At 44.2% G+C, this 144,179-nt stretch overlaps 1 long non-coding RNA gene across 1 annotated transcript; it reads right to left on the bottom strand.

Annotated features, from left to right (window-relative positions):
- Positions 1-38,195: 38,195 nt before the first annotated feature.
- On the bottom strand, positions 38,196-125,964 carry LOC143998297 (uncharacterized). The gene is made up of 3 exons (XR_013277832.1): positions 125,845-125,964; positions 38,961-39,083; positions 38,196-38,876 (listed from the first exon to the last, which is right to left on the bottom strand). It is a non-coding gene; the product is annotated as an uncharacterized LOC143998297 (long non-coding RNA).
- Positions 125,965-144,179: the final 18,215 nt, after the last annotated feature.

Genomic DNA, 144,179 nt, shown 5'->3' with positions numbered 1-144,179 from the left:
AACAGACCCCTTCCTGAGCTTCTATCGTGATTTATACACTACCAGGGCCCACTACTTTGATTACAATTCCTAACTGGATGACTAATTGACCAAGACGGTACTTCCCCGACTTTCTTACCAAGAACGGACTTAATTTGGATGAGCCTTTCTCTGTTGAGGAGCTCTACCTGGCAATTTTGCAGCTCCTGACTCATAAGACGCCGGACTTAGATGGCTGTCCAGCTGAATGCTATGCACAATTTCAACACCTTTTGAGTCTCATATTATGCAATACATATAATGAGGCCCTGAAAGATGGAGTACTCCCTCCTTCTATGAGAGAGGCTTTAATCGTTTTGATACGCAAACCATGGAAAGATCCGCTCAAATGTGACTCTTATAGACCTATATCTCTTATTATTGTGGATGCTAAAATTCTGGCCAAGATCCTGGCCAATTATCTGAATGGGGTTGTTGCAAAGTTGGTTGGGAGTGATCAAGGGGGATTTATACCAGGCTGTTCAACCAGAATGAATATTCATAGATTGTTCCACAATTTGACCTATCCCCCATGGCTGTACCTCTACCCTCGTTATTGTGTCACAAAACACTTGTAAAGCCTTGTAGAGTGGCCTTTTCTATTTTGTGTATTTCAACTGTATGGATTTGGCCCTCGACTCATAGCGTGAATACTGCTACTCTACACATCACCGCTTGCCTGACTGAGAATAACCTCTCAGGTCACTGGGCCCGTTCCGATTACTAGAGGCACCAGGCAGGGGTGTATTGCCCCTCCTGTTTGCTTTGGCTATGGAGCCCCTTGCTGTAAGGATCCGTAGGTCTCCAATTATTAAGGGCCTTCCCTTTAAATGACATTGAAGAGCATATATGTCTCTATGCTGATGATACTCTAGTCTATCTAGCTAGCTAATTCACCTTGCAAAGTTTCCAAATCCATTTTTAAACACGTTGACTCCATCTGCATTGCATTCCTTTGGAACAGGCAGTCCCCTAGAGTTGTGCTGGAAACTCTGCGCCTCCCCTGGCAGGTCTAGCATTCCCTAAATTCTACCTTTACTATGTAGGATCCCATGATTGGCTCTACCCTAACTCTGATAATGCCTGCACCACTACTGAAGGAGCAATTGTTTCCTCATTTGAGACACTCCACAACATTGTCCATAGGGGATGCACACCACCTGGACCGGTTGATAATCCAAACCTCCATCTCCCTATTCTGAACGATAGTTGCGAATATGTCCACTGATTCATGGCAGAACTCCCCCAACAGTTCCTTGTGGTTCAACCCTAACCCTAAGGAGTTATATTCTATACCTGATCCCATCAGATGGACATCAAAGGAGTGAAATGCATATGTCATCTATATACTCCCCATGGTTTTTAAATCCTTTTCTCATCTACAGACAGACTTTGACATTGACATACCTATTTTACTATTACCAACTCAGACATGCTATATGTACTCAGTCTGGTTCTCTGCTCAGTTCTCTTAAGACACCTGACCTGGGAAAACTTCTGAGAGACCTGGGCCAGACGAAACTTATATCCACATATTACTCCACTCTCATGACAGACACTAACCCTAGGTTTCGGAGGGCCAAAAGATTTGGGCCTCCTTTGATATCTCTATCACAGAAGAGGTTTGGTCTGAGTTCTGTGATACGCTCAAAATGTCTGTTATCTCCTCGAGGGGCAGGGTGATTCAACTAAATATTTTTCCTCATACACACATTACCCCGCTAGACTGTACTTAATCTGCCGACTGCTTCTGTGGTTGCTGACAAACTGCTGATTTTCTCCACTGCTTTTGGTCCACGACTTCTTGGTTGCCATAGGCACCTTTATATCTTCTGCACTGGGTTTGCCAAATATAATGCACCCTAAAAATTGTCTGCTGGGCATATTTGGTGACCTCGCTGTCCAGCCTTAGGCTAAGAGACTTCTTTGCATCCTTTATTTCTATGCAAGGAAGTCCCTCCTGCTGACGTGGAAAGGGTCAGATAACCCAATGCAGAGTATGTGGAGGAAAATTATCAATGATTCCCTGCCTCTGTATAAACTTACATTTGACATCCGTAGGAGGATTAAAGCATTCCACAACATATGGGGCAAGTGGCTGGCAGGGGTGTAACTAGAAATCACAGGGCCTCATAGCAAAATGTTGTATGGGCCCCCCATAGTCTCGGGAGGGGCACTGGTAGAAAATACTTTTTTGGGGGCAATTTATTGGGGCAATGGCTGATGTTGGCGCGTCAATTATCATGGTACCATTTGTGTTATGGTGTCAGGATGATTGAAACACATCATTTCTATTATTACATTGTTATATAAAATTAAATAGTTCAACTCACCATAATGCAGAATCAGTGGGAGCCCCGAGTGTGTCACCTGCCACCAGATGCAGATTGTCACTTGTCACAAGTTGCGGATTGTCCACCTGCCACACATTGCGGATTGTCCACTTGTCACGTCACCTGCCACCCATTGTGGATTGTCCACTTGTCACGTCACCTGCCACTCATTGCAGATTGGCCACTTGCCACACATTGCAAATTGTCCATTTTCCACGTCACCTGCCACCCATTGTGGATTGTCCACTTGCCGCATCACCTGCCGCTCATTGCAGATTGTCCACTTGCCACACGTTGCAAATTGTCCACTTTCCACGTCACCTGCCACCCATTGTGGATTGTCCACTTGCCATGTCACCTGCCACAAATTGCAGATTGTCCACTTGCCACGTGACCTGCCACACATTACGGATTGTCCACTTGCCACGTGACCTGCCACACATTACGGATGGTCCACTTGCCATGTCACCTGCCACCCATTGCGAATGATCTATTTGCCACGCCACCTGCCACCCATTGCGGATTGTCCATTTGCCACGTCACCTGCCACCCATTGCAGTTTGTCCACTTGCCACGTGACCTGCCACACATTGCAGATTGTCCACTTGCCACGTGACCTGTTACACATTGTGGATTGTCCACTTGCCACGTCACCTGCCACCCATTGCGGATTGTCCATTTGCCACATCACCTGCCACACATTGCGGATTGTCCACTTGCCACCTCACCTGCCACCCATTGCGGATTGTCCATTTGCCATGTTACCTGCCACCCATTGTGGTTCGTCCATTTGCCACATCACCTGCCACCTATTGTGGATTGTCCATTTGCCAGGTCACTTGCCACAAGTTGCGGATTGTCCACTTGCCACATCACCTGCCACAAGTTTCAGATTTTCCACTTGCCACGTCACCTGCTATACATTGCATATTGTCCACTTGCCACGTGACCTGCCACCCATTGCGGTTTGTCCACTTGCCACGTGACCTGCCACACATTGCAGATTGTCCACTTGCCACATCACCTGTCACACATTGCGGATTGTCCACTTGCCACGTCACTTGCCACAAGTTGCGGATTGTCACTTTCCTGCTAAGGTGGGGAATGGGATTGTCACATCTGTTTGCCAGTCTGAGTCAGGCAACAGAGAGATGATGTAATCGCTCTGCTGCCTGAACAGTGAGTGAGGGCGGAGCTGGCAGTTTGCAGGACGGGCGCCAGGCGATTAGCAATGATGTCATCTCTCTGCCTCGCCACCCGCTGATTGGCTACCCACTGAGCCTCCCCGCCCCCCTGCTGCTGCCAAGCCACCCGGCTGCGTCTGTTAGTACAGTCTGTGTGACTGTATGAGTGGCGAGCGGACAGGCAGCTCGGCGGCTCACCCGGCACCGGGCCCTCCTCAGCTGCGGGCCTCATAGCGACCGCACGGGTCACTATGGCAGTAGTTCCGCCACTGACAATAGACTGATATGTTGAGTCTCTTTTAGTCAATTACTTTTTACTATACACTATTTTGGATATTATCTGTCCCTACGTCTGTTCTTATATGCACCTTCATAGGGGGCTAGCTTTGAATCAGATGTCAAGAGATCCAGGGTTTACTTTTCCATTGTTTATCTTCCTTTCTAAAAAATACCTTAATTTTGAGATTATTTCTTTAATTTTTGGAGGCGGAATGGTAGGAAATGACTATATCTCTTATATGTGTTTAGTGCCACAAGCAGGAGCGTAACTAGAAATCACAGGGCCCCATAGCAAAATGTTGTATGGCCCCCCCCTGACCCAGGGGCAGATCCAGAGTCTCGGGAGGGGCACTGGCAGAAAATACTTTTTTTGGGGGCAATTTATTGGGGCAATGGCTGATGTTGGCGCTTCAATTATTACGGCACTATTTGTGTTATGGTGTCAGGATGATTGAAACACATTATTTATATTATTACATTGTTATAGAAAATTAAATAGTTCAACTCACCATAATGCAGAATCAGTGGGAGCCCAGAGTGTGTCACCTGCCACCAGATGCAGATTGTCACTTGTCACAAGTTGCGGATTGTCCACCTGCCACACATTGCGGATTGTCCACTTGTCACGTCACCTGCCACCCATTTTGGATTGTCCACTTTTCACGTCACTTGCCACTCATTGCAGATTGTTCACTTGCCACACGTTGCAAATTGTCCACTTTCCACCTCACCTGCCACCCATTGTGGATTGTCCAGTTGCCACATCACCTGCCACTCATTGTGGATTGTCCACTTGCCACACGTTGCAAATTGTCCACTTTCCACGTCACCTGCCACCCATTGTGGATTGTCCACTTGCCACACGTTGCAAATTGTCCACTTGCCATGTCACCTGCCACACATTGTGGATTGTCCACTTGCCACGTGACCTGCCACACATTGCGGATTTTTAACTTGCCACGTGACCTGCCACCCATTGTGGATTGTCCACTTGCCACATCACCTGACACTCATTGCAGATTGTCCACTTGCCACACATTGCAAATTGTCCACTTGCCATGTCATCTGCCACCCATTGTGGATTGTCCACTTGCCACCTCACCTGCCACACATTGTGGATTGTCCACTTGTCTTGTCACCTGCCACCCATTGCGGATTGTCCATTTGCCACGTCACCTGCCACACATTTCAAATTGTCCACTTTCCACGTCACCTGCCACCCATTGCGGATTATCCATTTGCCACATCACCTGCCACCCATTGCAGATTGTCCATTTGCCACGTGGCCTGCCACCCATTGCGGTTTGTCCACTTGCCACGTGACCTGCCACACATTGCAGATTGTCCACTTGATACGTGACCTGTCACACATTGCGGATTGTCCACTTGCCACCTCACCTGCCACCCATTGTGGATTGTCCATTTGCCACGTCACCTGCCACCCATTGCGGATTGTCCATTTGCCACGTCACCTGCTACAAGTTGTGGATTGTCCACTTGCCACATCACCTGCCACAAGTTTCAGGTTTTCCACTTGCCACGTCACCTGCTACACATTGCGGATTGTCCATTTGCCACTTCACCTGCCACCCATTGTGGTTTGTCCACTTGCCACATGACCTGCCACACATTGCAGATTGTCCACTTGATACGTGACCTGTCACACATTGCGGATTGTCCACTTGCCACCTCACCTGCCACCCATTGTGGATTGTCCATTTGTCACGTCACCTGCCACCCATTGCGGATTGTCCATTTGCCACGTCACCTGCTGCAAGTTGTGGATTGTCCACTTGCCACATCACCTGCCACAAGTTTCAGGTTTTCCACTTGCCACGTCACCTGCTACACATTGCGGATTGTCCATTTGCCACTTCACCTGCCACCCATTGTGGATTGTCCATTTGCCACATCACCTGCCACCCATTGCGGATTGTCCACTTGCCACATCACCTGCCACAAGTTTCAGATTTTCCACTTGCCACGTCACCTGCTACACATTACGGATTGTCCGCTTGTCACATCACCTGCCACACATTGCAGATTGTCCACTTGCCATGTCACCTGCCACACATTGCGGATTGTCCACTTGCCAAATCACCTGCCACGCATTGCGGATTGTCCACTTGCCACGTCACCTGCCACAAGTTGCGGATTGTCACTTTCCTGCTACGGTGGGAATGGGATTGTCACGTCTGTTTGCTAGTCTGAGTCAGGCAGCAGAGAGATGATGTAATCTCTCTGCTGCCTGCACAGTGAGTGAGAGCGGAGCTGGCAGTTTGCAGGGTGGGCCCCGGGCGGTGAGAGATGATGTCATCTCTCTGCCCCACCACCCGCTGATTGGCAACCCACCAAGCCTCCCCGCTGACCGCACGGGTCGCTATGCCGGTAGTTTCGCCTCTGGCTGGGTAGCCCACTGACCCTCTCCCTGTAGAACTATGGCAGAGGTTCACCCTGTGAGTGTTGTATTAAACAGGAACTTCTGTTATGCCCAGGATGTTTAAAAACTGTATCGCTTACTCCTCTGTTGATGGTTATATCCACTGGTAAATGTAATATCTAGTTTATTATTGCACATTGCCCAGGCTTTCATGGTATGCTGGATTAGGAGCATTCTGTATCAGTTTTGTAGTTTTTGTTTGTGTCTTTTGTTTTATGTCTGTATGTCGTAAAACTGCAATAAAATAAAAACTATTCCTTCAGTTCCTGATTTTGTTCCTTTCTGCCAGAATTGTTTCTGATCTGGCCTGCCTGACTACGCTTATGCCTCCACCATCAGCCTAAGCTCCACTTCAGATTCTAACTTACAACAAGTAATAGTTCACTTTAAAATCAAATGCATTGCTCCCCCTTAAAGAGGGATTCCACCTAAAAAAAAATATTAAAAGCCAGCAGCTATAAATACTACAGCTGCTGACTTTTAATAAATGGACACTCACCTGTCCCGGGTTCCCGCAATGCCGGCAGCCGAGGCCAATCGATCGCTCGGCTCTCGGCTGCTGCCGTCACCATTCTAGGTGAGGGAATCAGGAAGTGAAGCGAATCGGCTTCACTTCCCGGTTCCCTACTGCGCATGCGCGAGTCGTGCAGCGCAATAGGAATTGTCCGCGCTGTCACTGGGACCCGTATGTGTCCCAGCAGACAGCACGGCAGGACAGGAAATTACATAGACTCCCATGGGAGTCTATGCCCGGAAGTGGGTGTAAATACCTGTCTTTGACAGGTATCTCCACCCCCTCCCCCCTGTAAGGTGCCAATTGTGACACCGGAGGGGGGGAGGGTTCCAATCAGCGGAAGTTCCACTTTAGGGTGGAACTCCGCTTTAAGAATAGACTTTGGCATCACAACCATAGGAAAACCATGTTACTTCTTCTCTGAGTTTGTGTGATGATGTCACATAGATCCCCCCCCCCCCCCCCCACACACACTTTTATGTGAAGAACTGGTCAACTAGTTAATGAAAGAACTCCCTAAGAAATATGGCTTAAATCTTTGGAATCACATGCAGCAGTGTGTGCATGTGCAATGGAGGATGCCAGCAGCTAATTGTAAGGGCTTAAGAAAATGATGACAGAAGGGGGCTTAGTTCTGAATAATGATGCTGTCAATGATGCAGTTAGACCACAGTTCAGAGAAAAGGATTGAGGCCTCAGTTAAGGAAAGCAATAGAGACTGCCCAACCAGAGCATATGGGGATGGATGAGGCCCGACTTATGATTATGATTTGGTGGTGGATAGACATTTGCTGAAAGAAAAACAAAAGGTAATGTACATGGGGAAGCCCAGAAAGGAGAAAGATACTAAAAGGGGGGCTGAGCAGAGGACAGAAAAAAAATAAGTTTACTTGTTAAAACTGTGGAAAGCCTTTACATTTTGAAAGAGACTGTAAAACACTCCTTAGGCCAAAACACACAGCCCTTCTCAATGAAGGCCTAGACAGGCCTTGCCAACAGCACAAAAAAGGCATAAGCCTCACACCATATGAGGTACTTTTTGGGTATACTCCTAAAACAGGTCTAAACTTGCCACAGAAATTGAAGGTCTTGCATTCTATACTTGCCACAGCAATTGCAGGTCTTGCATTTGGATTTTACTGGATATGTTATTACACTTTAGAAATAGTTGACAAAAATACATAAAGGTGCATTCCCATCATTACCAGATCTAAACAAGGATACCAAAAGTCACCAAATAAGGCCTGGAAAATGGGTAGTGGTCAAGAGACACATCAGAAAAAGTCTTGATCCTCTGTCTGACTGATCACTAAGTATAAAACTGGTCATACCCACATCTCTCAAAGTAGAAAGAAGGGACGCATACATACACATCAGCCATTGCAAAAAGGTGGTACAATGATTATATTCAGATTTTTGATATGTACTGGATAACTGAGTGTGATGATGGGTCGAAAAAAGGGGTTGGGGACAAAGGGTCAGGAAGCAAGGAAGTTGCGGTATTCAGAGTCTTGGATATGATCAAAAATGTACCCTGAAACCCTGACTATACCTGTCCTTGTAAACCCACTCACATTGGAAGACCTAAACCAGACTAAGTTCCAGAGGTCTTACAGAAACATCACTAGTAAACGTGTGGTTAATTTAATTTAATTTCAATTAATATTTGGAAAAATGTTTGTTATTTAGAGATTTCGATATATCCGAATACCTGATTTACAATATCAACAATTTTTTACCGAATGCTCTGAATAATGAAACAAAATGTATCCAAATTTCGGAAATTGGGACTGAAATTCAAATCGAATTTTATATCAAACTCCAGTGGAAATGCTACTGTACACATGTTTCTGAAATCAAAGACTGTGTGTGTTAATAGAGTACCATTTCAAAATAATGCTGTTTTTGTTAAGCCAAATGTGATTTAAAGAGTCATTGGGGGTTATTTATTTAAAGAAAATCCACTTTGCAATGCAAGGGCACTTGAAAGTGCACTTGGAAGTAAAGTCACTCTAGATCCAAAGGGGACATGCAAGGAAAATAAAAAAACAGCATTTTAGCTTGCACATGATTGGATGATAAAATCAGCAGAGCTTCCACTAATTTAAGATCTACTCCTTAGATTTAGAGTGACTGAACTTTCAAGTGCACTTGCAGTGCAAAGTGGAATTGCCTTTTGTAAATATCCCCCATTGTAATCATTTGATGAAGATTTTTCTTTTGTTTGTTCACTTTGCCACATAAAAAAAAAAAAAACTAAAGTGTTTGATTCGACCGGTCTAAAATGTATTGATTCAAATGTTTCCAACCGAAAAAAAAGTATTAAAAATATTTCAAAAAAGATGTAAAACAAATTCTGGATATGAATTTTGAATATGAATCCAGAATGCGAATCCCAAATACATTTTCAATGAATCAACCGAAATTAACAAAACCAAATAACTAGATTAACAAATCGAAATTAAACAAAACTATTTTTTTTTCACCATACACATTTCAAATCACTAAGGCACTCAGGGACATGTCAGTTACTTTAAATTTTGCAGACATAAATAAGGATCCCTCAGTATGTATAGTAGTTAATGGGAATAGAGCATATGTGAAAAGTTGTGCTCACAATTTCTGATCAATATTTCATGTGAACAACTAGCTGTGGATAGCCTCCAGAATGAAACTTGCATGCATTATATAAATGAAATTGTTTGACAACATGGACACATCAAAGTTAAGTGAAGAGCTTAGATTCTTGATGATTAGAAAATGACTAGACTCACATCATAGTAAAATGGCTACAAGACTTATAGTTGGCTTCCTCGGCAAGCTTCAGGATTATGTACCATAGCTTTCCTGATTCTTATTGTGTCCACCCATCCTGATGAACACAACCACCTAGAAGTCCTGCCTACCCTAAGTACCCCCTAAAATACAGGGGTAGGGTGACAAGAGAACATTTCACTACTGCTAACAAAGCATGGTCTTGGTTTCCAACCTGGACAGGGTGGAGTATCAAATGTATGAGTAGGCTGAACAATTATTCAACTATCATTGAAATAAACCTCACTCAGACAGACATATGCCTGTTATCTGAACAGCATAGAAAAATTAGTCAAGGTAAACTTGAACAACAAAATGGCCATACACATATTTAAATGCTTCCCTAAATGGTCTCTGTGAGCAAACCCAAAATTATGAATGTTGTACTTGGATCTATAACACTTCTAAAGAAATCCTAGACTTTTCTGAGAATATTTGACAACATGGTTCCAAGGTGGAATAATTATAGGTCCAAGCCTGCTCCATTGTCAGGGATGATTAGAATCCCTCTAAAATGTTGGAAGAGGCTGGATATTGGTTTGGGCCTGTGGTTCAATGGTCACAAAAATTTCAGGGATTTATACTAATGTTATGGTGATTTTGCTTTTATGGATTCCTATTGATCATAATGGCCCTTTATCTTCACTTCCCTGATAAGACAAGAAATAGCTGATAACAATGAATATGGTGTAATGAGTCATTTGTCACCTCAACCCTCCAGTATGAAGATGCAATTTCTGCCTCAGATCCCAATGAGGGGGTCAACCTCTAAGCTAGTGTCCTAAACATAAGGGGTGTACCCTTGGGGCTGGCTGACATGAGGAATATTTAGTTAGGGTGATCAGTAAATTCTCAAGAGGGGGAAGATGAGGTGGCAAAACAAAATGGCTGTTTAGGGACACAATTACTTAATTATTAGAACTTTAATCCATACTTTTTTTTTCCCCTTTACATGTACACTATTACAAAAATAATTATGATGACTTATGAAAACTTATGTTTTATGTTTCGGGAATCAGTGGCAAAGAAGTTCCTGAAAATCGGCACAAGGATTATATTTTCAAAGGGCACATCAAGCCACAAGAATTAAATATCTTCTTATGATAACTTTTTGATGAAAAAGACAACTAGCTCAATGCTTGCCATAATCATATTATTTTTTGATTGGTCAAATCAATAGAATTTATGGCATATCACTCTTCTTTATTTGGTCATAGATCCTAAAGGCTAAAAAACAGTTAGAACACATTCAGATGATAAATGTATTCTCACATGTCTTGAGAAGATGTGCCCTTTGCACAGGAAATGTTCATTAGCTGCATGTGTTTTATTTGCGTGTAGCATTTGGAAGTCATGAATTACCGCATTTATCGGTGTATAACACGCACAGGCGTATAACACGCACCCCAATTTTAAGAGGGAAGTTTAAGGAATTTTTTTTTGCAGCCCCCTCCCCCAACACAGCCAACCATCTAGTAAACAGCCCCCTGTACTCCCAGGAGTCCCCCAGTATCCTGGGACAGCACTGCCAGCATACGCCGCAGTTAAGAAAAAATCACTGCCAGACCCTCTCACACTGCTCCACCTGTGTCACCCATATTGTAAAATGAAGCTTCGGGATACCTCAGTAGCTCATTTTATTCAACTGACCTGGTCACAGGACTGCTCTCCTCTGATGTTACATTGATGGCCATGTGACTGCTCTCCTCCTCCAATCTAAAGCTACAGGAAGAGGAGCGGGAGGAGGAAAGCAGCCAGGAAAAACTAAGCTATTGAGATATTTACAAGGTTTGTTTTTACAATGACGCTGACACAGAAGGAGCGGTGTAGGAGAAGGGGCTGACAAGTGATTTTTTTCTCAACTTTAGACTATGCAGGCATAGCTATCCCGGGGCTAGGAGGGGTGGGATGGCTGACCTCACACCCCCCCAATGGGTGGCTCCCATCCCGATCCCTGCCCCCTGTTGGTAAAACATATTATTGGCATATAACACGCAGGCATTCATGACCAATCATGAAATATATATATATATATATATATATATATATATATATTCTTTACTTTCTGCTATAAAACATATCTAAAAAAAAAAATTATAACTTCTTCATAAATATAGGCCAATATGTATTCTGCTACATGTGTTTGGTAAAAAAACAAAAAAAAATAAGTGTATGTAGCACTAACCCCCAAAGGAGCTACTGGTTTGATTGGGCTTCCCGTGGTAGATGGCCCAGAAACTTTAGAGACTGACAACAGATCCGCTTAAAGGGATATTTTATTTGCAAAAACGTAGTTAACGAACAGTCTCTTAGTATAGGATCAGAGAGTTAGGAAGAAAGTTCAGGTACTCTTAGTGTCAAAGTTAATAATAAAGAACTTGCTTACTTCGACTAAATCCAGAGAATAGCCATTCACAGCTGGATGTTCACTCAAGTTGGATAGTCCCTCTCTCACAAGGCCTAGCAAACAACAAGGTGCTTAAATCAGGAATAAGTCTCTGCCACAGACTTTGTTGTAGAACACGTAGGAAACTAGGACTTGTAGAACACTCGTGTGGTACCCGTATCTTTCAGCCAGTTTGGCGATATCCACGAAACTGGATTCACTTAGGTACTTCAGCCCTATTGGGCTCTTGCTAAGAAGCCAACCAGTGCGTGGCATTCTTCTGAAGAGTCCTCTCCTGGATAGCTATGAAGTTGCTGGGCCTCTCCACAACCGGAGACGGCACTGGACCACCTCCAAATCCTTTCCCTATCTTCCCTGCCTCGGGCCAGCCAGCCCCGAGACATTAAGTCAGGTGGATCCACACCCCAGGCCATAGCCTTCCTGGGGGCTGGTCAGGAGGACCAGGACCATGGAGTCAGAACATACTTCTGGACCAGAACCCTGAACCTCGTAACATCTGCATCTTAAGTAGCCTCTGCCAGAAATCACAGCAAGTGTGACCCTCCCACTGGGCTGGCTCAGAGAGAAAGTAAACTTAAAGCACCCAAACAGACTGTGGTTCCATGCCTGCCAGAAGAGACAGTGCCCCACATGGCCAGGCTGAACACCCTATAGTCCAGTCAGACTGATGCTGAAGTCAAAATTTGGAACAATTTTACCCAAACCAATCTGCAGTTTAGGTGTAACTTTAAATTTCAAAACATATAGCACATGCTCTTCAGGAGCCGGCGCTACATGTATATTGGTTGGTTTATGTAAATCTTTTAGCTTCTTCAACTATGGTATATATTTATGGAATTTTTATTTACTTATGTTTTCTATACTAGTAATGGCAGAAATCAGCTACTTATAGCACGGCTACAATATTGCGATGAACAATGGGACACTAACTGACACTTTTGACACTGGGAGGCAGTTTCACTAATACAGTGATCAGTGCTAAAAATATGCACTGTCACTGTACTAATGACACTGGCTAGGAAGGGGTTAAACATCTAGGATGATCAAAGAGTAAACTGTGTGACTAGCCTGTGTTTTTTATACTGTGTTAGGTGCTTTTACTAGGGGCGTGATGGATTTTATTCCCTACTTTACAGGAACACAAAAACCATCCCTTCCCTCTGTCAGATTGGTCCTAAAGCAGTTAATTAATGCTGTGGTTTCAAATAAAAAAAAACAATCTCCAAGGGCATTCTTTCAGTCTATACTAGTCTGAGCTCTCTTCAGTTACCAACAAAAGCATAGATTTTACTTGCACTGTTTACCAAAACTGTGCCCATTGGTATAGGTTATTACGAACCCAAATAAATATTTTTTTGCCATTTTCAGACTACATTGGCACCTGCAGGCTAAAAGCTATTTTTGGTGAATTCATTTTTAGTTTATAGCTGGTAGCTCATTATGTTTCATTTTATTGATGAGCTATACCTGCAAGATGTGTTTATAGATGTGACTTCATCCATTTTTGGGAAGTACATTTTATATCATAAAATGCTATACAAAGCAGCTCTTTTTCTATATTTCTTTTTTTGCATCAAACATTAACATTGCAATCTGCAAAATGAAACTTTCTTACAATTTATAATAAAATGTCATGTACTTTATTTCTGTTTAAATATTTGTGACATACATAAGAATTGGGCCTTTCTGTATGATTATTATTATTAGTAATACTATTATTATTATTATTATTATTATTATTATTATATATGATTCATATAGCACCAATAGTTTGGGTAGGGCTTTACAATATAAAGGGAGACAATACAGCAACAATACCATTTAATACAAGACGGTTAAGCAGACCCTGCTCCCGAGAGCTTACCATCAAATGAGGAGAGGCTGGTGGGACAAAAGGTAATAACTGTGAGGGATGAACTGATGGTAGAAATACAAGATTTTGTTATTAGCTGAAGGCTAAAGAAAAAGACCTTTACTCAGATTGTTATTTATCACATAGGGATTGTACATTTAGAGCTTTAACATACCGTATATACTCGAGTATAGGCCGACCCGAATATAAGCCGAGGCCCCCAATTTACCCCCAAAAAACTGGAAAACTTATTGACTCGTGTATAAGCCGAGGGTGAGACATGGCTGTCCATCCCTGTGTGTGTGTCCGTCCATCCCTGTGTGTCCATCCATCCCTGTGTGTGTATCCATCCATCCATCCATCCATCCCTGTGTGTGTGTGTGTGTGTGTGTGTATTCATCCATCCATCCATCCCTGTGTGTGTGTGTGTGTGTGTATTCATCCATCCATCCATCCCTGTGTGTGTGTGTGTGTGTGTGTGTATCCATCCATCCATCCATCCCTGTGTGTGTGTGTGTGTATCCATCCATCCATCCATCCCTGTGTGTGTGTGTGTGTGTGTGTGTGTGTGTGTGTGTGTGTGTGTGTCCGTGCAGCCTTGTGTGTGTGTGTGTGTGTGTGTGTGTGTGTGTGTGTGTGTGTGTGTGTGTCCGTGCAGCCTTGTGTGTGTGTCCAGCCTACCTGTGTCCCAAGCCTCCGTCCCGAGCCGCCGTCGTCCCGAGCCTCCTCCGACCCGTGCCGTGCCTCCTCCGTCCCGTGCCTCCTCCGTCCCGTGCCGTGCCTCCTCCTTCCCGTGCCTCCTCCGTCCCGTGCCGTGCCTCCTCCGTCCCGTGCCTCCTCCGTCCCGTGCCGTGCCGATGGATCGCCGCTCTTCTCGGCGGCCATTCTACAATTCAAAATTCCGCCTCCGCCTGTGATAGGCGGAACACTCAATTTCCCAGCAGCCTGTGTTCCGCCTATCACGGACATCCTCTCATACTCGTCCGTAGTATGAGAATGAGCGGATGTCCGTGATAGGTGGAACACTGACTGCTGGGAAATTCAGTGTTCCGCCTATCACAGGCGGAGGCGGAGAAGGAGGCGCGGCTTTTAAATTTTAATGTCCGCCGTCTGTCTGCTCGATACGCTGATCGAGCAGTCAGACAGCGGTGACTCGAGTATAAGCCGAGGGGGCACTTTCAGCCTCAAAAAAGAGGCTGAAAATCTCGGCTTATACTCGAGTATATACGGTAAGCTAAATAAACATCTATAATGAGGTGAGTCCCACATGTGAAGTCTTTTAGAACAAATTATTACCTCAAGAAAATAAACTTGTGTTTTAAAAAGAAGTTTGTCTAGTTAGGAAGGTATGGCACTTTATTGACTCTTGTAAGGTTAGCTTGAAAGCTGCTCTTTATAGTGGAAATAAGTTCCAATCTGCACTGTAAAGCTGGCCATACATGGATCTAAATGTAACCGGTTCAACAGAGACTGGCTACATTTTGATCCATGTATGGGCAGGGAGGTTGTACAGAAGTTGATCTACCAATTAACTTCTGTTCAACTGCCCTGTTAAATTTTCCTCGCTCATTCAGCTATAGCTGGCAGTGCTGATCAGTGTATTATGATGGTGGGGAGGTCTCCACACTGTCGGAATACAATAGCTCAGCAGGGAGGATTCCTCCATCCACATTTAGTGTTTGGATGGGGGAATCAAGTCTTTTTTTTTTTTTTTTTAACCGCTGATTGAACGAAAATAAATGATTTATCTATGTGGATCCTTAGTCTATTCTGTCAACACAAAAGAAACACATGAAAACATAATATTACTTCTGGAAAACATCCAGTATGAAAATATAAATGATGAAAACTGAAGGTTGTTTCACTTTTGGATATGTAAAACATAATTTTTTTTTGTATGGAAGCAATAGAACAACAAAAAAAACCTTAAAAGCAGATTGGTCAAAAAAAAAAAAAAAAAAATATATATATATATATATATATATATATATATATATATATATATATATATATATATATATATATATAGAAAAGCAATATGATAAACAGCCCACTTGTCCCCCTGAAAAAGTTTATGAAAATGCAGCAGTTACTTGGTAAGCAATGCTCATCTGCAGCTTCTCTGTGCCCATTTGCAGTCTAATTGTGACCATTTTCAGCTAAATTGTGCCCATCTGTAGTCTCACTGTGCCCATCTGCAGCCGTACCTTTCATCACTAAAACACTGGTTGTCTTCCGCTGTGTTATGCAGTCTGTTCGGTCGGTCATTGTAACAAAACCCTGCCTCCTCCTTGTCTGTGATAGACGGTACGCCAATTGTTTCCCAGCATTGTATTGGTGTTCCTCTATCCCGGACGAGGAGGAGACAGGGCTTTGTTACAATAGAAGGTTGAACAGACTGCATAACACAGCAGGAGACAACCGCTGTTTTAGTAGTAAAAGGTATGGCTCACTCAAGTATAAGCCGAGGAGGGATTTTTCAGACAAAAAAATGGGCTGAAAAACTCGGCTTATACTTAAGTACATAAGGTACTTGATGAATTAATTTCTCTGTATTGGGGAGAGTATGAGTAAGGAAAGTATTTTTGCAATTAAAATTGATAAATCATGACAAACATGATGAATTATTAGCAAAGATTGCATGACGCCTGTATACTAGAGATGAGCAAGTCTACCCACATTTGAGTCTTGGCTAGGTTTGTGAAATGTCCTAAAAATTTGAAAAATGCTAACTTTTTCCAAACCTCACTAAAGTCTGGGGGAAACAAATGTTGATATTTCATTAAGTTTTTCCACGGGACTAAAAACCGAACTATTGTCAAACAGAAGACATGAGAAGCCACACACCAGCATTGACCCCATGCCATTTTTTCAGTGTAGGGGGTTACCCTTAAAATCTATACCAAATGACGCATAGAACAGAAATAGTTTTTCATGCCTTGAGGCTTCAATGTTCTCCATGTTCCCAAGCAGTGACAAGGTCGGGTCCATACCAGGGGACCAATCACTAAAGGTGCCCAAGACTTCTAGTATGCTTTTCCAGTATGGATGCAGCACCGGGCACGACCATACCACATGGAAGAACGTACCAGGAGATGAACCACACCTGGAGCAGAGGGCATTCTTTCCAGGGTATATGTTAGCTATTCTTACAGGGGTGTAGTAAGCCCTGTGGAGGAACTTGATTTGGATGAAATGATCTTTTGCTGTAAATCATGTTTAAAGTGCTCTTGTGCAAAAATATTCATGCATTAACATGTCTAAAAAAGAATGCAACATAAAGGCCATTCCTAATTACTCCATTCTTCTGATTCTCATTACAGATGATATAACAGCAAATGCTCGTGTCCGCTCTTGTGCTCCCCTTTGGTTTATGTGCTCACCTTAGAGCATGTAACCTTGCATCTAAGCTCAGTCAAAACATGCTTTTAATCCACCTCTGGGTTTATTGTCAGCATCCAGATCCATGGATGGTTGCTTGCACACATATCTATATAGAAAACAGAGGATACTGGATAGTGTGATACCGTTTTATAAATGTATTAAAAATAACAATCTTCCCTATATTAGGGTACTCACATTTCATAGGTGCTCTATCCAAATGATTACATTTGGATAGCACAGCATTTTATTGGTTTATTTACTGGATTGGCACAAGCATATGAGACGTGATCAATGTTAGCAGCTGTCCTTTAATTCATTTTAATTATCATTTGGATCTCTACATGGTAGCTCTTTTGATGGAGACCTTTGATAATGTCACATATTTCGGGCATTGGACTGGTGTTCTGTCTATTAAATGCAGCGGGTACGAAGGCGGGACTGTGTGACGATGAGTGTCGGGAACACTCTGCAATTCAAAAAAAATCTGTTAGAGCGGGCAATCCTCGCTTTTTGATGATTCAGCTGGCTCAGCTCTTCCTCTACTCTCTCTTTCCCTGGCTGGGAGAACAGCTCCCATTCAACCCTGCCTTCCGGAGGTGCTCGCCGACTCCCCCCCTCCATTTGCCAGCATTCTTTTTCCATTCGCAGAATGCGAGTAGACAAGTGGAAAATGTGATGCATGCATGTTTTTAGCCCCCAAATGCCTAACATTACGCAGATCCGTATTAAACCTCATTTGTCACATTGTTGCCCAGTCAAATTGTGCATTAAAGTCTGTTTGTAAGTTGGAGACATCCAGTAAGGACATTATTTCACTACATAGCTTGGTGTTATCTGAAAATATAGAAACTATACTTTTAACCCTTTTAAGATGTTTATTTATAATAAATATATTACTGTTATACAGTATGCTAAAGTGTTTGTTACCCCAACACTTCATATTCCTGATATGATCCTGCTGTACCATGTACTTGTATGACAAAGTATCCTGTTCTCCTTGTATTGTTTCCTTTATTTGAAATTCCTGGTGTTCCTGCTAGTCCCCTTGCTTTCCTATTAAAAACCAACCACACTAAGCAGAAGATCACACCGTGACCAGCTATGCTGGGAACTCTGTGTACTCTGCACCAATGATCAGATTTGTTCTGAAACTCTCCCACTGCACAGTCATTCACTGGGAAGCTCAGTGTGCTGCTACTTCTCCTCCCTCCAGCTCTTACTTAGCAAAGAACAGAGGGAATGTGATCACTTATGAAAAAAAGGTATTTATAATGTTTTTCATTTAATATCTATACAAAATTGTTTTGCCATCATTTCTATAAACTGAATGGGTTGTTTTACAAGGTGACCATGGGCGTCCACAGACTTTTTTTCAGGGGGGCAAGGCATCATTTTAAGGTCACTCATGCTCTGCCCCTTTTTGACAATGTCAGGAAGGGGGGGGGGGCTTAGTCATTATCACATAAATCACAGGCATTTGTCCATCATATGCAGCCTCACTGTGCCCATCATATGTGGCCCGTACAGCATGGAGGGTGTATAGTATGTGTATATAGAGGGTGGATGGTATTTGTATATACAGGAAGGAAGTTGGGTGTATACAGCAGTATACAGGACAGATGATGTATATCCGCAGTTAGTGATGATGGAGGAGGGTCTCTATATACAGGAAGGAAGGTGGGTATATACATTTCTATATACACTGTAGCAGAGCGTTCCAGAGAGAGCCTGGGAAAGTCCTGTTCGGGGTTTATACTTCTTCCAGGCTCCTCTCATACACATTCAGGAATCTGTGATCCAGTTCAGGTCTTGGTCCTCTTCCCCAGGCTAATTTAGGCTCACCTGAGCAGACAGCCTTTGCTCTCTGCCTGGGACATTCACACACAGTTGGTCTGTGAAGAGAAGTAAGGTTGGTAAAACCTGTTAAGCAGTTCTTTGTAGAGACTGACAAGCAGTAGGCTTGTTAAGCCTGGTAGTGTGGGCCTGCAGACTGTATAGCTAGAGCAGTGACACGGCTAGCTTTTGTGTTTTTCTACTTTGCCCTTTATTTTGTTCTTTTGGAGCACTGTACAGCACCTGTATATGCACTTGTATATATCACAAATAAACACAGCACTGTTGGTCACTTTGTTTCTGGACTCGGTATCTGTGCCTGAGAAACTGCTCATCCCAGGGAGATTTATACCTGCTGCCTGTCCCCCAGGTTACATATGGTGGAGGCTGCGACCAGCTGTAGTAAGTTACTACTTAAAAGGCCGGTACCTAGAGTAACTAAAACATGGAGGAAATCCTAAAACAATTGATGATATCCAATGCTGCACAGCAGAAAACAAACGCTGTACTCAGCGCTGCACAACAGCAAGCAAACGCTGCACAGCAGGAAACAAATGCTGCACTACAGCAAGCTAATGCTGCACAACAGCAAGCTAATGCTATCGCACAGGAGCAAACCAAGGCGCTGTTCCAACAGATTAGTGCTGTACAGGAGCAAACAAATGCTGCAATTAATGCTGCACTACAGCAAGCTAATGCTATCGCAGAGGAGCAATCGCAGAGGCTGTTTGAACAGCTAGCCACTGATGCCAAAGCGGATAGGAAAACCTTGATGGAGGTTGTGGAGACGCTAGCACAGTGGTCACCTGCTAAAATTGATGTTGGAGACAAGCCCTCAGCCATCCATGTGGGTCGCTTTCTTTCTAAGATTACTACAGATGATGATCCAGAGACCTTTCTGCTAACGTTTGAACGGACGGCTGAGAGGGAAGGTTGGCCTAAAACCCAGTGGGCAGGACTGGTTGCTCCCCTGCTTTCTGAAGAATCGCAGAAGGCCTACTATGATTTGGAATCAGCAGAAGTGAGAGACTATGAAAAGGTCAAACGGGAAATCCAGGCACGACTTGGTGTCACCTTGGTAGTTCGAGCACAACGGGTCCACAGCTGGTTCTTTCAAGGGGAGAAGCCCCCAAGATTGCAGATGTTTGACCTAATTCACCTGGTGAGGAAATGGCTACAGCCGGAGTCACTGTCTGGGCCACAAATAGTGGAGCGTGTGGTCATGGGTGAGTCAAGGAGACCCCAAATCGGCGAACAACCTGGTGGAACTCGTTGAAAGGTACTTTGCTGCAGAAAACCTGGTCACCACCCCTACAACTGCATAGACTTTCCACCCAAAGCCACGGTCTCCCCAGACAACTGGTAAGACTGTTCCAGGGGAAGTGGGTGGTAAAAATGGCAAGGAAATAGGGGGGTGGAATTTTGTTGCCAGGACTGAAGTTTGGCTTCCCAAACAAGGGAAGCCATTGCCTGTCAGCAAACCAAACTGGGGAAACGTCAGGTGTTTTCCTTGCCAAGAACTGGGACATGTTGCAGCAAATTGTCCATTGACAGATGAACCGATGCAGTGCGATTTTTCCATTAGGAGACAGTCTATGTTTGCAGCTGTTTCATGCGCTGCAGCGCCAAATATGGGAAAACCAATGTGCCAAATGACTGTTAATGATAAGCCTATTACGGCCTAGCTGGACTCTGGAAGTAAGGTGACTTTGGTTACAGCTGCAATGATTGAACGTGTGAATTGTCATGCTAAAAAAAATAGCTTTGACCTGTATTCATGGGGATACCAGGGAGTACCCTATAACCACTGTTCGGTTTAAAACTGGCTTAGGTACGGTGACCCATCAGGTTGGACTTGTCCCCAACTTAGTGCACAAGGCCATCATTGGTAGTGACTTCCCTAAGTTTTGGGAACTGTGGGATCGTCTCGACCCCGTCGCAGTACCTGACTCAGTGGCAGAGCCAGAACTCCTGTCCACTACTGACAAGGTGGATACAGGGGATTCCTCTCAGGGCTCCCCGGATTTTCCTCTATCGGTTATGGCAGGAGAACTGGAGGAGTCTGAGGAAGTCCCCACCACCAGTAGAGCTGGACAGCCGTCTGCTGAATGCGAGCCTACGTTGGAGTTTGCTGACCTTAACCACTTTCAGACCGGACCATTTTGCTGGTAAATGACCAGAGGTCTTTTTACACTTTGGCACTGCGCTGCTTTAACTGGTAATTGCGCGGTCATGCAATGTTGTACCCAAACAAAATTTGCGTCCTTTTCTTCCCACAAATAGAGCTTTCTTTTGATGGTATTTGATTGCCTCTGCGATTTTTATTTTTTGCGATATAAACGTAAAAAGACCGCAAATTTTGAAAAAAAATGATATTTTCTACTTTTTGTTATTAGAAAAATCCAATAAACTCAATTTTAGTCATACATTTAGGCCAAAATGTATTCAGCCACATGTCTTTGGTAAAAAAAAAGTCAATAATTGTATATTTATTGGTTTGCGCAAAAGTTGTCACATCTACAAACTAAGGTACGTTTTCTGGAATTTACGCAGCTTTTAGTTTACGACTGTCTATCTCATTTCTTGAGGTGCTAAAATGACAGGGCAGTACAAAACCCCCCCAAATGACCCCATTTTGGAAAGTAGACCCCCTAAGGAAATTGATAAGAGGCATGTTGAGCCCATTGAATATTTTATTTTTTTGCCTCAAGCGATTGAATAATGACAAAAAAAAAATTTTTTTTTTTTTTTTACACAAAGTTGTCACTAAATGATATATTGCTCACACATGCTATGGGCGTATGTGAAATGACACCCCAAAATAAATTCTGCTGCTTCTCCTGAGTACGGGGATACCACATATGTGGGACTTTTTGGGAGCCTAGCCGCGTACGGGGCCCCGAAAACCAAGCACCGCCTTCAGGCTTTCTAAGGGCGTAATTTTTTGAGTTCACTTCTCACTACCTATTACAGTTTTGAAGGCCATAAAATGCCAAGATGGCACAAAACCCCCACAAATGACCCCATTTTAGAAAGTAGACACCCCAAGCTATTTGCTGAGAGGCATGTTGAGTCCATGGAATATTTTATATTTTGCCACAAGTTGCGGGAAAATTACAAACTTTTTTTTTTTTTCACAAAGTTGTCACTAAATGATATATTGCTCACGCATGCCATGGGCATATGTGAAATGACACCCCAAAATAAATTCTGCTGCTTCTCCTGAGTACGGGGATACCACATATGTGGGACTTTTTGGGAGCCTAGCCGCGTACGGGGCCCCAAAAACCAAGCACCGCCTTCAGGCTTTCTAAGGGCGTTACAGTTTTGAAGGCCATAAAATGCCAAGATGGCACAAACCCCCCCCCCCCAAATGACCCCATTTTAGAAAGTAGACACCCCTAAATTTAGGGGTACACTAGTGAGACTAGGTAATAAATGGCGGGTGCCCTGAAACTATAAAAAAATAACTAACCAACCAGCGTCACCTGTAACAGTTATATGGTGATCACTGGTGAAAGGGTTAACTAGGGGGCAATCAGGGGGCTTTATGCGGTAGTATATGGGGGTCCCTGGCGCTATAAAAAGCTGCGGCGAACCTAAATACCTACCTGCCTAACTAGCGTCACCTGTGACACTAATACAGCGATCAGAAAAACGATCGCTTATTAGGCTGGGTTCACACTGGAGCGATGCGGGAACGCCACGAATGCGCGGCGGGTTCCCGCATCGCATGCCTCCCGGCGGCAGTTCACACTGCCCTATGCGAACTGCTGGGAGTGTCAGTGAAATGTTAATGACACCCCCAGATCAGTTCGCATATCGCAGTGCGATCTGCAAACTTGGATCGCATGGTGTGAACACCCATGCGATCCGATTCTGCTGCGGACCAAAAAAAGGGTCCCGTGCGAGTTTGCGGCGGGTGCGGCGGGTGCGACACGAATTCAGCCATACTATCTGTATAGCTGAACTCGAATCGCACAGAGATCGGATGTGATTTGCACTGCAGTGCGGTGCGAATCACATCCGTTCTCATAAACCGCTGCAATGTGAACCCAGCCTTAGTGACACTGGCGACGGGGGGTGATCACGGGGTTAAACCTTTATTGGGGGGGTTAGGGGGGTACCTTAGAACTAAAGGGGGCTAACCCTAACTGCCCTAACAGTTATTAGTCACAAATGACACCTGCCGGGTGATCAGGGGGTTAAACCTTTATTAGGTAATAAATGGCGGGTGCCCTGAAACTATAAAAAAATAACTAACCAACCAGCGTCACCTGTAACAGTTATATGGTGATCACTGGTGAAAGGGTTAACTAGGGGGCAATCAGGGGGCTTTATGCGGTAGTATATGGGGGTCCCTAGCGCTATAAAAAGCTGCGGCGAACCTAAATACCTACCTGCCTAACTAGCGTCACCTGTGACACTAATACGGCGATCAGAAAAATGATCGCTTATTAGGCTGGGTTCACACTGGAGCGATGCGGAAACGCCGCGAATCCGCGGCGGGTTCCCGCATCGCATGCCTCCCGGCGGCAGTTCACACTGCCCTATGCGAACTGCTGGGAGTGTCAGTGAAATGTTACTGACACCCCCAGATCAGTTCGCATATCGCAGTGCGATCTGCAAACTCGGATCGCATGGTGTGAACACCCATGCGATCCGATTCTGCTGCGGGCCAAAAAAAGGGTCCCGTGCGAATTTGCGGCGGGTGCGGCGGGTGTGGCGGGTGCGGCGGGTGCGGCGAATGGCTGAACTCGAATCGCACAGAGATCGGATGTGATTTGCACTGCAGTGCGGTGCGAATCACATTCGTTCTCATAAACCGCTGCAATGTGAACCCAGCCTTAGTGACACTGGCGACGGGGGGTGATCACGGGGTTAAACCTTTATTGGGGGGGTTAGGGGGGTACATTAGAACTAAAGGGGGCTAACCCTAACTGCCCTAACAGTTATTACAGTCACAAATGACACCAATGCAAAAAAAAAAAAAAAAAAAAAAAAATGACATTGGTGTCACTGTGACTGGGGGGCAGGGGTAATTGGGGGGGTGATCGGGGGGTAAAGGGGGGGTGTGAGTGTGCCTGGCATGTTCTACTGTGTGTGGGATGTGTTGGTGCAACTCACTGATCCGCTCTCCTCCGTGTCGGAACGAAAAATACCGACACGGAGGAGAGAATACATCACTTCCTCTCCTGTGTTTACATTACAGGAGAGGAAGTGATGTCACCGGGGATTTCCATTCGTCGGGAGCGATCGCGAGGGGGTGGCCATGAATGAATGGCCGTCCCCTCGTCCGGGATCGCTCCCGAACGAAAACCGACCGCCGCAGGCACCGGGCGGGGGCCCGATCGGGCCCCCGACCCGCGGGAGGCAAAGCACGTACATGTACGTGCTTATGCCTGCCCGTGCCATTCTGCCGACGTACATCGGCGTGAGGCGGTCGGCAAGTGGTTAATGTGCACAAAGAAAATTTTGGTACTAAGCAAAGAAAAGACCAGACCCTTGCCAGGGCCTGGGAAAATGTAATAGTGATTAATGAGGTACCTGTCGAACCAGGGGACAGACCCTGTTTTCCTTATTTCAGCAGCAGTGAGGATTTACTGTATCGTGTATGTAAAATGAATGATGAAGTGGTTGAACAGTTGGTGGTCCCTAAGCCATACAGACGACTGGTGTTGGAACTTGCCCATGGGCACTTGCTAGGAGGTCATTTAGGGGTTTAAAAAAGACTGAAAGGGTGTTGCGTAGGTTTTACTGGCCCGGGATACAGAAAGATATTAAGAAGTATTGTCAATCCTGTCCTGTGTGTCAGATGTCAGCCCCACTAACCCACTTCTGAAGTCCTTTAGTGCCATTACCTATTATTGAAGTGCCCTTTGAGAGGATTGCCATGGACCTTGTGGGTCCACTCCCCAAGTCTGCCTGGGGTCATCAGCATATCCTAGTAATCATGGATTATGCTACCCATTACCCTGAAGCGGTTCTCTTACGCACCGTGTCTGCTAAAAACATTGCCAAAGAGCTGTTTATGGTGTTCAGTCAGGTGGGCATCCCTAAAGAAGTCCTTACAGACCAGGGCACCCCATTTATGTCACGAATAACTAGGGAGCTCTGCAAGTTGTTTAAGGTGACACAGTTGTGAACCTCAGTGTACCATCCTCAAACGGATGGCTTGGTGGAACGCTTCAATAAGACGTTAAAGAGCATGTTAAAAAAGGTTGTTGACAAGGATGGGAAAAACTGGGACTTCCTGATACCATACTTGATGTTTGCCATCAGGGAGGTTCCCCAGTCCTCTATGGGGTACTCTCCATTTGAGTTGCTTTATGGGAGACACCCTCAGGGACTTTTAGACATAGCCAAAGAAACTTGGGAGGAGGAGCAGACACCCCATAAAAGTGTCATTGAGCACTTCGCTCAAATGCAAGAGAGGATTGCAGCAATCATGCCGATGGTAAAAGAACACTTACTGCAGGCCCAGGCAGCCCAACAGAGAATATACAACAGGGGGGGCCCAACTCCGGGTTTTCTCACCTGGTGACAGGGTCCTGGTGTTGGTTCCTACTGTTGAGAGCAAGTTCCTGGCTAAGTGACAGGGTCCCTTTGAAGTAATTGAAAGAGTTGGGGAAGTCAACTACAAGGTGTATCAACCAGGAAAAAGGAAGCCCGAGCAGGTTTACCATGTAAACCTGTTAAAGCCCTGGAAGGATAGACTGGCATTAACTGCGAGATCCCTCCCGGTAACGCCTAAGGGCACTAAGTCCCCTCCGATCCCTGAGGTCACAATTCCTGATACCTTGTCATGTTCCCAAAAACAGGAAGCTAGAGAGTTCCTGATAAGGAATAAAGAGACATTTTCAGAGTTACCTGGTATGACTTCAGCAGTTCAGCATGATATTGTTACTCAACCTGGGGTACGTGTCAAGCTCAAACCGTACAGAATTCCTGAAGCGAGGAGAAAAGACATCAGCAATGAAGTTAAAAGAATGTTGGAACTGGATGTTATTGAGGAATCCAATAGTGATTGGTCTAGCCCCATCGTGTTAGTCCCAAAACCGGATGGCACTTGGAAGTTCTGTAATGACTTCAGGAAGCTTAATGCAGTGACAAAGTTTGACACATACCCAATGCCCAGAGTAAATGAACTTATAGACCAACTTGGCAAAGCTCGCTATATTACCACTTTGGACTTGACAAAAGGGTATTGGCAAATACCCCTGACTGATAGCGCCAAAGAGAAGACTGCATTTGTGACCCCAGAGGGTTCATTTCAATATAAAAAAATGCCTTTTGGGTTGCAAAATGCCCCCACGACATTTCAGAGGGCCATGGACAGGACCCTAGGACCCCACTGACGATATGCAGCAGCCTATTTAGATGACATAGTGGTAGCGCTGACTGGGAGTCTCACTTGCCTCGTGTCCAGGCTGTTCTTGATTCCCTCTTCAAAGATGGTTTTACGGCAAATCCAAAAAAATGTGCCATTGGTCTAGAGGAAGCCAAGTATTTGGGCTACACCATTGGCCGTGGTGTCATAAAACCTCAAGTGAGTAAAATAGAAGCCATCCAGGAATGGCCATGTCCTGCAAACAAGAAGCAGGCCAGGGCCTTTCTTGGCATTGCGGGATATTATAGAAGATTTATTCCAAATTTTGCAACTATAGCTGCCCCTCTGACAGACCTGATGAAAGTTAAAGACTCTGTAATGGTGAAGTGGTCCTCAATAGCAGAGGAGTCTTTCCAAGTCCTGAAGAAGGCTCTTTGTGCACAGCCAGTTCTGTACTCCCCCGATTTCTCTAAAGATTTTTTGGTTCAGACGGATGCGTCTGATGTTGGTATCGGGGCAGTACTATCGCAGGTACACAATGGGGAAGAACACCCTGTGATATACCTAAGCAGGAAGCTCAATGACCATGAGAAAAAGTATGCAGTCATTGAAAAGGAATGTTTAGCCATAAAGTGGGCCGTGGATGCTCTCAGATACTATTTGTTAGGCCGCCAGCTTGAATTAGTAACTGACCATGCTCCCCTGAAGTGGATGGCCCAAAAGAAGGAGACTAATAGACGGGTGAACCGGTGGTTTTTGGCTCTACAGGATTACTCCTTCACCGTAAAACACAGGCCAGGTGTTGAGATGGGGAATGTAGATGCCCTGTCCCATGTGCACTCCTGTTGGGCCACAGGTGTTCCAACCCTGGTGTGGAAACAAGGGGGGGGGGGGGGGATATGTAGCAGAGCGTCCCAGAGAGAGCCTGGGAAAGTCCTGTTCGGGGTTTATACTTCTCCCAGGCTCCTCTCATACACATTCAGGAATCTGTGATCCAGTTCGGGTCTTGGTCCTCTTCCCCAGGCTAATTTAGGCTCACCTGAGCAGACAGCCTTTGCTCTCTGCCTGGGACATTCACACACAGTTGGTCTGTGAAGAGAAGTAAGGTTGGTAAAACCTGTTAAGCAGTTCTTTGTAGAGACTGACAAGCAGTAGGCTTGTTAAGCCTGGTAGTGAGGGCCTGCAGACTGTATAGCTAGAGCCGTGACACGGCTAGGTTTTGTGTTTTTCTACTTTGCCCTTTATTTTGTTCTTTTGGAGCACTGTACAGCACCTGTATATGCACTTGTATATATCACAAATAAACACAGCACTGTTGGTCACTTCGTTTCTGGACTCGGTAACTGTGCCTGAGAAACTGCTCATCCCAGGGAGATTTATACCTGCTACCTGTCCCCCAGGTTACAACACCCACCTTCCTACCTATATATAGAGACCTTCCTCCATCATCACTGACTGCAGGTATATATCATCTGTCCTGTATACAGCTATATAAACAGGACAGATGATGCATATCTGCAGTCAGTGATGATGGAGGAGGTTATCTTTATACAGGAAGTAAGATGGGTATCTATAGCTATATATACACCCACCTTCCTGTATTCCTCCATCATCAATGATTGCAGATATACATAATCTGTCCTGTATAGGTGCCTGGAATCAGCACTGATCCGCCCCAGCCACCGCAGACTCTGGAGTGTCCGTCCCTCCCTCACTGGTGATTGTCCAATGCAATGGCTTGACTGCTCGGCTCCAGCCTCCAGTCCCTGTGCAGAGTGCAGACTGTCAGATATAGATCCGGCCAGCGACGCCCACTCAAGTGGACTGGAGTGGTGTAGAAACGCTGACGGTGGACTGGAGGAGGAGGAAGCAAGGAAGACTCGTTGCTGCCTAGGTCTCATAAGTCAAGTGGCATACCTTTCGGCAGTGAAGAACCACAGGTAACAGCAGTTACATTAGGAGGCACATAATATATATTGGAAAGTTGGAAGTGGAATAGCTATTGCTGGAAAGATCATATCATCTGTCCTGTCCTATATACACCCACCTTCCTTCCTGTATTCCTTCATCATCACTGACTGCAGACATACATCATCTGTCCTGTATACAGCTATATATACTGCTGAGGATGTGTTAGGATTTCCTGTGATGAGGCCTAGGCAGCGACCAGTCCTCCTTGCTTACTCCTCCTCCAGTCCTCCGTAGATGTTTCTACACCACTGCAGTCCACTTGAGTGGGTGGCGCTGGCCAGATCTATATCTGACAATCTGCTCTCTGCACAGGGACTGGAGGCTGGAGCCGAGAGGTTGAGCTATCGCATTGGACGATCGTCAGTGAGTGAGGGATGGACAATCAGAAAGTGTCAGTCACCAGTTACTCAGCAGAGTCTGCGGTGGCCGCGGTGGAACCGTGCCTATTCTAGGGAGGAGTACTGGCCCCTCTTGCCCCTACTTGCGGACGCCCATGAAGGTGATGATTTACAATCTCTTTAAAATGTAAGGTTCCCAACACTGAACCTTGAGATACACCATTAACAACCATAGACCATTCAAATTATGAATCATTAAACACTATAAATATAGTTTTCAAGACAGTTTTCTATCCATTTACAGATCATTGTTTCTAAGCTTATAGACCTCAGCTTAGCTATATCTTTCTGTGGGTAACTGTGTTAGATGTTTACTAGGGATGAGCCTGATGAGTTGAATGTAAGTTCGACTCGAACATCGGGTGTTCACCGAATGGCGAACAATTTGGGGTTTTCGCAGCAAATTCAAAAGCCGCGGAACATCCTTTAAAAGTCTATGGGAGAAATCAAAAGTGATCATTTTAAAGGCGTACACGCATGGTATTGTCATAAAAATTCAATGCAAAAATAATTTTAAAAACTGAAATTTTTTCAGGAGCAGTGACTTTAAGCACTAGCCACCCGCCCACTGTCATATGATGGCGGGACAAGGCAGTTCTCATTCTGGGCCGCCGTCATATGATGTGATCTCCTTCCCGGGCCACTAGGGGGCACGCGCAGCATCGCTGAGTACCCGATGTGCGTGTCCAGTGGCCGTGATGTCTGCCAGGCACCCGTGATTGCCCAATAACTGAGCAGGACTGTGGATCTATGTGTGTAAACACACAGCTCCACGTCCTGTCAGAGGAGAAGAGACCGATGGTGTGCTGCTTGTACATAGGGACACCAATGGGTCACCTCCCCCAGTCGGTACCCTCCCCCCACAGTTATAACCGCTCAGAGGACACACATGTAACCCCTCAATCACCCCCTAGTGTTAACCACTTCCCTGCCTGTCACATTTACACAGTAATCAATGCTTTTTCATAGCACGGATCGCTGTATATATGTGAATGGTCCCAAAAATGTGTCAAACGTGTTCGATGTGTCCGCCGTAATGTTATAGTCATGATACAAATCACAGATCACCACCATTACTAGTAAAACAAAAAAATAATAATAAAAATGCAATAAATCTATCCTCTATTTTGTAGATGCTATAACTTTTGTGCAAGCCAATCAATATACGCTTATTGCGATTTTTTTTTAACCAAAAATATGCAGAAGAATACATATCAGCCTAAACTGAGGAAAAAAAATAGTTTTTAACTACTTCCCACATTCTCTTAATCTGAATGGACGTTCAGGAAGTTCTTCTGAAGGAGAGGGATCGTGCACGCACGTTCCCGCGCAGCAGCGCAATCCTGATGCTCTCGTGTCACTCGGACAGGGCACATCTCTGATAGGCAGGAGGGCTCTGTGATTGGCCCTCCTGATCACATGATGTCCATGTCCAATCGCAGCCGTCATGTGATGTAAACACAGAGCCGGTTGCTAGGCAATCAGCTCTCCTCTCCTCACACAGAAGTTGTCGCTTAGGAGAGGAGAATTCATTTTTACATTTAAATTTATGACAAAATGGGATTTCTTTTAAAATAGAAAGAAGAAAATATAGTTTTTTTGACCAAATGTGCACACTTTTTTCGCTTATATCGCAAAAAAAATAAAATGGAGTCATGAATAAATACCACCAAAAGAAAGCGCTATTTGTGTGAACAAAATGATTAAAATTTAATTTGGGTACAGCGTAGCATGACTGTGCAATTTTTATTGAAAATGCAAGACCCCTGAAAGCTGAAAATTGGTCTGGGAAGGAAGGGGGCGAAAGTGGCCAGTATTGAAGTGGTTAAAAAAAAAATTATATTTATTATAGCTAAAAGTAAAGAATATTGTGTTTTTTCAAACTTGTCCCTCTTATTTTGTTTATAGTGCAAGAGATAAAAAATACAAAGGTAATCAAATACCACCAAAAGAAAGCTCTATTTGTGGGAAATTTTTTTTTTAAATTTTCATTTGGGTAAAGCGTTGCATAACCACGCAATTGTCATTCAAAATGCAACACTTTTATTGTTTCACATTAAGCATTATTAAAATCACTGCTTCTGAAAAAAAGGCAGTTTTTAAAACTTTTTTTGCATTGATACATGTCCCCTGGGGCAGGACCCAGGTCCCCAAACACTTTTTATGACAATAATTTGCATATGAGCCTTTAAAATTAGCACTTTTGATGTTTCATGTTCGTGTCTCATAGACTTTAACGTTGTTTTCGCGTTCAAACAATTTTTTTGCCTTTTCACATGTTCTGGTGCAAACCAAACCAGGGGATGTCATCCCTACTCACAACCACTCCTTTGTCTAGGTTTTTGCTTGCTTCTTCATAAAAATAAAGTAAATTTGTTTTACAATATTGGTTGTCTCTTTGAGGGCAAGTCGCTGTATGCCAAGTGATCTATGTGCTTTATTTACCTTTTTTTTGTTTACAAACTGTTTATTTGTAAGGGTAAATAACAATACAAAAGACTTATACAGTAAAAGCCAAAAGTATTCAAAAATAAGAGTAAAATATATATGAGACAAATAGAAACAAATTATAATAAAAACAAGTTGTTGAGCTGTGCATCCCATTTGACCATAAAAAGTGGCATGTTATCTGGAACTTTGGAAAAGGTGGCTTCCATCAGTATAATGATATATATTCTATCAATGATTTGTGAAAAAGGAAACACAGTTTTCCAATCCAAGGCTGTGGCCCTCTGTGTAGCTACACATATGCTACGGCTACGTTTTTCTTCATAGCAACCCCAAGTAACAGAAATCTTGGGAAAAATAGAAGTTTAACTGCAGTTTTCCCTGATTTAGTGCAATAAAACAATATTTCAAAGTGTGCTGTTCTTATACAAGTTAATTCATCTATGAGAATGTTTGACCATTCTTCCAGAAGTGCATTTGTGAGGTTAGGCACTGATGTGGATGAGAAGACCTGGCCTGCAATCTCCGAGCTAATTCATCCCAAAGGTGTTACATAGTTACATAGTTAGACAGGTTGAAAAAAGACACAAGCCCATCCAGTTCAACAACAAAAAAAAATAATAATATTATACAAACCCCTATAATCAATTCTATACCCACAGTTGATCCAGATGAAGGTGAAAAACCCCAGAAGAGCATGATCCAATTTGCTACAGCAGGGGAAAAAATTCCTTCCTGATCCCCCGATGTTCTATCAGGTTGAGGTACAGACCAGTTAAGTTCCTCCATGCCATACTTGCTCATCCAGGTCTTTACGAACCTTTCTTTGTGCACTAGTGCGCAGTCATGTTGGAACAGGAAGGGGCTGTCCCCAAACTGTTTCCAAAAATTTCCTAAAAAATGTCTAGGTATACTGATGTCTTAAGTGTTCCCTTCACTATATATATATATATATATATATATATATATATATATATATATATATATATCCCATTGTATAGACTGAAATTACATATGGTAAGGGGGGAAACACTTTTACACATTATACATGCAGGGTTTTAGTCTATCTTAGTCATGCTACACAATGAATATTGTTTTGGCTGACCCATTAATACATTTTTGACCCTGAAGTTAGGGTAGAATGATGTTTTCCCTGGTGTACCTAGAGAATGAATGTAAAATAATGTATTTAAACACAATAAGGGAAATGGGATACACGAAGTGTAAACAGATTTGCATGCATTCAAAATGTTATCCATATGATATACCGAAAAAACAATCAAGTATAAGCTGACTTTTTCAGCACTTTTTTTTGCTGAAAAAGCCCCCCTTGGCTTATACTCGCTGTGTCATGCAGTCTTAACTGTTTGGTGGGTGTCCACTGTAACAAAGCCCCATCTCCACCTCGTCTGTGATAGACGAACACTGAAAACTGATACAATCCTGGGAAACTGAATCAGTGTTCCATCTATCACAGACGAGGAGGAGGTGGGGCTTTGTTACAGTGGCCGAACAGTGAAGACTGCAGTTGCATGACACAGCAAGAGACACCGGCTGTTTGTAATCAAAGGTACAGGTGGGAACAGTGAGGCTGCAGATGGTCACAGTGAGGCTGCAGATGGGCACAGTGAGGCTGAAAATGGGCACAGTGAGGCTTCAGATGGGAAAAGTGAGACTGCAAATGGGCACAGTGAGGCTGCAGATGGGCACAGTGAGGCTGCAGATGGGCATTGTTTAGCAGTAGCTACTGCATTTACCAACCTAGGCTTATACTCGAGTCAATACGTTTCCCCAGTTTTTTGTGGTAAAATTAGGTGCCCCGGCTTATATTCGGGTCAGCTTATACTCGAGTATATACGGTAGTTATATACTGTAAAAAAATATAGTACACATTGTGACTTATTTACTAAAAGTTTAAGGGCTGTTCACTTTGCAAAGTAAATTTTCACTTTGAAAGTGATTTATTTCTATTTCTTTAGTGAATGTTATAATAATCCGCTTACTCAAAAATACCTAATCCTATGCAAATAAGAAAACAAAAAAATACTGTATGTTTATCTAATTTAGTAAGCTAAGTGAAATTTCCCTTGCAAAGTAAAAATTCACTTTGCAAAAAAAGTGAACAGGCTTTATTCCTTTGGTGCATTGAACATAATATACAGTATCTGTCACAAAAATATTTATATTTTCACTAGCATATTTAAATATTACTATATTCTAATTGCAAGCCTTATAGTGTATTTCTTGACTATTTTCATTTATAGTGAGAATGAACATCAAGTTATGACTCATCTTATCATTGAATGTTAAAGATTTTACAAAGCAAATAAAGGCAATGGTGGTATAATAAAAACTGGCACTACAAAGGAAATAAAAAAATTAGAAAAGCAATATTCCCCTGGGAGATTGCAAATAAAAGAGATACTGTCATTCTGCCAGCTACATGACCTTGTTCAGGTTTTTCTAAAATATTCTAAACAACTTGGAAGATAAAAAGGTAAACATAAAATTACCATGTCTTCAAAGAGAAATGACACTACTGTAATTACACTAACAGGTAGTTACTAAATGTAACATATTGCAGTGAAGAGAACATCCTTTCAGTTTACAAAACAGATTTGTTGCATATGTTAATAAACACAATCCTATACGTTTATGTATTATTCAGAAAATATATATTAAAAACTACAGACTGTCATGCCATTGTTGCTAAAAATATCTCTCTATCTATCTATCTATCTATCTATCTTTCTATCTATCTATCTATCTATCTGAGATGGACCACCTGGCACCCTACCTGGGTGCCTCTGCCAAACAGTGCCTCCTGTCTTCCAAACCCTTCCAGCAGACCGATAGCTAATACCAGGCCGTTACTCCAAGCACCATACACAGACAAGAAGTTGAGGTAACTTCAATAATAGGGGCAGTCACCACATGAACACTAAAAAAAAATATTAAACACTGGGGTAAACATCTCATAATGGTTAGGTAACAAAGTAAAGTTAGAAGGTATAGCGGGAAAAACATGGATTTTTTAGGCACCACAACACAAAGGATTTTTATAAAAATATATTTTATTTCATATACATATATATCACATAGAAAACTTAGTTAAAAAACAAACAAACCAAAAGATAAAATAGAATACTAAAGAAATAGGCTACTTTAATGTCAAACCCTAGACAAGGGATTTTCAATTAGCAGACCTCCAGTTATTGCAGAATTACAAGTCCCATGAGGCATAGCAAGACTCTGACAGCCACAAGCATGACACCCAGAGGCCAAAGCATGATGGGACTTGTAGTTTTACAACAACTGGAGGTCTGCTACTTGCATATTCCTGCCCTAGACCGTATAGCTGTATCAGCCAGAGGATATGAGGCTGCCAAAAATCCAGGGGGGATTGGCATGGCTTAATGTAGCTTGTTGAAGCCCAACATGTTTTACGGCATTGAGCTTCTTCAGGATATTGAGTATATATCCTAAGTAAACAAGAAATACACAATGAAAATCTTTAATAAAGCATTATTATATACATTTTACATATATAAACATCCTAACAATAGTTATCTAGGATAGATTATTAAAACCCCATTCTACAGCAATGCATAGAGGTTTGAGTAAAGACCACGTGCAGACAAGGGAGCCTAGTGGATGTGGTGACACAAACAGACAGAAACAATAGGTCGCCCAATTAACAATGGGGATTCACACCTATGAGGCACACAATAGGGAAATTACACAATGGGAGAAAGGCACTTAACAGTATAACATCTTAATAAACAGATTACACATAACAGATGGAGCCCCCAGCATCAGGTTATTTTTAGTCATTTTACATTTTTTTGCTTCGAGTCTCTGAGTCTAGGAGGGGGTTGAAGCAGTCAATGCTGGTATGGGCTGTTGATTCTATATATATATATATATATATATATAATGTTCGGCACGTTGATGTGTTTGATGAACACTCACATTTGCGGGGGGTGCTTGGTGGGCTGCACAGTGCATTCTAGGGTCCTATTTGGATGAAACAATGCACCTGACCACTGGTCAGGTGCAAGGCTTTGCCCAATCAGGGCAAAGAGCACTGTCAGATCAAAGTCATGATGGCTTTGCCCAATCATGGCTCAGTGCTCATAGTTCAACCGCACACACTATAAAAGGTTCTTTCCCACAGGAACCTATTGCAGTGTATTGTTGAAGAGGAACTAGATAGAGCAGGGCTCAGTTAACTACTAGCTAGTTAATGTGTTATTGTGACTTTGATTGTAGAGTGTCAGTGTAGCATTAGTGCAGTGTGAGTATAGTGTAGTATGAGTGCAGTGTGTCAATGTAGTGTGAGTACAGTGTAATGTCAGTGTAGTGTGAGTATAGTGTGAGTATAGTGTAGTGAGTGTAGTGTGTCAGTGTAGTATGAGTATAGTGTAGTTCAGTGTAGTGTGAGTATAATGTAGTGTTATGCCCCGTACACATGATCAGAAATTCGGCCAGCAAAAGACGAATGAGATCTTTTGGTCGGAAAATGCGATTGTGTGATTGTGTGAATGCTCCATTGGACTTTTTGCAGGCGGAATTTCAGCCAGCAAAAGATTGAGAGCATGTTCTCAATTTTTCGGTCAGAGAAAGTAGCTATGCGAAAATGCGTTTGTGTGTATGCAATTTTGATGCGCAAAAACTCAGGCGTGCTCAGATTCAACTACGAGATGGAAGCGATTGGTCTGGTAAAACTACTGTTTGTAACGGACATAGCACATTTGCCATGCTGAATTTGTTTTAATAGTTTAATACAGTGCATTATCTTCTTCTTTACAACACTAGAAGAATGAAGTTGTTTTGCTGCTCATATTCACACAAACGTATTTCTTCATTATTTCTCCTGATCTCATGAATAATCCTTTTTGTTTTCAAAACTAGATCTCCATAATAATATTTGGATTTTTTTTTTTGTGCGTTATTTTTTTTTATAATCAAGAACTCCTTTTTTTGTAATTTTTTTAAATTATTTTCTAGTCAGCTCCATCATTTTTTTTTTGTGTGTGTCAAGTTTGCACAACAACATTATTATCTTGTTGTTTTAAAGCTCAAGGAGGTTGGTTGGTGTCCCTTGTTAATTTGACATTGTAATTTTTTTAAATGTACCTGTCTACTCACAAACAAAACTTGAAGAAAAAAACATAAAAAAAAAATCTCCATTTATTCTGGCTGATAACAAAATAAAGAAGGCAACGCTGGAGAAACTGCTGGGATTGTAAAGCCTTTCTACCCCAGGGTACACATCAACTATTTTGAAAATAAAATTGGTAGCCTGAGAAGTCCATATAATGGGGAGCACAATCTGGTCTAGGACTCCCAGAGATCATGAACAGCAGCAGATGACATATATGTCTCCAGGCTGTGGTACTACAACAGCCTGCGTCTTCTGTCAGATCAGACTGAACCCAGGCCATCACTTTCTTGTCTTTCTTGCAGCCTTCCCTGCAGACTTCCTTGCAGCCTTCCTTGGAGGCTGTGGATCTGGAGGTGGACTTGTGGCAGGAGGAGGAGGAGGAGGAGGTTGGGCGAGCATACATAAGTGCATGTTATCACTTATTTGGCCATTCAACCCCTTCTGAATGGCCTCAAAAACACATTTCTCACACCTGAGGCGCTGGCACTCCTCCATTTTCTGTAATTTAGCAGGTACATACAAACCGCTTCAGCATCGGGGGGGGGGGGGATTTCAGGGCAACATTAGCTCTTCTTACTCACCTTGCCTTGCCCTTTTACCATTCCAGCAATAACTGTCAGCAAACGCTTAGGCCGGCGGAAAAAGACACTTACTCAGAGAGTAACGTGAACAAAAGTCCTTCAAAATGCACCGTTATGCAGCAAATTTTCGCCCACTTTTTCTTTTATACTTTTTCAACCTGAATGGAATAACAGGATCTAGCACCAAGTTGTACAGATTATACGTACATGACACTGTGCAAACTACCTTTATACTAGAATCGCACGTGCTAATAATGTTAACTCCTATCCTTTTTTTCACAGGTTGGACACTGTTCATGCCATGTTGGCAGTTAAGGGTACAGGCCCACACAAGTTTGGGTTCATGCAGGGCAGGGAGGGGGGATGTAAGCCTAATTATGTTTGAAGACGAGTGCAGATGTTGTGATGCGAGACTGCATGTGTATAGTAATGACTAGCTAGAATGTATGTACATGCTTTTAAAAGATATACACAATCTGTGGGGCTGCTGAGTCCTGGAGCTGTGCACTTTATTTACCACCAACCAATATGGCCTCCTTGAAATTTATAACATGGAACGTCCGAGGCATGAGGGATCCGCTTCAGCGGTCTGCTATTTTTTCGATGCTTAAAAAAGAGGGGGCAGACGTGACAATCTTGGTGGAGACTCATGCTGAAGGCTCAATGTTGAGGGAGTTTAAGCGTTCATGGGTAGGCTGGGCTTACCACTCAGTATATACTACTCAATCTAGGGATGTGTCAGTACTTATTTCAAAATACACGTATTTCAAGCTCCAGGACTCGGTGATCGACCCAGAGGGTAGATTAGTACTCTTGAAGGTAAACATATTTGGGGATGTGTTTCAGCTGTGTGGTGACAGTTGGGCCTGACACCAGACTTCCACAATTAATGACATCCCTGGAAGCGGCCCGTCTTGGCTTGCCCTCCCAAAGTGCCCGTAAAATGCGCCAAAATTATTTGGAATATTTTTCGGAGAGGGGGGCCATTGCTTTGCCAGCACATGTTTGAATACATTTTAATTTTAAAGCTGGAAAAATCTGGATTTTTGAATTCCTGCTTGTGTTTTTTTTTCCTAGTACACTTGCAGTACCAAGTGGTTTGTACATTATTATCTAAACCCTTTGACAGTGTAAACACCAATTTAAAAACACTTTTTTTATTGCTCATTGAAAGAAGAAGCCACACATTTTTGAGTAAAAATTATTTTACTCCGTACACATTCACATGTGTGTTGTAAAACATAAAAAAATATATATATATAACATTTTGAGTTAGCTACATATTTTTTGGGTTTAAGGTTACATAAACAGCCATGTTTCAAAACAGAACATACACGACTACACGAAGTTCAACATTGAAAAACTTAAAAGGCAAGATCACACATTATATTGTCCAAAATGTGTGGATCTTGCCTTCCACAGATGGGGTGAAGTCACCCCTGTAAAAGCCTAATTTTGAAGATGCACACAAATTGGGAGTCAAAGTGGGGATTTGCATTCTGATCCCATGCTTAATGTCAACATGTGCTATCTCCCATCATGAGGGACAAATAGACGTGTTTTGGGAGTGCAACCCCTTCTTCTCACCTACTTGAGTTTTGAGGAAGGGGTTGCAGGCCCAAAAATGCGTACATTGCTATCCCCTGATGGTAGATAGCACATGTTGACATACTGTGTGCATCTTCAAAATTAGGCTTTTTTAAAAATGTGAAAATTTTTTGACACAAAATAGTGCCAATTTTTGGTCAAATTAAATTCTTCCTAGGACATCAATCGTGTTGTTAAGTTTTACTTCAATATCCATAGTTTTCTGTTTTATAACGTGTAAATCCTGACTGCACCACATGATGTCCTGTATTAGCCTTTGGGCACTGTCACTGGTGAAATTAGCTGATGATTGTTCTTCCACAACCTGTACATCACCTAAATATAAAAAAACACACCATGTATTAGAAATATGCAAGCATACATCTCTTATTACCTGAAGCTGGGGTGTCAGACACTCACCTGTTGTGGTCTCAGTCTCGACCACCTCTCCTTCCTTCACATCCTCAGCTTGTGACCTCTGCTCCCCTTGTTCAGGAGGTGAGGGGTCCCTGGTGACCTCATATCTCCCGATTCTTTGCTCCCCTATGAGAATGAAACAAAAGGTATACTTAGCACACAGATATTTGAGGCAACAAATATGAATGATAAACATTGCTTGGAAGTGGGGTACAAATTGTCTGTTTGGTCAGAATTACAAGCTGAAGATATGATTTATGCCCTACTAAAGCTGGAATACTTACCTTTTTTGGGCCCCCAAGAATCCAATGGAGTATCTGTGTTTGAAACCCTAAAAAGTTTGTTCTGGTGTCCCACACTAGTGCACCTGAGTCCAGATATGTAGACAGGTGCTGACTGCCATCTCCATACATTACACTGAATCCAGTTTGCTGTTCCTTCTAGGTTCAAACACATCTAGACAACAATGTCCTAAACCTCTTTTATTAAATTCAAAAATAACATGAACAAATGTATTTAATCAGGTATTTTGGAAAACAGCGTATTTATTTAGGAAACGAACGATGTTTACTACGACCACTTACTGTGCATATGAACATGAAAGTAGCCATTTTTAAATGTACAACACCATAAAGAAAAACACATGGCGCAGCATGCAATATTAATAATAATAGGAACACACGACAAATACTTACGTGCTCCCTTAATTTGAGGTCCGACCAGCGTTTCCTCAATTGATCCTTGGATCGTCGTACCTCAAATTTCCTGTACAGACTCTTCACAACTTTAGTCATGATCTTGGCCTTTCTCAGATTTGGGTTTGGGTATGGACCATAATTCCCATCATAGTCGTTCCTCCTCAAGATGTTGACCATCTCGGCGACCGTGCTCTAAGATGGATGCCTGAGTCTGCAGCTCTGCTCGTCCGCCGGAGAGATCCTCATACATCCGAGCCCACCGGCAACATCCGACTGCACAAACACCACGATTGGATTGCCATACACTGCGGGGATGTCGCGGTGTAGGAAAAACACACCGCAACCGCAGAAATTACAAAATTTCTTCACAAAAAAGTCCCGTGGACACCCAAAAGATGGCGGCGGCGCGCATACACAGCGGCCAAATAACCAGGCCGCGAGGCGCAGTGACGACCACGAGGGACAGAGCGCGCCATCCACACCAAATGGTGGCCAGAGTGGATCATCCTCTGGAGCATCCAGTCCTTCCACACGGAGCCCGGCCAAAATCCAAACCGAGGATGAGCTCCCTGGACACCACGCAGGACTCCCAAGATATGGAGGTAAGCGGACAGCAGGGAAGTAATGCCGCACAGGCCTCTCACCTGCAGGACGCCATAGTGGACTTTCCTACCGCGGATAGGCCAGTGTCAGATACTATGTTGAAAGAGATGCTGATTTCACTTAGGTCAGCCTTACATACTGACATGGCGAAGGAGATCAACCAATGTCATACAGAAGTACAGGCTATGGGGACCAGGGTGGATAGAGTGGAGCGCCAGTTGGAGGAACATGCTGCCACATACAATATCATGGTGGACACAGACGAGGCCCAAGGGGAAGAAATGGCATGGCTGAGGGACAAGGTTGCAGACCTTGAAGACAGATCCAGGCGTAACAACATAAAGTTGAGGGGTATCCCAGAATCTGTTCCAGCCACACAACTCCTACAATATGCCCAAACACTGTTCTTCCCTCTGGTGCCGGCACCTGACTGCACAGGATCTAATAGTGGACAGAATCCACAGGATTCCTAAACCATCTTTCCTTCGAGAAGGGACTCCAAGAGACACATTATTAAGAATCCACTTCTTTCATGTAAAAGAACAAATCATTCAAGCAGCACGCAGAGCTGATACTGTGCCATCCGCTGACATACAATTGCTTCCAGACCTTTCTCGGCATACTTTGCAGAGGAGACGCAATTTGGTGACCATTACCAAAGCCTTAAGAAATCACAAAATTCCTCATAAATGGAAATACACTGCTACGCAGCTACGCTGGTCATGACACATAACATTACGAAAGTCATTACAAAACTAGAAGAGGGCATTGTAGTACTAAGAGACTGGGGAATCCTGCCTGACCAACAGATCCAACACCATCCTAAGCAAGACCCACAGCCACTACATGCAGAATGGCAGGTGGTGCCACATAAACGCACCAGCAGGAAACCAACCGGTGGCAGCTCATAATACTCCCACTAAGAATCTCACATATCTCGCTGGCGAATGGAGCCTATATTTAGTCTCCTATTACCCCCGTTACTAAGTTAGCAGCTATGCCTGAACGTGGATCAGTTATGAGATCCTTTTTTATGGATAAAAAGTTAACTCTTTTTGTTATGTTCTGTTTCCATTACCCGTTTGTTACACACAGTGCCTATCCTTTACATTGGCCGCCTAGCAACTATGAACTACCACCATGTTGCCACCCAGAGGACAACTCCAGAATGACCAAGCAAGGACGCAGTGAGTACCTCCACCACGTCACCATCACTCATACTACTAAACAACACGGATGACCATTAAATGCCTGTCACTGAACGCCAGGGATTTGAACCACCCTGCTAAGAGGTTCTCCGTATGGAAGGAGGCCCGCAAACATGAGGCAGACATACTTTGTATACAGGAGACACACTTCCAGAAACAAAAAGCCCTAAAATGCACAAATAGAGACTGTCCACATATTTTTTTGGCCTGTACTCCACACAGCAAAAAAGGGGGTGTGATGTTATCCCTAAGAAACACTCTCTCCTTTCAACTCAAAGATGACGGAGGGAGATACCTCATAATAACAGGAGACATCAACTCCAAACCTTATACCCTTGTCATGTTATATCCACCAAATACTCACCAGATACGCTTTATAAAGAAAGTACTTAAAAAATCTAACTCCATGTTGTACGGACATATCATTGTGGGAGGAGACTTCAACTTAATTGCGGATCCCAAACTGGATACAACAACTGCCATTTCTAAAAGAACGGCTCTCCTACAGGCTCTTTTACACACCCAAGACCTATTCGATACGTGGAGGTGTCTACATGCCAATAAGAGGAACTATACTTTCTTTTCCACGAGACACTGTTCTTATTCACGTATAGATATTAGACATGTGCAGAGTAAAATATTTCGTTTCGGAATTTCGTTTTCGTCCGAAAGCTTAATTTATTTAGTTACTCCCGAAATTTGTTTTTATTTATTTAGTTTTTCGTTCAAAAATTGCATTCGTCCGAAAATCCACATGAATTGCGGTCGAATCTGTCTTGGAAGGCTTATGGTGTCTGTCGAATGTATAAAGAAGATTCGACGGAGCTAGTATATAGCATACTTTAGAACCCTATTAAAGTCTATGGGACTCCAACGTTCAAAATCTAAAGTGCTAATTTTAAAGGCTAATTTGCAAGTTACTGTCCTAAAAAGTGTTTGGGGACCCGGGTCCTGCCCCAGGGGACATGTATCAATGCAAAAAAAAGTTTTAAAAACTGGCATTTTTTCGGGAGCAGTTATTTTAATAATGATTAAAGTGAAACAATAAAAGTGTAATATTCCTTTAAATTTCGTAGGGGGGGGGGGGGGGTTGTCTATAGTGTGCCTGTGAAGGGGCGCATGTTTCCCGTGCTTAGAACTGTCCCAGCACAAAGTGTCATTTATGCCGGAAAAAAAGTCCTTTAAAATCACTCGCAGCTATTATGAATTGTCGGCTCCGTAATACAGAGAACACTCATTGAAAGTCATTGATAAAAAAAAAAAAAAAATAAAAAAAAAAAAAGCGTGGGGGTCCCCCAAATTCAATTACCAGGCCCTTCAGGTCTGGTATGGGTATTAAGGGGAACCCTGCCTCAAATTTAAGAAAAAATTTGACGTGGGGTTCCCCCTAAATATCCATAACCAGACCCTTCAGGTCTGGTATGGATATTAAGGGGAACCCCACGTCAAATTAAAAAAAAAATTGACGTGGAGTTCCCCCTAAAAATCCATACCAGACCCTTTATCCGAGCACGCAACCTGGCAGGCCGCAGGAAAAGAGGGGGGGACGAGAGAGCGCCCCCCCCCTCCCTCCTGAACCGTACCAGGCCACATGCCCTCAACATTGGGAGGATGCTTTGGGGGTCCGTGACCCCTACGTCACAGGGAACTCCGGGTTTCCCCTTGCGTCAGAGGGGGGCGGGGTCAGGTGACGGGTGGCCCCGCCCTCCGTATATAAGAAACGTCAGCCGCCGGAATCCTTGCAGTGTCTCCTCCACGGAGACAGAAGAAGGACGGAGGATTCGCTGCGCTGGATGACATGAGACATCGCTGGAGAGATGACCGTCCGTCGCTGGATAGCAAGAGTGGATTACCGCTGCTGGAATCTTTTTTTTATTTTTTTATTTTTAATAAAGGAATTTTTCAAAAGTGTGTTTGTTTTATTTAACCATTTTTTACACTTTCTTTGTGAAATGGTAGGGGTACTTTTGTACCCCCTTACCATTTCAAACAGGGGGGGCGGGATCTGGGGGTCCCCTTGTTAAAGGGGGCTTCCAGATTCTGATAAGCCCCCCGCCCGCAGACCTCCACAACCACCGGCCAGGGTTGTGGGGATGAGGCCCTTGTCCTCATCAACATGGGGACAAGGTGCTTTGAGGGGTCACGGACCCCCAAAGCATCCTCCCAATGTTGAGGGCATGTGGCCTGGTACGGTTCAGGAGGGAGGGGGGGCGCTCTCTCGTCCCCCCCTCTTTTCCTGCGGCCTGCCAGGTTGCGTGCTCGGATAAAGGGTCTGGTATGGATTTTTAGGGGGAACCCCACGTCAATTTTTTTTTAAATTTGATGCGGGGCTCCCCTTAATATCCATACCAGACCTGAAGGGTCTGGTTATGGATATTTAGGGGGAACCCCACGTCAAATTTTTTCTTAAATTTGAGGCACGGTTCCCCTTAATATCCATACCAGACCTGAAGGGCCTGGTAATTGAATTTGGGGGACCCCCACGCTTTTTTTTAAATTTATTTATTTATTTTTTTATCAATGACTTTCAATGAGTGTTCTCTGTATTACGGAGCCGACAATTCATAATAGCTGCGAGTGATTTTAAAGGACTTTTTTTCCTGCATAAATGACACTTTGTGCAGGGACAGTTCTAAGCATGGGAAACATGCGCCCCTTCACAGGCATACTATAGACAACCCCCCCCCCTACGAAATTTAAAGGAATATTACACTTTTATTGTTTCACTTTAATCATTATTAAAATCACTGCTCCCGAAAAAACGGCCGTTTTTAAAACTTTTTTTTGCATTGATACATGTCCCCTGGGGCAGGACCCGGGTCCCCAAACACTTTTTAGGACAGTAACTTGCAGAATCTTTTCTCTCTGTCAAATCTTTTTTCTCTGTTGAATATTTTCTCTATATGGACTAACAGAGGTAAGGTTAGGCACATTCGACCACAGGTTCTATAAACAGATTGTTGTCAGAGTCATGTCAAATCTCCTATTCTATATCGAACTGTTGTAACAATGAAAACGAAAATAAAGCATTTATTTATGTCGGATCTTTCGTTTTTCAGATTTTGTGCTTTCGTTATCGTTTGTCAAAACGAAAACGAAAACGAAAATAGCTGAAATTCGGACGAAAATGCATTCGGACGAAAACAAATGCACATGTCTAATAGATATGTTCTTAACAGATACATGGCTTTTGCAGCGTGTTCATCCTGCCTAGATACACGACATTACCTGGTCTGACCACGCTGCGATAACAATGTCTGTCACTGAACAGGGGGCTCCCCCCTCCTCCCCCATCTGGCGCTGTAATGTAAGAATCCTACAAGAACCTAAACTTCTCCCTGTGGTCTCTCAGCATATTAAAGAATTCTTCCAAATTAACTGCACTCCCAATATAGACCCATTCAACCTCTGGAATGCTCATAAAGTGATATACTGATACAACTAGGAGCTATAGAGAAAAAAAAGACATACCATTAAATTACAAACCATATTAGACAAATTGCATACGTTAGAAACTCAAAACAAGACTTCCCCGACACCAGCCATCACCAATAAGATCTCCAAGATTAAAGAAACCCTAAGAGAACTTCTCACACAACAATACGACAAACACCTTAGGAGATTACAATTACACTCATACGCCAACGCCAACAGAGTAGGGAAATACCTGGCAAATAGAATCAAGACGGCCCATTTCAAAACCAAAATAGCGTATCTGTACATCACACCCAACACTACAAAATCACCAACCCCCAAGACATAGCAAACCAATTTGCTGACTATTATGGGGCCCTGTATAACCTGCACAAAGATGCATCAATTCCACAACCTTCCCCAGATAACATTAAAACATTTCTACAAATAATTGACAAACTGACATTGACATACAACCGTACTCGTCAAGCTGTCATCACCAAGGAGCTTATCGAAATTATCTCTGGAGCAGCCGCCCTGGGATGAAATGGTCGAAAATAAGAATCGTTGTCACCAGATAATGTAATTGGGCTTACCTGGATGTTTGTGGATCTTTACATCTGAGAAAGAGAGTTGGTTCATTTTATGAAGAAAACCAATATTTGTAAATTATATTACAATAAACACCTTACGTTTAAAAAAAAAAAAAAAAACATTTCTACAAGGTATAAAACTCCCTTCACTAACCGATGACCAACTCTCACTTTTAAACACACAACTCTCAAATCAAGAATTAGAACAAATTATAATGTCTACACCGAACGGTAAATCCCCGGGACCTGATGAATTCGGTAATGAATACTATAAGGTCTTCAAAGAGACACTCATCCCATATATGATAGAGGTCTTTCGAAAAGCTGAAGAGACATCCTTTCCCCCCTCCCGAAATGCTGAGAACCCACATAGTTACTCTACCTAAACCGGGGAAAGACTCCACCGCCCCAGCCAACTTCAGGCCCATATCCCTGCTAAATTCTGATATACAAATGTATGCTAAATTACTAGCCAAACGATTGATGCATATAATACCACATATCATACAGCGTGATCAGATTGGCTTTGTGAGGGGGCGGCAGACCTCTGATGCTACACGACGTATCATCAATATTATTCACCATGCTTCTAAATCTCGAACGCCTTCTCTGCTTCTCTCTATAGATGCAGAGAAGGCATTCGACAGGGTTCACTGGAAGTACATGGAACTGTTGTTGGCTAAATTTGGTCTCAGGGGACCAATACTGGCAGCTATAATGGCTCTTTACTCTTGCCCGTCAGTACAAGTCTACTCCTCGGTTCTATTGTCCAAATTCTTTAATATTTCTAACGGCACCCGCCAAGGTTGCCCTCTTTCTCCTACAATATTCAACCTAATGATGGAACCCCTTGCTGAAGCTATATGTACACACACTAATATCAAAGGCTTTACCCTCTAAACATGACAGCCTTTGGGAATATTTCTTACTATAAGGTCAACTTTAACAAGTCCCTGATACTAGACTTGGGTATCTCCCCTCACACGGAAGCTAATCTCCAAAAGACCCTGCCATACACATGGAGCAAAAAAAGCATTACGTATTTAGGTATAACCCTAACCAACAACACTACCTCCTTAGCAGCGGCCAATTTTGGACCATTTGTGACCAAAATGGTCCACCAACTCACAGACATTGCAAAAAAGGAACTATTTTGGCTAGGTCGGATAGCGGCTTTCAAAATGTCAATCCTACCACAAATCCTCTACCTTTTTCGCTCTCTACCTATCCCAATACCCGCACACTACATTCGCAACATGTCTAAAATCATTTGGAAATTTACTTGGGGGGGTAAAAAAGCTAGATGTTCACGCACCAGTCTCACCCCTCATAAAAAAGTAGGGGGAATAGGATTTACAGATCTAATGGACTATTTATAGGCAACTAGACTTGACCAACTCCGACACTGGTTCCTTCATGCAGACAACCCGATATGGGTGAATCTAGAAAAATTGTTACTACCAGTAGATGACCTCAGAACATTTCTCATGAGCGATCCCTGGGAAACGGGAGGTATGTCACCCCCCGCACAAGTGTCCTTGCAGGAATGGAGGTTCCTGCTCCAACAAAATTGCAGTAACCCACAAAGCATAGCATATGACTTCCCTATAGACATCTTAGAGGCAAAGCTTCCTCTACTCTTGACCACACAGTTCAAGGCAAAAGGGGCCTTACACATGCAGGATCTGTTCATAGACCAGAATCCAAAATCATCAGAGCAAATAATGTCTGACTTCCAGCTACCGAGTAATATGTGGTTCTCCTGCTTACACATCTCCCACTTCCTGAGGACACACCCAATCCCCAAATTAAAAATGCCCCTTAAGGCATGGTGTTTCTACTCTTCTACTCCACACCCAATTAAAGGCATATCACTATTCTACAATCTTCTCCACGAAAAACATACTTTCCATAAAACTTCAGCCCTCAGGAGGTGGGAGGCGGATCTGTCCACCACTTTCTCCAATGAACAATGGACTCAGGCTTTCAAATCTATCCACAATACATCCCATTGTGTGAACCACTGGGAAATGACACTTAAAATTATCAATCGATGGCACTGTACGCCATACAGGCTTGCCACCTTTTTCCCAACCACATCACTACTTTGTTGGAGAAGGTGCGGCCAGACGGGTAATTTACTACACATGTTGTGGGACTGCCCGAGCCTAACCAGTTTATGGAATAAAATTTTCTACCTCATCTCCTCTCTCACAGGAATACTAACGCCCCCAAATCCTGCATTAGCAATACTACATATAGGTATAGAGAAATTCCACCAGGAGACATACCAGTCGTTACCCACATATTATTAGCAACAAGAAATCTTATTCTCCGTAACTGGAAAGACACATCGGCCATTAACCTATCTGATGTAGTTATACTAGTTAATAGAAATCATACCTTTGAGCGTCTACTAGCAATCAACAACCTAAAATGCAAAAAATGTGATAACTGGAAAATATGGTGCGGCTATTACAAAGATTCTAACGTTATGCTTTAAGAATTGTCTCACTCCCACATTTTACCCTTTGTATTGACTCAGTATTACTGATAAGATTACAACTCACTAATACTCTGTTGTATTGTGTGTAACTTATACTTGATTTAACGTTTTCTTTTCTTCTGAATTTTTTTTCTCTGTACTTTGATCAAATGCTTGTTTGAACATGTGAAAGCCTAATAAAAATTATTGAAACAAAAAAAGATGTCGACCATCTCCAACATCTCAGCAAAGGACATAATTGTGGCCTTAAATCTCCTCCGGGATCGTGACGTTCCTGCTTCCGGGCTTTCCTCCTCCTCCTCGTTACTGCTATTATGCACCTGGTGTGTCTCCGCCATATTCCTCTCCCACTACGACGGAAGAGACGGGGGGGTATTCTAGAAAGAACGTCAGGAGCGGCCGGAGTTTCACGCATGCTCAGTGTATATCAAGCTTAAACACGTGTGTCGTAACTACGTTCTGTGTGCGGGGAATATTCTAGAAAGAACGTCAGGGGCAGGTGACGTGGGCGGAGTTTCACGCATGCGCAGTGTATATAAAGCTTAAACACGCGTGTGTCGTAACTACGTTCTGTGTGCAGAGGAAGGAGGAATGGAAGCGACGAACGTTAGACCGAAGGTAAGATTTTAACTTTGGTGACATGAGCGGACTATACTGAATCTAGATTGATGCCTGTATTGGCTTTTAAGATTATCCTGAGATTCGTTTTTTGGTCTTTTGTTTGGTCTTGTAGAGAATATGTATCCATTTAAAGATCAAGAATTAGTAGATTGAGAAGCACCTATAGGAAGGAGTATCAGAATGTACCTAGTCTGTGGTACTATAACAGGATGCACTTTCTTGGTGACCAGATTGAGGCAAGGGAATCGCTTTCGACTCTTCCAGCACCCCTTCCCTCCAGCCTTCCATCCAGCCTTCCCTCAACCCCAGCTGAGGCTTCTGTGGACCAACCTGAGCCTTCCATCCAGGAGGAGATTGAGAAGCCCAGTTGGAGCCAGGTATCGGATTTTTATACATATTTTTTATGTGAAAATGATGATTGTTAATTAGATGTTATTAACGATAAGAAATTAATGATTTAAGAAAAAGTGTTTCACATATCAATAGACAGTAGTGGCCAAAAATGATTGGGGTAAGAATGAAAAATGCTGGGCTCAGAATGATAGTCTTTTCTATTTAGTAACATTAAATTTGCAACAGTCATGAGCTGAAAATTGTGTGTGTTTGATGAACAAAAAAATAAAACTCTGTCCCTTTTTCATACACAGGAAGACCTCAGCCAGGACGAGGCTCTGGCAAGTGGCACACAGGAGGAGGCGGGGGAAGGTGACAGCCAGGAGGTGGCAGGGCCCAGTAACACCCAGTAACACCCAGTCTCAGGTGCCTCCACTCGTCCTTCCTTACAAAAGGCCCAGGAAGGGGACTAAAACAGAGGAGACAGCACTGGCCCTCATCAAGGAGGCTAATGACACTCTGAAATCCCCCCTCGATGCTGTAGAGGCCTATGGCATCTACATAGCCTCCAATTTACAGCAAATGGAGGAGGGCCAATGGCGCAAATGTGAAAAAATAATTTTTACAACCATCCACAAGGGGTTGAGTGGCAAAATAACTGATGACGACCACCTGTGTGCGCTCCCTCCTCCTCTTCCTCCTCCTCCTCCCTCTCCTGCCACAGGTCCACCTCCAGAGCCACAGCCTCCAGGGAAGGCTGCAGGGAAGGCTGTACGGAAGACAAGAAAGTGATTGCCTGCCTTCAGTCTGGTCTGAAGAACAAACAGCCTGTTGTAGTACCACAGTCTGGGTACATATGTCATCTGCTGCTGCTCCTGTTCTCTGGGATTCCTGGACCAGACTGACCTCTTTTCTATATGGACTTCTCAAGCTACCAAGTTTTTGAGCCACAAAGTCCATGTGTGCCTTGGGGGCCAAAGGCTTTGCAAATTCAAGCACTTTCTCCAGCGTTGCCTTCATCTTTATTTTGTTTTTATGATGTAAAATAAATAGTGATTTTGTTTTCAAGGAAATACTTACTGTGTTTCTCTTCAAATAGCAAATATAAAATTTTTGGGTGAGTAGCAGGTTTCAAAAATACAATGTCAAAATTAACAAGGGACACCAACAACAAACAGGTTTACAAATACAACATAATAATAGTGCTGTGGAAATGTGACATAAAAAAATTAAAAGGAGAGCACGAGAAAATAATACAATAATCCAAAAATGTATATTAATGAAAAAAAAGGACTTTACAAAAAAAAACATATATATTATGTATATCTGGCTTAAATTAAAATAAAGATTATTCAGGAGATACCTAGAAATAATAAAGAAATAAGTTTGTGATAACTCTGTGTGAATATGAGCAGCAAAATAACTTCATTCTTTCTAGCATTATATAAAGAAGAGAATGCGCGGCATTGAACACTTTAAAAATTTGCAGTGTGGGGCGTGGCCAGCGTGCAGCGGAATGGACGCTTAACCCGAGAGGACTAACTCCAGCGAAGGGATACAGCACACTCCGAGGCGGTGAATCTCAGCTTTGCCTACATCGACACGGAGCTAAACTATCACTCATCCTCCGAGGATGACCCGCAAATGGGCTAACAATACACAGCCGAAGAAACTCCGGGATTTCTTCACTACCAAATGGCGCCGGATCTCCGTCTCCTACAGGCGGGTCCCCATCTGTGACGCCAAGCCCGGGAATCGGACAGAGACTCTCCGCGGCACTCTCCTGCTGCCTCAACCCCTCTCTCATGCAGCCCAGTTAAATCGAGGCCCCGCTTGACGAATGATCCACAGGGAGATAAGGTCAGTGCACATCAGGGCTCTCTAGATGACACGAGAGATATAGCTGACACCATTAACTCCTTCCCTACCGCGAACCAGCCTATAGCTGATACTACTTTAAAAGATATGTTAATCTCCCTACGTGGCTCATTGCACTCAGATCTGATGGAATGCATGAGAAATTTCAAGTCTGAAGTAAATGAACTGGGGGGCAGAATTGACCATGTGGAGAAAAAGATGGGAGAATACGCGTCCTCTTACAATACTTTGGTAGACTCCCATAACGATCAGGCAGACGAAGTGGCCTGGCTCAAAGCTAAGCTCGCCGACCTCGAGGACAGGTCTCGCAGAAATAATGTTAAGCTGCGTGGCGTGCCTGAAACGGTTCTACCTGCCCATCTACATCAATATGCCAAGGACCTTATGCTGGCATTTCTACCCTCAGTACCAGCTACTGAACTGGTCATCGACCAGATCCACCGCCTGCCCAAACCATTCCACCTCCCAGACAACACCCCCAGAAATGTACTGATGAGGGTGCATTTCTACCACGTAAAAGAGCATATCATGGTGGCTTACCATAAGAATTCCAATCCCCTGGAGCAATACTCCACTATCCAACTGTTTGTGGATCTTTCGCAATATACTATGCAAAAACGTAAGTCCCTCTTGTCGGTTACTAAGGCACTTAGGAACCATAATATTTTGTACAGATGGGGGTACCCAACCAAACTTATTGTCACACGAGAGGGCAGGGTATCCGTAATCTCCAACTTAGCCGAAGGCTTAGATTTGCTTCGTACGTGGGATATCCTACCAGCCCAAATCTCTGACAATACCCCGGCTGCCTCAACGTTGAATACCAGCGATGATTGGCAAGTTGTATCTCGTAAAAGACATACCAAGAAAACTGACAACTAACTGCCTCGGTTAAACTAATCCAGCTAGTTGATCAACAAGATCCCTTTCGCCTTGGAGCTCTCAGCCCGTGAGTCTCCCCGTTCTCAACTATGTGCAGTCCACCTGCCACCATATTCTGGACGGAATCTACCTTTTTATCTCTTTACCAGTTGATTCTTTGTTCCTTTTTGACTTTTGCTTTTCTCTCACCTACCCCCTTTGCTTTCTATTACCACCCCTCGGAGATGGATAAGGATGGTTTACCCAAGGAGACGATCTATTCAATATCTACACCATCAACCTGCCGATCTTGGCTTTTATGGAGCAGCCCTGGATTCCCTGAGGTACTTTATATGGCCTTCCTCTCTACCTGAAATATGTCAATTACAGTAACTTCCTTTAATGTTCGTGGTCTGAACCACCCCACCAAACATGCCTCGCTATGGAGGGAGGCTCTCAAGCTAGGATCTGATGTCCTGTGTGTTCAGGAAACACACTGGTCATCCTCCAGTGAACCCACTTTTAAGCACAATAGATTCCCACATGTCTTCAGGGCCTCTGCCTCTACAAAAAAGAAAGGAGTACTAATCGCCATAAAAGACTCAGTTGCTTTCTCATTACAGGAGACTTATATTGATCCTGAAGGAAGATACCTGGCCCTAGTGGGCAGCTTCAATAACAAACCTTATACAATAGTCAACGCATACGCACCCAATACTCATCAACTATGTTTTTTGAAAAAACTTCTCCGCAAAGTAGATTTACTAAAACAAGGTGACTTGATAGTGTGCGGAGACTTCAATATCACACCCAACTACAAAATGGACACAACTTCTAAATCACAACGCTCCCTACCTACTCTGCAACCTCTGCTCCACGCTGAGGAACTGTACGATGTCTGGCGCTGCCAACACTCTAACGAACGAGATTACTCTTTTCACTCCTCCAGATACAACTCTTATTCCCGTATAGATTTAATCTTGACTAACAAACTACTACTGCAAAGAATCTCACCTTCGTCCATTCATGATATCACCTGGTTGGACCACGCTCCTGTGTCCATTACGGTAGATGGGGAGCGTCCTCTGACCCCCTGCAAGTGTCTGGCGTGCCAATTCCCGCCTTCTTCAACAGCCGCAGCAAGTTGCCTTCCTTACTAAACAACTGAAGGAATATTTTTCTCTTAATACCGCTTCTGTGTCTAGTCCATTTACTATGTGGTGTGCCCATAAGGCTTTTATAAGAGGCATTCTTATTCAAATGAGTTCACGGGCAAAAAGGGCAGAGGACACAAAAGTTAGATTCCCTTCTTTCTGATATTAGACAACTAGAGGCCCAAAATAAAACTGACACGGACTATACTGTGATGCATAAATTGAACAAATTGCGTTCGTATCTCAGGCTTGCTAGAGCAATACGACAAACATGTCCAATCCCTGAAATTGTCCCACTATTCATCCGGCAATCGAGCCGGTAAATTATTAGACCAGAGACTGAAAGATCGTAAAACTAAAACTAACATTCCTTTCTTAATTCGTAAATCAGATAATATAATATATAACCCCATGGATATTGGAAACTCCTTTGCAGATTACTACTCTTCTTTGTATAACTTAAAAAATGACCCATCTACCCCACAACCTACTGAGGATGACAATCAAAAATTCTTTGTTAATCTCACACTCCCCACCCTGACACAAGAACAACTGGAGACCCTCAACTCACCTATCACGGAACCTGAGATCCCACGGGTTACCAGGTCCTGATGGACTCCCGAATTGTTACTACAACACTTTCTCTCAGATCCTCTCCCCGGCTCTAAAAGCAGTCTACTCTGAAGCTGTGTCCTCTGCCTCGTTCCCCTCCGAAATGCTTAAGGCATTTATAGTTACCATCCCAAAACCTGGGAAAGACCCCACTACTCCAGCTAACTTCAGGCCTATTTCTCTATTAAATACTGATGTGAAATTATTTGCCAAAATCCTGTCCCATAGGCTCCTTCCTATCCTTCCAACTTTGATCAAACCGGAACAAACCGGTTTCACAAAAGGAAGACAGGCATCAGACGCCACAAGGAGGGTTGTTAATATTCTGCACTATGCTAGATCCTGTTGGATGCCTTCTCTGCTGCTGTCTTTGGACGCGGAGAAGGCAATCGACAGGATACACTGGGGATACATGTCCCAGACTCTTGGTAGATTTGGGTTCTCGGGTCCCATTCTGTCTGCGGTCTTGGCTCTATACTCCTCCCCCTGTGCCCAGGTTTACACCTCCAATATGCTTTCCTCCCTTTTCCCTATATCCAATGGGACTAGACAGGGCTGCCCCCTGTCCCCCTCCTATTTTCTTTCAAAAAGTTTTTATTATCAATACACAGACAGAATATACAGTACACTGTTAATGTAGTTTCGGTATAACAGAGTATATAAAACAATAAAACAGAGAACAAGCGACATCACACTTAATAATACGGTACAGACAAGCATATGCGTATGTCGCTTAGAGTTGTACAAAGAGTATCTACTGAAGCATATATCGAACAGAATTGAAACACTCCGATTGAGTCGGAGTCAGCTAGCTTAGATACACTCTTCCTCTAAATTGGTTGTAAATAGAGGAGTAATGGTACTGCATGTACAAAAAGATTTCCATGTAAAGAGAAGGGTGGAGAAGGAGAGAACAGCTAGAAGAAGACAGAAATACAAGTCGGAAGATAGAATGAAGGGAAAGGGGAGAGAGAGTAGGAGAAAAGAAAAGAAAAGAAGGAGAGTTGGTCAACCGGTCCGCACAGACCCAGGCTTTCATAAGTCTGAGGCCATCCCAATTCTGCAAATAACTTGGGGCTCAAATAGATAGGGGTCGAGATCTGGGGGTAGAAAGTGTTGTATCCAGGGCTGCCATATTTTATAGAATTGGGGCATACGATCGAGGAGTTTCGCCTCTGATTTAGAGTGAATCATGGCCTTTGTAACCCTATTCTTCATTTCCGCCACCGGGAGCGTGGGGGTTTTCCACGCCTTGGCAATAGTTTGTTTAGCTGCTGTGGTAAGTTGCAGAAATAAAGCCAATTGACTACGAGTGTAGTTATGGGGAGTAGAGTTGAGAAGGGCCAGCGAAGGGTCTGGTAAAATAGAGTGCCCCGTAAGGGTCGATGCTATCTGGAAGGAAGTTATCCAAAAACGCTGTGCTACTGGACAAGACCACCATATGTGGAAATGTGTGCCCGCTGTGTTACAGCCCCTGAAGCATGTGGCGGGATATCCCGAAACAAATTTGGCAATCCTGGCTGGGACCAAGTACCAGCGCATAAGGACTTTATAATTAGCCTCAGAGGCTATAACATTCTGCGTTGCTTTATTTGTGTTAGTCCAGATTGTGTTCCATGTGTCTTCTTCGAGGTCTAGTTCGAGGTCTGCGGACCAGCCCCTAGTATAAGATGGGAGAGTTGTAGGGGGGGGAGGAGAATTGAGTGTACAGTTGGGAGATAATGCCTGGTGTATGTGGGTCTGTTTCGCAGATTTGCTCATAAAAAGAGTTAGTATCATGGGGACTAATAGGTTTAGGGATTGAGTTGAGGAAATGGGCGATCTGTAGGTAACGAAAACATTCGCCATTAGGTAAGTGCGATTGGGCCTGGAGAGCAGGGAAGGACCTGACTTTGCCATTGTGCATAAGGGTGCCAACTCGGTCGAGCCCTGCCCCAGACCAAGCCGTAAATAGTCCAGGTTCAGAAAAGGCAGGGATAAATGATGGGTGGCCGATAATAGAGAGTAATGGTAGATGACGAGATTTAAGCCGGAAAGATTTGTGGGTTTCGTCCCAGACTCTGAGGGAGTGGGCTGTGATCGGATTACTAAGTCTGCTTCTCAGTGTAGGGGGGAGCCACAATAGATTAGATATATTTATCGGAGAGGCGTCTATAGCCTCGAGGCTGACCCATATCGGTATCTCCGTTTTAGCATGGTATAGGGTGAGTTGTGCAATTTGAGCTGCACAGTAATAGTGTCTAAAATTAGGTACTCCTAATCCACCTAATGATTTGTGGCGGTACATGGTGGCTTTAGTGACTCTAGGCCTAATTGTTCCCCAGATGTATTTGAAGACTTTACCTTGAACCAGTCGGTGAAAATATAGCGGGACACGAATCGGAAGGACTCGGTATAGATATAATAGTTTAGGCAGCAGTGTCATTTTGACTGCCACTATGCGACCTAACCACAATACGCACAGTGGCTGCCAGGATGATAGGAGACTAGTCAGCTTCCTAAGTAGCGGAAGATAGTTATAGTGGAACAAATGCAACGGATCTTTCGTGAGATTGACACCAAGATATGGGATAGAGGATGAGGACCATTGAAAAGGGAAATTGCTGCGAAGAAGATTAAGCTCATCACTCGGCAGAGATACGTCTAGAGCTCTAGATTTAGCCTGATTGACCTCTAAGCCGGAAATAGCAGCGAACTGCTCCAGCAATTTACATAAATTAGGCAAGGTCGTATGAGGAGTTGTAACGAACAGCAAAGCATCATCGGCAAACAGACACAATTTATGTGTCGTGTTTGCTATCTCCAATCCCCGGATGTTCGGGTCTGCCCTAATTAAAGCAGCCAAGGGTTCGATAGCTAAGGCGAACAACAAGGGGGAGAGGGGACAGCCTTGTCTCGTTCCTCTCTGTATAGGAAAGCATTCTGACTTAAAGCCAGCATAGCGTACATAAGCACAAGGCTGGGTGTATAGGGCACCTATCCACTTGAGGAAGTGAGGACCAAATCCCCAATATTGAAGTATATATTGCAGGTATGGCCAAGAGACCGTATCAAATGCCTTGCGTATATCCAGTGAGAGCAAATGCATGGGGATCTTACGAGCTTTAGCAATATGCTGCAGCAAGACGACCCTCCGGACATTATCACTGGCTTGTCTCTTGGGGATAAACCCAACCTGGTCCTTATGTATCAGCTTCCCAATTACTGGATTGAGTCGTAGCGCTAGGACCTTGGCCAGAATTTTGACGTCAACATTGAGTAATGATATCGGCCTAAAGTTGGACCATATTGTTGAGTCAGTGTTTGGTTTAGGAATCATTGAAATAATAGCTGTTAGCGCATCTCTGCCGAAGGAATGTTGCTGGAGGAGAGAATTAAAAGATTTAGTTAAGAGGGGGGAGAGGGTGTGGGCACATTTTTTGTAATATGATGCCGGTAAACCGTCGGGGCCGGGCCTTTTGTTAGGTTTAAGGGATTTGATAGCTGCAAGAATTTCTACGTTAGATATAGGTTCCTCTATTGCTGAACGGTCAGCGCTTGAAAGATTAGGGAGAGATAGCGGATGGAGGAGGGAATTCGCCTGGGTGCTAGAGAAAGGCGTACCTGGTTCATACAGTTTAGATAATCGAGTGCTAAATTCTGTTAAGATTTTCATAGGGTTATTGGTCATGCCACCTTGTGCCAGCCGAAGCTTAATAGGCTTAAAGGACCTATCAGGATGCCGTAGGCGCAGTGCTAAAAAGGTGCTAAGCTTATTCGCCTTTGTATAAAGTCTATGCGCCGATTGGTGGATAGACTTATCTGCCTCTTCAGCAAGCACAAGATCCAGGGCCAACTTGGCTTTATCTAGAGCAAGTCTGTTAGTCTCAGTGGGGTCAGACTGAAAGAGAAGAAAGGAACGCTGGTGGTCTTCCTCTAGCCGTTGTAATTGGGCCTGTCTGAATTTCTTAAGGTGAGAGGATACCGAAATAATTGTACCACGGATAACTGGTTTATGAGCTTCCCAGAGGAGGGTAGGAGATATTCCCGGGGTGTCATTAAAGGAAACATAGTCATTTAAGGCCGTCTGAATGTCTAGACAATATGATGGGTTAGAAAGCTGAATTTCATTTAAAGACCATGTCCTATCCGTGTTCTGTGGGATTATTGACGAAACTGTCGTGATCACCGCGCTATGGTCAGACCAGGATATCGGGTGTATGCGGGAGTGCAACAGAGTGGGCGCAGCAGCAAGTGGGATGAAGATGTGGTCAATCCTCGAGAAGGATTTATGTGGGTTTGAGTAAAAAGTATAGTTCTTTTTGAGGGGGTTGCATTCACGCCATGTATTGAGGAGCGTCGCGTGAGCAAGCTGCTTGCTTAGTCTTTTAGAGAGAGAAAAATTTTCTGACGAGTATGGGGACTTATCCAGGTGTGGATGTAGGACTAAGTTGGAGTCGCCGCATACGTACAGCGCTCCTCTAGCATGCGTCTGAATTATCTGTAGTAAATGTGAGAAAAAAGGGTTAGGGTTAGTATTGGGGGCGTAGTATGACACAAAGGTAACTTCCGTGTCCTGTATATGTCCCGAAACTAATAGGTAGCGAACTTCTGGATCTCTTACTTCCAACAAGATAGAGAATAGAAGTGAATGATGGAATGCTAAGAGAACTCCTCTGTGCTTCGTGGAGGAGGAGGCTGTGTAGACTTGGGGGAATTTGGCGTTGAAAAATGTAGGTGTGGTACGGGCTGCAAAGTGTGTTTCTTGTAGTGCGACTACTTGGGCTTTCAAGGAGACAGAGGTTCTAAAGGCCTTAACTCGCTTGTTGGGGGAATTGAGTCCCTTCACATTGAGTGATAAAATACTCAGGGGGGCCATGAGATTTGGTAAAAATAAGCGAACATTAGCTTACCCAGGGCTGCACAGAGGTCGACCACAGAAAGAAGGGGGAGAGGATAGAGAGAGACCTGAAAGAACAAAGGTTAGAGTAGAGAGTGAAAAATAGCAAAGATAAGAGGAGAAAAAGAGCGTTGCATGGGGCGGTGTGGGCCGAACCCAGCAACTAGGGGGAATGACAATCAACCTGCTGACTCGCCAGTCAACAGGGGGTCGCACCATCAGGAGGGGGAGCAGTGACAATTCACCGCTGCGAACCGGTAACGAAAAAACATACATTTGCAAATAGATAACATAGTTAACGACAGAATACGATTCAACCATAAAGCAGGCTAGAAAGCCTAGGGGTATGAACTGTGAAACTTAAAGGTTATCAAGTAATACTAGTAATATTATTTATTTTAAACCTTGTTTCTGTTCTGCCGGGATTTGGGAAATCACGGCTACTCAAAAAATAGGGAGATAAGGAGGGGACGGGGAACAGGGAAAAGGTGTTGGGGGGGGGGGAAGGGAACAGGGGGAGGGGGGGGACAAGGTAAGGTAGGGAGGGGGATCCAGGAGGATAGGAATAAACACAGACAATAAAAGCATCGTGCGACATTACTATTCTGAAAGTAGTTAAAAAATATACAAATAAACAAATAACTCGCGAGGAGATGATCAGGCCTGCGAGTCAGTGACTCGGCAATCCTGGCCAGATCATCGGCCCGCGAGAAAGTATCTAGGATGGTCAGAAGGTACAACCATTACCGGTCTAACTTGGTCGCCAACTGTCACGTAGAACACATATAAAGCTGGACTGGTTTAGCAAATACTGTGGCGGCACAAAATAAAAGAAAACAATGAGGGCATCAAAGCAGGAGAGCCCGATATAGTGCCCAATATATGTGTCTAAGTTAACATAAAAAAAAAAAAGGGGGGGGGGGGCGAATGGTTGGAGGGGTAAAGATGTGGTTAAAGTACTTTGAAGAAAGTGGAAGCGTCTCAGTCTCGGGTTTCTGCCTGGAACATTATATGCTTGCAGGCCTGCGCTCAAATAACGTGAGTCTCGTGGTGAGTTTGGGTTACGGCATAAAAAATTGGAGAGAGAAAAAAAAAGGGAAGAAGTAACTGAACAAAAGGGGATCAGCGAGGTATGAATACCTTTGGGCTAGGATAACTCAGTCTAGAAGAGGATTTAGGGGTGCCTCGCCGAGGCACAGAAACGCCAGGGAGATCCTGCCGATTCCTCCTCGGGGTAGCCATGTTAGGATAGGGTGCAGCTCGTGCCGGGGTCCGAGGCACCACTTCTCCCACTGGTGGGGGTGGGGCTGACGGAGCCAGTTGGAGGTTCTCTAAGAGGGCTTGAAGAATCGCTGGCGTAGAGCAAGTATGTTGCTGTCCCTGGTATGCGAAGTAAAGAGCAAATGGGAACCGCCATGCATACTTAATTTGATGTTGTTGAAGGATTAGCAACTGTGGCTTCATTGCACGTCTCTTTGCAATTGTTAGTGGGGCTAAATCTGTGAACAGCTGGTAGGAATGGCCCTGGAACTGAATGTTATTCTTTTCGCGGGCTGTAGACATGAGTTGCTCCTTCGTTCGGAAGTAATGTAGCTTAACGATAATGTCGCGGGGTGGTCCGTCCGCTTGGCGCCTAGTGAGTGCTCTGTGGATACGATCGAATTCTAACCGTTCGATCGGAATAGAGGGGGATAGCTCTTGAAACAAAGCCGTCGTAAATGACTGGAGATCATCGACTGATTCAGGAATACCTCTCAAACGAAGGTTCGACCGACGCGATCGGTTCTCGGTATCTTCCAGTCGGGACAGCAGAGCAGCATTTTCCTCCCGGAGAGCCTCCTGTTCTTGTGCCAATTCACGCAAATTGAGCTTGGTGTCGTCGGCCCTGGTTTCCAAGTCCGCCGTGCGTTGACCCAGCTCACAAATTTCTCGGGAAAGTCTATCAGTTATCTGATCCGATGTTGTTTTCAGCGCTTTCTTAAGCATTAGGTCCATATGTGCCAGAAAATCGGCCTGAGACATGCCAGATACCGGTGGCGTTGGGGAGGCCGGAGACTGAGGCCTCTCATCTTCCTCCTCGCTACTGCTACCGTGGTCTCGAGGTAGGCCTTGTAGTTGCGTGGCAGCAAGGGCCTTCGCCGCCATTTTAGAGGTAGCGCGCGCTAAGGCCTCTTTAATAGGTTTTTGCTTTTGCTTCCCTCGCTGGCCTGTAAGAACCATCCCGGGTGAGGGGCAATGGGGTACCCGAGGACCGGAGCAGATTCGGAGATCGTTAGCAGCGAAATATAGCGTTTTATGTGCCGGTTCAGCAGCGGTGAGTGCGGAGCTCTAGTGACTTGCGTCCGCCATGCTGAGCTCCGCGCATGCGCCCCCCCGTCCCCCTCCTATTTTAATCTCCTCATAGAGCCCCTTGCTGAAAAAATTAGGACCCATCCTGACATACCGGGTTTTATGTTCTTAGATAAATCCCATAATATAAGCCTCTTTGCAGACGACACCATCCTTTTCTTATCCTCCCCACATTCTTCCCTGTCACATGCCCACTCTATTCTCAATGATTTTATTCGCATATCTTACTACAAGGTAAACTTCACAAAATCCCTCATCCTAGGCCTGAACCTTCCCTCTCAACTCCAACTCAGTTTACAAAATAGCTTTCCCTATACATGGACAGAGTCGAGTATACCCTATCTAGGATTGCAAATTACAGCTGACCCCCTTAAACTAGCAGATGCTAACTACATCCCTTTAATTGCCAAAATAGAGAAAGAAGCGAATAGGCTAACTAAAACAGAACTAACCTGGTCTGGCAGGTTAGCGTCCTTTAAAATGCTCCTACTTCCTCAAATACTGTACGTGTTTCGTACATTACCCATCCCTCTTAAGCATAGCCACTTAAAAGCACTTAACATTATTCTTAGGCAATACATTTGGGGAAATAAGCGACCCAGATGCTCTAGACCCCTTCTAATTAAGCATAGATCACCGGGCAGAATGGGCTTGATTGACTTGAAGGACTATTACAGGGCAGCCATACTTACCTCGCTTAAATATTGGCTCTCCCCTTCACCCGATATTCTTTGGTATAGCATAGAACAGGTCCTTAGCCCAACAAATGATTTGCATGTACTTTTATTGTTGGACACATGGAGACCCTTCTCCTTACGCCACCTTCCACCTACACTTCAGGCCTCATTGCTAGCTTGGAGAGACTTGAATAGTCTATCGGATACATCCTCTGAAATTACAGAGGTCCCTGTACCTATAGAGATTTTGCACCATATAATCCCAAACACAGACTACTCAAGGTGGAAGGCTAGCGGTATCTCCCACATTGCCAACCTATACCAGGACAATTCACCTAAACTATTCGAGTCACTTAGAGAAGAATTTGCCCTACTCCCTACGGACTATTACAGATATTTACAAGCAACGCATTTCCTCAAATCACTAGGGTCCCCTCACATTTATATTCTTGACAAACTGTGGTGATTTTACACAAAATCTCCTCCCCCCTCCTAAAGGGATATCCCTTTTCTACTCTGCTTTTCAAAACAAACTTACTTTCACTAACTCCCGTCCTTATATTAAATGGTCGTCAGACTTTAATAAGAATTTTGCTCCGTCTGAGTGGCAAAAAGCATTTAAAACTATATATAGAGCCTCCAGATGCGTGAACCACTGGGAGCTTTCACAAAAAATAGCCCTGAGATGGTACTTGACACCGTACCTGATGGCAAAAATCTCAACATCCAACTCCCCCTTGTGTTGGAGAGGTTGTGGTGAGGTAGGCAACATCTCGCACATGTTCTTGTTTTGTAAACACCTCTCCAGTTTCTGGGGTAGTGTGTTTCGGTGTATCTCATGCATTTCAGGGATTTTGACAACACTGAAACCAGAGTTAGTGGTCTTGAATCTAGGTATTGAGAACTTCCCTCCTTGTTGCCGAACAATAGTCACACATATCCTATTGGCGGCTAGATTATTGATCACCAGAAATTGGAAATCCAACAGAGTCCCCAATATCTCTGAGGTACTTGACATTATTGGACAAAATTATATTTTAGAATCACTATTAGCTGGCAAAAATGGGACCCGAGTGAGCTTTGACAACCAATGGAAAGTTTGGGTTGATTGGTCTGAAATGAATCAATGATTGAATAGATGTCTTTTAATGTTGTTGATTACGATTGTAAGCATATTAACATCAGTTTATTGACGAATCTCACGGTAATGGTTTTCGTCTGTCTCCTCCTTGTCCATCCAGTAGTCCGATTTTCTCCTTTCCCTTACTTCTTTTCCAATGTTTTCTTTTTTCTTCCATTTTTTTTTTCTTTTCTTTTTTTATTTTTCACTGATTATATGGAGCTACATATTGTAGGCAAGCCTCTTCTTTCATTCTGAATTGGTAACACTACTACTTATGCCTGCATAAATGTCATGATACTTAATGTATGACACAACTTTTTGGATGTTTATTGTGTACTCTTTATAATCTTTGTACTCGTAATTATATTTCTGTTAAAATCTCTTAATAAAAACCAATAAAAAAAAATAAAAAAATTAGCAGTGTGACGAATCTGCTATCTCCATTACGAACGCTAGTTTTACCAGACCGAGCGGTTCCGTCTTGTACTGGATTCTAAGCATGCGTGATTATTTGGCATGTCGGAATTGCATACACACGATCGGAATTACCGATAGAAAGTTTTTCCTTAGGGAAAATTGAGAACATGCTATACATTTTTGGCTGGTGGAAATTCGGACAGCTAAATTCCGATGGAGCATACACACGGTCGCATTTTCCGGTGAAAAGCTCTCATCTGTCTTTTTCTGGCCAGAATTCTGATCATGTGTATGTGGCATAATAGTGTATTTCTTTAATATTTTCATTTATAGGTAGAATGAACATCAAGTTATGACTCATCTTATCATTGTTTGTTAAAGATTTTACAAAGCAAATAAAAGCAATGGTGGTATAATAAAAACTGACACTACAAAGCGAATAAAAAAATTAGAAAAGCAATATTCTCCTGGGAGAGTGCAAATAAAAGAGATACTGTCATTCTGCCAGCTACATGACCTTGTTCAGGTTTTTCTAAAATATTCTAAACAACTTGGAAGATAAAAAGGTAAACATAAAATTACCATGTCTTCAAAGAGAAACGACACTACTGTAATTACACTAACAAGTAGTTACTAAATGTAACATATTGCAGTGAAGAGAACATCCTTTCAGTTTACAAAACAGATTTTTTACATATGTTAAGAAACATGATCCTAAACGTTTATGTATTATTCATAAAATATATATTAAAAACTACAGACTGTGATGCCATTGTTGCTAAAAATATCTATCTATCTATCTATCTATCTATCTGTGATGTAACGTGCTATGTGACCTGTACCCTGTTGTGTGCCATGTAACCGGTTATGTGACCTGTACCATATTGTACGCCGTGTACCCTGCTATGTAATCTGTATCATGTTGTGTTACCTTTATTTTGCTATGTGACCTGTACCATGTTGTGTGCCGTGTAACCTGCTATGTAACCTGTACCATGATGTGTGTCCTTTATCCTGCTATGTGACCTGTACCATGTTGTGTGCCCTGTAACCTGCTATGTGACCTGTACCATGTCGTGGTTTATTCTCATGACTCAGTAACCCAGTGGATTGTCAACTGGTAAGCTCTTAATGTCTGTTTTTGCCCCTAGATAATCTCCCACCATATGATGCAGATGCTGTTGATGGGATGGATGCTGAGGACTAAAAACATTTTTAAATGCATCACTGAGGTCGCCCCCTTCTCCACCACTCTGCTCTGGACCAACACAAGCCTCACAACAAGCCATTTCATGAGACTGCAACCTAGCAGTGTCTGGAAAGACATTACATAAACTCCTCTTTTAGGTGTTCTCAAGATATTTCCTCCTCCGCTCTCTCTGTGAGGATGGGATACCTTTCAATACTTTCCCCTTGTAATGGTGATCAAGGAGTGTTGCCAACCAAAAGTGATTCTTCTCCTTGATGACACAAATTTTCAGGTACTTTTGCAGGCTTTGAAGAATGAGGGAGCCCATACACTGCAAGTTTCAGGAGGCATGAGAAGCAGCCCTTGGGGTAACTGAGGATTACTCTATCTGGACTGCCTCCTCCCAGCCATGTACAGAAAACTATCTCTGAAGATTCAACCTATGTCTTCCTTGCTTCAATGCCTCCAAAACTGCCATAATCCTCCTCTTCTTTTGTGTTCTGTGGTGTCGCAAGAATTGTGTCTGCATGAAGCGGGCCTTGAGAAGAAAGGAAGTCCTCCTCTTCCTCCAGCTGCTCTGCTGTGAGTGCCCTGTCCATAATGCCACACAGAGTATGCTTCAGCAGGAACACAACAGGGATTGTGCCACTGATGCATGCATTGCCATGGCTCACCACCCTTGTCACCTCCTATTCATCCTTTTTAAGAATTCTTTGGCATAGGGAAAAAAGCTGCACCAGCCTGAGCCTGTAATTGTGCCATAGTAATATAGATACTCATTGATGGCCTTGTGCTGCATGTGCAGCCACTGCAATAAATCAGGCGGTTTTCAGGCAGGTGAAATTCCCATCAAATTTCAGCCAACCGAGCAGTGGCTGTGTATGACCGCCTGAAATAGCTACAGACTCATCTGGCCTGAATTAGCAGTTCTTTAAACCCTGGGTACTTACTTAAGAAATGCTGCACCACAAAATTAAGGACATTGCACATGTGTCCACTTTCCCTGTCTAAGGTTAGGGCCATTATCGCACACCACCCTTCTCGGATCCAACTGGCGTAAATCACCTCTGGGCCTGCCCCTGTAAAGCTTAAAGAAGCTCTGCTCTGGTGTTCCTCTTGTCCCCTAGACAGACCTACTAAAGCACTGCATGGCATCTTTTAGCCTGACTCATTGAGTAGCCCCTTGATCTCTTAGAAGGTACTGGTTCATAAGACAATTCAGCAGAGGAGGGCATGGAAGAGGAGGAGTAATAGAAGGGGGTGGAGTTGACAAATCTGACATTATCACCAACAGCTGTATGGAGATGTGGCAGCAAAACAAGCTGTAACACCAAGTCCTGTCCTGCATCCTTCTGAGTTGCAAACAGTTACCCAGTTTTCTGTGAACAAAATATAGTGTCCCTGAGCGTGCTTGCTGGACCATGTGTCAGCAGTAATGTGGACCGTGCGGCTTACTGCCTGCCCAACGATGCCACAATATTTCTTTACACCTGATTTTACCAAGCTGGATTGGCCTTACATGCAATGAAATAGCGACTGGTGACCTGCCATTGTGGTACAGCACATTCTGCAAAATCACGGAAGAGCAAGAATCCACCAGATGGAAAGGCAGGAGTTGCAAAGCCAGCAGCTTTAAAAAGGCTTGAATTAAGATGCTGGGCATGTGGGTGGTAGTGACTGTATTTTTTTGGGCTGCAACAGCTGTGGTAGATAAATTGGCCATCTATAGTTTACAGCTGGTGGTGTACTGTTGGCAGATATGCTGCAAGGGTCTGTGACACCCTTTGCTATGCCATCATCCCTGTCATTGGAGGCTGCTGAGAGGACATGAGATATAGTGGGGGTAGACCTGAAAGATGAGGAGTGAGGAGGAGCAGAATTGCATCCCTTTTGTGTGGCTTTCAGGTGTTCTTCTCAATGGGCTGAGTGGTGGTTAAATGCCTTGTCAAACATGCAGTACCCAAATGGCTGATGTTTTTGCCACGCTTGAACTTCTTGAGGCAAGGTTTGCAAATTACAACAGTGCAATCAGCTGCATATGTGCTAAAAATTGCCCAGACAGCTGAGATGTGGGAAGTGGGCCAGGAGATAACAGCTAGGATGGCTGCTCTCAACTTTTTCATGATGGCTGCTTCACTGGGGTTGTGCCTCACCCTCATTTTCCTCCTCTGCTCTAATGGTAACCAAGTTGCATCAGTGACCTCCTCATCATCATCACCCCCTCTATCCTCATCATCACTGGAGCAAACTTGCCAATATGCTTAGGCTTGGAGAGCATGCCTGCCAATTTATTGTTTATCAGTGCAATACCCTCTCTGTAGGTTCATGTTCCTACCTTCCTCAAGCAACATCATAATCAAGTAATGCCTTTGCATCATCAAGGAGCAAATGGTTCAGATAACTCAGCTGACACCTCCTTGCATGCATGATACTGCAAGCAGATCAAGTATGGTAAAAACACCTGCCGTTTGGGTACCACATGCTTGACAAGGCATTTAACCTCCCACTACTCAGCCTGTTGGCAAGAGCAACTGAAAGCCACACACAAGGGACATAATTCCTCTCCCCCTCACTCCTCACCTTTCATGTCTACCCCTGCTATATCCCCTGACTTCTCAGCAGCCACCACTGATACAGATGATGGTATAGCAAAGGGTGTCATAGGTCTTTGCAACACATCTGCCAGCAGAACACCACCAGCTGTAGAATATAGCAGGAAAATTTCTTTGCCCCAGCTACTGCATCGAAAGAAAAATACACTACCTGCCACACAAATACACAGCGTCTATATTCCAGCTTGTCCAAATAAAGAAAGCTTGCAAGGAAAATCAATTTAAATGTCATGTTTTTCTTTATAAATGTCATGTTTTTCTTTATAAATGTCAGTTTTGCTTCAGCAGGTTCTATAAATGGTACAGATGTGCACTTTACAGACACGCTAAAGTGACCCCCTAGGCATTATATTTAAAACCATTTTTCATATTTATTGTTTCACTTTAATCATCATTAAAATCACTACTCCTTTAAAAACGATAATTTTTAAAAGTTTTTTTGCATTGGTACATGTCCTCCAGGGCAGTAGCCAGGCCCCCATAGCCTTTTTTATGGCCAATAACTTACACATAAGCCTTCAAATTGGGGACTTTTGATTTTTCAAGTTTGAATCCCATAGACTTTAATAGGGTTCGTGGTTCAGGTCCGAACTTTTCCAATGTTCGAGAGTCCTGGCCTGAACCAAACTGGGGGGTGTTCGGCCCATCTCTAGTCTTAACTAATTCGGCTCTTTGGTCATACTATGCAGTAGAAGCCATCAGCCTGTGCTGGTTTTACTCAGCTTTCTTCCAACTTGAAAGTGATGCAATGGCTGTATTGCCGCCAATCACTTGCACTGTTAGTGCCTCTCCATATGATTCCCAGGCTCCAGCCTGGAACCACATCCAATTGCTTAAGGATGGAAAACAGGAGTTGACCAAGGCACAGCCACACCTTGATTAGACTCCTAATGTCTTTATAAAGAGTATCTGTCACCTTCCCAATGGTATCAAAAAAGTATATATAGGATAATTTTTAGGGGATTTTATAAATACACATATATATATATATATATATATATATATATATATATATATGTCACAATATATTGGCTATATATACCCTTTTGTGATAGCAATAAAAGAAAGAAAAAGAAAAATATCCCCTAAAAATTATCCTATATATACTCTTTTTTGATAGCATTGGGAAGGTGACAGATACTCTATATAAAGACATCAGGAGTCCAATAAATCTGAAATCAGATGTGACAAAATCATCACTGCTTCCAGTTTCATTCAGTACAGAAGAGATCAAAGTATGAATTTGCCTTGGTCAACTGTTTTCCATCTTGAAACAATTGGATGTGGCTCCAGGCTCCCAGGGGGAGCAGGAGAGCCTGGGAATAATGTGGAGAGGCACCAACAGTGAAAGTGATTGGCAGCAAAACAGCCATTGCATCACTTTCAAGTTGGAAGAAAGCTGGGTAAAACCACATATATATATATATATATATATATATATATATATATATATATATATATATATATATATATATATATATATATATATATGATAGCAATAAAATAAAAAATAATAAAAAATGATATAATTAATACTAAGATATAAATGATATGCGTTTAACCGTTTCCCATCCAGCCAATGTACATAAACAGCTGGGTGGGAGCTTCACCATTCTAATTGGACATACCCATACGTCCATCAGAACGGGTGGCCTTGCAGTGGTACTATCCTGTAATGGCTGTGATCTTTGGATACAGCCAATCATAGATCGGGATATGGGCCCTCTGATAGGCCCATCTGATCACGGGATGGCTGTGTTCAATCACAGCCTTCACAGTGTATACAGAGACACGTGCTTCTGTGACGGTTCTCCCTGCTGAGCTCAGTGAGAGCTCAGTGTGCGTAGGGGCGGTAGCAGGGATGCAGCAGGGATGCAGCAGGGATGCTGCAGCCTGTGCTGACAGCTCTCTCTATAAGGGAAGGTTTACCCAGTGGCCACTATTATTTTCCAGCACTGCCTTAACCCTCTTGGGCATGGAGTTCACCAAAGCTTTGCGCAAGTTGCCATTGGAGTCCTTTTCCACTCCTCCAAGAAGACATCATGGAGCTAGTGGATGTTAGAGACCTTGCACTTCTTCACCTTCCATTTTAAGATGTCCCACAGATGCTCAATAGGGTTTAGGTCTAGAGACATGCTTGACCAGTCCAGCACCTTGACCCTCAACTTCTTTAGCAAGGCAGTGGTCATCATGGAGGTGTGTTTGGGGTCATTATCATGTTGGAATACTGCCCTGCGGTACAGTCTCTGAAGGGAGGGGATCATTCTCTGCTTCAGTATGCCACAATAAATGTTGGCATTCATGGTTCCCTTAATGAACTGTAGCAACCCAATGACACCAGCACTCATGCAGCCCCAAACCATGACACTCCCACTCCCCCTTGAATGACCGTAGATAAGACTCACTTGTCTTTGTACTCCTGACCTGGTTGCTGCCACACATGCTTGACACAATCTGAACCAAATAAGTTGATCTTAACATCATCTGACCACAGGACCTGTTTCCAGTAATCCATATCCTTAGTCTGCTGGTCTTCAGCAAACTGTTTGCAGACTTTCTTGTGCATCATCTTTAGAAGAGGCTTCCTTCTGGGACAACAGCTATGCAGGCCAATTTTATGCAGTGTGGTTATGGTCTGAGCACTGACAGGCTGCCCGCCCCCCACCCCTTCAACCTCTGCAACAATGCTGGCAACACTCATACGCCTATTTCCCAAAGACAACCTCTGGATGTAAAACTGAGCACATGCACCCAACTTCTTTGGCCGACCACGGCGAGGTCTGTTCTGAGTGGAACCTGTCCTGTTAAACTGCTGTGTGATCTTGGCCACTGTGCTGCAGCTCAGTTTCAGGGTCTTGGCAATCTTCTTATAGCCTAAGCCATCTTTATATATAGCAAGAATTCTTTTTTTCAGATCCTCCGAGAGTTCTTTGCCATGAGGTGCCATGTTGAACTTCCAGTGACCAGTATGAGAGAGTGAAAGCAATAACACCACATTTAACACACCTGCTCCCCATTCACACCTGAGACCTTTTAACACTAATAAGTCACATGACACAGGGGAGGGAAAATGGCTAATTGGGCCCAATTTGTACATTTTCACTTAGGGGTGTACTCACTTATGTTGCCAGTGGTGTAGACATTAATGGCTGTGTGTTGAGTTATTTTGAGGGGACAGAAAATTTACTGTAATTTCTTCAGTGTTGTCACATGAAAAGATAAAATAAAATGTTTACAAAAATGTGAGGAGTGTACTTTTGTGAGATACTGTATATATTGTGTGTTGTCTCCAGCTGTTGGACTCTTTGCTGGGGTTGTTTGGGGTGTGGCTGTATTCCATTGTTTTATTGTTTGTGTCTGCCTTGTAAGAAATCCGCAAGAGGATATCCCCTAAGTGGACTTTTAAAGTGGTTGTAAATCCTTTACAACCACTTTTTGCTACAGGTAAGCCTATACTGAGGCTTACCTGTAGCTACCCTGGATATATCCCGGAGATATCCCCTGTAGCAACATATGCCAACGTCATCAGCACATGCACACTGAAGCAATGGCATGTCCGTTACCAGCAGCTCCCACGCTCATGCCAATCACAGCACTGGAGCCTGTGATACCCGGAAGTAACTCCAGGAGCAATGTTGCCTGCCGAAGCAGTATACAAGGGCCGCTGTGGGGGCTTTGATTTAAGATAAGTAATTCATAATGAGCTAGTATGCTATGCATACTAGCTCATTATGTCTTTATCTTGCAGGTTTTTTTGTGGGTTTACAACCACTTTAAAGCACTGGTATAATTATTTGAAAAAAGTATAATTTATTGATAAACATGCATTGAAATGATTACAGTTGCTGTATACAAAATAAAACGTCACCACATGGATGGTTTATGAGATTCTCGTAGTCCACCAAAAAATAAGAAATGTATTATGTGATGGATATTTGTATTTGTGTTCCTTATTGCTGATTGAACAGTTTACCCCACCCTGAATCCAAGGGTGGGGCATTATCCCTGAGTGGATATCTGTTGTCACATGTGTTTCAATAAACAGTTCATGTCCAGCTTTGTAACTGAGCTAGCCTCATCTGTTTTTTTAGTTACAATATTCGGCTGTAAAATCTGATATTTGAATGTCCAGATTGGAGGAAGCAGTGTACTGACGGAAGCACTCAAGCAGAGTGCAATGGGGATCTGTATCATAAACCAGATGTGACCAGAACTGTGTGACTGCAACAGAGTGAACCAGACATAAATAGGGGAAAGTAAGTTAATTTATTATTAAAGTAAATGCATATAAATGTGAATACACCACCAATACAGAGTGAACAAACCTAACAACCAGTGATAATAAACCAACCAGCATATATAGCAAAAAGGAGTACAAGAATCGTAGTCAAGCCAGGCCAGGGTCATAAAACAGGAGGTCAGCAGACAGGGGGCCAGGAGTAAACAGACAAGCAAACAAGATGGAAGGAATCAGGCTGCAGGGCAAGGATCCAGGGATACAGGAACAGAAACAAACAGGTTCAGGATTAGTGATGGACGAACTTCCAACGGGACGTTTCGTGAAGACGAACACGGCCAAAAGTGCACACATAGTCCCACATCATGGACATTGACATAACAAAAGTACTAAGTGAATCTGGGATTGACAACGACAAGCATTCTTTTCTTATCTGTGAAATTTTGACAATTCAGGAACGCATGAAGGCCAGGAAGGAGAGGCAAGGTCAGGCCAGGCTATGAAGGGGGTGCAGGAAATGATCAGTGCCACAGTCAGGGCAGCGCGGTCCTGTGCCAGTGTCCCAGTGTGCCAACCTGTGCTTGAGCCCCTCCCTCTGCTCTTACCTCCACCTATGCAGGGCTCCACTGCGGTGGTCCGGAGGTGCCAGTCCAGTGCTGATCCTCAGCCATGGTGCTGGCACTGCCTGCTGATTGGCTTCTCTGCTGCTATCTCCCTCACTGTCTGAAACCTGCACCGCGATAGAGACTGAGCACTGACACCAGCACCGTGATAGAGACTGAGCGCTGACACCAGCACCGGGATAGAGAGCACTGACACCAGCACCGAGATAGAGAGCACTGACTCCAGCACCGAGATAGAGAGCACTGACGCCAGCACCAGAATAGAGAGCACTGACGCCAGCACCAGGATAGAGAGCACTGACACCAGCACCGTGATAGAGAGCACAGGCACCAGCACTGTGAGAGCACTGACACCAGAACCGTGATAGAGAGCACTGACACCAGCACCGTGAGAGCACTGACACCAGCACCGTGATAGAGAGCAATGAGAACACACCAGCACTGAAATAGAAAGCACTGACACCAGCATCGAGATAGAGAGCATTGACACCAGCACCATGATACAGAGCACTGACACCAGCACCGAGATAGAGAGCACTGACACTAGCACCGTGATAGAGAGCACTGACACCAGCACCGTGATAGAGAGCACTGACACCAGCACCATGATAGAGAGAGAGCACTGAAAACAGCACCATGATAAAGAGCGCTGACACCACACCAGCACCGTAATAGAGAGAGCACTGACACCACACCAGCACCGAGATAGAGAGCACTGACACCAGCACTGATACCAGCAACTCACTGCGGGACCCAAAAATATGACACCGCTCAACCTCTTCAAACAAGAGGGTACAGGCATATAGTACGGTGTGCTTTTTTTGTACAAGGAAGTGAGCCAAAGATGGAAAAAAGGTCTGTGTGCCCGATTAAATAAATTGTTTATAGAGTTATGCATAAACATGGTCTACTGGTCACATGTGTTCAATTCCTCCGAGATCCATGCCTCATTCATTTTTATACATGTGAGGTAGTCAACACTGTCGTGAGCTAGGCGAGTGCGCTTATCGGTCATGATCCCCCCTGCTGCGCTGAACGTCCTTTCGGACAGGACACTGCAAGAGGGGCAAGCCAGCAGCTCCACTGCAAATTGGACAAGCTCTGGCCAGAGGTCAAGCCTGCCCACCCAGTAGTCCAGGGGCTCATCACTTCTCAGAGCGTCTACATCGGCCATTAACCCGATGTAGTCGGACACCTGTCGGTCTAGGCGTTCCCTGATGCTGGATCCGGATGAGACCTGTCAATGGGTCGGCTGAAAGAATGACCTCATATCAGAAGTCACCAACACATCTTCAAACCACCCTCTTCTTGCAGGCACCGTGAGATTGGTACCCGCAACTCTTTCTCTGGGAGTGGGAATTCCTCCTCTGCCAGCGCACGCAAAAGCAGAATGCAGCATTTCTCGAAGCAAGGTCTGTAAGTGCTCCATTCTGACAGCCCTCTGTGATGGTGCTAACATTTCTGTCATTTTGTGTTTGTTGTGGGGGTCTAAGTACGTTGCCACCCAGTACTGGTCCTTGACCTTTATGCATTTTATACCGGGATCCCTGTTAAAACACTGTAGCATGAAGGCCCCCATTTGCACTAAACTGGAAGCGGTGTGGTGGCCTGTCTCCTGCTTGTCATCCAGGATAATGTCATCCTCCTCGTTCTCCTCTCCCCATCCATGGACAACAACAGGGATCCCAGAAAGGTTTAAAGCATGCTCTTCTTGCTCCTCCTCATCCGCCCCGGCACCATCCTCCTCTGACTCCTCTTCAGACTCCTGTTGTTCACTTGTCTCAGATAGAGTAGCCCCCCCTGGGAATTCATCCAGCATTGCGACTTCCTCATCTTCCTGCTCCTGCCCCTCCATGGCTTGATCAATGACACGATGCAATGCACGCTCCATAAAGAAGGCATAAGGTACAATGTCACTGATAGCGCCATGGCTGCGACTGACCCGTTTAGTGAGCTCATCAAATGGCCGCAGAAGTCTGCATGCTTCACGCATGAGCAGCCACTGGCGTGGTGAAAAAAAAAAAACAAGCTCTCCAGAACCTGTTCTGCCACAGACTTCGTACAGGTAGTCGTTAACTGCGCGTTTCTTCTGGAGCAGCCTATCAAGCATATAGAGGGTTGAGTTCCATCATGTCAGGCAATCGCAAATAAGGCATCTGACCGGCAGATCGTGTAGCCGCTGAATGTCAGCAAGGCGAGCCATGGCCGTATAAGATCTTCTGAAATGGGCCAAGATTTTCCTTGTCTGCCACAAGATGTCCTGGACCCCAGGGTATTTGACAACGAATCGCTGCACGACCAAGTTTAAGACGTGTGCCATGCATGGCACGTGTGTAATTTTGCCCTGTTTCAATGCACTAAGCAGATTAGCACCATTGTCACACACCACTTTACCAACTGTGAAATTGAGCGGTGTTAGCCACTGATCTGCCTGTGAACGCAAAGCTGAAAGGAGTGCAGGGCCAGTGTGGCTCTTGGCTTCCAGGCACAACAGAGGCAGCACAGCATGGCAACGTCTCACCTGGCATGTCGAATAGGTTCTGAGGATCTTGGGCTGCACAGCGTAAGAGACGCTATCAGCGGAAAAAGAGGAGTCAGCTGAGGAGGAGAGGGAGGAGGATGGAGTAGGAGGAGGAGGAGGAGAAGAAGAGCCAGGCCTGCATGCAATCCATGGCGGTAAAACCAAATCTACACGGGTGCCACGGGTTACATGCCTGACGGCTGTCAGAAGGTTCACCCAGTGGGCAGTAAAAGTTATATACCTTCCCTGCCCATGTTTGCTAGACCACGTGTGTGTGGTCAGATGTATCTTGGCATGACATTGTGTGCCAGATATACATTCACTTGCCGCTGAACATGACCATATAGCTCTGGGATGCCCTTCTATGAGAAATACTTCCTTCCTGGGACCTTCCATTGTGGTGTTCCAATGGACACACATTTTCATTTGAAAAGGCCTCCGAGTCCACCAGTTTATATGGCAGTAGTTGGTGGGCTATCAGTTCTAACAAGCCAGCCGTCAACCGTTGGGCAAGAGGGTTATCCGGCATCATCATTTTTTTTTATTTCAAATATTTTATTGTTTTAAACAAAATGTGAACAGAAAAGAAAAACAGATAATAAATGACATGTAGTATCAGCATGATACATAGCTCCGCGTCACATTACATTTCCACAAGCATAATACAAGTAGATAACCATAACCCCAAGGGGGAGTACACTTGAGCTATTCTGAGAAAGAAAAAAAAAAAAGAGAAAATTTTTTGTGAGAAGCCGGTTGCTGGTCTCAAATCTTATCCGTAAGGAAGTTGATTATGCTGTAGCAGACGTTAGTGGCAAAAGTTGAAGTTAGATCAACTTCAGAAAACCTGGTTTTCAGAGCAGAGGGGTTGGCTTGTGGAAAAGCTGAACATACAAGTCATAGTAGGGAAGTTGCATATAAGTGATACTAAAGTTATCATTAGAGGTCGGGGGGTGAGAGGGGGGGACGGTTAAGGGGGCAAGGAAAAGGGGAAGGGGGGGGAGGGGGAGGGAGGGTAAGGTAGGAAAAGACAGGAATGGAAAGGAACGATGCGGGTATAGAATAAGGATAAGAAGAAGAGTGGAAAAAGAAAAGCAGAGGGGGGCGGGAAGGATAAGGAGAGGAGATGGGCAGAGTGAGGGGGGGATCCCTGGCCTGCCCCCGCTGCTAGGTAAGGGAGCGATAAAACGTAATCAAGGAATTCGGATGGAAGATTTCCATTAGGATGCCATAAGGGATATATATTCTTGTGTAGTCTGGAAATGTAACCAGCAGGCCCATTTCATACTGAACTTAGAAGGGGTATCATGAGAAACGTTAATGAGTTTCTCCATGTCAGCTACTTTTTGGATTCTGGAAAACCAGTCTTTGATGGTAGGAACTCGGGAGGATTGCCAGTGAATAGGTATGCATTGTTTTGCCGCATTTATCAGATGCATTCCAAGAGATTTATGATAGGTGGAATGTGGCAAACTGGAATGGTGTAAGAGGAACAAAGCAGGATGAAATTCCAATGCGTAAGAAGAAATTTGTTCCGTAAGACGGTGTACTTCCTTCCAAAAGGTTTGGATCAAAGGGCAGGACCACCAAATGTGTAAAAGGGTTCCCTTGTCCTGGGAACATCTCCAACAGGACTCGGGGATAGTGGGTTTGTATTTATGTATAACCTCCGGAGTGTGGTACCACCTAGATTGAATCTTGAAACCATTTTCTTGGGTGTTTACATTAGAGGACCCCTTGTGGATGTTAGCAAATATTCGTTCCCACTGATCTTCCGATAGCGAGACAGACAGGTCCCTTTCCCATTTTGCACAAGCGGGAGTATCATTTGCTCTAAGCTTCGCAAAGAGTAGAGTATGTATGTATGAGATAAGGCGCGATTGGGGGGAGGTTTGGACACATAATTGTTCAAAAGGGGAAAGTGGACGGGAACAACAGTGGTCTCTATCTATGCTCTGCAGATATGAGGCAGCCATGAGATACTGCCATGGGGGGATGGGAACATCTCCGTTCCCGGTCACAAGCTGAGCTCTGGTTTGGAGTTTGCCCTTGTGGAAGAAATGGTGTGCTCTGATTTGGTTCGTGGGCCAGCAGTCTACTAGAAAGTCAGTTCTCCTTCCCGGTGGGAAATCAGGGTTAGATTTCAGGGGGGTCAGGGGGCCTGGAGAAGAGGAAATATTCAATTTTCTGCAAGTTTGGTGAAAGCATCTCAGGGTCGGGCCTATAAGAGGGTGTTGCATCAGGCTAGATGGGACACGGCTTAGGGAAATCCACGGTATAGAGGCAAGAGGCACATCTGAGAAAGAAGCTTTCAGTGAAACCCAATCCTTATTGGCTATGTGTACATTCCAATCCACTATCCTCGTCAAATGAGTTGCGAGATAGTATCTGTGTAGGTTCGGAAGGCCTATACCCCCTAAATTTTTTGGGCGCGAAAGTAGTTCATAACTAAGTCTGTGCTTACGCTTGCTCCATAGAAATTGAGAGCAGAGTTGCCTGAATTTGTTGAAAAAGGATATAGGAATGTGGATGGGAATCGTCTGCAATAGGTAGAGCATATGTGGAAGAGCGTTCATTTTCAAGATAGCTGCTCTGCCAAACCAAGTAAATGTTGGTTTGTCCCAAGCCTTGAGATCTTTAGTCAATTGATTTAGAAGGGGGATAACATTTTTAGCAAATAGATCAGACAGGACAGGAGGGATCTGAATGCCCAAGTATGTAATCGAGTCGTTTTTCCAGATAAAGGGGAAGTTCTCCTTACATTGGTCTACCACCGATTGGGGCAATGAGATGTTGAGGGCAAAAGATTTTGCCAAATTGATTTTAAGGTTTGACAAAATTTGAAACTGTTTGAATTCTGAAAGCACCACTGGTAGAGTGATCAACTGGTTGGAAAGAAAAAGCAGAATGTCATCCGCGAAAGCCGCATACTTATATTCTTTTAATGGGGACTTGATACCCTGAATGTCAGGGTTGGCAGAGATTTTACGAAGTAAGGGTTCAAGGGTCAGGACAAATAGAATGGGTGACAGGGGACAACCCTGCCTCGTCCCGTTACGGATGGGAAAGGCGTCCGACAGAGTGCAATTGGCTCTAACCCTAGCGACCGGGTTATCATACAGTGCCATAATTAAATCGATTAAATGAGGTCCCAGTCCAATCGCTTGTAGCACCGCCTTCATGTATTTCCAGGACACTCTGTCGAACGCCTTTTCCGCATCCAAGGAGAGGAAGAAGCCTTTCTGGTTGGAGCTCGTAATGAGATGGTGGAGGTTGATGGCTTTAATAGTGTTATCCCTGGCCTCCCTACCAGGGACAAAACCAGATTGATCTTGGGAAACTAGAGAGGGGAGGAAAGGGAGCAACCTGTTAGCTATAATTTTAGAGAAAATCTTGATATCTGAGTTTAGAAGGGAGATAGGCCTATAATTACTGGGCTGGGATGGGTCTTTGCCTTCTTTTGGTATGACAGCTATGTGAGCTTCCAGCATTCCTTGTGAGAGGGGGGAGGATGGAGAGAGGGAGTTGAAAGCTTTGAGGAAGGGCTTCCTCAACGAGTCGGAAAATGTTTTATAGTAGACTGCTGGCAGACCATCTGGGCCCGGGCTTTTCCCGGGTTTCAAGCTCTTAATTGCGAGGTTCCACTCTGCTGGGGATAACGGAGACTCCAGGCTCTCCGAAGCTTCAGAAGAAAGCTTATCAGGGGCAAATTGGGAAAGGAAGGAGGAAATCGCGTCGTCCTGAGGTGATAGATTTTCTGAGGCTGGATTCGAGTTCTGGAGGTTATAGAGGGAGGAGTAATATTTTTCAAACTCCTTAGCAATGTCCCTGTTATGGGTAATCAAGTCTCCTGCGGGGGAACGTAGATGGTGTATTACATTGTTATTACGCCGTTTACGTAGTGCTTGGGCAAGGAAACGACCGCACTTATTGCCGTGTTCATAAAAGAGCTTTTGGGACAAGATAAAATTTTTCTTAACGTTAAGGTTCAGGGTTTCGTTTATCAGAGCTCTCGTGTCTGTTAATTATTCTAGGGTATGTTGGGCTAATGTTTGTTTATGGCTGGCTCAGCTTGGCGAACAGAGCAATGAGTCCGGCCTTGCGGGCTTTCCTAAGAGATGCTGAGATTGCAATTATTTTACCTCTAATGACACATTTATGGGCCTCCCATTGAGTCAGTTTGGATGTATCCGGTGTGTCGTTTTCCAAGAAATAGTCTGTAAGACATTTCCTCAAATCTTCCTCAACTGATTTATCCGTTGAGAGTTGGGTGTAGTTTCCAAATGAAAGTCCGGTCGTTTGTCTCAGGTAACGTAAGTGTCAAAGAGATAGGATGATGGTCAGATATTGCCATTGGTTCGATTGTCGCGGTCGTGAGTAATGATAAGTCCTGTTGCGATAGAAAAAGGTAGTCTATGCGAGAATATTTATTATGGGGGGCAGAAAAATAGGTAAAGTCTTTGTCTTTGGGATGCATGATGCGCCAGGTATCGTGTACATTTAGATCATGGAGGCAATGCCTGATTTGTTTAAGCGCTCTGTACGTAAGGTGTGACTTTCCCGAGGAGGTGTCCATCAGTGGGTCTAGGGGCAGATTAAAGTCGCCCCCCAGTATCAGGATTCCCTCTTGGAAGGAGAGCAATCGTCTAACCATAGCTCTTAGAAAGGGGACTTGAAGCGAGTTGGGGCAATATATGTTTGCCAGGGTGATAGGTCTGTTTTTATGTGTCCCTTTCAGAAAGACAAACCTCCCTTGTTCATCCAATAGGGAATCAGTGATTGAGATTGACGAATTTTTGGAGAGCAGAATAGATACCCCTTTAGATTTAGTTAAGGGAGAGGTGGCGTGGAAGCCCAGAGGGAAGTACGGATTAGACAATTTCGGTACACGTTTCGCGCAAAAATGGGTCTTCTGGAGAAAGATTACTTCAGCTTTAGTTTGTCTTGCATAGGAAAGTACTCGGGAGCGTTTCTCGGGGATATTGAGACCCCGGGCATTCAAGGATAAAATTTTGAGTGTAAGGGGGGCCGAACTGGGTTGGGGGCGTGACATAGTGGCTGGCTAGTGAGTCTTACCGTAAATGTGATACAGACAGCGGGAAGAGGCCAGAGACCCGAGGAGGGGAGGGGGAGGGGGGAAAGGGAGGTAGAACGGGCACAGAAACAAAAAGGGGAGGCAAGAAGGGGGGGGAGGGGGAGAGGTACTCCGCAGGAAATTGCAGAGACTGCACCGGTTGACGGGTATGACCTGCACACCTACGTCAGGTAATAGAGGCAACCGGCCAAGATCGGGAGAGCTACCAGAGCCTCCCGCTCGGGAGACAGAAGTCTGGGTACGGACCGAGAGGGGAGTCGTAGGTCCTGCCGAGGCTTCTGTAGTAGGGGGAATCAGGGGAAAGATAGCCGGGGCAAGGCCCGGGAAGGCGTAAGGAGCCCACCCGGGCTAGCCCACCATGTATTTTAAAGTACCCATGGTGAGGCGATCATATCGTACAGTAGGTTTGTTAACGTTTCCCCAGGGTGGACATATGAGAAAATTGTACAGTCATTGGCCCAGATACCAGGAATAGATATACAGTATTAGAGACACAACAACAGTGAGCAACATAAGGAGCGGGGGTATACCCAGAAGGTGTCTGGGAAACATATAGGTGTCCGTTTATGAAGCAATGATCAGTGGAGATCCAGAGGATCGCCGCTGATCACAGCCCATAAACAGTATATAAACCAGAGATAATCGGGGGAGATGTGTTTGAACTTGTTCTCCCGCCGATTATCTCCGCACATGGAGAATCCTCATAGACTGACACAGTAACGGTCACTATATGAGGCTGCGATCTCAGCGCTTCACTTGTGATCTGTGTCAGAATTCACACGCCCCGATTCACCAACTCAGAGGTGGAGAACCGGGGTAGTGAAGAGGGAATCGGGGGGATCTGAGGAGGAAAGAGGAAGATAATTAACTTCCTTATGCCTCGTTCAGACCCCCCAACACTGTAACCATGTCCCCCTGTCATATTTATGTGTATACATATATATACATATATATATATAATGTGTATATGTATATATATATAATGTGTGTGTATATACATGTATATATAATGTCTGTGTGTGTATACATGTATATATTATGTAGGGGGACGCTTTATTTCACTAACATTAATCACACCGCGTGTATCTCTGTGTATGGGTGAATTTCTAGTACTGTAATCTCGTAAAGTCTCACGAGATTCCAGTATTAGGGGTCGTTCTCCAGTGTTAGAAGCGTTTGTAGATCGCTTCACTCCTCCAAGTGTGAAGCGATCTACTCCGCTTCATATAGTGGCACACAGAGGAGAAAGATCTCCTATGTGAATGCCGGAGAATGAAGCAGTGAATAGAATTCACTGCTTCATAAAAGGACACCATAGTGAAGAAGAGGGCAGAGTGGTGAAGCAGTGGGGATAATAAAAAAAAAATATATATAATAAAACCGTATATGGAATGTGAAAAGCCAAGAACAGAAACGCATAAACATTAAACATTCGTTGAGAACTTTTACAATCAACATATGGTACCTGAAATCATTTTGGGAAGCTACATCCCATCCGATCAACCTGGTTAGGAAATAACACAATGAACATCACTTATATAGCCAAAATGACAACAACGGCTGCGAGAACTCAAGGTACAGCAAAAGGTGTGGTGAAGGGAGAGACTCCCTTTCCGAGGGGATGGGGTGAGAACAAGTAAGTTTTAACTTTAAAACAGCAACAACTCCCCTGTACATTATCCCACACAAAGAGGTATCGTTAGATCAGGAGAGGCCACACTCGGGTCCAAGACCTATTGGGTTGCAAGAAATTCACAGACATGCTTGTCTTTTTGGGCATGGGTGGTGACGCAGTGAATGCAGGGAGCAGCAGAGGAGTTGCTGGATCCGGCATCCGGAGTAGGCGCCCACAAAGTAAGGGAGGCAAGAGAAGTCTCTTACCCGAGTGCGGCATCCCCCGAGCCAACCACGCCCTCAAACATACAAAAATTGCGGTACAACTGCCCCGCAAACTGAAAATTGGTAATTAATGGGAACATCTGATCCCTAAAAGGAGACTATTGGTACTCTGGTCCTAGGGTTCAGGACCCCCTAGTGTGACAGCACACAACAGAGGGGTAGTAGGTAGCGAGAAGTAAGAAAAAAGAAAAAAGAGCGGATGAGGAAAATGAGGGGGGAGGAGAGATAGGAAGGTGAATAGGAGAGTAGAGAGAAAAGGGTAGAGAGTAGTAAGGTGGAGTAAGGTGATTGGAAAGTAATGCAGAACAGTATGTCCAACAAAAAGGAACAATGTGTCAGTTTCATCCTGTATCTAGAGAAAACCACTAAAGGGCAGTCCCGGAAAGCAAGGGGAGGTCTTGTGCAATTCTTCAGTATTCTGGGGAATCCAAATTTGTCGACCTGAAGTGTTCCTGATGTCGCTGCTTAGAGAGCCCAGTGGGGAAGTACTAGCATGACAACAGCGGAGTCCGTCCATTTAGATGGTTTTGAGCTCACATCGTTGAAAAGGTGGAGGGCAGAGGGGCAATGAGGGGAAGAGGAGTACAGGCAGAACATAGGTATAGTTGCGCTTGAGACTTGTATTAAGGGGGCTGGGATAAGGGACGAAGTGGGGGGCAACATAGGATCCAGGGTTGAGCTAAAAGAAGGCAGATTGGGCGTGATATGACAGTTCCTGAGTAGCATAGGGTAAGTCTCAATATGTGGGGCAATGCATAGAAAATAAAAAACAAAAAAAAACAAGGGAAGATAGACTAAAGGTAGAAAAACAAAAAGCAATGAACGGTACCTCAAAGTCGGATGGGAGTAGCGTGCAAAGAAGAAATGTTTATATTAATGGATCCTGGCCCTGTGGTGTGCTGGAGATGCTGAGGGACTTCCATTTCTTGGTGCTCCGGTATCACGTGATGGTGAACGGGGAGGGAGGGGATGATGGCGGCGGCGGCCCAGGCTGAAGTTTCCCGCTTCTGCTATGCCATCCATGGAGAATGCTCGGGTAAGTGTGGAGAGACGAAAGTCACTATACCAGTCTGGCAGATCCACGGGCGGTATGTCCAGGGTGAAGAAGAAGTGATCCAGGTCCTCTGGTACTCTGAGAATCGCTGTTTTGCCGTGATGAGAAGCTGTCAGGCCAAATGGAAACTTCCACCTGTAGATTATAGACCTGGCCCTCAAAGCTTCCAGAAGGGGGCGAAGTTCCCTTCTCCTTTGTAGAGTGATACCGGACAGGTCCTGATAAATTTTAACGGTGGCTCCCTGTACTGTGACTCGATCGTGTGTCCTGGCTGCATGGAGGATTTGCTCCTTAAGTTGAAACTCCATGAGGCAGCAGACCACATCCCGGGGGGGTCTGTCTCTCTCCCTCTTGGCCGCAGAGCTCTGTGGATGCGTTCAAAGTTAATCTGGGTATCAGGAGGGCGGTCTAAGATTTCATTAAACAGCATGGCAACAGTCTGGGACAATTGGGAGGGCTCGATGGTCTCAGGTATGCCTCTCACTCTGAGATTACGGCGTCTTCCGCGGTTATCTAAGTCCTCCAAATGCCTGTTAATGTCCCTGAGATGGACGGCGTGGGACTCTGTTATCTGTTGCACATGGCACAGAGCGGTGTCCTGTCTCGTTTGATTCGCCTCAACTTCCTCCACCCTCAATGTCATGGCGTGTATGTCTGACCGCATGTCCGAAATCGCCGCCATAAGCGTGTTCTTAATGTCCGCTGCCACGCTGCGGAGGTCGTCTATGCTCACCGCCGCAGCCTGGCCAGGAGGTCGGTCTATTCTGGGGCTAGCGGCGAGCAGTGCTTCTGGTCTGTTAGGGCTGGCGCTTGGGGATCTACCGCCGCACGCCTCTGCCAGAGAGGCCTGCATCCTACCTGAGGGCCTCGCGCGGAATATGTCCGGAATTGGACGGGCGGAGAGATCGTCGGATCCCCTGGGCGATCTGGACCGTGTAGCGGAGGTCGCTCTGGGTGTCCTCACCATGTCAGGAGTAAAGAAGGGGGCTGTAAGGCTTAAGTTGCTGGCCTCGAGGACGGAGCTCCAGATCTAAGCGTCCATCTCGGATCGGATCCAGGCCACGCCCCCCCATCATCATTTTTTTACGCTCGAACATTTGGCCCATGGAAGCCTGCCTTTTTCCAGAAAAATGTGAGGATGGCATGATGGAAGGTGGAGTGGAGGACAATTGTGAGGAGAGATAAGAAAAAGAAAAACCGCGCAATCCCTAATAATGAATATTAGGATATAAGCACCTCACCCAAAATTAAGTATGAACTTAAAGTGATTGTAATTCAATAACACCTATTTTTGGAAAAAATCTCATAAAGTGCAAAATGTTATATAAGAAATCACATCGTTATAAATACCCAAACCTATTATATGGCATATACTAAACACATTTGATAATACATATGCAACAGTGTCACTAATTACATAAACAGTGAATCTCAATGATATTGTGCCCTATACTAACACAGAAAAATGTGCGAATAAATAAATCACATAAGTTGATGATGTGTCCTCGTTGTGATAGTTCTTGTAAAAAACAAGATTTTGAATATAAATGCACTGTAAACAGAAACACCACGTGTCCCAAATGGCTCCAAGTCTCTGAATCGTGTGCCAGCGTAGAACAAATTGAAGTGCACCACCACCAAACAAATAAGATTGGCTCCTTACCAGATATCCTAGTAAGGTGCGCTTTTAAGAGATCAGGTCAGACCATACGTAAACTTGAATCATCCAACCCTGGCTCCACTTTTAAACAGGAACACGACTCGAAAATATTCCAGCAGGAAAGCGAATGGTCCACCATAGGAAGGAAAAAACCACTCCAAATAGTGTAAAACCATTTATTAAAATAAAAGTAAAAAGAAAGAAACGCACTTACAGAGTTATTGTAAAGAAAGGCATATCATGATGGGAAGCGTCGGCCGATCGCAATTCTCCAAAATCATATCCTTGTTCTGACTGCTGTTTTAATGAGGCAAAACGTAGCGTGTCACAGGGCGGCCTCGTGTAGTATGTTGGCATCTGAAGCAGTGGGTGTTCTGTGTACCTTCAACACAGTACACACCGATCGTTTTTGGCTGATTTCCTATCTTGCTGTTGTGTAGTGGTTATTGTCTGTGCCCTGACCGCAGTATACACCACTATATTCACCTCACCTATATAGCTAGTGATCTATCTTTAATAATAGAGCTTGCAGTCAGTAGTGTTAGGAGATAGTGCGTGCTGTCTGCGTGCTCTGTACCCGGTACATACCGCTATAATCCACCTACATAGCTGTTCTCTATTTGAGCCCAATTGCCATCTGCAGGAGTTATTGGAAGTTGTGTGTGCCTCCAGCACAGCACAGTAGACATCTGTATATACCCCTTTATCTCTGCTGTTTTCTGGTTATTGTCTGCGTGCCCTGACCGCAGTATACACCGCGATATTCACCTCACCTATATAGCTAGTGATTTATCTTTAATAATAGAGCTTGCAGTCAGTAGTGTTAGGAGATAGTGTGTGCTGTCTGCGTGCTCTGTACCCAGTACATACCGCTATAATCCACCTACATAGCTGTTCTCTATTTGAGCCCAATTGCCATCTGCAGGAGTTATTGGAAGTTGTGTGTGCCTCCAGCACAGCACAGTATACATCTGTATATACCCCTTTATCTCTGCTGTTTTCTGGTTATTGTCTGCGTGCCCTGACCGCAGTATACACCGCGATATTCACCTCACCTATATAGCTAGTGATCTATCTTTAATAATAGAGTTTGCAGTCAGTAGTGTTAGGAGATAGTGCTTGCTGTCTGCGTGCTCTGTACCCAGTACATACCGCTATAATCCACCTACATAGCTGTTCTCTATTTGAGCCCAATTGCCATCTGCAGGAGTTATTGGAAGTTGTGTGTGCCTCCAGCACAGCACAGTATACATCTGTATATACCCCTTTATCTCTAGTGTTCTATAAAAAAGGCATCTGTAGGAGTTAGTGGGTGTTGTGTGCCTCCAGCACAATATAAACTACCCAACTGCTGTTTTACCCAACTCCCTTCAGGCCATTACCATGTCTGGAAGGCCAGCAAGGAGAGGCAGACAGGCGCGAGCCGATAAAAGAGGGCAAGCAGGTTCTGTGTCTAGAGACAACAGTGCTGGTCGTGGACGCGGTGCATTGTCATCAGCACGTGGCCATGGGACATGCTTGTCCTTCTTTTCGGCAGCTGGACATGTTGAACCGCAACATGCCAACGACTTGGTAGAGTGGATGACCAAGCCCTCTTCATCCTCCTCATCCCCTCTCACCCAGTCTCAGGATAGTAGCAAAGCAGCTGCCAACGCATCGTCTTCCCTCCTCTCAATGTCATCATCAGTGACTCCTTCCCTAGACCCACCACGTCCTCCTGAGGAGTCTCCTGAACTCTTTGAGCACAGTGTTGGGTACATGCTCCAGGAGGATGCCCAGTGTTTGGTGGGCTCTGATGATGACACTCAGCTAGAGGAAGTAGCGTGAGCGCAGAGAGAGGGGATGCTCAAGAAGGACAGCAATCTGGCAGTCATGTTCCACAAGCTGCAGCATACTGCCAGGTTTGCTACAGCGATGAAGAGGGAGGGGATGATGAGGGCACTGACTCCACGTGGGTGCCTGGAAGGAGGGAGGAGGAGGAGGAGGCACATGTCCAACGAGGCAGGATGCCCTCCGGGGGCCAGCTTAGGGGCAGCACACCGACTGAATCACACCGCAGAGCTCCGCCTGTGCAGAGCGCTGCCTCTGCGCGTTATTCTAAAAGTTCTTTGGTGTGGGCCTTTTTTGAGACGAGTGCATCAGATCGCACCGCTGCTATTTGCAACATATGTCTCAAGCGTATCTCACGTGGCCAAAACATCAGCCGCTTGGGCACCACATGCTTGACCAGACATATGTTGACCTGCCATGCAGCTCGTTGGCAAGCGTACCTCAAAGACCCACACCAAAGAACAAAGCGGACCTCTCCTTGCTCCTCATCAGCTGGCATCTCCAACCCCACTAGACCTTCAGTCCTCTCTGAAACCTGCTCTGAGAGGAATGAAGGTGTAGAATTAGGTGTGTCACAGTCAAGTGCTTCCGAGAACTCTGCTAGCGGTACACCCACATCCGATTATAGCAGGCAAATGTCCCTGCCCCAGCTGCTGGACCGGCGGAAGAAGTTCACTCCCAGCCATCCACATGCCCAGCGGTTGAATGCTAGCTTGGCTAAATTGCTAGCACTTCAACTGCTGCCTTTTCAGTTGGTAGACTCGGCCCCCTTCCGTGAGTTTGTACAATGTGCGGTTCCTTAGTGGCAGGTCCCCAAATGCCACTTTTTCTCACGGAAGGCGATTCTGGCTCTCTACCGGCATGTGGATGGCAATGTCCTTGCCTCGCTGGACAGGGCGGTCAGCGGTAAGGTGCATATTACCACTGACTCATGGTCCAGCAGGCATGGACAGGGACGTTACCTGTCTTTCACGGCCCATTGGGTCACTCTTCTGGCAGCTGGGAAGGATGCAGGACAAGGTGCAGTAGTGTTGGAGGTTTTTTCCGCCACCACGCCTCCAAAATGCTACTATTGGTTGTGACACACCTCTCTCCTCCACCCCCTCCTCTTCTTCTTCCTCCATGGCCTCTTCCAGTGCTCTGTCCTCAGAACCAGCGGTGCTCCGTAGGCGTTCCAGGGGCTACGCAAGTACGCAGGCAAAACGATGCCATGCCGTGCTTGCGCTGGTTTGTTTGGGGGACAGGAGCCACACTGGGGCGGATGTTTTGTCAGCTCTGCAGGGGCAGGCCGAGAGGTGGTTGACACCACGCCAGCTTAAGCCAGGAATGGTGGTTTGCGACAATGGCACCAACCTCCTCTCCGCCCTCCGACAGGGACAACTGACCCATGTGCCCTGTGTAGCTCACGTCCTTAACCTGGTGGTGCAGCGGTTCTTGGGCAGGTACCCCGGCTTACAGGATGTCCTGAAGCAGGCCAGGAAAGTCTGTGTGCATTTCCGCCGATCATTTAATGCCTGTGCTCGGCTGGCTGAGCTCCAAAAGGAGTTGAACCTGCCCAAGAACCGCCTTATATGTGACATGCCCACCAGATGGAACTCAACATTGGCCATGCTGCAGCAGCTGCACATGCAGCAGAGGGCCATCAATGAGTACCAGTGCGACTACGGCACCAGGACAGGGTCAGGGGAGCTTGGTTTTTTCTCACCACGCCAGTGGGGCATGATCAGGGATGCATGCACTGTCCTGTCACCGTTTGAGGAGGCCACAAGGATGGTGAGCAGTGACAGTGCATGCATCAGTGACACTGTACCTCTTGTCCACCTCTTGGAGCGTACTCTGCGTGGAATAATGGACAGGGCACTTGAGGCAGAACAGAGGCAGGAAGAGGAGGACTTCCTTGCCTCTCAAGGCCCCCTTTATCCAGACAGTGTTCCTGCTGTGCCACCCATCACACAGGAAGAGGATGAGGAGGAGGAAGAGGAGGAGGAAGATGATTGTGTCAGCATGGAGGTGGAGGCTGGCACTCAGAATCAGCATCAGCAGCAGCAGCAGCAGTCTTATAGGGATGATTTACAGTCCCAAGAAACCCGTGGACTTGTACGTGGCTGGGAGGAGGTAGCTGCGGATCATGTTGTCCTTAGTGACCCAGAGGACTCCGGACCGAATGCCTCAGCTAACCTACGTTGCATGGCCTCCCTGATCCTGCAAAGCCTGCGGAAGGATCCTCGTATTCTTCGGATCAAGGAGAGGGACCATTACTGGCTGGCCACTCTCCTTGATCCACGGTACAAGGGTAAGGTTGCCGACCTTATCTTGCCATCGCAGAGGGAGCAGAGGATGAGACATCCCCGGGAGGCCTTGCAGAAAGGTCTGTGCAACGCGTTCCCAGAGACTGGGAGGTTACAAACTCCTGGTCCTGGACAACGTGTTGCTGAGGCATCGGTCAGAAGGAGCGGTGGAGAAGGTGGCCGTCTGACTGATGCTTTCAGACAATTTTTTAGTCCGCAGCCCCAAGGTATGATTGGTTCCAGCACCCATCGCCAGCGTCTGATTTACATGGTGCAGAAATACCTAGGGGCAAGGTCAGACTTGGACACCTTTCCCAACGAAAATCCTCTGGCTTACTGGGTCTTGAGGATGGATCACTGGCCAGAGCTTGCACAGTATGCAATTGAGCTACTGGCCTGTCCTGCATCCAGCGTTCTTTCGGAACGCACCTTCAGTGCTGCTGGTGGCTTTGTTACCAATCACAGGGTGCGCCTGTCCACCGAATCAGTTGATCGACTGACCTTCATCAAGATGAATCAGTCTTGGATCACCCACAGCTACCAAGCACCTGAAGCTGATGTAACCGAATAATTTTTTTTTTAAATACCACATCCCTTCAAGACTGCCTATGCTGATGCTGAGTGACTGTCCTGTTATGTTGATTGTCTATCCTCTTCCTCCTCCGCTGATATGTTGGAAGAACATTTTTGGTTCTGGGTGATGGCAGCAGCCCAATTTTTCTGCGCCTGTTTAACAGGGGCGTTTAATTACAATTTTTGATGCAATGCTTTGCAGCAGGGCTAATTCCTGCAATAAAACTAGAGTATATGGCAGAGGTTGCAGTGTGGTGGCACCAGCACCAGTGCCTAAGGCCCAATTTTTCTGCCCCTGTTTAACAGGGGCGTTTAAGTACAATTTTTGATGCAATGCTTTGCAGCAGGGCTGATTCCAGCAAAAAAACTAGAGTATATGGAAGAGGTTGCAGTGTGGTGGCACCAGCAGCAGTGCCTAAGGCCAAATTTTTCTGCCCCTGTTTAACAGGGACATGTAATTACAATTCTTGATATAATATTTCACAGGAGGGCTCCTTCCTGTGCCCACCCAGAGTAACGGTGAGGACTTATAGTGTTGTGGCACCAGCACCACAACCACCAAAGGTAAATTTTTCTACCACTGTTCAACAATGGCATGTAATTACAATTCTTGATATAATCGTTCACAGCAGGGCGCTCCAGCGCCCACCAAGAGTCACTTTGAGGGCTTACAATGTTGTGGCAAAACCAACACCTTGTTCTGCCATTTCTGCAGAGCATATAGGGCAGGCCCCTACTTTCAAACATCCAACCTACAAACATCTCCTACTTGCAAACGCAAAGAGACAGCAGCAAGTGAGATGAAAAAAGATGGACGACAAAACTAATTATACAGGGGTGATAACCCTTCCCTATGTTTTCCAAAAAGCTTAAAAATAGTTTTTTTGACTGGAGCTACACTTTAAAAATGTACCAGTTGAAAATTACAAACAGATTCAACTTAACACAACAAACCTACACAGTCCCTGTCTTGTTTGCACCGCCTGTATACTGCTGTTCTGAGTATATAGGGCCTCACGCATTTCCTTTTTTTAATATGGGTACAGGGTTCCCCTTAATATGCGTACAAGACCCAAATAGGCTGGTAATGGGCAGGGAGGGCTACCCATGCCATTTTTCTCAATGATTTTCAACCATATTGCAGGAACCAGATATAACATTAAAACCGCAAGCAGTTTTAAATGGTGTTATTTCCGTTAAATGTCATTTTGTGCAGGGACTGTTCTAAACACGGTAAACACGTGGCACTTCACAGGCATGCTACAGACACCCCCCAGGCACCATATTTACAGGAATATTTCACTTTTTTTTTCACTTTAATCGTCAGTAAAATCAGTGCTCCCGCCAAAACGGCCATTTTTAAAAACATTTTAGGCATTGACCCATGTCCCCTGGAGCAGGAGCCAGGTCCCCAAACCCTTTTTAGGACAGTATCTTGCATATTAGCCGTTAAAATTAGCACTTTTCATTTCGAACGTTCGAGTCCCATAGACTTCAATGGGGTTCTAACGTTCGTAACGAACGTGGGGTCCGTTCGAAAGTTCTGGTACGAACCGAACCGGGGGGGTGTTCGGCTCATCCCTAATCCTAATATTCATTATTAGGGATTGCGCGGTTTTTCTTTTTCTTATCTACATATGTATATAACTTTTTGGTATATATTTGAACTGCAGCATCACATATTTTTCTCTATTCTGTAGCGCAAATTTTCCTCTGTTTTTCTTAATTGTGAGGAGAGAGTAGAAGGAGAAGTAGAAGACAAGGCTGTACGGTGAGAGCCTGGAGTGTGGCTTTGTGGGTTCCGTTGCTCCCACTGGGCTCGGTGATGGCAGCTCATGTGCCTTCTTAAGGCGGTCATCCCTAGGTGAGTGTTGGGCTTACCGCGACTTATGCGTTGATTGCAAAGGCTGCAGATGGCAACACTATTGTCAGCAGTGGACACGTTAAGAAAATCCCACACTGCAGAGCCATGTGCCGGCGTCCTGGGAGTGCCAGATGTGACCGTACATGGCTGATGAATGATTAATGTGGGCTGCTGGCGCTACCTCAAATATATATATATTCAAAATATTAGGATTATTAAAATCACCATTAGTGGCCCTCAGGGCTAAAATGTATCCAGATATATTTAATACACCTTATGCCAACTAGTGTATGTTAAACTATAACAGTCCCTCAATATTTTATCCAAAAAAAAATGAGTGATATCTAAACCCCAATAAAGGGGTGTGTATCAGGGAGGAAAACCTAATTCCCCCTAATATTACAACACGGAATAATTAATCTATGTGTACCAATTATCTACGTTTACCAATTATATGTGAAAAATATACAAATTAGTGCAAAATAGATTCCAAAATTTGTGAAATTCTAGAAAAAAATCCCCATACATGGGAAGTGTAACAGCTTAAAGACCCAATTAATTAAAATTAGACTAAAAAAACTAAGCAAAAGTACCATAAACCAAATACAAAAAAAACAAATGCAAAAAAAACTGTGAAAAACCTAGACCAGTTTTAAACAACAAAAATAACAATAAAAATAGCAAAAATAGTCCACAATAATTCTTCTATCAGATGTCCACAAATATGCAAATTTTCTGCTTCAGGAGACAAGAAGGTGACTTTTGTGATCATGAATGCTTATTGGTGACTTCCGTGCTCATTCCCCTTCATGGGTCCCCACTCACCAAATCCAGTACATGGCTGATGCCTCGCTCCTGATACATTAGCAGTCTGGTTTGTCCCTCCTGTGCAATGTAAGTTCCGCCTGCTTCTCCTCCCTATCTGCTGGTCTATATCTCCCTCTGAACTCCCCTCCTCTTCCTCTCTTGTGGGCAACTACGTGACATTACTAGACACGTCATAATCAATGTCACCTTCCCCACCGCTATAATTAGAGGTCTCGGAGTAGGCAGCAACACCGGGGACCAACCTCCTCCTTGGGCTGCTCTGGGTACTGTCGTCAGACTGCTGAGTGGCGGTTGTTGCTACCTCCTCTTCCTGATCCAATGCCAAGAGTGGTTGCGCATCGGCAATGTCTTGTGATGGATCGGAAAATAATTCCTCCGACTCAAGCGGAGGGTATATGGTGGTGGGGGTGGTGTTGGTGGTAGTGTCTTTGGGGGTGCACACAGCAGAGAGTGAAGAATAGGGTGCAGATCGAGAGGATGAGGAGGGTGCAGAAGAGTAAGGCTGAGTGAGCCACTCAACCAAGTCTGGTGCGTCCTTTGACATAATCGAACGCACCTTTGCAATTTGCCACTTTGGCTCAAGCCTGTTGCTCCTGCCCTACCCCTACCACCCCTGCGGAAGGGCCTGCCTCTTCCTCTGCCTGTCATTTTTTAAATTACCCTGTGACTAGGGATGACCCGAACACCCCCCGGTTTGGTTCGCACCAGAACTTTCGAACGGACCGCAAATTTGTACGAACTTTAGAAACCCATTGAAGTCTATGGGACTCGAACGCTCGAAATAAAAAGTGCTAATTTTAATGGCTAATATGCAAGATACTGTCCTAAAAAGGGTTTGGGGACCTGGCTCCTGCCCCAGGGGACATGGGTCAATGCCTAAAATGTTTTTAAAAATGGCCGTTTTGGCGGGAGCACTGATTTTAATGACGATTAAAGTGAAAAAAAAGTGAAGTATTCCTTTAAATATCGTGCCTGGGGGTGTCTTGGTATGCCTGTGAAGGGCCACGTATTTCCCGTGTTTAGAACAGTCCCTGCACAAAATGAAATTTAACGGAAAAAAAGTAATTTCAAACTGCTTGCGTTTTTAATGTAATATCTGGTTTCGGCAATATGGATGAAAATCATTGAGAAAAATGCCATGGGAAGCCCCCCTGATCATTACCAGCCCCTTTGGGTCTTGTATGGATATTAAGGGGAACCCCGTACCCATATTAAAAAAAGGAAAGACGTGGGGCCCCCAGGCCCTATATACTCAGAACAGCAGTATACAGACGGTGCAAACAAGACAGGGACTGTGTAGATTTGTTGTGTTAAGTAGAATCTGTGTGTAATTTTGAACTAGTACATTTTTAAAGTGTAGCTCCAGTCAAAAATCAATTTTAAGCTTTTTGAAAAACATAGGGAAGGGTTATCACCCCTGTATAATTTGTTTTGCCGTCCATCTTTTTTCATCTCACTTCCTGTTGTCTCCTTCCATTTGCAAGTAGGAGACGTTTGTAAGTTGGATGTTTAAAAGTAGGGACCTGCCCTATATGCTCTGCAGAAATGGCTGAACAAGGTGTTGGTGTTGCCACAACATTGTAAGCCCTTAAAGTGACTCTTGGTGGGCGCTGAAGCGCCCTGCTGTGAACGATTATATCAAGAATTGTAATTACATGCCATTGATGAACAGTGGTAGAAAAATTGACCTTTGGTGGTTGTGGTGCTGGTGCCACAACACTATAAGTCCTCACAGTTACTCTGGGTGGGCACAGGAACGGGCCCTGCTGTGAAATATTATATAAAGAATTGTAATTAAATGCCCCTGTTAAACCAGGGCTGAAAATTGGGCCTTAGGCACTGGTGCTGGTGCCACGACACTGCAACCTCTCCCATATACTCTAGTTGTGGTGCAGGAATGAGCCCTGATGCAAAGGATTGCATCAAAAATTGTAATTAAACGTCCCTGTTAAACAGGGGCAGTAAAATTGGGCCTTAGGCACTGGTGCTGGTGCCAGGACACTACAACCTCTCCCATATACTCTAGTTGTGGTGCAAGAATGAGCCCTGCTGCAAAGCATTGCATCAAAAATTGTAATTAAATGCCCCTGTTAAACAGGGGCTGAAAAATTGGGCTGCTGGCATCACCCAGAACCAAAAATGTTCTTCCAACATATCAGCGGAGGAGGAAGAGGATAGACAATCAACATAACAGGACAGTCACTCAGCATCAGCATCAGCATAGGCAGTCTTGAAGGGATGTGATATTTAAAAAAAAAAATTATTCAGTTACATCAGCTTCAGGCGCTTGGTAGCTGTGGGTGATCCAAGACTGATCCATCTTGATGAAGGTCAGTCGATCAACTGAGACGGTGGAATCTGTGTGTAATTTTGAACTAGTACATTTTTAAAGTGTAGCTCCAGTCAAAAATCAATTTTAAGCTTTTTGAAAAACATAGGGAAGGGTTATCACCCCTGTATAATTTGTTTTGCCGTCCATCTTTTTTCATCTCACTTCCTGTTGTCTCCTTCCATTTGCAAGTAGGAGACGTTTGTAAGTTGGATGTTTAAAAGTAGGGGCCTGCCCTATATGCTCTGCAGAAATGGCTGAACAAGGTGTTGGTGTTGCCACAACATTGTAAGCCCTTAAAGTGACTCTTGGTGGGCACTGAAGCGCCCTGCTGTGAACGATTATATCAAGAATTGTAATTACATGCCATTGATGAACAGTGGTAGAAAAATTGACCTTTGGTGGTTGTGGTGCTGGTGCTGGTGCCACAACACTATAAGTCCTCACAGTTACTCTGGGTGGGCACAGGAACGGGCCCTGCTGTGAAATATTATATAAAGAATTGTAATTAAATGCCCCTGTTAAACCAGGGCTGAAAATTGGGCCTTAGGCACTGGTGCTGGTGCCACGACACTGCAACCTCTCCCATATACTCTAGTTGTGGTGCAGGAATGAGCCCTGATGCAAAGGATTGCATCAAAAATTGTAATTAAACGTCCCTGTTAAACAGGGGCAGTAAAATTGGGCCTTAGGCACTGGTGCTGGTGCCAGGACACTACAACCTCTCCCATATACTCTAGTTGTGGTGCAAGAATGAGCCCTGCTGCAAAGCATTGCATCAAAAATTGTAATTAAATGCCCCTGTTAAACAGGGGCTGAAAAATTGGGCTGCTGGCATCACCCAGAACCAAAAATGTTCTTCCAACATATCAGCGGAGGAGGAAGAGGATAGACAATCAACATAACAGGACAGTCACTCAGCATCAGCATCAGCATAGGCAGTCTTGAAGGGATGTGATATTTAAAAAAAAAATTATTCAGTTACATCAGCTTCAGGCGCTTGGTAGCTGTGGGTGATCCAAGACTGATCCATCTTGATGAAGGTCAGTCGATCAACTGAGACGGTGGACAGGTGCACCCTGTGATCTGTAACAAAGCCACCAGCAGCACTGAAGGTGCGTTCCGAAAGAACGCTGGATGCAGGACAGGCCAGTAGCTCAATTGCATACTCTGCAAGCTCTGGCCAGTGATCCATCCTCAAGACCCAGTAAGCCAGAGGATTTTCGGTGGGAAAGGTGTCCATAGTCTGACCTTGCCCCTAGGTATTCCTGCACCATGTAAATCAGACGCTGGCAATGGTTGCTGGAACCGATCATATCTTGGGGCTGCGGACTAAAAAATTGTCTGAACGCATCGGTCAGACGGCCACCTTCTCCACCGCTCCTTCTGACCGATGCCTCAGCAACATGTTGTCCAGGAGTTTGTAACCTCCCAGTCTCTGGGAACACGTTGCACAGACCTTTCTGCAAGGCCTCCCGGAGATGTTTCATCCTCTGCTCTCTCTGTGATGGCAAGATAAAGTCAGCAACCTTACCCTTGTACCGTGGATCAAGGAGAGTGGCCAGCCAGAAATGGTCCCTCTCCTTGATCCGAAGAATACGAGGATCCTTCCACAGGCGTTGCAGGATCAGGGAGGCCATGCAGCGTAGGTTAGCTGAGGCATTCGGTTCAAAGTCCTCTGGGTCACTAAGGACAACATGATCCGCAGCTACCTCCTCCCAGCCACTTACAAGTCCACGGGTTTCTTGGGACTGTAAATCATCCCTACAAGACTGCTGCTGCTGATGCTGAGTGCCAGCCTTCACCTCTATGCTGACACAATCATTCTCCTGCTCCTCCTCCTCCTCCTCCTCCTCTTCCTGTGTGATGGGTGGGACAGCAGGAACACTGTCTGGATAAAGGGGGCCTTGAGAGGCAAGGAAGTCCTCCTCTTCCTGCCTCTGTTCTGCCTCAAGTGCCCTGTCCATTATTCCACGCAGCGTATGGTCCAACAGGTGGACAAGAGGTACAGTGTCACTGATGCATGCACTGTCACTGCTCACCATCCTTGTGGCCTCCTCAAATGGTGACAGGACAGTGCATGCATCCCTGATCATGCCCCACTGGTGTGGTCAGAAAAAACCGAGCTCCCCTGACCCTGTCCTGGTGCCGTAGTTGCACAGGTACTCATTGATGGCCCTCTGCTGCGTGTGCAGCCGATGCAGCATAGCCAACGCTGAGTTCCACCTGGTGGGCATGTCACATATAAGGTGGTTCTTGGTCAGGTTCAACTCCTTTTGGAGCTCAGCCAGCCAAGCACAGGCATTAAATGATCGGCAGAAATGCACACAGACTTTCCTGGCCTGCTTCAGGACATCCTGTAAGCCCGGGTACCTGCCCAAGAACCGCTGCACCACCAGGTTAATGACGTGAGCCACACAGGGCACATGGGTCAGTTGTCCCTGTTGGAGGGCGGAGAGAAGGTTGGTGCCATTGTCGCAAACCCCCATTCCTGGCTTAAGCTGGCATGGCGTCAACCACCTCTCAGCCTGCCACTGCAGAGCTGACAAAATATCTGCCCCAGTGTGGCTCCTGTCCCCCAAACAAACCAGCAGAAGCATGGCATGGTATTGTTTTGCCTGCGTATTTGCATAGCCCCTGGAACGCCTACGAAGCACCGCTGGTTCTGAGGACAGAGCACTGGAAGAGGCCATGGAGGAAGAAGAAGAGGAGGGGGTGAAGGAGAGAGGTGTGTCACAACCAGTAGTAGCATTTTGGAGGCGTGATGGTGGAACAACCTCCAACACTACTACACCTTGTCCTGCATCCTTCCCAGCTGCCAGAAGAGTGACCCAATGGGCCGTGAAAGACAGGTAACGTCCCTGTCCATGCCTGCTGGACCATGAGTCAGCGGTAATATGCACCTTACCACTGTCCAGCGAGGCAAGGACATTGCCTTCCACATGCCAGTAGAGAGCCGTGAGAAAAAGTGGCGTTTGGGGACCTGCCACTGAGGAACCGCACATTGTACAAACTCACAGAAGGGGGCCGAGTCTACCAAATGAAAAGTCAGCAGTTGAAGTGCTAGCAATTTAGCCAAGCTAGCATTCAACCGCTGGGCATGTGGATGGCTGGGAGTGAACTTCTTTCGCTGGTCCAGCAGCTGGGGCAGGGAAATTTGCCTGCTATAATCGGACGTGGGTGTACCGCTAGCAGAGTGCCCGGAAGCACTTGGCTGTGACACACCTAATTCTACACCTTCATTCCTCTCAGAGCAGGTTTCAGAGAGGATTGAAGGTCTAGTGGGGTTGGAGATCCCAGCTGGTGTGGGTCTTTGAGGTACGCTTGCCAACGAGCTGCATGGCAGGTCAACATATGTCTGGTCAAGCATGTGGTGCCCAAGCGGCTGATGTTTTGGCCACATGAGATACGCTTGAGACATATGTTGCAAATAGCAGCGGTGCGATCTTATGCACTCATCTCAAAAAAGGCCCACACCAAAGAACTTTTAGAATAACACGCAGAGGCAGCGTCCTGCACAGACGGAGCTCTGTGGTGTGATTCAGTCGGTGTGCTGCCCCTAAGCTGGCCCCCGGAGGGCATCCTGCCTCGTTGGACATGTGCCTCCTCCTCTCTCCTACCAGGCACCCACGTGGAGTCAGTGCCCTCATCATCCCCTCCCTCTTCATCGCTGGAACAAACCTGGCAGTATGCTGCAGCTTGTGGAACATGACTGCCAGATTTCTGTCCTTCTTGAGCATCCCCTCTCTCTGCGCTCACGCTACTGCCTTCCTCAAGCTGAGTATTATCATCAGAGCCTAAAAAACACTGGGCATCCTCCTGGAGCATGTACCCAACACTGTGCTCAAAGAGTTCAGGGGACTCCTCAGGAGGATGTGGTGGGTCTAGGGAAGGATAATGACATTGAGAGGAGGGAAGACGATGCGTTGGCAGCTGCTTTGCTAGTACCCTGAGCCTGGGTGAGAGAGGTTGAGGAGGATGAAGAGGACTTGGTCATCCACTCTACCAAGTCTTCGGCATGATGCGGTTCAACATGTCCAGCTGCCGAAAAGAAGGACAAGTGTGTCCGATGGCCATGTGCTGATGATGACGATGCATCGCGTCCATGACCAGTACTGTTGCCTCTAGACACAGAGCCTGCTTGCCCTCTTTTATCGGCTCGCACCTGTCTGCCTCTCCTTGTTGGCCTTACAGACATGGTAATGACCTGAAGGGAGATGGGAAAACCAGCAATTGGGTAGTGTATATTGTGATGGAGGCACACAACACCCACTAACTCCTGCAGATGTCTCAGTTAGAGAAGAGCTATATAGGTGGATATAATGGTGTATAGTGCGGTCAGGGCACGCAGACAACATGCACAATCTCCTACAACTGACTGCAAGCTCTATTACAAAAGAGCAATATAGCTAGCTATATAGGTGGATATAATGGTGTATACTGCGGTCAGGGCATGCAGACAACAGGCACAATCTCCTACAACTGACTGCAAGCTCTATTACAGAAGAGCAATATAGCTAGCTATATAGATGGATATAACGGTGTATAGTGTGGTCAGGGCACGCAGAAGACAGGCACAATCTCCTACAACTGACTGCAAGCTCTATTACAGAAGAGCAATATAGCTAGCTATATAGCTGGATATAACGTATAGTGCGGTCAGGGCACGCAGACAACACGCACAATCTCCTACAACTGACTGCAAGCTCTATTACAGAAGAGCAATATAGCTAGCTATATAGGTGGATATAATGGTGTATACTGCGGTCAGGGCACGCAGACAACAGGCACAGTCTCCTACAACTGACTGAAAGCTCTATTACAAAAGAGCAATATAGCTAGCTATATAGGTGGATATAACGTTGTATACTGCGGCCAGGGCACGCAGACAACAGGCACAATCTCCTACAACTGACTGCAAGCTCTATTACAAAAGAGCAATATAGCTAGCTATATAGGTGGATATAATGGTGTATACTGCGGTCAGGGTATGCAGACAACAGCACAATCTCCTGCAACTGACTGCAAGCTCTATTACAAAAGAGCAATATAGCTAGCTATATAGGTGGATATAATGGTGTATACTGTGATCAGGGCACGCAGACAACAGGCACAATCTCCTACAACTGACTGCAAGCTCTATTACAAAAGAGCAATATAGCTAGCTATATAGGTGGATATAATGGTGTATACTGTGGTTAGGGCACACAGACAACAGGCACAATCTCCTACAACTGACTGCAAGCTCTATTAAAAAAGAGCAATATAGCTAGCTATATAGGTGGATATAATGGTGTATACTGCGGTCAGGGCACGCAGACAACAGGCACACTCTCCTACAACTGACTGCAAGCTCTATTACAAAAGAGCAATATAGCTAGCTATATAGGTGGATATAATGGTGTATACTGCGGTCAGGGCACGCAGACAACAGGCACAATCTCCTACAACTGACTGCAAGCTCTATTACAAAAGAACAATATAGCTAGCTATATAGGTGGATATAATGGTGTATACTGCGGTCAGGGTACGCAGACAACAGGCACAATCTCCTACAACGGACTGAAAGCTCTATTACAAAAGAGCAATATAGCTAGCTATATAGGTGGATATAATGGTGTATACTGCGGTCAGGGCACGCAGACAGCACGCACAATCTCCTACAACTGACTGCAAGCTCTGTTACAAAAGAGCAATATAGCTAGCTATATAGGTGGATAGAATAGTGTATACTGCAGTCAGGGCATGCAGACCACACGCACAATCTCCTACAACTGACTGCAAGCTCTATTACAAAAGAGCAATATAGCAATCTATTTAGGTGGATACAATGGTGTATACTGCGGTCAGGGCACGCAGACAACAGGCACAATCTCCTGCAGATTGCTAACAGCTCAATTAAAGAAAAGCAAGAACGCAAAATCGGCCGATAACGAACGGTGTATACTGTGTTGAAGGTACACAGAGAACACCCACTAACTCCTACAGACGCCAACACACTACACAAGGCCTCTGTGCTGGCGGCCTTATATAGTGTGGGGAGTGTACTACACAGCCTGAGCTATGATTGGCCACAGGGATGATTGGCCACAGCATGTCCCAGTTAACATGTATCAATGCAAAAAAAGTTTTAAAAACTGCAATTTTTTCGGGAGCAGTGATTTCAATAATGCTGAAAGTGAAACAATAAAAATGAAATATTACTTTAAATATCGTGTCTGGAGGGTGTCCTTAGTATGCCTGTGCAGTATCACATCTCTCCCGTGTTTAGAACAGTACCACAGCAAAATTACATTTCTAAAAGGAAAAAATGTCATTTAAAACTGCTTGCGGCTGTAATGAATTGTCAGATCCCACTAATATAGATAAAAATCATTGAAAAAAACAGCATGGGTCCCCCCCAGTCCATTACCAGGCCCTTTTGGTCTGGTATGAATATTAAGGGGAACCACACACCAAAATTAAAAGAAATGGCGTGGGGAACACCCAAATTCCATACCAAAGCTTTATCGGAGCACACAACCTGGCAGGGCTCAGGAAAAGAGGGAGGAGAGAGAGCCCCCCCTCCTAAACCGTACCAGGCCACATGCCGTCAACATGGGGAAGGTGTTTTGGGCAAGGGCTGTGGGGGTCTGCGGGCAGGGGGGCTTATCAGAATCTGGAAGCCTCCTTTAACAAGGGGACTATCAGATCTTCCCCCTATGTGAATGAGTATTGGGAACATTGTAACCCTTCACATTCACCCAAAAAAGTGTCAAAATGGTAAAAATGACAGTAGACAGTTTGGGACAAGTCCTTTATTAAAAAAAAGTGCCCTGTGATGTAACTTCATCTTCGATGACAGCACCGACGACCCGAGAAAAAGAAACTGCCTCAATGGGAGGCATCCTATGACTGCAGGCTTTTTGCAATGACAGCTGTTATATAGCTAAAGGCGGGGCCAACTGGTGAGGTAAACGGCGACCCCACCCCCTTCTGAAGTCAAGTGATGTCATGTAACACCGTTTACATCACTGAGTGGCCCACCCTTAGCTATATAACTGCTGTTATTGCAGAAAGCCTGCAATCATGGGATGCCTCCCATTGAGGCAGAATTTTTCCATTTTTTTTTCTCGGGTCGTCTGCGCTGTCATCAAAGATGAAGTTACATAGTGAGACACTTTTTCTTTTAATAAAGGACTAAACTGCCTATAGTAATTTTTACTATTTTGACACTTTTTTGGTGAATGTGTAGGGGTACAATGTACCTGATACTCATTCACATAGGGGGGGCAGCTTCTAGGGGTCTCCTTGTTAAAGGGGGCTTCCAGATTCCAATAAGCCCCTGCCCGCAGACCCCCACAACCACCAGGCAAGGGTTGTGGGGAAGAGGCCCTTGCCCCATCAACATGGGACAAGGTGTTTTGGGGGACCCCAAAACACCCTCCCCATGTTGAGGGCATGTGACCTGGTACGGTTCAGGAGGGGGGCATTCTCTCGTCCCTCCCTTTTCTTGCAGCATGCCACATTTCATGCTTAGATAAGGGTCTGGTATGGATTTTTGGGGGGACCCCATGCCTTTTTTTATTTTGGCGCAGGGTTCCCCTTAAAATCCATACCAGACCTGAAGGGCCTGGTACGGATTTTGGGGGGGGGGGCCCACAAATTTTTTTTTTATTTTAGCTTGGGGTTCCCCTTAAAATCTATACCCAAAGGGCCTGGTAATGGACTGGGGGACCCCATTTTTTTCAATGATTTTTATGTATATTTCTGGGATCCAACAATACATTACAGCCGCGAGCAGTTTTAAATTACATTTTGTCCTTTACAAATGTCATTTTTCTGCTCTCATTCATAAAACTGTGTACGGCTGCCCTATAAGCAGCCTTACATAGTGTGGGATATGGACTCAACCCCTTGAGCCATGATTGGCCAAAGGCACCCTGCCTTTGGCCAATCATGGCTCTCACAGCAGAGCACACTGTGGTTGTCAAAGCATGCAGTTTAGGTGCTTGCTTTGGCCAATCAGAAGTCATCAATGCACTGCGGTCTTGCAGTGCATTGATGGTCTCGCTGTTCATTATGGGGTATTAGAATTTCCCACGAACACCCCATAATGTTTGGCATTTGGCAAACAGGCGAACACCCAATGTTTGAGTCGAACTTAAGTTCGACTCGAACATTGGGCTCATCCCTATAAGCTGGTGTCAACAAGGAGAGCAGGTGGAGTAGGCCACGTGGTAATTAGAGAGTACTATCTGGCCTCCGTGTTGACACAAATGAAAACCTGGTTCCCACAGTCCTATCTTCCACCATGGTCATTACTGGAGAGCTTCCGCCAAAAAGTCGATAGCAAATGATTTCCTGCCATCAAAGTTACGTGTCAGGCATAGCAATTTTTATTACATAACCCTTTTACTCGCTCACTACTACTATTCCACTACCTATTATGAATATTCCAAACATCATCCCAACTTGGCAGTGGCACAATGAGAATCTAAAGGGATTAGTTTACTGGATGACATTATGGTAGGCCCAGCCATTAAAACATTCAGAGCCTTACAACTGGAATACGGGATATCTCCCTCTGACTATTTCACACACTGGCAACTATCACATTTCCTACGTTCAATCCAGTCACCCAATGTCTCAATGCCCTGGAGAATTGTGCAATTCTTCACCTCACCTAATTCCAAAGTCAAAGGCATCTCTTTACTATACAACATGTTTAACAATAAGGGTAGGTTCAATAAAATATCATAGCCTGGAAACAAACACTGGGATCAGTATACTCACCTGAAATGACAGTTTGTACTCAAATCCACCTAATTTGCTACTAAAAGTATTAACGTGTGGGAACTAACCCAAAACATACTATTGAAATGGCATTTGACCCCTATAAATTGTCCAAATTCTCATCACAGTCATTCTCCTTATGTTGGAGGAACTGCGGCATCACAGGCACATTGTACAACATACTATGGTCTTGCCCAAAACTCCCATCTCTTTGGATTTCAGTGTTTCATTTGATCAATAAAATATATGAGCTTGCAGTCCCCTTTTCTTCTGAAACGGCTCTAGTTTCCATAGGATTAGACAAAGTCCCTCCAAAAATTAGGGGCACAATAATTCATATACTACTGACGACTCATTTATCATTGGTCAGACATTAGAAAGACACCCAGCCTTCATCCATTAATCAAGTGATACAACCAACCGACACCCATGCCACTTACAAATTGTCATTTGCCTCATCTATTGGTAAATACCAGGTTGTTAAATCCATATGAGAGAGATAGAATGAACGGTATTACTTATCCCAGCGCCCTTAATCTTTTCTCATTCTAAAGGTGCAATATTGATATCATTGACTCATACAATGACTGTGTACTAATTTTTATTCTGTTATTCTGTTATATTCAATGTTTTTTTTTTTATCACAATAAAGTTTATTAGAAAGAATATAGTAGATACAGACAATAAATGTATCACATCATGTAAAACAATATGGAAAATTATGAACATTGAGCTTGATCTAAAAAAAAATTTCAAGAGTAATATCTGAAGAATGAAATCACATAGTATATAGGTTATGATAACTATGATAGAAGTATGAAATGAGATGAAAGTAATCATACAAATACAAAGTATTACCCGTAGCATGAAGGTGATAAGGTTATAGGTATTAGGGTTCAGGAAACATATAATAATGATAAACCAGTACTAATGATCCTAGATAAACGCTTACAAAAGATGTTCCAGATTGACAAATAAGATGGTTGGATCTATGTATCATGTTGTGAGAGTGCGGTATGACTGTTTTGGAAAAGTTTCGCCAGGGATCCCATGTGTGTTGGAATTGAGTGATAGTGCCCTGTTTGATGGCAATGATCTCTTCCATATCGTAAATATGGTGGATCTTACGAAGCCATTCCCCCACTGAAGGTATGGAGCTTGAATTCCAGTGTAATGGGATTAAGTTTTTGGCTGCATTGAGGAAATGTCTGATTAGAGATTTTTTATATGATCTGTATGAAAGGTTGTTTACGTGTAACAAACACCAGGCTGCATCGAGAGTAGCATGGGAGCCTGAGATAAAATTGGTCCAGTGTCGGACTTGATTCCAGAAGGGTTTCAATCGTGTGCAGTTCCACCAAATGTGCAAAAAAGAGCCCGTCTCTGACTCACATCTCCAGCAGATTCTGGAATATTGGTGAGACCACTTGTGTTTGGTGAGAGGTGTAATGTACCATTGGGTGCGGACCTTATAAGAGATTTCTTGCATTCGTGTGCTAAGTGCACATTTGTGGATGAAAATGTTTGCTTTTTCCCATTGTTTGGTGGGGATCTGAATGTTAAGATCCTTTTCCCATTTGAGTTTGTATGTATCTCTTTCACTTTTATTTTGATTTAGGAGCCATTTGTATATGATAGATGTTGTTTTTCTGGTTGGGATTCTCTTTAGACATATAAGTTCCAATGTGGTCAGGGGTCATAAAATCATGTCCTTGTGCTTGTTATTGGATATAAAGTCATGTATTTGCATATATGACCATTCTGATAAGGGAGAAGTTGGTAAAGTCTTATTTAATTCCTGTCTGGTTTTCAACTTATTGTTTTGGATGCAGTTTGTTAATAGTAGAGGGTCCGAGGGAAAGGTGGTGTACATTTTGGGGTTATTAAGTCCGGGGATAAAATCTGGATTGTTAGCTAAAGTCGAGAGAGGACCTGGGCTTGTGGATAGACCTAAGGGTATTGCTACCCTCTTGAAAATTTTGAGTGTAGTATTAATAGTAGGGTGTTGTTTTATTGAGAGAGGGAGATTTAGATACTTTGACCAGGGGAGGTGTGTTATGTCTAAGGTGGAGTGAGCTTTTTCTAGATTAACCCAATCTTTGTGTTTAGCATGGCAGTGCCAATCTATAATTCTAGCTAATTGTGCAGCCTGGTAATACTTCCTGAAATCTGGTAAACCAATCCCACCATCTTGTTTGGATTTATATAGATATGTGAGTTTGATGCGTGATTTTTTGTTGGCCCAGAGAAAGTTCCTTTGAATGTGAGAGAGTCGTGTAAAGAAAGGCTCGGGTAGTTCTATTGGGAGGGTATGAAATAAATATAATAGTCTCGGTAGGATTGCCATTTTTAAGATGGCAGCTCTACCAAACCAAGAGAACCTCCCTTTTGTCCATTTTTTTAAGTCTGTTTCAATTTTTGTCAGGAGAGGGTGGAAATTGAGCGAGTATAATAAGTGTGGATCTTGGGAGAGGTGTATCCCTAGGTATGTCAGGGAGTTAGGTTCCCATTTAAACGGGCAGTTGGATTTGGTCAATTTTTCAGTATTTTTGTCTAGATTCAAACCTAGGGCCTCGCATTTTTTTTGGTTTATTTTGAAATTGGATAAGTGATTAAATTCTTGGAACTTCTTCAATAGATTGGGAATTGATATGTGTGGTTGTGTAATGTAAAATAGCAGGTCGTCTGCGTATGCTGCGATTTTAAACTCTCTGTCTTGTATCTTAACTCCATGTATCACTTCCTGTTTGTTTATCGTCCTTATTAGTGGTTCGATTGACAGGATGAAGAGCAAGGGCGAGAGTGGACACCCCTGTCTTGTGCCATTTTTAATTAAGACTCTATTAGAAAGGGAGCCATTCACTTTGATGTTGGCGCTGGGGTTTGCATAAATAGCATGAATCCACTTCATTAGGTTTTGTCCAAATCCCACGTATTCGCACACCCTGAACATGAAGTCCCAGGCGACTCGGTCGAAGGCCTTCTCCGCATCAGTTGACAGGAGAAGGCCCCCGACTCCCCCCTGTCTCATCCTGTGAATCAGATTAATGGATTTCATAGTGTTATCCTTTGCCTCGCGGTTAGGCATAAAACCCACCTGTTCAGGTCCTATCAAGGTGTCTAGTAGTGGTCTTAGTCTATTGGCAATGATTTTAGTTAGTATTTTAAGGTCAAGATTCAGAAGGGAGATGGGTCTATAGTTTGTGCATTCTGATGGGTCCTTGTTGGGTTTGGGTATGATAGTTATGTGGGCTGCCAGAAATTCACCAGAAGGTCTGTTGCCAGACAAAATGGAATTAAGAGCCGAAGCTAGGTGCTCTGATAGAGTGTGGTCAAAGGTTTTATAATATTGGGCCGTCAGACCGTCTGGTCCAGGGCTTTTCCCGCTTGCCAGGTCATGTATAGTTTTAGAAACTTCCGCTGTGGTAATCGGTGATTCTAGGGCGTCAACGTCTGTTACAGGTAGAGTGAGCATTGAGCAGTCAGTTAAGTAAGAAGAGATTGCTTGATCTCTGGTATTATAGCCTGTTTGTCTTCTTGTTTGTGTCGGGATGTTGTATAAAGCTGAGTAGTAATTGTGGAATGCTTCTGCAATTTTTTGTGTGTCGTGAGTGATAGAGCCATTTCTGGTTCGTATCCTGTGTATATTATTTGAGTTCAAAGTATCTTTAAGAGCTCTTGCTAGAATTCTCCCACCCTTATCTCCATGTTCGTAGTATAAAGATTTTTGGAAGAATAAGTTTCGTTTAGTTTTGTTATCTAGAAGGTCTTGGAGATCTTTCCTGGCTGAAGTGAGTTCTGCTAGACCTGAAAGCTAGGGATCTTTTATGTGTTAATTCAAGTCTGTTAATTTTTTGGACTAGTTCCTGTATGTGTTTTTCTTTTTCCTTTTTCTTTCTGGCTCCCCATCTGATCAGTTCTCCTCTTATGACACACTTGTGTGCTTCCCACACCGACATTGGGGAGGAATCATGGGTGTTGTTCTCTGAGAAGTAGTCTTTTAACGTTTTGAGAGTCTGAGCCTGAACAGTAGGGTCCGCCAGAAGAGAAGGGTTTAGTCTCCAGTTAAAGGAGGAGGGGCGACTATTGTAGAGGTTAAGTTTAATAGCTACGGGGGCATGGTCTGATAGGCCTATCGAGCCAATTGCGGCATTAATTAGGTTTTGGATGTCTCTTTGTGTGATGAAAAGATGGTCTATTCTGGAGTATCTGTTGTGAACAGGGGAATAAAAAGTAAAATCTTTATCTGAAGGATGTAGTGATCTCCAGGTGTCAATGAGGGTAAGAGATTTCAGAAGGCTTTTGGTTTTCTTTAAGACAGAATAGGCTATACTAGATTTGCCTGAGGAAGTGTCTAGGTGCGGCTCTAGGGGAATGTTGAAATCTCCTCCCAGGAGGATACAACCTTCCGCAAACCCCTTGAGTTCATCTACTATTAGTTTACAGAATCTTACATGCGAGGTATTGGGAAAATAAACGTTTGCTAGAGTAACCGGCCTTCCACCTATTGATCCCTTCAAGAATAAGTACCTGCCTTCTGGGTCTATTAGTTGGTGTTGGATGTCCAATTTAGAATTTTTGTTTATTAAAATGGAGACTCCTTTCGTTTTGGCTTGTGGGTTTGTTGCATGATATGCTTGTGTAAAGAGGTTATTTGTTAATTTAGGAATTCGTGTACTTTTAAAATGCGTTTCTTGCAGGAATACTATCTGTGCGTTACTCTTTTTGAGTTCGTGTAGAAGTTTATGTCTTTTAGTAGGAATGTTTAAACCGTTTACATTATGTGATAATATAGTAGGCAGTTTACCTAGATCTAGGTATGCCATAGTTAGAGACAGATAGAAAAGAAAGTAAATGAAGAAAGAGAAAGGGTAGGGTATAGAGAGGTATGAAAGTAATGTTTAGAGGAGGGAAAAAGAAGAGGATCAGGGCAGAAAGGAGGTAAAGAAAGAAGATCTAGGCAGGGAAGGGAAAGTGTTAACGTAAGTGACGTAAGCGCTGTATTAATCGCCTTTACGTCGGTACAATTATAAAGCGAGAAATATGAAAGGATATAATCCGTATACTGATATAGGAAAAGAAGAACGTTTCTCTGTGGGGAACGTGGTGTGGTCACACTGAGAGCAATTACTTATAGAAAATCGATAAGTAAATAACAACAATATATAAAAAAGAACAAATAAACGTCATGAAAAACCGGTAGAGCAACGGCTCTCTTAGAGAAGATAAAAAATAGTGTATTATGATGTCCGTGGGGACGAAGAGTTCAGAACTTTAGACCCGTCCGTTGGTCTCGATGTCCCAGTATTAACCTGTAAATTAAGCAGGAGCGTATATATATGACCAAAGTAACACCTTGGGCTGTAATAATTTTCTTTCCAGTAAATGTCTTAGAAAGCCTCACTGATAGCGTGTGGAAAAGAGTTTGTAGGGTTCCAATGTTTTTATAGGGATAGGAGTGACTGATCTCAAGCTGTCAACTCGTTTAGCCTCTCATGTGGCATCACACCTTAAACGGCTGGCCTCTGGAAGTATATCCGAGACTAAGTGGTAAGAATGTTTAGTCTTCTATCCTTTCTGACAAGAAGAGTAAATGTGTTTGGTGAGCCTTAGGTTGCCTGTGATGAGGTTCTGAAGAGGATTGACCTAAGTGTACTTATCCTGTAGTTTGGTCATAGTGGAAGAGGTGGTCCCTATTAGAGGGTTTAGTTGCTTCCCGACCTAGGTACAGGGGGTACATGGAGATTAGAAATAAATGAAATTACCTTTGAGTTCGTTATCGGATAGAACCAGTTTGGTGGTATACCTCTGTGATTCATCGTCTATTCAGGTATGTCTTCAGCGGTGGGTACTGTAGAATCAGCTGTTCGGGTAGCATTGCTCTGGCTGAGTGATGTTAGTCTTCGGCAAGTTGTATAGGAACCCCCATGGAGTACTCAAATGTAACTTATACAGATAGACATAAACAAAAAGGAAAAAAAAAAAAAAAAAAATTAGAACATCTATTCATGAGAGACAATGCAAAAGGAATGAGTCATTTTAAAAGCTCTTCTGTTATGGAATCCTGTTGTGGAATGTTGCCATCTAGTGGACAAAGCTCAAAAAGTCATGTTGTAGAAAGGAATTTAAAATGAGTTGTCAGTGTTACCCTATGGTTTTGAAAAACGCTTAGTAACAGGTTATTGTTAGGTGAGTGATCAATTCAGGACAACGGACCAGTGGGTTTTAGCATGATCTCAGCGGCTATCTCTAAGTTTGCTGGATTTATGCGGTGGAGTGGAAAGGTTGAAATTGTCATAGAGCTTCTGTTTCTTCCCACCTAAACTTTTGGCGAATGGTGATTTACTTGGCGTGGCGTGAAGTGATGCAGCTATAGCATTAACTGGAGGGGGGAGTTTAAATTCTTGGTACCATTCTGGTAGCTCAATCTGTTCAATTTGCAGAAAGTTACAGAATGCAGGTAGTTCATCTGGTGTGCGGAGCATGTGAATCTTCCCATTATAGGTGACCTGTATGGCGAAGGGAAATTTCCATCTGTACTGTATCCCTTTGTCCCTGAGTACATCAAGGAGTGGTTTGAGGGCCTTTCTGTTTCTGAGGGTGATGGGAGAGAGGTCTTGAAAGAGCTGGATTAAAGTGTCATTGAAAAATATCTGGTCATTTTGTCTTGCTTTTTGAAGAATTTCTTCTTTCAGTGTAAAACTTGTGAGGCAGCAAACAATGTCACGAGGTGGAGCAGGATCAGGGGCTCTAGGCCTGAGTGCCCTGTGTGCTCTATCAAATTCGATGGGGGATTCTTGAGGTCTTTCTAGAAGCTTATTGAATACTGAACAGAGTACTGGTCTGATTTGATCAGGGGCGATCGTCTCAGGTATTCCTCTGACTCTAATATTCGATCTCCGTCCCCTGTTGTCCAAGTCTTCTAAATGCCTGTTTATATTTATTAGATGGAGGGAGTGTTGGTGTGAGACATCATCTAGTCTTTGAAGGGCTCTGTCCCTCTGTCTGCCTGCTCTCTCCCCCGCCGCCATTTGCTCAGTCAGCATAAGGATATCGGCCTTGAGGTCAGTGATAGCTGTGGAGACTGATGATTTAATGTCTGCAGCTATCTCCATCATTGCGGAATGTGTGAGGGGGTGGTCGGGTGGTGAAGGGTGTCTTACCAGCTCCTCAGAGTTTGCAAGCGACTCCGTGTCAAAGTCCTCCTCCTCCTCCTCCCTCGTGTTTGCCTGCGCCATATTGGCTTCTGCTGGGCCTCTCCTTCCTTGCTCCTGGGATAAGAAAATATCTGGAATCGCCTTTGTTTTGGCCGTTCCCGGGGTCCGGGTGTGATTGTGTTGGGTTCCCCCTTTGGATAGCCTGCCCATGGTGCTTCGGTTCGTCCCGGAAAGGCTGTGAGGGCCGCTGCTCTATGCCGGAGCTCCGTCTCAGGCTTCCATCGCTCTCACGCGCCAGGCCACGCCCCTATTCAATGTTTTATTCAACAACGCTATGCCACATATATGCAAGTCTCTCCCCATGACACCAGTGCATAGCCTTGTAATGTTCATGCACCAGTCGGTGCACTGTCTGTATTTTGTTAATTTTGTTACTTTTATAACCTCAATAAAAATGTATTGAAATAAAAGAAAAGAATGTGACTGAACAGATGACATCCATGTGAAAGGAGCCTTACAAGTTATGTATCTGGAAACACTTGAAAATTTGGGCTCCTACCAAGCAGTTCCACAAGAGGTTCTATAACAATAAGAAATAACATGGTTGATAATGGACACCTCTGTCTTGTACCTCTTTGTAAATGAAAGGGTTCAATGATTTGATGTTTAATCCTAAGCCCGGTAATCATTTTATGGTAAAGCAGTTGGTACCAAAGACACATTTCATAAGAATTTTGAACAACTAGGGCTATTCTATAGAATCAAATTCCTTGTGCTTATCCAAGGCCTCTGGTGTCTGCACTGGTTTTATTAGTGAATAGATGATGAATAATAAAGGATGTAGTTTGTCCCAGTAGCCATCCAGTTTTGTCTGAGTTGATTACATTGGTAATAACCTTGTTTAAGTGGAGAGCTAATATTTTTCCTAGCATTTTGTAGAGTTCCAGTCATCGGAAGAAGTTTGGCTATTAGTTTATCTTTAAAAGTAATATGTACCATCTAGCCATATACCCATCCAAGTCTTGTAGGAAACATGTGAAGGGTCATGTCCATATCTTCCCCATTACGGAGAAGGTCAATGGAAGGACTTGCTGCAAAGATGGTGTAGGAAGTTAAAAGCACTCTAATTCCACGTACACATGATCGGACTATCCGGCGGACTTAGTCCAGCGAACAACCCACCGGACTTTGCAGCAGAGGTTCACCAGACTTTCCGAATGAGCGGACCTTCCCACACACGACTGGACTTTTCCAGCGGACTTTTGAAATGAACGGACTTGCCCACACACGGAGTAAAGTCCGTTAATTTCGAACGTGGCTCCAGGTAGCTGGAACTAGCAAAGGAAGTCAATGTCGCCGCCTCCATCGGCGAGATTGACACCTCGCTAGCCCCGTCACCTGGTATGGATTTAAAGGGGAAGCCCTACACTGAAAAAATGGCGTGGAGGTTCCCCCAAAGTCCATAGCAGACCCTTATCCTAGCACGCAGCCCGGACGATCAGGAAAGAGGGTGGGGATGAGCGAGCGCCCCCTGAGACATACCAGGCCGCATGCCCTCAACATGGTGAGGTGCTTTGGGGAAAAGGGGGGCCCTGCGGCCCCCACCCCAAAGCACTTTGTCCCCATGTTGATGAGGACAAGGGCCTCTTCCCGAAAACCCTGGCCGTTGGTTGTCGGGGTCTGTGGGAAGGGGGCTTATCGGAATCTGGGAGCCCTCATTAATATCTGGGGGGCCCCCAGATACTGGCCCCCCCACCCTATGTGAATGAGTATGGGGTATGATGTACCCCTACCCATTCACCTGTGAAAAAAGTGTAAATAAAAAACACAACACAAGTTTTTAAAATAATTTATTAGAAAGCTCCGGTGGTCTTCTCTTCTTCCGTCTTGGGGGTCTTCTCGCCGGACTCATCCCCTATCTTCCACTTTTTTGCTATCTCTTTTACTAGCGGAGGAGCCCCGCTTTCTTCTTTTTCGTCGCTGCCATTCAAGGGTCTTCTTCCGACTTTGGGGTCTTGTCCTGCTCTTCAGGGTCTTGTCCTGCTCTTCCGTTCTTCTTGCCGGGCCTCCACTATCTTCTTATAGCTCTTTTACAAGTGTTGGCCCGATATTCTGTCCCCGCCACCTTCTTCTCTTCTTCCTTGCGATGTTGACACAATGCTCTCTCTGGCTGCAATGGCAGGGACGCGTTGTGCGGCAACTTATATGGGGACAAGGGGCGGGGTCACCGGGTGACGTCCCCACCCCTTATGATGTCACAGTCATGGAGGATGCTGGGACTGTGACATCATAAGTGGTGGGGTCATCATGTCCCTATATAAGTCGCCGCACAATGCATCCCTGCCATTGCGGCCAGGAAGAGCGTCGTGTCAACATCGCAAGGACGAAGAAGAAGAGAAAAAGGCAGCGGCAACAGAAGACCGGGCTCCTCCACTAATAAAAGAGTGAGCAAAAGAGCAGAAGATAGTGGAGGAGTCCATCGAGAAGTCCCCCCAAGACAGAAGAAGAGAAGACCACCGGAGCTGTCTAATAAATTATTTTAAAAACTTGTGTTGTGTTTTTTATTTACACTTTTTTCACCAGGTGAATGGGTAGGGGTACATCGTACCCCATACTCATTCACAAAGGGTGAGGAGCTGGTATCTGAGGGCCCATTATTAAAGGGGGCTCCCAGATTCCAATAAGCCCCCTCGCCCACAGACCCTGACAACCAATGGCCAGGGTTGTCGGGAAGAGGCCCTTGTCCTCATCAACATGGGGACAAGGTGCTTTGGGGTGGGGGGGCCACAGGGCCCCCCCAAAGCACCCCCCATGTTTGTTGTGATTAAAATGGTATTTCTATATACCTGACAAAGACCAGCTAGGTATAATTACGGCAATTACCACACTTACGAAACCCGCTCAGCACTGCAGCACTGATGAGACAGCTTATTACTGAACACAAGAAAAGATGAGTCAAGGTTGGTTTTCAGAGCTTATCTGGTTTAATTCTGGGTGGGTCTACAACTTATATGCGCTATTATTAGCCAATCATTGCATAGAACATGGGTGTGGTTAATACAGAGGTGGACATTACATATTATTAATTATGTCATCTGCTTTCATGAGTCACATTCATGAGTCTGTGGCCCAGACATATTGAGACACAATTACTTTATTTAGACAATACCGAATAAAACTGCTTATGCAAGCTATATTTTCTTATATGTATGCTTTATAGGAAAACCGCTACAATCTGTAAATACAGAGTTTAAACTAACTAACAGGTTGACGCAAGTTAATCTTATATGAACTTACAAAGATTGAGTCATTCCGGTTCAGCCATATCACAACAATCCCCTCTTTAAGTCATGAAATCAAATCATGAACATGACTTACTTCTTCTCATTGTGACATACTCAGCCTGGGGACCATAGTAAAAGTCAATATATATTCTATTAGCTGCAGCTGGGTTGGAAGGTCAAGTACCTTGGGAAATCATGCACATAATAAACTTGAAACAGGCCTTTAAAAGTAATATCATAAGAAAAATCAGTACAACAAACATAGCAATATCCCTAATCCAGGACCAATCCAGGATCCATCATTAATACCAAACCCCCCATGTTATCCAGAGGGCTCCCAAGTAATTATTTTGCCTTTTCATCATGTCAATACCCCCTTAGGCTCCTGAGGGGAACCATGCCCAGGTCATGTTCTTTTCCAGAAACAATGACCCAGCATAACGGTGTTTGAGGGAGCATCCAGGATGTACACTAGCCTTGAGCAAGTGACGTTCCTCACTGTCCCTGAGAATCACCAATATTGGAACCAATGAGGCCAAGCAACACCATCCCTTAGAATCATTCAGAATCCATGGATGGCATGTTCTTCCACAACAAATATACGTGCTATTGCCCAAGGCCAGTGACTGTCCGCTTAAGGACCTGTTGGGCACCCTCAGAAAATCCTTCAAGGGCAAGCTGTGAAAGTAGCTTGGCCATCTCAGTATGGGGGTCAGAGGTATGCATGAAGTGTGATGTAGGGCACGATCTAAGGTGTCAAAGACTGTAGAGTTCCTGTAGACTCTGAATATACATCCCCTCTATGTCCAATTAGTGATGTTATCGGGTGGGCCACATATAACCTTAAGGCTCCCCCTAGAACACAGAGGCTGGTAGATGACATGTGAACCAATACATATATAATACAGTGCCTATGCCAGCATCCCTTCAAACAGTATGTACACAGAAATGGTTGAGCATGTCCTCGGCACACTACAACAACAATCCCAATATGACCCCTGAACCTCATCCAGACCACCTTCTAAACATGCAAAAATAGAAAACAACAAACATGTAATCTCAGCTGCATAGCATGGAATGCAAAAGGGAGGAAGGGGCGTGGCAGTCCATAGAAACAAGTGGGAGGGGCATGACAGCCTTTAGGCCAAATAAAAATAGTCCCAAAGAAAAACTCAAAAAGAAAAGTCTCTTGGATGGCTTCTGAATCTCCACTAAATTCGCAAAAAGATGAAGGAAAAAGAAATGTCCACATTATAACTCTCATTCTGCTCAACTTTTCCCAAAACCTTTTGGTTCAATTCTGTGATCACTATATGTACAGACATGAATTCACTACTCCAAAACACTGCCTCTTTGTAAGGACAGAACTTGATACACACAGACAGACTGGAACTGATGCATTGGGCAAGACCGGGGACTTTGGGCTGGCACATCTGGATCTCTCTCATGTGGTGCTCACGGGAATGTTGTACCCCAGGTTTACATCATCTGAAACCCCCTTGAGGTATCATTCCCAGGAACATTTTCCAGCAGGAGTCCGCCTTTAGTCATCTGAGCACCTCCTATGGTATTTGAACAACAAAGATGAACAACAAAGATTTCCATTTTAAAGCTGTAGTCATCACTTCATCCGGATAGGGTATAGAGCAGAGTATGAATGTGGTGTAGGGTATGACTGCGGTGGGCATTTCTTCATGTGCATAGGGCTGTGGGGGAATGCAGGCTGGCTGGGGCAGATACTCCTCATCTGACATGAGTAATCACAGAATCTACCTGATCAATTCAGGCCTTAACCATTGGAGATATTAAAAATAATAGTCTTAATTGACTCAAACATAAGTAAAACATACAGGAATGAAAATGTTTCTCAGCAAGGGTTTTCATTATGTAGATTCAATATATTTAACTAAAAGTTTTTCCAAATCCAGTATTATAGCAGAACTTCAAGAAAACTTAAACCTCTTTAGTTTCTTCTATTCCCGGGACCCAAGTGGACCCGAGGGACTTAGGACAGAACATTTTACCCAAACACATATTCTGACTCAGAAGTCTCCTGACTTTGCAAATATGTCTGATCATTAGCAACAAACAAAACATTTATGGATAAGCAACATTTCATCATCAACACTTCATGACTGACACCCTGGGAATTCAGAAGGTAAATATCCAGAATAGTAGTTCTGATTGCTTATTTCAAATAAATCCTTCCCATCACATTTTAGTACCCCATGGACTCAATATATGCAGGAATGTATCTTGATCCCAGTCATTTAATTTCAGTAACTTCTTCAAACATTTGTGTTCAAATTTCACCCTTCCGTTACCAAAATCCCTTTATCAATTCTTTTAATTTAATTTAACCCCAAACTTTTAGGGAAAATATAACATGGACATAAACACAATATGAGACAACCTGTTGTGCACATTCCAGACACACACTTAAAATACTTTACTAATCGAAATGATACCCTGCGTGTTTGTTAAACACAATACAACCACTCTCTCATTCCACATTTATTTGGCCATTCCATTCATCCTTCATTTGTCCATAACACCTTCAAACCTTAATATTTGTCTCCCTAGTGTCTGGAATTACACAACACAGTTACTTCTCTTTTCTCCCTTACTAATCACAATTTCTCTGGCGTAGCACCTGGAATATACAACTTCCTTTTGTTTACAGGCACGCGGCCTGCTACGGCTCAGGGGGGGGGGGGGCTCGCTCGTCCCCACCACCTTTCCTGACCAGCCGGGCTGTGTGCTTGGATAAGGGTCTGCTATGGACTTTAGAGGGACCCCACACCGTTTTTTCCGGCGTAGGGCTTCCCCTTTAAATCCATACCAGGTGCTGGGGCCAGCGAGGTGTCAATCTTGCCGATGGCGACATTGACTTCCTTTGCTAGTCCTACCTGGAGCCACGTTAAAAATTAATGGACTTTTCTCCATGTGTGGGCAAGCCTGTTCATTTCAAAAGTCCCGTGGACTAGCACACAGACGGGTGGATTGTCCGCCGGACAATTTTGAGTCAGAACTTCTTTCTAAGTCCGCCCGGCCTTTTGGAAAGAAAAAGTCCGCCGGAGCCCACACATGGGCGGATTGTCCAGCGGACTCTCGTCTGCTGAACCAAGTCTGCCAGATAGTCCGATCGTGTGTACGCGGCATAAGAATTGCACTTATTCCAAAGTAGCGTAGGACACCTGAGGTTGATGTCTAATAGTGTAAAACCTAAGAAAAGTTTGACTAATGTGCTCTTGTAGGGTACAGTAGGTGCCGCCAATATTGTGTTTCCAGCGCGATACTGTCGCGTTGGTTCCCAGCGACAGGCTTCTCTAACCAGCGCAATCCCATTGCGCTGGTTCTCGCGTTGGCTGCAATAGGAACATGTAATTTTCCTATAGTAGCGGGAGCGAGAGAGTGACGATAATGTCGCCTCACTCATGAAGCCTGCATGCCTTATCGGGGGCATACCAGGCCCTTAGGTCCGGTAGGTATTTTAAGGGGAATCCCGTACGCCGAAAAAAACGGCGTGGGGTCCCCCCCAAAATCCATAACAGACCCCTATCCGAGCACGCAGCCCAGCCGGTCAGGAAAGGGGGTGGGGACAAGCGAGCGGCCCCCCCTTCTGAGCCATACCAGGCCATGTGCCCTCAACATGGGGGGGTGCCTTGGGGAAGGGGGCCGTGCGGCCCCCCACCCCAAAGCACCTTGTCCCCATGTTGATGAGGACAAGGGCCTCTTCCCGACAACCCTGGCTTGGTTGTCGGGGTCTGCGGGCGGGGGGCTTATTGGAATGCGAGAGCCCCCTTTAATAAGGGGGCCCCCGGATAGCGGCCCCCCACCCTATGTATTGTACCTAATATACCCCTACCCATTCACCTGTGAAAAAAATGTAAAAAAAACCCACAACACACACAAGGGTTAAAATAGTTTATTGCACAGCTCCGGGGGTCTTGTCACCGGACTCCTCCGCTATCTTCTGGTGACCCCGCCCCCTTACGAAGTCACAGTCCCAGAGGATGCTGGGACTGTGACATCATAAGGGGGCGAGGTCACCATATGACATCAACCGGTGACCCCACCCCTTGTCCCTAAATAAGTCGCCGCACACCGCGTCCCTGGCATGGCAGCCGGAGAGAGCATTGAGTCAACATCTCCAGAAGAAGAACAACGGAAGGTGGTGGTGGCGGCGGCAGCGGTGACGGCGACAGAAGACCGGGCCACCGCTAGTAAAAGAGCTGGAAGAAGAAGCGGTAGCCCGGCAAGAAGAACTGAAGAGGGGGACAAGACCCCCCGAAGTCGGAAGAAGAGGGCGGCAACGAAGAAGAAAGCCAGGCTCCTCCGCTAGTAAAAGAGATAGTAGAAGATAGTAGAAGAGGCCAATCTGTAACAACAACCTGAAGTGCCGAACTGTATGTTGTCTGCCGGGTGCTCGGGTTCGGCACATCACGGATCTGGTGGACAGATTACTGGGAGGGGCTGGGGAAGACCCAGCTGTCATGGTGCACGTTGGCACCAATGACAAAGTCAGAGGCAGATGGAGTGTCCTAAAGAATGATTTTAGGGACTTGGGAGCTAAATTGAGGAAATGGACCTCCAAGGTAGTATTCTCAGGAATACTACCAGTAAATCGAGCCACACCAGAAAGGAAGAGTTAGGGAAGTAAACAAATGGCTCAAAAGCTGGTGTAGTAAGGAAGGGTTTGGGTTCCTGGAGGACTGGGACGACTTCTCAGTCGATAACCGGTACTATAGAAGGGACGGACTGCACCTAAATGAGGAGGGTGCAGATCAGCTGGGATTAAGGATGGCCAAAAAGTTAGAGGGGTTTTTAAACTAGGCGATGGGGGGGGAGGGCTCAGATAGAGATAGTCAGCGTGGAGCATATTCCAGAGGGTAATATTAGGGGCATTAGTGGTAGGGTAACCAAAGCACATAAACCCAAGGTAAATATAGTAGCAAGTCCTAGTTGTAATCTTGGAACACCCAAGAGGATAGTATGTGACTGGTCAAAATATATTAATACATTAAAATGTTTGTTCACCAATGCCAGAAGTCTGCCAAGCAAAATCGGCGAGTTGGAAGCTCTGGTGCATCAGGAGAGCTATGATGTAATCGGTATTGCTGAAACTTGGCTTCATTCCTCACATGACTGGGCTATTAATATTCCTGGCTATGCACTCTTTCGGAAAGACAGATTAAAAAGGAAAGGTGGAGGGGTCTGTCTGTATGTGAGAAGTGATCTCAAAGCGAGTGAGAAAGAGGACCTGGTGGACGGAGAGTGTGATGAGTCTGAGGCATTATGGGTGGAACTGCATACAGATGTGCGTAGTTCAAAGTTAATCATTGGAGTTTGTTATAGACCACCCAATGTTAATGAAGAAGTGGAGACTCAGCTCCTTGCACAGATAGAAAGGGCTGCAAGGGCTGGGACAGTGATAACAATGGGGGATTTTAACTACCCAGAAATTGACTGGGGTAATGGTACTGCTGGGACAGTTAAAGGGCAAAAATGTGTAAACCTATTACAGGACAATTTTATGGTCCAGTTTATTGAGGCCCCAACTAGGAATGATGCTCTGTTGGACCTGGTAATCTCAAACCATGCAGAACGTATTACTAATATTCAGATAAAGGAACATCTGGGTAGCAGTGACCATAACATGATTTCATTTGATGTTAGCTGTAAGCAAAAATCACATATGGGAAAGATAAAAACACTTAATTTCAAGAGAGCAAATTTTCCAAGGATGAGGGCTGCTCTCCAGGACTTAGACTGGGAGAGAATATTGGCACCAATGGGCACAGAACAGAAATGGGAATTCTTCAAAAAGACTGTTTGTGATCTCACGGCAAAGTATATTCCCATGGGCAATACGTTTAAAAGGTTGAAAATAAAACCGATGTGGCTCACGGCCAAAGTTAAAAAAGCTATAAACTATAAAAAAGAGCTTTTAAAAAATATAAAAATGAAGGAACGCTAGTGTCATTTAAATGTTACAAGGAATATAACAGAATATGTAAAAAGGAAATCAAGGATGCAAAAATTCAAAAAGACGGATTGCAAAAGATAGTAGGACAACCCCCAAGAAATTCTTCAAATATATTAATAGTAAAAAGGTTAAGTCTGAGCATGTAGGCCCTTTGCAATATAATCTGGAGTGGGTGACTGGGGACAAAGAGAAGGCTAACTTATTAAATACTTTCTTCAGCTCTGTGTATACAAAAGAGCATGGAGGAGCTCATATCCATAATGGGGGTGGTACTGACACAGCCCCAAATCCACAATGGCTCAAAATTGATATGGTCCAGAAATTTTTGGACAGAATAAAGGTGGATAAAGCACCTGGACCTGATGGCATCCACCCACGGATCCTAAAAGAATTGAGCTCTGTAATTTCAAAGCCATTGTATCTCATTTTTAGGGACTCATTAATGACAGGAATAGTACCGCTGGATTGGCGCAGGGCCAATGTGGTGCCTATATTTAAAAAGGTAACACAGTCTTTACCAAATAATTCTAGACCCGTTAGTTTAATTTCTATCGTTGGGAAGATACTGGAGGACCACATAGACGAGTTCTTTCAAAAATATTTTGAGCAACAGACAACATGGTTTCATGAAAGACAGAAGTTGTCAGACAAACCTGATTTTTTTTTATGAGGTGGTAAGTAAAACCTTGGACAGAGGGGTGCCGGTGGACGTGATATATTTGGATTTTGCAAAAGCGTTCGATACAGTTCCGCACACAGGGTTCATGTGTAATGTAAAGTCTACAGGTTTGGAAATATCAGTTTGTAAATGGATAGAAAACTGGCTAAAAGACAGAATTCAGAGAGTCGTGGTTAATGATTCTTACTCTGAATGGTCTAAGGTTATCAGTGGTGTACCCCAAGGTTCAGTGTTGGGACCCTTACTTTTTAATATCTTTATAAATGATATTGGGTCTGGGATCAAAAGTAACATTTCCGTGTTTGCAGATGACACCAAGCTATGCAGTGGAATAACGTCCTTACACGATGTCTCCAATTTACAAGCCGACCTCAATGCTCTGTCTACTTGGGCGACTATGTGGCAGATGAGGTTTAATGTTGAGAAATGTAAAGTTATGCACTTGGGGGCTAAGAATATGCATGCATCATACATGCTAGGGGGAGTACAACTGGGGGAATCCATAGTGGAGAAGGATCTGGGGGTTTTGGTAGATCATAAGCTCAATAATAGCATGCAATGCCAAGCTGCAGTTTCCAAAGCGAGCAAAGTCCTTTCCTGTATTAAGAAAGGTATGGACTCCAGAGAGAGAGATATCATTTTGCCCCTGTTCAAATCATTAGTAAGACCTCATCTGGAATATGCAGTTCAGTTTTGGGCACCAGTTCTCAAAAAGGATATCGGTGAACTGGAGAAAGTGCAGAGAAGGGCAACCAAACTGATAAGAGGCATGGAGGAATTCAGCTATGAGGAAAGATTAGAGGAATTTAATTTATTCACTCTTGATAAGAGGAGATTAAGGGGGGATATGATCAACATGTACAAATATATAAGGGGTCCATATAGGGAACTCGGTGTCGAGTTATTCACTTTACAGTCAACAAAGAGGACAAGGGGGCACTCTTTACGTCTAGAGGAAAAGAGATTTCATCTCCAAATACTGAAAGGTTTCTTCACAGTAAGAGCTATGAAAATGTGGAATAGATTCCCTGCAGAGGTGGTTCTGGCTAGCTCAGTGGATTGCTTTAAGAAAGGCCTGGATTATTTCCTTAGTGTACATAATATAACTGGGTACTAACATTTATAGGTAAAGTTGATCCGGGGAAAATCCGATTCCCTCTCGGGGGATCAGGAAGGAATTTTTTCCCCTGCTTTAGCAAATTGGATCATGCTCTGCTGTTTTTTTTTTGCCTTCCTCTGGATCAACTGTGGGTATATGGGCTGGTATGATATTTATTATATATATATATATATTTTTTTTGGGGGTTGAACTGGATGGGCTTGTGTCTTTTTTCAACCTGACTAACTATGTAACTATGTATGTATGTAAGATAGCGGAGGAGTCCAGCGAGAAGACCCCCCGGAGCTGTGCAATAAACTATTTTAACCCTTGTGTGTTTTGTGTTTTTTTTTTACATTTTTTTCACAGGTGAATGGGTAGGGGTACATTGTACCCCATACTCATTCACATAGGGTGGGGGGCCGCCGGATTCTGATAAGCCCCCCGCCCGCAGACCCCGACAACCAACGGCCAGGGTTGTCGGGAAGAGGCCCTTGTCCTCATCAGCATGGGGACAAGGTGCTTTGGGGTTGCGGGGGGGGCCGCGCGGCCCCCTCTTCCCCAAGGCACCCCCCATGTTGAGGGCACGCGGCCTGGTACGGCTCAGGATGGGGGGTGCTCGCTCGTCCCCACCCCCTTTCCTGACCGGCCGGGCTGCGTGCTCGGATAGGGGTCTGGTATGGATTTGGGGGGACCCCACGTTGTTTTTTTCCGCGTAGGGGATTCCCCTTAAAATCCCTACCGGACCTAAGGGCCTGGTATGCCTCCGAAGGGGGAACCCATGCCGGTTTTTTTATTTGGCGTGGAGTTCTCCCTTAGGATTCATAGCAAATACAGTGCCTGGTATTGACGGGAATCCAATTTGGATCCCCACACCAGTGTGAACCCGGCCATTGATGCTTGTCGCTTATCGGGAAAGGAAAATAAACATTTTTCCTTTCCCGATGCGAGCCAGCTCAGCGCTGGCTCCCGCAACGGGGCTCGTAGGGTGTCAATCTCGCCGATAGAAGCGGCGAGATTGACACAAAAAAAAAAAATGTTCATAAAAATTGGCACTAGAGTCAGGTTTTGAGATATACAGTACTGTATGCCAGAATTTTGCCATTTTTATTGCCAAACTCAAACAGTCAACGTGACTGGTATAATAACATATTTTTTTATTTTACTACCATGAGATCATATGAACAACATTATTCTCTCCAGAGTTGAATATTGTGCGGTGAGGGATTCCTAATATATTGTATTTCTGAAACTACTTTTTTCCAGGTCCACCATTTTTGATTTGGTGGTGAATCTAACCCTTTAACTACACCCATAATTGTTTTGAAAAAGAGTAGCCTTGAAGGTTTCCAAATTACAGTAATACTCTGAGATTTCTGTGTAATTTCCAGACCAATACCTAGTGCAATGTGTAAAACAAAATGTCCATCTCTCATTCACAATGGACTCAATCTCCACATACAGTAACCTGTGTGTTTAGGAAGAGACATGGTCAACATCAGAGGGAAATGACTGAAGATTTATTTGAGTAGATATTAAATATCAATGCACAAGAAGTAACTCTGGAGATGGGATAAAAATGTCCAAATTGGAGAATGCATGATACATTGTAGAGTAATAAGAGTATGTACACATTTCAGGAAATTTCCTTTGCCAGATTTAAACAAGGTTGTTTTTAGGCAACCAGGTAAATAATAGAGAAGCAGAATGTAAACTATTTCCCATTCCGAATTAGAAAACTGTATTGGGATCGCTAGACAAATGTATGGGTCATATGGTTTCAAAGAGGATTTTAGAAGTACAGTGGAGGGGCATATACTGCCACAAAGATATAGGAGGAGTTAGTTGTAGATAGATTAACATACTTGCCATTGGACTCGATTGCAGCATTGAGGAGTTAATGGATTCTGCTATCAAAATAATGATTCCTCTAGCAAAACTAGAGTTGGTGGCTTGAAAAGTCTGAGCAATAAATTCACATTTTAAGGAAATTACTTTAAATCCATGTAAATGTGTTTCTTGGAGCAACAAAAAAAAAAAAAGAGTATTGCTTATATCTTTGTAATCAAATATTTGATTACTCTTAAGCCCCATATACACTATCAATTTTTATGCTGAGTTTTTTCCTTCAGATTTACCAAAACCATATAATACGAGGTCAAACCTTACAAGTATTACTGTCATTTAAATTTGTATGCAATCAGGCAGGCCCTTGCACTACATGGTTTGGTAACCTGAAGGGAAAACTCAGCAGAAAAACTGATTATGTGTATGAGGCTTTAGAATTTTTTACTCTTATGCCACGTACAGATGATCGGAAATACAACCAAGCTGTGGATTTATTTCTGACGGATGTTGACTCGCTTGTCTTGCATACACATGGTCGCACAAATGTTGTCAGAAATTCCGATCACCAAGAACGTACTGACTTACAACATGTACAATAGCACTATAAAGGGGAAGTTCAATACCAAGTGCGCCACCCTTTGGGCTCCTGCTAATCTCGTATTAGTAGATGTTTGGTGAGAGACGATTCGCGCTTCTCAGCCTTGTGCTTTTCAGTTTGTTACTGCTCTTCAGTTTGTGCTTGTGGGTTCATATCTGTTTTTCAGAGCATGTAGTCAGTTTGTATGTGTTTTTCAGTGCGCTCTTGTCCACTCATTTCTGATTTTCAGCTTGCTCTTATCAGGCCTTTCTGATTTTCAGTGCATTCTGAGCAACCAACCATTTTGAAGCCATGTTGCTGTTATGTACTTGTCATAGAGTTTGTGCTATGCAGGGGCTTGGTGTTGGGGTTCTTACTTTGACCCAAGTCCAGTCCATGAACAGGGAGAGGAAAAGTTCATGGACGAAGAATTGGTTGCTCCAGCGTGACCAATTCTCCCATATGCCTTTGTTGCAGGAAATCCAGGAGAAGAATCCTGATGATTTCAGAAATTATCTATGGATTTCACCTGTCATCTGTTGGCTTTGCTGTCCCCTTATATTACCAAGCAGGACACCTGCATGCAGCAAGCCATCACTCCGGAACAAAGGCTCGCCGCCACCTTGCAGTACTTGGCAACAGGGAGAAATCTGCAGGACATCAAGTTCTCAACAGGCATCTCCCCTCAGGCTCTGGGGATCATTATTCCAGAAACCTGGTCTGCCTACATTCAGGTCCTGCTGAAGGACTATATTAAGGTAAGTTTTCTCCTTTAACATCACATTCTATGTATTTAATGTTTGCTAATGTATTGGATTTACTTCATCATTCCCTAATTACCATGATTTTAATATGCTGTGATTGTCCTCTTTGTCCTCATGCATGCTGGAAGTTTTTAAACTTCCTTTTTTGTCCTTCATGCATATTTGCCTTCACTAACCTCCCCAGCATGCTATCCTGGGCCCATACACACCTAGCCTAGTCACTTAACAATGTATTTTGTCAGCTCCATAGTAGTGTTATACCCTAAACACCCCCTAAAATGTTTACCAATGTTATTTGTGTCCTTAAATTCAGGCAGAGTACAAGAGGCTTTTTTTTGGGGCCCAAACTCATTTGGAACCCTTCCTCCCCCCCAACTGCTAAGTCAACCGATACCAATCCTCTATCTGCTGACTTTGCCAAATCCATGCACACTGTAACTACCTCTTTTGTGGTCATGTTTATGGATGAATTGAGACCACTTGCCATCTGCAGGAGTTATTGGAAGTTGTGTGTGCCTCCAGCACAGCACAGTATACATCTGTATATACCCCTTTATCTCTGGTGTTCTATAATAAAGGCATCTGCAGGAGTTAGTGGGTGTTGTGTGCCTCTAGCACAATATACACTACCCAACTGCTTTTTTACCCAACTCCCTTCAGGCCATTACCATGTCTGGAAGGCCAGCAAGGAGAGGCAGACAGGCGCGAGCCAATAAAAGAGGTCAAGCAGGCTCTGTGTCTAGAGACAACAGTGCTGGTCGTGGACGCGGTGCATTGTCATCAGCACGTGGCCATGGGACACGCTTGTCCTTCTTTTTGGCAGCTGGACATGTTGAGCCGCAACATGCCAACGACTTGGTAGAGTGGATGACCAAGCCCTCTTCATCCTCCTCATCCTCTCTCACCCAGGCTCAGGGTACTAGCAAAGCAGCTGCCAACGCATCGTCTTCCCTCCTCTCAATGTCATCATCAGTGACTCCTTCCCTAGACCCACCACGTCCTCCTGAGGAGTCTCCTGAACTTTTTGAGCACAGTGTTGGGTACATGCTCCAGGAGGATGCCCAGTGTTTTGTGGGCTCTGATGATGACACTCAGCTAGAGGAAGGCAGTAGCGTGAGCGCAGAAAGAGGGGATGCTCAAGAAGGACAGCAATCTGGCAGTCATGTTCCACAAGCTGCAGAATACTGCCAGGTTTGCTACAGCGATGAAGAGGGAGGGGATGATGAGGGCACTGTAAAAGTGAGTACTCCTGCGCTAAAGTGGATTTGTGAGTAACAAAGAAACAGGTGCTGCATACACCGTATGGACCAAACTCACGTCCAAATTGTGTACACTATAAAAGGGAGAGGGGGTGGTGTTGCGCTCCTATTTGGTATGTTGGATACAATTATAACAAAATAGTGCAATTGGCTACATATCGCAATGATAAATAAAGTGCAAGACAAATTTCATTCATAAATAAATATATATAAAAACCTAAATTAATTATGCCACTTGTGCGAAAATAAATAAAACAATTATTGGGTGATATAAAAAAATATAAATAAATCCACATTAAAAGGTGCAACTGTAGGTGATTATATCACTGTGCAAAATATATACGTGAATGATTCATATAGTGACTGGTATAGAAAAATATATGAAATAAAATTGACAATAAATTTAAACTAACAAAAAATAGTGGTTTCAGATCTTCTAGCTAAACAAATAGCCAGTGCGGTATGGACTTTTTTTATTATTTTTTTAAAAAATAGTCCAATGTGCAATATAGGTGCAGACGTGCAAAGTGTTGCGCTGAAACGCTGTGTATCGCTGTCTTTAACTTATAGGTGACACTGTGCCTTTAAGTGCAAATACACAAGAAAATCTTCAGCGTCACTGACACCCGTGGTAAAATTTAATGGTTACCTTACTGCTGTAAGGCAGACAGCATATAGCAGATAAAGGAGGGGGGTAAGGTTCCCTTCAACTTGGTCCTTTCCTGGATGTCCGTTCTCACTCTTAAGTGCAGACAGGGGAGGTAGGGGAAGGGGGTAAGGGTAATCCTTGTTTTCCTCTCTTTCCACTGGGTGCTTCAAATGGTGTAGTTCTCAGTGTGCATTAAAAAGATATAAAGGAGGTCCACCATAGTGTAGTATTTTAAACTCAAGATCAATACTTTAATTTAACATAAGGAAAAGCACTCACATTTTTTCAGGGGGTTGCAGTACTATTAAAAAACGAGCGCCGAGCTCGTGTCACTGCCTGAGCGTTTGTTCCGTTCTGTTCTCTGAATAGCCTCGGATCCTACGCGTTACGTCACACGTGACTTCAACTGGGATGAGGCATTATGGGAATTGTAGTCTATTTATACATGCTCAGTTAATTGTATTCATTTCATTGCCGGCGGCCATTTTGTTGTGGATCCTATATGTATGAATGGGGCGGCCATGTTTTTGTGGACCAAGTATGCTGTAGTTGTGATGGTCTTTAATAATTCATCAGCATTTACGGTCCCGATGCTCTCTCTGTTATACATGATACGCAGACATAGAGAGTAGCCACATCGAGAATAATTCTATCCCGCAGTGGGGTTTATTGCTCACAAAAAGGCTTCGATATACTGCAAATAATAAAAAAATAAATAAATAAACAGCATGAAGCACTACATGTCCCAGCGTGTCCCTAATAACAGCAAAGTAACCACATTGCTGATAGGGAGACCAATATAGGACATATATAGCCGCAGTGTTTTATAGCCGAAAAAATAAATCTTTATATTAGGTCTCAGAAATCAAAAAGGGGACAAAAAGGGAAATATTTATATTGTATTAGGGGACCAATAATTACAATAATATTTATATATATATATATATATATATATATATATATATATATATATATATAAAGGTGTATATATATATTAAATAGAAGGAAGTAAAAGATTATAATATAAAACCAATACTGAAAATATATAAAAATTCCAAAAAAAGAAATTCCAAAAAAAAATTTAATATAAAATTGACGATTTTTTTAAGGAAGAGTATTTTAATATATTAATCCATTATCCAAGTATAATAAATATAGTAGAATTAAGTGGTCTAAAATCTACGCATAGAGGAAAGATGGAGAAGGGATATTGATATTAATAATTTAGAGAGCCATTAAAAAAAAATTTTTTTTTAATATAAAAAAATATATTGTTTATATAAAATTATAAATTTTAATAAATAAAATATATAAAAAATGTATATAAAAAATTATTATTGTTAAAAATGTATTATTGATTAAAATTAAAAAAATGTGTTTGTTCAAAGCGTAGATTCCGGAAGAAACGCTCAGACGGAGGGGGTTAAGGAGAATTTTACATTACACATTAAAAATCATTAATAAAACAATTAAGATCAAATTCTATATTTAACCCCCGAGGGGTGAATGTATCGAGGGTAAAAATCCATTTTGATTCCATCTGGCTGAGGGTCCTGACCTTGTGTCCACCTCGCCAGTGTTTTTTATACGGCTCGATACCCCAGAATTTTAAATGTGTAGGATCTTTGTTATGATGCGTCAGAAAGTGTTTGGAAACACTGTGCTTATCAAACCCTTTCAAGATGTTCTGTATATGTTCTTTAATTCTAGTTCTGAGGGTTCTTTTCGTACGGCCAACGTATTGTAAACCACAGCTTCATTCTAGCGCATATACTGCGCCTTCAGAATTGCAGCTGACAAAATCGTTAATCTCATATGTGTTTCCAGTGCTGGTGGATGTGAACTTGAAAATTTTATGTACTGCCTTTTTTGTTTTGGCACACGCAAAACACCGTTTGCACGGGTAAAAACATTTTCCTGTGAAAAAGGTGAAGTTGTTTATAGGGGGATCGGGTACGTTTTTAACTAATCTGTCTCTTAAAGTCGGAGCACGTCTATAAACAAATTTTGGTACAGTTGGAAGCATGGGCTTAAGGTGTATGTCGTTGAGTAGAATATGCCAATGTTTTTTAACAATATTTTCCACTTTTTTATATTGTACATTGTAGTCCAATATAATGGCTACGTTATTGTATTTATTGTCTATTTTATTTTTATCTTTAATCAACTCTTTTCTATCACTTTCGCCCACTTCACGGATTCTGTCTTCAATGTGGTCCTTTTTATAGCCTTTTTCTATGAATCTATTTCCTATCATCTTGGCTTGATCCAGGAACGTCTCTTTTTTGCTGCAATTTCTTCTAAGTCTGAGCAATTGCCCTTTTGGTATGTTCCAAAGCCAATTGAAGTGGTGGCAACTTGTCATGGGAAGGTAACTATTTCTATCGACGTTTTTAAAATGCGTTTTAGTACTTGGGATATTACCATCTTGAATGACATCTAGATCGAGGAATGTTATTTGTTTCTCACTAATATCCCAATTGAGGGTTATATTATGATCATTTATGTTTAGTTTTTCCAGAAACATAATCAGGTCTTCACGTCTTCCTTTCCATATGATAAAGATGTCATCGATATATCTTTTATAGACTACTAGCTCCTTAGGTGTGTTTATAAACACTGTTTCATCTTCCCACTTTGCCATAAAAAGGCAAGCTACGCTGGGTGCAAATTTTGCACCCATTGCCATGCCCGTTTTTTGATGATGGTAGTTCTTGTTGTGCCAAAAATAACTATTTTTGAGACAGAAATCTAAGCATTTGATTAGGTATTTTCTTTGTGGACATGATAACTCGGAGTGTTTCCTTAAGCCCCATTTTGTGGCTTCACATGCTTGGTGATGCCGAATGATTGTATAGAGCAGGGGTCTCAAACTGGTGGCCCTCCAGCTGTTGCAAAACTACAAGTCCCATCATGCCTCTGCCTGTGGGAGTCATGCTTGTAACTGTCAGCCTTGCAATGCCTCATGGGACTTGTAGTTTTGCAACAGCTGGAGGGCCGCCTGTTTGAGACCCCTGGTATAGAGTGATGCTACATCAGCCGTTGCGAGAATAAGTGGTTCTTCATAGTTGGGTAGATCCTCCAAAATTTGTAATATCTGTTTCGTGTCCCGAAGATATGCCTTAGTGTTTTTTACTGTTGGTTGCAAGAAATTATCAATGTAGGCCCCCATTCTTGCAGTCAGGGAATCTATTCCGTTCACGATCGGTCTATATGGGGGGTTTTCCTTATTTTTATGAATCTTTGGAAGAGCATAGATTACGGGCGTGCGGCATGCTTCAGGGACTAGATATTGTGCTTCTTTTTTGTTTAAAATGTTTTTCTTTAGGCCAAGATGTACAACAAGTTCAAGTTCCTTTCTACATTTAAAAACTGGGTTGCTTAAAAGTTTAAAATAGGTATCTGTATTTTTAAGTAGATTCTCCATTCCATCATTGTATTGTTTTTTGGACAGAATTACTATCCCTCCACCCTTATCTGCGGGACGTATTACAATATCTTTTCTTTTACTTAATGATTTGATGCCGCATCTTATAAATTTCGGGTCTTCTTGTTTTTTAATTTTAAGTGATTTTAAATCTTCAACTACTGTTTTTTTAAAAACATCTATAAATTTATTATTATTAATTTGGGGGTTAAAAACAGATTTATTTCTCAGTGTACTATGTATAATTCCTTGCTCAGTTGTGATATTTCGGGTCTTGATAGGATTACTTGCGATATATTTTTTAATATTCAAATTTCGAACATATTTTTGGATGCCTACATATGTCTGAAATTTATCCAGATTTCTAGTCGGGGCATATTTCAATCCTTTATCCAGTGCACCAATTTCTTCTGTTGTCAACGGTATTCCACTGAGGTTAAAAATTCCTTCTCCCTTCACTCTCTTTTTCTCTTGAGCGGAACATTATCCCCCAAGACGAATGGAAGAACAGAGAGAAATAAGGAAGAGTCCAAAGCGAATGGAAGAACCCAGACATATAAGAAGCCCAGGAAGAAAAGAGGCAGAAGAGGAGGAAAGAGAGAACAAGAGAAAAAGAGAGTGAAGGGAGAAGGAATTTTTAACCTCAGTGGAATACCGTTGACAACAGAAGAAATCGGTGCACTGGATAAAGGATTGAAATATGCCCCGACTAGAAATCTGGATAAATTTCAGACATATGTAGGCATCCAAAAATATGTTAGAAATTTGAATATTAAAAAATATATCGCAAGTAATCCTATCAAGACCCGAAATATCACAACTGAGCAAGGAATTATACATAGTACACTGAGAAATAAATCTGTTTTTAACCCCCAAATTAATAATAATAAATTTATAGATGTCTTTAAAAAAAACAGTAGTTGAAGATTTAAAATCACTTAAAATTAAAAAACAAGAAGACCCGAAATTTATAAGATGCGGCATCAAATCATTAAGTAAAAGAAAAGATATTGTAATACGTCCCGCAGATAAGGGTGGAGGGATAGTAATTCTGTCCAAAAAACAATACAATGATGGAATGGAGAATCTACTTAACGATACAGATACCTATTTTAAACTTTTAAGCAACCCAGTTTTTAAATGTAGAAAGGAACTTGAACTTGTTGTACATCTTGGCCTAAAGAAAAACATTTTAAACAAAAAAGAAGCACAATACCTAGTCCCTGAAGCATGCCGCACGCCCGTAATCTATGCTCTTCCAAAGATTCATAAAAATAAGGAAAACCCCCCATATAGACCGATCGTGAACGGAATAGATTCCCTGACTGCAAGAATGGGGGCCTACATTGATAATTTCTTGCAATCAACAGTAAAAAACACTAAGGCATATCTGCGGGACACGAAACAGATATTACAAATTTTGAATGATCTACCCAACTATGAAGAACCACTTATTCTCACAACGGCTGATGTAGCATCACTCTATACAATCATTCGGCATCACCAAGCATGTGAAGCCACAAAATGGGGCTTAAGGAAACACTCCGAGTTATCATGTCCACAAAGAAAATACCTAATCAAATGCTTAGATTTCTGTCTCAAAAATAGTTATTTTTGGCACAACAAGAACTACTATCATCAAAAAACGGGCGTGGCAATGGGTGCAAAATTTGCACCCAGCGTAGCTGGCCTTTTTATGGCAAAGTGGGAAGATGAAACAGTGTTTATAAACACACCTAAGGAGCTAGTAGTCTATAAAAGATATATCGATGACATCTTTATCATATGGAAAGGAAGACGTGAAGACCTGATTATCTTTCTGGAAAAACTAAACATAAATGATCGTAATATAACCCTCAATTGGGATATTAGTGAGAAACAAATAACATTCCTCGATCTAGATGTCATACAAGATGGTAATATCCTAAGTACTAAAACACATTTTAAAAACGTCTATAGAAATAGTTACCTTCCCATGACGAGTTGCCACCACTTCAGTTGGCTTTGGAACATACCAAAAGGGCAATTGCTCAGACTTAGAAGAAATTGCAGCAAAAAAGAGACGTTCCTGGATCAAGCCAAGATGATAGGAAATAGATTCATAGAAAAAGGCTATAAAAAGGACCACATTGAAGACAGAATCCGTGAAGTGGGCGAAAGTGATAGAAAAGAGTTGATTAAAGATAAAAATAAAATAGACAATAAATACAATAACGTAGCCATTATCTTGGACTACAATGTACAATATAAAAAAGTGGAAAACATTGTTAAAAAACATTGGCATATTCTACTCAACGACATACACCTTAAGCCCATGCTTCCAACTGTACCAAAATTTGTTTATAGACGTGCTCCGACTTTAAGAGACAGATTAGTTAAAAACGTATCCGATCCCCCTATAAACAACTTCACCTTTTTCACAGGAAAATGTTTTTACCCGTGCAAACGGTGTTTTGCGTGTGCCAAAACAAAAAAGGCAGTACATAAAATTTTCAAGTTCACATCCACCAGCACTGGAAACACATATGAGATTAACGATTTTGTCAGCTGCAATTCTGAAGGCGCAGTATATGCGCTAGAATGCAGCTGTGGTTTACAATACGTTGGCCGTACGAAAAGAACCCTCAGAACTAGAATTAAAGAACATATACAGAACATTCTGAAAGGGTTTGATAAGCACAGTGTTTCCAAACACTTTCTGACGCATCATAACAAAGATCCTACACATTTAAAATTCTGGGGTATCGAGCCGTATAAAAAACACTGGCGAGGTGGACATAAGGTCAGGACCCTCAGCCAGATGGAATCAAAATGGATTTTTACCCTCGATACATTCACCCCTCGGGGGTTAAATATAGAATTTGATCTTAATTGTTTTATTAATGATTTTTAATGTGTAATGTAAAATTCTCCTTAACCCCCTCCGTCTGAGCGTTTCTTCCGGAATCTACGCTTTGAACAAACAAATTTTTTTAATTTTAATCAATAATTAATTTTTAACAATAATAATTTTTTATATACGTTTTTTTTTTTTAAAAGGTAAATTTTTATTCGTTTTTTACATATAACAAAATCGCATGGTGCATACAATAATACACTTGATATCAGTCGTAAAATACAGAGTAACATCGTATATCAGTAGCTGAATGAGCAGTAAAGATAAAACAATGGAGACAACTACATAAAGCCTCTTTATGTATTTTCCTTCTAGAAGTAAAACCAGAGAACACCTCTTGGCCTCGGCGGGACCCCCCTCTCCCCCCAGACACCCCTTACGGGATCTATTCTGTGTCCGGGGGGAGAGCAGACCCCCCGAGGTGTGGACTGAGAACCCAACCGTATGAGAAACATCATGTTAGTAAACCATATTACGGAAGTTACTTAAGAACAACAATCTAACAGTGCAACTCTCTAGTAGTGAAACGGACAAAACCTGACGAAACTCTGATAAATGGCGTCGAAACATATCAGGGTAAAGAGGGTCAAGTGCCCAATGGAAGAGTATTTGTAAGTGTGATCCATGTGACCCAGGGCCTCCATTTTTGGAGGGCCTGGCTTTTAAAGGGACTACTCCACGCTATGGACATTTCGTATATGTGATGTAGATGCGTGGTACTGATCACCTCTGAGAGGGTCGGTGGAGCGGGATTCCTCCACCTTCTGGTGATGCCTAGTCTCGCGGCCAGCAGGATGTGTGAAATGGAGTGTCTCACCTTCAACGGATATTGATCCAGAGTCAGGGATAGTAGAGCTAGGTCAGGGCGAGGGGAGATTGTGACTTGGGATACATCGGATATTAATTGGAATATTGATTCCCAAAAGGAAGTCAGCATGGGGCAGCTCCAGAAAATATGGAGCATATCCCCCTTGTTCCCACATTGCCTCCAACAGAATGCGGAGTGCTGAGCAGAAAATTTAGACACCCTATCTGGGGTTAGGTACCATCTTTGAGATATCTTAATAGTCAATTCCCACAAGGCGGTGCATCTAGTGTGACGGTAGGTGGCTTTGATAGCTGTGGACCATTGCTCAGTTGAGTACGTGTTGTTTAAATCTCTCTCCCATTTAAGCATAGGAGAAGATTTATCGAGTATGTGTTTTTGTTGGAGTAGGGTATAGAAGAGCGAGATGCCCTTGTGTTTGCAAGTCGGGATTGTAAGAAAGGTCCACGCAGGGTGGGGTATTTTACATGTCCAGTTAGGGGAGGATTGGAGGTAATGTTTGGTCCTCAGATATAAGTAGAGATCCGTGTCTGGTAGGCTGTATTCACGTTGTAGGACGGGGAAGGATTTGACTAGCCCCTCTGAGAAGAGGTCTTCTATATGTATTATACCCTTAGAGTGCCAAGATGTAAAAGATACCAGGTCGATATTCTTTTGGAGAACTAGTAGTGGGGTTTTAAGGGTGGCCCTGTTGGTGTAATTGGTGGTTAGATGTAAGAATCTGTTCCAGATCCGGAGAGTGGCTAGCATCGTGGGGGGGAAGTGCGAGTTCTTAAAAACAGGTGGTGTGGGGGATAACAACCAGGCAAGGAGATGATGGCCCGGTGTAAGCGATGCTTCTAACTGTCCCCAAAGAGTGCGTTGAGTAGGAGTGGTCCATTCACGCAGTTGCGTCATTATGACTGCCATATAGTAGTCGTGGAAATCAATGTAACCTGCCCCCCCCCCTGCAGACCGAAGTTTGACAAGATGTTTATGCGCGCTTCTGGCCTTCTTACCTTGCCATATAAAAGCGGATAAAGTAGTTTGTAATGATCTGAGGTAGGAGAGGGGGATGATGATCGGCAATGTCCTAAATAGGTACAATATTTGGGGTAGATGGAGCATTTTAAAGGCTGCAAGGCGGCCCAACCACGACAGCTCAAAGGACGCCAGTTTGCGGAGGTCATTCTGTAATTGAGTGCGAAAGGGGATGAAGTTGTGACAGAAAAGGTCTGTCGAGTCCTTGGTTAATTGAACCCCCAAGTAAGTAATGCTCTTATCAGCCCATGAGTATGGAAGCTGATTTTGTAGCTTAGATCTGGTAGAGATGTCTATGTTTAGGTTCAGGATTTGAGATTTAGCCTCATTGACTTTGTAAAACGATACTTCGCTGAATTGCGCAAGGGTCCTTTGAACTTCCGGGAGGGAGGTGGCGGGGTTGGAGAGCATGAGAATCACGTCGTCCGCGAATAAACTGATCTTATGAACGTATTTGCCTATGGTTATACCTTGTATTTGATCATTCGCTCGGATAGATTGAGCAAGGGGTTCTATCACTAGATTGAAGATTAGGGGGGATAGGGGGCATCCCTGTCTAGTGCCATTGGAGATTCCAAACGGGGATGAGAGCGTGTCTGCCGTGAACACTCGGGCAGACGGAGAGGAGTATAGGGCCATAATAGCACTATAAATGGTTCCGGTAAACCCAAACTTTCCCAGTACCGCCGACAGGTACCCCCAATGTACCCTGTCAAACGCTTTTTCAGCGTCTAGGGACAGGAGTACAGAGGGGGCACCCGTGAGCGGCACCTGGTGGATGACATCCACCATACGCCTGGTGGCATCAGAGGCCTGGCGTCCCTTTGTAAAGCCAACTTGATCGAGATGTACAAGGACTGGGATAATATCCAATAGTCTGTTGGCGATCATTTTTGCGTAGATTTTTATATCGACATTGAGTAGGGAGATGGGGTGGAAATTCTGGGGCGTATTAGGATCCTTGCCCGGTTTTGGTAGGGTTATTACGATTGCACTCAACATTTCTTTGGAGAATGAGGAAGATTGGGCTGCCGAGTTGTACACCTTGCAAAGTTCAGGGGCTAGTAATTTATGGAAACGTTTGTAGTATTCCCCACTGAATCCATCAGGACCAGGGGCTTTAGCGCACGGGAGCTTAGTGATCGTGAATGCTATTTCAGGGACCGTGAATGGCTCGTTAAGGCTGTCAAGTTGGGTGGGTGATAAGGCAGGGAGATCTATTTTGGATAGGAATCTCAGAATGTCATCTTGAGTGGGTTGTATGGTACCTTCGTCTGTTTTAAGATTATAAAGATCGCTATAGTACGAGCTAAATGCGTCTGCGATTTCAGTAGGTTTAAGAACTTTAGCTTTAGTGTGAGGGTGGAATAGATAAGGTATTTTGGATTTAAGCCTGTGACCTTTAATGCGCTGGGCCATTAGTTTACCCGCTTTATTGCCCGTGGAATAGTTAGAGGCTTTTAGTTTGGTGTATGATTTTTCAAATGACTCTAATAACAATGACCGCAGTTCATGGCGGAGTTTAAATATCAGTGATTGGGTAGCAGGGGATGGGTTGCGTTTGTTAAGAGATTCAGCAGCCGCTATATCGGCTGTCAGTTTGTCTAAAAGTTGAGATCTTTTCCTCTTTGCTCTGGCTCCTGCCTGAATGAGTACACCTCTAATAACCGCCTTGTGGGCGTTCCACACTACCTCCGGATCGGATACAGATTGTGAGTTAGTAGAAAAGAATTCCTCAATTTGTTGCTGAATATGCAAGGCCACAGTCGGATCATTAAGGAGATAGCTGTTTAACCTCCACAGTGTGGGGTTATTTTGGCGCAATTTCGAATTGATGGTAATACTAATAGGAGCGTGATCCGACCAGGTGGTAGTGTGGATCGCCGAGGCTGATACATTTGAAAGCAGATATTTATCAGATAAAAATAAATCTATGCGTGAGTAGGTGTTATGACGCGGCGAAAGAAATGTATAGTCACGTTCGGTCGCATGACAACACCTCCATATATCATACAAATCATTAGCTTGAAGAAAGCCCTCTAGTGGCGAAGTAAGTCTCTTACAACCTGCTGTAGAGTCCATAAGGGGATTGGGGATGATATTAAAGTCACCACACCAGAGGACGTGCCCCTGTTGAATAGCTTGAACCTTCTTCCATAGGGATTTAATAAACTGCATTTGGCGAAAGTTGGGGGCATAGAGGGACACTAGAGTGTACAAAGTGTTGTTGATCTTGCATATTAGGATAATGTAACGGCCCTCATCGTCCGTGATGCATTGCTGGAGATGAAAGTCAACAGTGTCCCTTATAGCAATGAGAACACCTCTTTGCTTTTTCGTAAAGGATGATTTGAAGATGTTAGGAAACAGTTTGTGTTGGCACGTAGGTGGAGAATCCAAGGTAAAGTGTGTTTCTTGAACACCTAGCACGTCACCCTTGAGTGACATGGCCGTCTTCCACAGGGACGCACGTTTAGCCGGGTGATTTAAGCCCTTAGCATTCAGGGATAAGATAGTGAATGACATGGTGGTAAGAGAGCGTGAATGAGATTTAGATACACTTACAGTTTGAAGACAGCTAGTCCAACACCCGCTGGATACTGTTGTACCTTAGACGCACAGGAGGTTGCTGTGGGTAAGTCGTAGCAGGGATCATGGTGGGAGAAGCAGTAGTTGGAGAAACGATATCTGAGGTGTGAAGTGTCCTCTATCAGTTACGTTGCTTCAGGTGTAGGGGTATCGGAAGTCCAGGAAAATTAACTGGAGCTGAAAACAAAAACACACAAAAAGAACAGGAAAAAGAAGAAAAACAGAACAGCAAAAATGCAGCTGGTCGAGGAGCAGCTACTAGTGGCTGGGCGGTGCTGCTCAACAGGTCAGTTAACACCCGTTTCGAACGGGAGCTGACTAAACAGGGGGGTAGAGTCTAGGTTCAAGTAGAAGCGAGCCTGAGGCCGGCCCGGATTATACATTGTAGCTCACACTGGAACGGGCAAGATAGCTCACTTAGATTGGGGTGGAAGACGTTCCCTCTGACGGCTTTGGGGAGGGGAGGCTTGCCTGTTAGATCCTGACTGGTTATTCTGAGGCGATTCCTGGTGGATACCCCAGGAGTTGAGCAATTTCAGGCCTCCTTCCAGGGTAGATATTGTGTGAGGAATGCCGTTGTAATTTACCATAATGGTAGCCGGGTGGCGCCACTTGTATAGCACTTTGTGGTTGGTAAGAGCTGGTTGGTAAGTCGGCAAACAGCTGAATATCTGCGTAGGGTGCAGGGAGAGTGACCAGAGCCCTGGCCTTGGATAGTATCTGCTCTTTCGCCTGAAAGAAGTGAATTCTCAGAAGGACATCCTGTGGTACTGACTCCGCTAGGTGTTTTGGCTTAGGGATTCTGTGGATGCGGTCTATTGTCAGCTCTATGGGGGAGAGTTCAGGTAGCATGACAGCAAACATAGTGCTAGCAAACTTGTGGAGATCTGCGGGGGGAACCGTTTCCGGTATACCGCAAATTTTCACATTATTGCGGCGAGAGCGGTCCTCAAGGTCCGCTAATTTATGTTTGATCCATTCTGCGTCCTCCTTTTGTGCCATGCATGAGTCCACTAAATCATTTACAGTCTCTGTACATTCCTCCATTTTGTCCTCCATGTACTGCACCCTATCCCCCATGTGCCTCATTTCTGCTGAGAAGTTATGGATCAGTGATGACAAGTTAGACATGAGGGAGGATTGGAGTGATAGTAACATGTCTTTCATGGTTGAGTCCAATACTGGCTGGCCTGATGTGGGAAATGCCGCTATGGAGGACTGGAGTGAGGCTATTGCAGTAGAATTGTGGAGATTTGTACTCACTGCGGCTCCGGCCAGGTAAGCTGTATCCAGGCGCATCCGTGCCTTGGCTGGGCTCTGGGAATTCGGTGTACGTGGAGGAGAGTCCGCCTGGGGTGAGGATGTGTGACCGCCCGATATTTCTCCTGGATCTCCATCAGGAAGGTCTGTATAGGCCGTCGAGCTCCGCGCTGCAGCTCCGGCGGCGCCATCTTGTCTAGGCCCTCCGCGCTGAAAGGAGAGGGCTGTCAGCTTTTGGACGTTCCGTTCGTCTTTCCGCTTGCGGGAGGACATGCCGGAGGGACGTGCGGATCTCCCGGTGTGTGATGATCGGTTCGGCGGGAGAAATCTTGCCCGTTTTGCGGTGGATGTCCGGTCGGCTAGCGGGAGCCCTAAGCACGAGCGTCCATCCGGCTTGCGCGCAAACCACGCCCCCTTATATACGTTTTTTATATATTTTATTTATTAAAATTTATAATTTTATATAAACAATATATTTTTTATATAAAAATAAAATAAAATTTTTAATGGCTCTCTAAATTATTAATATCAATATCCCTTCTCCATCTTTCCTCTATGCGTAGATTTTAGACCACTTAATTCTACTATATTTATTATACTTGGATAATGGATTAATATATTAAAATACTCTTCCTTAAAAAAATCATCAATTTTATATAAAAAATTTTTTTGGAATTTCTTTTTTTGGAATTTTTATATATTTTCAGTATTGTTTTTATATTATAATCTTTTACTTCCTTCTATTTAATATATATATATACACCTTTATATATATATATATATATATATATATATATATATATATATATATATATATAATATTATTGTAATTATTGGTCCCCTAATACAATATAAATATTTCCCTTTTTGTCCCCTTTTTGATTTCTGAGACCTAATATAAAGATTTATTTTTTCGGCTATAAAACACTGCGGCTATATATGTCCTATATTGGTCTCCCTATCAGCAATGTGGTTACTTTGCTGTTATTAGGGACACACTGGGACATGTAGTGCTTCATGCTGTTTATTTATTTATTTATTTTTTATTTGCAGTATATCGAAGCCTTTTTGTGAGCAATAAACCCCACTGCGGGATAGAATTATTCTCGATGTGGCTACTCTCAATGTCTGCGTATCATGTATAACAGAGAGAGCATCGGGACCGTAAATGCTGATGAATTATTAAAGACCATCACAACTACAGCATACTTGGTCCACAAAAACATGGCCGCCCCATTCATACATATAGGATCCACAACAAAATGGCCGCCGGCAATGAAATGAATACAATTAACTGAGCATGTATAAATAGACTACAATTCCCATAATGCCTCATCCCAGTTGAAGTCACGTGTGACGTAACGCGTAGGATCCGAGGCTATTCAGAGAACAGAACGGAACAAACGCTCAGGCAGTGACACGAGCTCGGCGCTCGTTTTTTAATAGTACTGCAACCCCCTGAAAAAATGTGAGTGCTTTTCCTTATGTTAAATTAAAGTATTGATCTTGAGTTTAAAATACTACACTATAGTGGACCTCCTTTATATCTTTTTAATGCACACTGAGAACTACACCATTTGAAGCACCCAGTGGAAAGAGAGGAAAACAAGGATTACCCTTACCCCCTTCCCCTACCTCCCCTGTCTGCACTTAAGAGTGAGAACGGACATCCAGGAAAGGACCAAGTTGAAGGGAACCTTACCCCCCTCCTTTATCTGCTATATGCTGTCTGCCTTACAGCAGTAAGGTAACCATTCAATTTTACCACGGGTGTCAGTGACGCTGAAGATTTTCTTGTGTGTTTGCACTTAAAGGCACAGTGTCACCTATAAGTTAAAGACAGCGATACACAGCGTTTCAGCGCAACACTTTGCACGTCTGCACCTATATTGCACATTGGACTATTTTTAAAAAAAATAATTTAAAAAGTCCATACCGCACTGGCTATTTGTTTAGCTAGAAGATCTGAAACCACTATTTTTTGTTAGTTTAAATTTATTGTCAATTTTATTTCATATATTTTTCTATACCAGTCACTATATGAATCATTCACGTATATATTTTGCACAGTGATATAATCACCTACAGTTGCACCTTTTAATGTGGATTTATTTATATTTTTTTTATATCACCCAATAATTGTTTTATTTATTTTCGCACAAGTGGCATAATTAATTTAGGTTTTTATATATATTTATTTATGAATGAAATTTGTCTTGCACTTTATTTATCATTGCGATATGTAGCCAATTGCACTATTTTGTTATAATTGTATCCAACATACCAAATAGGAGCACAACACCACCCCCTCTCCCTTTTATGATGAGGGCACTGACTCCACGTGGGTGCCTGGAAGGAGAGAGGAGGAGGAGGAGGAGGCACATGTCCAACGAGGCAGGATGCCCTCCGGGGGCCAGCTTAGGGGCAGCACACCGACTGAATCACACCGCAGAGCTCCGCCTGTGCAGAGCGCTGCCTCTGCGCGTTATTCTAAAAGTTCTTTGGTGTGGACCTTTTTTTGAGACGAGTGCATCAGATCGCACCGCTGCTATTTGCAACATATGTCTCAAGCGTATCTCACGTGGCCAAAACATCAGCCACTTGGGCACCACATGCTTGACCAGACATATGTTGACCTGCCATGCAGCTCGTTGGCAAGCGTACCTCAAAGACGCACACCAAAGAACAAAGCGGACCTCTCCTTGCTCCTCATCAGCTGGCATCTCCAACCCCACTAGACCTTCAGTCCTCTCTGAAACCTGCTCTGAGAGGAATGAAGGTGTAGAATTAGGTGTGTCACAGCCAAGTGCTTCCAGGAACTCTGCTAGCGGTACACCCACGTCCGATTATAGCAGGCAAATGTCCCTGCCCCAGCTGCTGGACCGGCAAAAGAAGTTCACTCCCAGCCATCCACATGCCCAGCGGTTGAATGCTAGCTTGGCTAAATTGCTAGCACTTCAACTGCTGCCTTTTCAGTTGGTAGACTCGGCCCCCTTCCATGAGTTTGTACAATGTGCGGTTCCTCAGTGGCAGATCCCCAAACGCCACTTTTTCTCACGGAAGGCGAATCCGGCTCTCTACCGGCATGTGGAAGGCAATGTCCTTGCCTCGCTGGACAGGGCGGTCAGCGGTAAGGTGCATATTACCGCTGACTCATGGTCCACCAGGCATGGACAGGGACGTTACCTGTCTTTCACGGCCCATTGGGTCACTCTTCTGGCAGCTGGGAAGGATGCAGGACAAGGTGCAGTAGTGTTGGAGGTTGTTCCGCCACCACGCCTCCAAAATGCTACTATTGGTTGTAACACACCTCTCTCCTCCACCCCCTCCTCTTCTTCTTCCTCCATGGCCTCTTCCAGTGCTCTGTCCTCAGAACCAGCGGTGCTCCGTAGGCGTTCCAGGGGCTACGCAAGTACGCAGGCAAAACGATGCCATGCCGTGCTTGCGCTGGTTTGTTTGGGGGACAGGAGCCACACTGGGGCGGATGTTTTGTCAGCTCTGCAGGGGCAGGCCGAGAGGTGGTTGATGCCACGCCAGCTTAAGCCAGGAATGGTGGTTTGCGACAATGGCACCAACCTCCTCTCCGCCCTCCGACAGGGACAACTGACCCATGTGCCCTGTGTAGCTCACGTCCTTAACCTGGTGGTGCAGCGGTTCTTGGGCAGGTACCCTGGCTTACAGGATGTCCTGAAGCAGGCCAGGAAAGTCTGTGTGCATTTCCGCCGATCATTTAATGCCTGTGCTCGGCTGGCTGAGCTCCAAAAGGAGTTGAACCTGCCCAAGAACCGCCTTATATGTGACATGCCCACCAGATGGTACTCAACATTGGCCATGCTGCAGCGGCTGCACACGCAGCAGAGGGCCATCAATGAGTACCTGTGCGACTACGGCACCAGGACAGGGTCAGGGGAGCTTGGGTTTTTCTCACCACGCCAGTGGGGCATGATCAGGGATGCATGCACTGTCTGTCACCGTTTGAGGAGGCCACAAGGATGGTGAGCAGTGAGGGTGCATGCATCAGTGACACTGTACCTCTTGTCCACCTCTTGGAGCATACGCTGCGTGGAATAATGGACAGGGCACTTGAGGCAGAACAGAGGCAGGAAGAGGAGGACTTCCTTGCCTCTCAAGGCCCCCTTTATCCAGACAGTGTTCCTGCTGTACCATCCATCACACAGGAAGAGGATGAGGAGGAGGAAGAGGAGGAGGAGGATGATTGTGTCAGCATGGAGGTGGAGGCTGGCACTCAGCATTAGCATCAGCAGCAGCAGCAGTCTTGTAGGGATGATTTACAGTCCCAAGAAACACGTGGACTTGTACGTGGCTGGGAGGAGGTAGCTGCGGATCATGTTGTCCTTAGTGACCCAGAGGACTCCGGACCGAATGCCTCAGCTAACCTACGCTGCATGGCCTCCCTGATCCTGCAAAGCCTGCGGAAGGATCCTCGTATTCTTCGGATCAAGGAGAGGGACCATTACTGGCTGGCCACTCTCCTTGATCCACGGTACAAGGGTAAGGTTGCCGACCTTATCTTGCCATCGCAGAGGGAGCAGAGGATGAGACATCTCCGAGAGGCCTTGCAGAAAGGTCTGTGCAACGCGTTCCCAGAGACTGGGAGGTTACAAACTCCTGGTCCTGGACAACGTGTTGCTGAGGCATCGGTCAGAAGGAGCGGTGGAGAAGGTGGCCGTCTGACTGATGCTTTCAGACAATTTTTTAGTCAGCAGCCCCAAGGTATGATCGGTTCCAGCACCCATCGCCAGCGTCTGATTTACATGGTGCAGGAATACCTAGGGGCAAGGTCAGACTTGGACACCTTTCCCACCGAAAATCCTCTGGCTTACTGGGTCTTGAGGATGGATCACTGGCCAGAGCTTGCACAGTATGCAATTGAGCTACTGGCCTGTCCTGCATCCAGCGTTCTTTCGGAACGCACCTTCAGTGCTGCTGGTGGCTTTGTTACCGAACACAGGGTGCGCCTGTCCACCGAATCAGTTGATCGACTGACCTTCATCAAGATGAATCAGTCTTGGATCACCCACAGCTACCAAGCACCTGAAGCTGATGTAACAGAATAATTTTTTTTGAAATATCACATCCCTTCAAGACTGCCTATGCTGATGCTGAGTGACTGTCCTGTTATGTTGATTGTCTATCCTCTTCCTCCTCCGATGATATGTTGGAAGAACATTTCTGGTTCTGGTTGATGCCATCAGCCCAATTTTTCTGCCCCTGTTTAACAGGGGCGTTTAACTACAATTTTTGATGCAATGCTTTGCAGCAGGGCTAATTCCTGCAATCAAATAAGAGTATATGGGAGAGGTTGCAGTGTGGTGGCACCAGCACCAGTGCCTAAGGCCCAATTTTTCTGCCCCTGTTTGACAGGGGCGTTTAATTAAAATTTTTGATGCAATGCTTTGCAGCAGGGCTAATTCCTGCAATAAAACTAGAGTATATGGCAGAGGTTGCAGTGTGGTGGCACCAGCACCAGTGCCTAAGGCCCAATTTTTCTGCCCCTGTTTAACAGGGGCGTTTAATTAAAATTTTTGATGCAATGCTTTGCAGCAGGGCTAATTCCTGCAATAAAACTAGAGTATATGGCAGAGGTTGCAGTGTGGTGGCACCAGCACCAGTGCCTAAGGCCCAATTTTTCTGCCCCTGTTTAACAGGGGCGTTTAATTACAATTTTTGATGCAATGCTTTGCAGCAGGGCTAATTCCTGCAATAAAACTAGAGTATATGGCAGAGGTTGCAGTGTGGTGGCACCAGCACCAGTGCCTAAGGCCCAATTTTTCTGCCCCTGTTTAACAGGGGCGTTTAATTACAATTTTTGATGCAATGCTTTGCAGCAGGGCTCATTCCTGCACTACAACTAGAGTATATGGCAGAGGTTGCAGTGTGGTGGCACCAGCACCAGTGCCTAAGGCCCAATTTTTCTGCCCCTGTTTAACAGGGGCATTTAATTACAATTTTTGATGCAATGCTTTGCAGCAGGGCTAATTCCTGCAATAAAACTAGGGTATATGGCAGAGGTTGCAGTGTGGTGGCACCAGAACTAGTGCCTAAGGCCCAATTTTCTGCCCCTGTTTAACAGGGACATGTAATTACAATTCTTGATATAATATTTCACAGGAGGGCCCCTTTCTGTGCCCACCCAGAGTAATGGTGAGGACTTATAGTGTTGTGGCACCAGCACCACAACCACCAAAGGTCAATTTTTCTACCACTGTTCAACAATGGCATGCAATTACAATTCTTGATATAATCGTTCACAGCAGGGCGCTCCAGCGCCCACCAAGAGTCACTTTGAGGGCTTACAATGTTGTGGCAAAACCAACACCTTGTTCCGCCATTTCTGCAGAGCATATAGGGCAGGCCCCTACTTTCAAACATCCAATTTACAAACATCTCCTACTTGCAAACGGAAGGAGACAACAGCAAGTGAGATGAAAAAAGATGGACGACAAAACAAATTATACAGGGGTGATAACCCTTCCCTATGTTTTCCAAAAAGCTTAAAAATAGTTTTTTTGACTGGAGCTACACTTTAAAAATGTACCAGTTGAACATTACAAACAGATTCAACTTAACACAAC

The sequence above is a fragment of the Lithobates pipiens genome, unplaced genomic scaffold (genome assembly GCF_037356315.1).
Source record: "Lithobates pipiens isolate NorthernLeopardFrog02 unplaced genomic scaffold, aLitPip1_a1.2 Scaffold_19, whole genome shotgun sequence".
Taxonomy (NCBI): Eukaryota; Metazoa; Chordata; class Amphibia; order Anura; family Ranidae; genus Lithobates; species Lithobates pipiens.
Note: the sequence above shows the minus strand (reverse complement) of the source record. Positions and strands in the feature narration are given on the sequence as shown.